The 144179-nt window shown below is 45.0% G+C and overlaps 1 protein-coding gene across 5 annotated transcripts; it reads left to right on the top strand.

The window, feature by feature from the left end:
* Positions 1-47004: 47004 nt before the first annotated feature.
* On the top strand, positions 47005-123174 carry STX11 (syntaxin 11). Of its 5 annotated transcripts, XM_073557637.1 has the most exons (3): positions 60526-60660; positions 88301-88413; positions 120193-123174. In XM_073557637.1, the coding sequence occupies exon 3, from the start codon at positions 120198-120200 to the stop codon at positions 121053-121055; it is 858 nt and encodes a 285-aa protein (XP_073413738.1). In that variant the 5' UTR covers positions 60526-60660; positions 88301-88413; positions 120193-120197; the 3' UTR covers positions 121056-123174. The 5 variants fall into 5 exon arrangements, with proteins under 5 accessions (XP_073413736.1, XP_073413737.1, XP_073413735.1 ...); XM_073557635.1 differs by lacking the exons at positions 60526-60660; positions 88301-88413 and adding an exon at positions 47005-47118; XM_073557636.1 differs by lacking the exons at positions 60526-60660; positions 88301-88413 and adding an exon at positions 47494-47587.
* Positions 123175-144179: the final 21005 nt, after the last annotated feature.

The raw sequence follows: 144179 nt of genomic DNA, 5'->3' as shown, positions 1-144179 counted from the left end.
GTTTAATTGGAAATCTGGACATACAGCGTATGATTGGTAATACAATAATTTCTCTAGAAATGCAGAATGTTAACAAAGTGGTCGAAAAACTGATGCCTTTCACAGCTCGGTACAAGCATGTCTCTCCCAGAGAAAGTGAAATTAACAGTGGCTGCTAGGAGGAAAAAGGAGACCTGAACCTTGACCTGGAAGTGGAAGGCATGTCATGAGGATTAATTAACTGAAGGCTGCTATATAGAAAATGACCAGCAGAAGGCAGCAGAGCACATGCAAAACTAGATTATACACAGCATGAAAAATAAAACAATCTATGGAAACCGTAGAACCATAACTTAGAAGGAACAGCACATTATACTCTATGTGGCTGCATTATTCTTCTGTGGGGGCTGCATTATACTCCTGTGTGGGCTGCATTATACTCCTGTGGGGGCTGTATTATACTCCTATGGGGCTGCATTATACTCTATGGGGCTGAATTATACTCCTATGGAGTCGCATTATATTCTATGGAGGCTGCATTATACTCAGTGAGGTTACATTATACTCCTATGGGCCTGCATTATATTCTATAGGACTGCATTATACTCCTGAGGGGGCTGCATTGTATTCCCAGAGGGGCTGCATTATACTATATGGGGGACTATGGTGTGCATTGTACTATTTGTACAATATGGAGGACTATGGTGTGTGCATTGTACTATATGAAACACTATAGGGTGTGTATTGTACTATATGGAGTACTATGGGGCGCATTATACTAAACATGCAAAATGCTGCCTATTCATTGATTGATTGGATTGTTTATGCCTGAACAAAAATCATTGCTCTCAGCAGCACATTGCTCGGTGAAAACTGCAGATATGCTGATGATAACATGATACTGTATGGAAAAGATTGATCTACAAGTAATCGTTCTGTGCCAATCATTCTTCCTCAGCTGGTATAAAGAGGCCGGGAAACAAGCGTCGAGCGACTTCAATATTGTCGATCACGCTTGTTTAACGGCCTGAATTCAACGCATGTAAATACAACCTAAATGTTTCTGTGTGATGGAGCAATATGTGAGCATTTGGGGGCCCACTTTAAACTTTTGCCCAGTGCCCGCCTTTGTCTAAAACTGTCCAAGGATACAACAAAACCATACAATAAGAAAGCAAAAGCAGAATGTTTCACTATCTGTTTTTAGTTCTAAAAAAATACAATTTCAGTCCTATACATTTATCATTCCACTAAAGAAACTTGTCTGATTACTCACTCCAAGTACAAAGAAGTTGTAGGTACCTGTTGCTACTTGTAACGAAAAAAGACAAAACAGCAAAACAGGTTGTGCATGTGAATTTTAAGATGAAAACTGAATCATTTCATGGTGTAGGTATATTCTGTAAGAATCTGAGTCACTAGTTTAGCAATCAATGTAGAAGAAAAACAATAGGATGAGATCATTTCTTATTTGTCAATCAGATAAAACAATACTAGTCCACCCATAAAGAAATATGTACACTCATTTGGCTGACAATTCCTCCTGCACCCATCTCCCACCAAAAGGCCCTCATTATTGCAAATATATTTCCTTTTGTAAAGCTGAGGCGTTTCAGAGAAAACATGCTTTTACATGGGGCCAGGTACGAGGTGACTAGGATGACTAGCATAGCTCCAAAGTGTCCCAATTCTCGCGGGACAGTCCTGTTGTTGACCCCACTCGCATCCCACCCGGGATGCTATTTTTCCCGCATTGCACTGAGCCACATTGCCCCCCATGCACCGACCCCATCCTCGCCGTCCCAGAGAGATCTACGGCAGCCTGCAATGACGTCCTAGGCTGTTCTGTGACTGTGCGGACAGGACCTGTGATGAGGTCACAGGAGGGGAGGAGACAGGGGTCACATGATCAGGGACCTCCATGTCTGCACTCTGCAGTACTCTGCTATGCTGGTTGTCAGGTTGTCATGGTGCTGGATGAGGTGAAGTTTCTGTGTGTGGTCAGGAGGGGTTTACAGGATGGATGTAGCAGGGCTGTGTGTGTACGAGGTGTACGGAGTGGAGTCGTGTGTATGAGGTGTACGGAGCGGAACCGTGTGTGTACGAGGTGTACGGAGCAGAGCCATTTATGTACGAGGTGTATGGAGCGGAGCCGCATGTGTACGAGATGTATGGAGCTGTGTGTGTACGAGGTGTACGTAGCAGAGCTGTGTGTGTACGAGGTGTACGGAGCCACGTGTGTACGAGGTGTGCGGAGCAGAGCCGTGTGTGTACGATGTGTACGGAGCAAAGCCGTGTGTGTACGAAGTGTACTGAGCGGAACCGTGTGTATACGAGGTGTACGGAGCCACGTGTGTACGAGGTGTACGGAGCAGAGTCACGTGTGACGAGGTGTATGGACCAGAGCTGCATGTGTACAAGATGTACGGAACGGAGCCATGCGTGTACGAGATGTACGGAGCGGAGCCACGCGTGTACGAGGTGTACGGAGCAGAGCCGTGTGTGTACGAGGTGTACGGAGCAGAGCCATGTGTGTACAAGGTGTACGGAGCCACGTGTGTACGAGGTGAACGGAGCTGAGCCATGTGTACGAGGTGTACGGAGTGGAGCCGTGCGTGTACGAGGTGTACGGAGCAGAGCCGCGTTTGTACGAGGTGTATGGAGGGGAGCTGCGCTTGTATGAGGTGTACGGAGCGGAATCGTGTGTGCACGAGGTGTGCGGAGTGGAGCCGTGTGTGCGAAGCGGAGCCACGCATGTACGAGGTGTACGGAGCGGAGCTGCGCGTGTACTTGGTGTGCATAGCCGCTCGTGTACGAAGCGGAGCCGTGCGTGTACAAGGTTTTACGGAGCCACGTGTGTATGGGGTGTACGGAGCGGAGCTGTGTGTGTACGAGGTGTGTGGGGCAGAGCCGTGTGTGTACTTGGTGTACGGAGCAGAGCTGCGTGTGTGTGGGGTATGCGGAGCAGAGCCGTGTGTGCATGGGATGTGTGGAGGGGAGCCTCGTGTTTACGGAGTGGAGCCATGTGTGTACGTTATGTACGGAGCGGAGCCAAGTGTGTATGAGGCATACAAAGTAGGCTTTTTCCGTGGATGTAGGAGTACATGGCGGAGTCCTGAGGAGCACATTAAAACTCGCACATGACGTTCCACCGGAAGTAATGTGCTGGAAGCTGACCGGAAATTAGGCAATTTCATGAGGAGATTGTGACAGAACCATGGCGGCACTTCAGGGAATGCTTCAGATCCATCACCATGTCCTCCTCCGACAGCGCGGACAGCAGGATCACCGTGGAATCGGGGATGCCGGCCATGTTAGTGGGTCATGATATGTCCTGCACCGGGAGACTCAGGTGGGCATTACAATGGGAGCCAGGCTGCTATAGTATCTTTATAGAATCTTTCTTTCTTTCTTTCTCTCTCTGTTTCTTTCTCTGTTCTTTCCTTCTCTCTCTGTTTCTTTCTTTCTCTCTGTTTCTTTTTCTCTCTGTTCTTTCTTTCCCTCTCTTTTTCTCTCTCTCTGTTCTATTTTTCTCTCTCTAATCTTTCTTTTTTCTTCCTCTCTCTCTGTTCTTTCTTTCCCCTCTTTCTTTCTTTCTTTTTCTTTCCCCTCTCTTTCTTTCTCCTTGTTCTCTTTCTTTCTTTACTTCTTTCTTTCTTACTCTCTCTTTGTACTTTCTCTGTCTCACTTGCTCTTTCTTTCCCCTCTTTCTTTCTTTCTCTCTCTGTTCTTTCTTTCTTTTTTTCTCTTTCTTTCTCTCTCTGTTCTTTCTTTCCCCTCTTTCTTTCTCTCTATTGCTCTGTTCTTTCTTTCCCCTCTTTCTTTCTTGTTTTTTCTCTTTCTTTCTCTTCCTTTCTCTCGCTCTCTATTCTTTCTTTCTTTCCCCTTTCTTTCTCTCTCCGTTCTTTCTTTCGCCTCTTTCTTTCTTTTGCTCTCCCTCTGTTCTTTTTTTCTGTCCCCTCTTTCTTTCTCTGTGTTCTTTCTTTCCCTGCTTTCTTTCTCTCTCTTTCTGTTATTTCTTTCTATCTGTTCTCTCTCTGTGTTATTTCTTTCTATCTGTTCTCTCTCTGTTCTTTCTTTCCCTCTTTCCCCTCTTTCTTTATCTCTCTCTGTTCTTTTTTCTGTCCCCTCTGTCTTTCTCTCTCTGTTCTTTTTTTCTGTCCCTTCTTTCTTTCCCTCTCTCTGTTCTTTTTTTTCTGTCCCCTCTTTCTTTCCCTCTCTCTGTTCTTTCTTTCCCTCTCTCGATCTTTCTTTCTGTTCTTTCTTTCTCTCTCTCTGTTTTTTCTTTCTCTCTCTAATCTTTCTTTTTTTCATTCTCTCTCTCTGTTCTTTCTTTCCCCTCTTTCCTTCTATTTCTTAACCCTCTTTCTTTCTCTCTGTTCTTTCTCTTTCTTTACTTCTTTCTTTCTCTCTCTCTTCTTTCTTTCCCCTGTTTCTTTCTTTTGCTCTCCCTCTGTTCTTTTTTTTCTTTCCCCTCATTCTTTCTCTCTTTGTTCTCTCTCTTTCTCTCTCTGTTCTTTTTTTATGTCCCCTCTTTCTTTCTCTCTGTGTTCTCTTTCTTTCTCTCTGTTCTTTCTTTCTTTACCCTCTTTCTTTCTCTCTGTTCTCTCTTCCTCTCCCCTTTCTTTCTCTCTGTTCTTTCTTTTGCTCTCTGTCTTTCTTTCTTTCCCCTCTTTCTTTCTCTCTCTTTTCTTTCTTTTGCTCTCTGTTCTTTCTTTCCCCTCTTTCGTTCTCTCTCTGTTCTTTCTTCTTTCTCTCTCTGTCCTTCCTCTCTCTGTTCTTTCTTTCTCTCTCGCTCTCCTTTCTTTCTCTCTCTGTTTTCTTTCTCTCGCTCTCTGTTTTCTTTCTTTCTTTTCCTCAATACCTGTCAGTATGCCCACAGAACCAACCAGTTTGCCCTTAATGCCAGCCACTGTGCCCTCAGTACCAGTCAGTGTGATCAGCAGTGCTAAATGGGTGCGGTTGGGCGTAGACATGGGTGTGACTAGTTGTGAATGGGTGTGGTCGGGGGCATGGCCTAAAATTTGCCACGTGCTGCGTGCGTCGCAACCTTTGTCCCTATTTCCCTTCAAAATTTGGGAGGTATGGACTAGTCACAGAGAGATACAGACAGTATGTGACCAGCCAACTCTGCAAATTTGACAGGTTCTACCTTTGGTCTCTTTCAGACGAGTTTTCCACAGGTAGAAGGTGTACCCATTAAAGTCTATGGAATTGTTCACATGTCGATTTTGGTATGCAAGAATAAAAAAAGGAAGCATGTCCGTTTTGATTCATTCATGGATCTTTTTTGCGCAAGAGAAAAACTGATGAAGCACTTATGAAAATTTGTTGAAAAACTGACCAAACACTGATGAAAATCTTATCCTGTACAATGGCAAAAATAAGCCCACCATCTGAGTGATCCTATGTGTATAGGAAGAGACATATGTCAGTTTAAGGTCTCAATCAGATGTCTGTTTTTCTTGTACATGTTTCATCTGTGTTTTTCATGGATAGAAAGTTTCCCAGTTATAATTTATGACAGACCTGGACAAAGTGCGAATCACAGGCCACATCCAGTGAACCACAGGTCTCAGCATGTTCTAACCTGCAGCCCGCTTCCTGATGTCACCGTTATGCGCATCCTCAGGATGCATACAGCGGGAAATACATTGATGGAGGATGGATCCATCGACTGTTTCCATCAATCATCGTGTATGACTAAGACAGCAGACGCGGTGACGTCACTACATGATACTCTGTGTAGAATGGAAGGTCCCTGGATGGGAAAATGGAAGGGGCCACATGGGATTGTGGGACCTAAAGGAGTATGAGTGTTATGGTTTAGGATCCCTAGTTGGTGAATCAATTATTGTCACAGTTTTCTATCCCGTTAGGGTGTAATTTTTTTGAGGTAATTCTAGTGGCCACTCAGAGGGCTTGGCCCTAACCTTAGTAACAGTGGCTCGTGATCCTTGGTTGGCTGAGTCGCCTGACTGGACCTTGGTACTGATTGGACTCTATTCTGGCAGCAAAGTGGACTAGTTATACGACCTCAGGGGTTTGGATCACCTCAGCAGCTGTTTAGCATCTGGAAGAGTTACACCCACCCGCCAGCTCCTTTGTGTAGTTTCAGTTCATCTTTTTATGTTGTCTGGTTTTATTGTAGGGAAAAATTAACCTGTTTTGGGTGTTTTTTGGAAGTATTTTATTTAGTCAAGTCCTCGACTAAACTGATTGAGTTGTTTAAGGTGTTTATTTTAATAAAAGTATTTTAATGATATATAGGTAACCCTCAATAAAGCCTTACAACCATCTCACCCAAAGCATTGTCTGTAGTCTTTATTTCAGCTGAGTAGAGTTACGTTCAAAAAATGGGGTCTACAATCCCATGTGTGCCTATATAGGGGTATAGGAGGGCTACGTGAGGGCTCATATTGTACTTAAGGGGCTGTTTGAGGGTTCATATTGTATATAGAGGCTATGTGGGTGTCTCACACTGTATATAGGGGCTTTGTAGGGGGCTCATACTGCATATTGAGGCTTATAATGTGGATAAAGAGCTATATGGGGCTCATGCTGTATATAACAGCTATGTGGGTGCACATGCTGTATATAGAGGGGCTATGTGAGGGCTCATACTGTATATAGGGGTTGTGTATGGGTCATACTGTATATTGTGGGCTCATATGGAATATAGTGGGCTATGTGAGGCTCATACTGTATATGGGGTGGCTTAGTGGGAGCTCAAGCTGTATATACTGTATGGTCTATGTGGGTACTTATACTCTGTGTGGGGGCTCATACTGTATATAGGGGGCTGTTTTTGGGCCTGGCACAAATTCTGCACTTACGGACATGCTCATTAACATCCTTTCAAGCATCCTGCCACAAAAGGTACCATGAAACAGCTCTCCAGGTGGCAGAGGAACCAGGATGCCCGACAAACACAGAGTCACGCACTTTGTTAAGAAGATCAGTGGGAAGCGAGGATGACACAAAAAGCTTGCCAGGTGGCAAGCCCTTCGGTGCACCAATCTGAGCTTCCACAATACACTGTCTGAGATCAATGCCCAGAGCACTCACCACCACTCCTAGAATTTTTACTGGATTTTTGTCCCTCAACTCCAGAACAAAACTATGTGATAAAGCATCAGCCTTAATATTCTTAGTACCATGGAGTTATGTCACAGAGAAATCAATCACTTAGTGGCGTCAACATACAGTACATTTTTGTGATCAATAAAGACTGTTACTCTATGCCTATCCCCCTCCAACCAATGTCTCCATTCTTCGAAAGCTCTCCTAACAGCAAAGAGTTCCCAATCGCCTATATCATAGCTGGATTCTGCTTGTAAAAATTTCAGAGAAAAAGTCAACCGTCCTTCTTCTGTAACAGAACTGCACCAATCCCCACAGAAGAGGCATCTACCTCAACCACATAAGGCAAATCAACATCGGCTTGACTGACGACAGGAGCTTCATAAAAGGCTGTCTTGATAGCAGCAAATGGATCAACAGCCTCAGTAGACCAAGAGGAAAAGTCGGTACCATTCTTAGTTATATGAGTAACAGCTTTGGTTATGACTGAGAAGTTTCTAATGAACTTATAATAATAATTAGTAAAACCTAAGAACCTCTGTAAAGCTTTAAGATTAGTAGGTTGTACCCAATCAAGGACTACCTGATCATTAACAAGATCCATCTGAAAACATTTATCAGAAACCAAATGACCCAAAAACTGAATCTGCTGCACCTGAAATTGACACTTCCCTAGCTTGGCAAACAAATGATTGCCACGAAGAACCTGAAGCATCTGTCAAAGATGCTCCTGATGCTCCTTGCGATAACCTAAATCAAGATGCAGTGGGGAAAAAAAGTATTTAGTCACACACCAATTGTGTAAGTTCTCCCACTTAAAAAGATGAGAGAGGCCTGTAATTGTCATCATAGGAAGACGGTAGACCACAACTATGAGAGTCAAAATGAGAAAACAAATCCAGAAAATCACCTTGTCTGATTTGGCAAGATTTATTTTGCAAATTATGGTGAGAAATAAGTATTTGGTCACCTAAAACATGCAAGATTTCTGGCTCTCACAGACCTGTAACTTCTTCCTTAAGAGGCTCCTCTGTCCTCCACTCATTACCTGTAGTAATGGCATCTGTTGGAACTTGTTATCAGTATAAAAGACACCTGTCCATAACAGTCACACTCCAAACTCCACTATGGTGAAAAGCTCTCAAAGGACACCAGAAGCAAAATTGTAGCCCTGCACCAGGCTGGGAAAACTGAATCTGCAATAGGCAAGCAGCTTGGTGTGATGAAATCAACTGTGGGAGCAATAATAAGAAAAAGACCACTGATAATCTCCCTTGATCTGGGACTCCATGCAAGATCTCACCCCATGAGGTCAAAATGATCACAAGAACAGTGAGCAAAAATCCCAGAACCACACGGGGACCTAGTGAATGACCAGCATAGAGCTGGGACCACCGTAACAAAGGCTAACATCAGTAACACACTACACCGCCAGGGACTCAGATCCTGCAGTGCCAGACATGTCCACCTGCTTAAGCCAGCACATGTCCAGGCCCATCTGAAGTTTGCTAGAGAGCATTTGGATTATCCAGATGAGTATTGGGAGAATGTCATATGGTCTGATGAAACCAAAGTAGAACTGTTTGGTAAAAACAAAACTCGTCCTGTTTGGAGGAGACAGAATGCTGCGTTGCATCCAAAGTACACCATATCTACTGTGAAGCATGGGGGTGGTAACATCATGCTTTGGGGCTGTTTCTCTGCAAAGGGACAAGGAAGACTCATCCGTGTACATGAAAGAATGGGCCATGTATTGTGAGAAACCTCCTTCCATCAGCAAGGGCATTGAAGTTGAAACGTGGATGGGTCTTTCAGCATGATAATGATCCCAAGCAAACCACCAGGACAATGAAGGAGTGGCTTCGTAAGAAGCATATGAAGGTCCTGGAGTGGCCTAGCCAGTCTCCAGATCTCAACCCCTTAGAAAACTTTTGGAGGGATTTGAAAGTCCGTGTTGTCCTGTGACAGGCCCAAAACATAACCGCTCTAGAGGAGATCTGCATGGAGGAATGGGCCAACATACCACCAACAGTGTGTGTCAACCTTGTGAAGACTTACAGAAAACGTTTAACCTCTGTAATTGCCAACAAAGGATATATAACAAAATATTGAGATGAACTTTTGTTAGTGACCAAATACTTATTTTCCACCATAATTTGCAAAATAAATCTTGCCAAATCAGACAAGGTGATTTTCTGGATTTGTTTTCTCATTTTGACTCTCATAGTTGTGGTCTACCTATGATGTCAATTACAGGCCTCTCTCATCTTTTTAAGTGGGAGAACTTGCACAATTGGTGGCTGACTAAATACTTTTTTCCCCACTGTATCATACAAGTATATAACCAAAAACATACCCAGCAAAGAAGAAAAAATATAATTTATGAAGATCTGAAATACTGCTGGAGCCTTGGTCAAAGCGAATGGTATCACTAAATTCTCAAAGTCAGCCTCAAGTGTATTGAAGGCAGTCTTCCACTCATCACCTTGGCGAACACGTATAAGGTTATATGCCCTTCTCAGATCCAGTTTAGGAAACCACTTGGCCCACACTAGTTGATTAAACTGATCAACAATAAGAGGCAATTGATTTGGTTTATGTACAGTAATCTTATTAATCTCTCTAAAATACAAACAAGAGCGCAAACCTTCATCTTTTTTCTTTAGAAATAAAAATCCCATGGTGTCTGATGAGGTGGAAGGTCTTGTAGTCCAGTCAAAATACAAAAAAAAAATCCTTTACCCTGAACAAATTCCAAGAAAGCGTTTTATTGTTTTTTTTTGGTAGTATTACATGTAGGGAAAACATACTAAAAGTTTACCAAGATAGGGTTACCACAAAGGGTCCAAATGTGACGTCAAAGAATATGGCCGCCAAAGCTGTAAAATGTTAAATGCGACTCGCCTTTCAGTGTCTATCATACTTCTTTTACAATTACTACTATTATTATATTTATTATTTAACGATTTATTTATCTTCTTTTACAGAGCTGAGAATGATGGAAAGTCAAGAAACTTGCCCCTTATGCAGCCATGAAGTAGAAGATGACGGAGAAAGAGTGATGATTGGTGCGAAAGGAGCTGAAGGGATCAATAAAGCCAGTATTGAGAGGGGCGTTAGCACTGTGGTGGCTGCTGGAGCAGTGGTGCACAAGAGATGTCGTTTGAACTACATAAACAAGAAGCAAATAGACTTGCATAAGAAAGCTACTTCTGTTCATCGTTCACCTGCCAAGAGAGGTACATGGTTGTCTACTGGATCCTATGATAGCACGACGCAGTGTTTGTTCTGTGGGCATAAAGTGGTGAAGACAAGATCTAGTAGTGATTTAGATGACTATAGCTTTGTTAAAACGGATGGATTTGTAAGGTCCATCTTGTCACATTGCAAACAGCGTAATGATGACTGGGCAATCACCATTCAAGGGTGAATCGCGTCCTTTGGGAAGGACTTACATGCTGCAGACTGTCTGTATCATCGTTCATGTGACATTAACTTTCGGACAAATTACGGAATTCCTATGCGTCATGGTGGTGGATCTACTACAAAGAAACCGCGGAAGGTAGGGAGGCCGATGAACATGGACCAAGAGCAAGCGTTCTTGAGAATGTGTGCATTTCTCGAGGACAACGATGAAGAGTAACTGACTGTCACAGATCTTGCAAAGAAAATGACGGAGTATCTTGTAGAAGGAGACAGTGCTGCCTATAGTAATAAATGGCTGAGGTATAGGCTGGAGGAGAGGTATGGCGATTCGCTATTCATAGCAGAGTGTGAAGGGTTGCCTAACATTGTAACGTTCCGTGAAAAGACCAGAATAATCCTGAGGGACTATTTCCATAGTCAGGAAACGGATGAAGAAGTCCAGAAGAGAGCCATCATAGAGACTGCGGCCAAACTAATCAAGAGCGATATCAAGTCTAAGATCCCATCTTCAACCGATGAATATCCGAAGACGACTTCGCTTGAATGTCAGTCTGCCTTAGATTATCTCCCCTTGAGTTTGCTTTGCTTGCTTGAAACCCTCTTCGTTGGAAAGGACATTCACAGGAAGGTCGCAAGCATTGGACAATCAGTTGTTCAGGCTGTACGTCCCAGGGCTGTAGTAGCTTCATTGCAGCTTGGGTTAGCAGTCCAGCTCCATCATCATTTCAGGTCTCGATTTCTTGTAGACAGTCTCTCAGCCATGGGATATTGTTAATCATATTCGGAAGTTCAGCGATTCGAGGAAAACGCTGCCGCTTCTGTTGGCCAGGATGTACTCGGTGGTACCATAGACAGACTGGATACGGCACTGGTGTTCGCTGCGGACAACGTCGATCATAATATCATCACGTTAGATGGGAAGGGGACTTTCCACGGCATGGGGATGGTAGCTACTGTGACTCCAGGAAGGAAGGTCAGTCGCACTGTTCTCAGACGGAAGACTGCAGACTTGGAGATAGTTGAACAAAGCAGAGTTGATGTAAGGGAATACCGTTTCGCAAAACACACTCGCCGAAACATAAAATTCAAGCCCTTGCCATTTCTCGACGCCCTTGACCATCGTGTTGATGTATTGTGGGAGATGTCTTTATGCTTCAAACAGCCTGCACCGAGCTGGAATGGAATGATGCACATGCTACATAAAGACTGTGATCATTCGAGGTCGTCTTCGGTAATCTTCCTGCCCATCATTGACATGTATTACGGAGACAAGTCATGCATCTTCTCTACTCTTGAGTATCTGTGCAGCCTTGCTGATAAACACCGATCCGCTGCAGTTGTTACATTCGATCAGCCACTCTACTGGAAAGTGTCAGAAATCAAACACGAGGTGCCTGAAGACAGCCCGGTTCGAGATGTTGTCCTGATGCTCGGGAGCTTCCACACATTGATGAATCTTATGGGTGCCATAGGAACGTTGATGGATGGGAGTGGAATTAAAGAGATCTTGGGAACAATTTACGGTGACAATGCTGTGCAACAAATCATGACTGGAAAGGCAGTTCAGCGTGCAGTTCGTGGCCATCTCCTCCTTGATCAGTGTCTTTCTCAGCAAGTTGCAGACAAAGTACTTTGCGACCATCCCGGTTTTGCAGACCTGTTGCAAGAACTTGAGCAGTTGTATGCTCGGACACTGACAGGGGAGAGTGACTTGAATTCGGTCATCACTTCTACCTGCCTTAGTGAAATTGTCCACCTCTTGTCCACCAAAAGAAATGGATTATCCGCTCACTCTCGCACCAGTAAACTATGGCTGAATTACCAACAGATGGTTGGAATTGCAAGGGAGCTTATCGAGGCCGATCGTACAGGATCCTGGCTGATGCACCTTCATGCTGTAGCCGAATGTTTGCCCATTCTTGCAGCTGCTGGGCATGGGAACTATGTGAAGGCCGCCTACCTTTACCTCCAGTCTATGACCACTCTGGAAGATGATATGCCAGCATTCTTCCATAGATTTATGAATGGCTTGCATGTTGTAAGGCGGACTGATCAGTACTGGGCAGGCCTGGGTTGCGACCTAGTCATCGAGCAAGCTCTGATGCGCTCCCTAAAAACTGCAGGAGGACTCACCAGAGGAAGTGGAATGTCTGAACATCAAAGGGCCTTATGGACTCTGTCTGTGCCAGTGTCCTCTTCCTACAGTGATGCAATGCAGGGTTTCACTCGACAGAGCTTTGTCACCAGTGAACAACACAAGGAGGCAAGAACGTCAAGGATGAGAAGAGATTGTGAAGACCTGGAGAAAATTGCAGATAAACTCGAGACCTTTTCACCTTTCTCTGATGAAGTGTCTCTTCGCTACATTATCACCGGTGTCAATGCAAATAAGGCTGTGAATGTCCATAACCTGTTCACCATTGACAGAGAAATAGTGGCAACAATGGAGGGTCAATCACTGTTTTCAGTTAAGTACAAGTGGTCAATGAAAGCCAAGACCCTGGCATCCAGTGAGGCTATTGACGTTGCTAAGGACAAAACAATAGACCCCGCTCTTTTGTTCCAAAGGTTTCTTGTGGTGTCTCAAACTGCTGATCTTTCCCTTGATGAGGTGATGGCCTTTGAACTTTCACCATACCCACCATCTCTCTTTGAAGCAAAACATCTCTTACGCAAACCAAACAAAGCACAACTGATGGCTGCTATAAAAGAACAGAGTTCAGATGACACAGTACTCAAGGATGTACCAGAAGTGGAACATTATGTTCTTGACGGAGGTTCTCTTCTCCATCGACTGAAGTGGTCAGAAGGAAAGACATATTGTTCAATCGCTGAAGACTATGCATTTCACACTAAAGCACTATGGTAAGGCTACGATAGTATTTGATGGTTACATTGGAGGACCAAGCACTAAGGACATTACCCATCAGTGACGGCGCAAAAAACGAACAAGCAACAAAGTGAACATTACTGAAGGAACGAAATTTGTCGGCAAAAAGGAGGACTTCCTTTCGAATGTGGAGAACAAACAGTCTCTTATCAATCTCGTTTCACAGTGCATGAATGACAGAGGTTGCCACGTAATACAATCAGAGGGGGATGTAGATGTGGAGATTGTTAAGGCAGCAGTGTCAATGTCATCCAACAAAAGTACTAGTCTCATTAGCGAACATACAGATCTTTTGGTGTTGTTACTTCATCACGCGTCAACCAGCGATGGCAACAAGCTTTATTTCTACTCGGATAAATGGAGTCCTGCAACAGTATACGACATTAAGGTTATGAAGAAGTTCGTGGGAAACCATGTCTGCAGCAGTCTTCTGTTCCTTCATGCATTCACGGGTTGCGATACCACTTCCGCGATTTTTGGAATCGGGAAAAAACTCTGTCTACACAAGGTTTTGAAGGGAGACTCGGTCTTAAATAGCTGTGCTAAAATCTTTTCCACACCTAACATAAACAGAGCTGAGATTGAAGACGCTGGGTGTAAAGCGATGGTGGCATTGTTCGGGGGCAAACCTGGAGACAATCTGTCTGCAATGAGGTATTCTACTCTCTGCAAAAAAGTTGGTTCAGCCAAAATCTTTGTTACACCTGAACGACTGCCACCGACCTCCTCTGCAACGAAGTATCATGCCCTTCGGAGTTACCTCCAAGTGATAATAATAATAATAATAATAATAATTTTTATTTATATAGCGCCAACATATTCCGCAGCACTTTACAATTAAGCGGGGACATGTACAGACAATAAATTCAATACAAGTTAAGACAATTCAAACAGTGACATTAGGAGTGAGGTCCCTGCTCGCAAGCTTACAATCTACAAGGAAATGGGGGGACACAGTAGGTGAGAAATGCTTGTTAATTCAGGTCTGGCAATTATAATAGGGATTTTCATATAAAGCTGCATGATCCGGTCATCAGCCCGTGTGTTTAAGTGCAATAGACAAGTATCAAGTGCAGTTATCATGTGCATGAAGGGTGTGGAGACAGATGAATAGTAGGGTGCAGATTCAGAATAATATTTGGAAGGAGGGAACAGGGCAAAGTTAGCTTGCTGAGTAGTTGATGTGGTAGGCTTGTTTGAAGAGATGGGTTTTCAAAGAGCGCTTGGATAGGTCAGGGCTAGGTATCAGTCTGATCGTCTGGGGAAGTGCATTCCAGAGAGCTGGAGCAGCACGAGAGAAGTCTTGGAGACGGAGGTGCGAGGTTCGGATTACGGGGGATGTTAGTCTTAGGTCATTTGTAGAACGGAGGGCACGTGTAGGGCGATAGACAGAGATGAGAGAGGAGATATAAGGCGGTGCAGAACAGTGGAGAGCTTTGTGGGTGAGAGAGATGAGTTTATACTGGACCCTGTAGCGAATAGGTAGCCAGTGTAATGACTGGCACAAGATGGAGGCATCGGTGAAGCGGCTGGACAGAAATATGACCCTGGCTGCCGCATTCAAGATGGATTGGAGAGGAGAAAGTTTGGTAAGAGGGAGACCGATCAGAAGAGAGTTGCAGTAGTCCAGACGAGAATGAATAAGAGCGACAGTAAGAGTCTTAGCAGTTTCAAAGGTGAGAAAAGGTCGGATTCTGGAGATGTTTTTAAGATGCAGGTGACAAGAGCGACTGAGTGATCGGATGTACGGAGTAAAGGAAAGTTCAGTGTCGAATATGACCCCAAGACAGCGGGCATGCTGCATGGGAGTTATGGTTGAATCCTCCAGGGTTATTTCGATGTTAGGTAGAGTGAGGTTAGTAGAGGGGAGAAACACACGAAGTTCAGTTTTAGAGAGATTTAGTTTCAGATAGAGGGAGGACATGATGCTAGAGACAGCAGACAGACAATCCTTGGTATTTTGAATTAGGGTAGGGGTGATGTCAGGGGAAGAAGTGTATAATTGGGTGTCATCAGCATAGAGATGATACTGGAACCCAAATCTGCTGATTGTTTGTCCAATAGGGGCAGTGTATAAAGAGAAGAGGAGGGGGCCTAGGACTGAGCCCTGCGGGACCCCGATAGTAAGGGGACGAGAAGAGGAAGAGGAGCCGGAAAAAGATACAGTGAAGGAGCGGTCAGAGAGGTAGGAGGAGAACCAGGAGAGGGCTGTGTCCTTGAGGCCTATAGAGCGGAGCATAGTGAGGAGGAGCTGGTGATCCACAGTGTCAAATGCGGCAGAGAGATCCAGGAGAATCAGCAGGGAGCAATGACCTTTCGATTTAGCTGTTATTAAATCATTAGAGACTTTAGTGAGGGAAGTTTCAGTAGAGTGTAAAGAGCGGAAACCAGATTGTAAGGGGACGAGAAGAGAGTTATCCGAGAGATAGCGGATTAGAAGGGAGTTGACCAGGCGTTCCAGGAGTTTAGAGATGAAGGGAAGGTTAGAGACAGGTCTGTAGTTAGCAGTGCAGTTCTGGTCCAGGGATGGCTTTTTAAGTAAAGGGGTTATGATGGCATGTTTAAATGAGGAGGGAAATATACCTGAAGAAAGAGAGAGGTTAAATATTTTAGTCAGGTGAGTGGTGACCACTGGTGAGAGAGACTGCAGGAGCTGTGAAGGAATAGGGTCACTGTTGCAGGTTGTAGGCCGAGCAGAAGCGAGGAGCTTGGAAACTTCTTCTTCTGAAACAGGCTCAAAGATGTCTAGTGAGCTTGAGGTGCGGCAGGGAAGGGGATCCAGGCACTGAGGAGATAGGGCTGAGATATCCTGATGGATGTGGTTGATTTTTTCTAGGAAATAAGTGGCCAGATCCTCACCGCTGAGGTTGACGATGGGGGCCTGTACTTTAGGTTTCAGGAGGGAGTTTAAGGTTTCAAAAAGTCGTCTTGGGTTGTTGGATAGTGAGGTGATGAGGGTGGTGAAGTAGGATTGTTTGGCCAGATGAAGGGCAGAGTTATAGGTTTTGAGCATGAACTTATAGTGGATGAAGTCTTCTGCTAAGAGAGATTTTCTCCACTGCCGCTCTGCACACCTCGAGCAGCGCTAAAGAAAGCGTGTTTGCGTTGTGTGCCAGGGCTGCCGTTGTCTGTGTCGGGTCTTTCTGCGTATAGAAGGTGCTGCTTCATCTAGGGCATTCTTCAGTGTATTATTGAAGTGTGACAATGCTATGTCTGGACAGGAGAGGGTGGAGATGGGGGCTAAAGATGTGTGGAGATTGTCCCTAAGCTGTTGGGTATTAATGGTACGTGAATTCCGATAAGTGTGGTAAGTGGGGGTGTCCCGGGTGAGGAGACAATTCTTGACAGAGAAGGAAAGAAGGTTGTGGTCCGAGAGCGGGAGAGGTGAGTTAGTAAAGTTGTGCAGCGAGCCGGGAGGGGAGAAAACCAGGTCCAGAGTATTCCCGTCCTCATGTGTAGGAGAATTAGTAAACTGTGAGAGGCCGAATGAAGAAGTTAGAGAAAGAAGATGAGAGGCAGACTGGGAGAGCGGATCATTGATGGGGATGTTAAAGTCTCCCATGATGAGGGTGGGGATGTCACAGGATAGAAAGTGAGTAAGCCAGGTGGTGAAGTGGTCTAGAAACTGGCGGGAGGAGCCTGGAGGGCGATAAACAACCGCCACTCGTAAGGAGAAAGGCTTAAAGAGTCTGACGGCGTGGACTTCAAAGGAAGGAAATGTAAGTGAGGGAACCGGGGGGATGACCTGGAAAGCACATTGTGATGAAAGGAGCAAACCAACACCTCCACCCTGTCTGCTCTCAGGTCTGGGGGTATGTGAAGATTTCAGCCCACCAAACGAGAGAGCGGCAGCAGCGGTGGTGTCTGAATGCTGGATCCAGGTTTCTGTAATAGCCAGAAGGTTAAGGGAATTAGAGAGAAAAAGATCGTGAATGTAAGTCAGTTTGTTACACACAGTCCGTGCATTCCAGAGAGCACATTGGAAAGTGAGAGGAGAAGGCATGCACTGAATGTTAATAAGATTAGCAGGGTTTCTATATGCAGCTGGAGGAGAGTAACGTATGCTGGTGGAGGGAGGCCCAGGGTTGGGGGAGATGTCACCTGCAACTATTAAAAGGAGAAAAAACAGAAAAAGCAGGTGGTGGGATGATTTGTATGAACGTTTTGAGTGCTGCATGGTGGTTTTGGATGGTTTGGTGTGGGTAAGAAATGTCAATAGAGCCTCAGAGTTAAACATGGGAGAGGGGAAAAGGGAGGGGTGGATATGCAGAGAGTGCACAGAATGTGTAAAAGGGCAGGCGAGTTGTTAGAAAGCAGAGGTGAAGACAAAAAAGCAGCAGGTTGATATGATCAATGCAAATGTAGTACGACTGACCAAGAAGCATGCGTGCAAGAAAAGCTTATGCACCTTACCTGTCTCCTGCCCTGTCCAACTGCATTGTCTAACTGCAAAGCACTTTATCCTGTTGCACTTAATATCTGTTGCACGCGTGAGCCCTCACGCGTGCTAACCCAGCCAGATGTGTCCAAAGTGATGCTTTGGATGGACAATGGTGAGGCCATGGACACTACTGAATGGGGATGGGAATTGTAGAACAACAGTCTAGTTCCAGTGATGATGGATACTTCACCCGCGCCAGAAACACTTCTGAAAATAATTCACTGCAATTGTTCTCGTGGTTGCAGTACACTTCGGTGCACTTGCAAAAGACACGGACTTACCTGTTCATGGGTATGCAGACCATGTCAAGAAGGGCATTGTGACAATATGAGTGAGGAAGCAATGTCTGATGATGAAAATAGTGACTATTGACCTGACACACTTATTCAGTGATGAAGTAGGTCTTAAAATGCACTGTGTATTAATTCTATAATTTCTAGAAATGTACATATATGTCATGACGTCATTGATGACGTCATGACCTCGCCTGTCCATGTAGTTAGTATAAAACTTTGTATAAAAATTGTTATAAGAAAATATATAGTATACAAAATGCAAACTCTTCTGTAACCTAAAGCTACAGCTTTGAAATAGGGAAATATTCGTTATTTTTAGTGCGATGGCTGTCATCATCTTATGACGTCATAGTTAGGACCTTTTTGGTGATAAATTTTTGGAAAACTTTTAATATGTTGTTCCCCACATATACAGTCATATGTTAAAGTTTGGGCACCCCTATTAATGTTAACCTTTTTTCTTTATAACAATTTTGGTTTTTGCAACAGCTATTTCAGTTTCATATATCTAATAACTGATGGACTCCGTTATATTTCTGGATTCAAATGAGGTTTATTGTACTAACAGAAAATGTGTAATCTGCATTTAAACAAAATTTGACCAGTGCAAAAGTATGGGCACCTCAACATAAAAGTGACATTAATATTTCGTAGATCCTCCTTTTGCAAAAATAACAGCCTCTAGTCGCTTCCTGTAGCTATTAATGAGTTCCTGGATGAAGGTATTTGTGACCATTCCTGTTTACAAAACAATTCCAGTTCAGTTAAGTTTGATGGTCGCCGAGCATGGACAGCCCGTTTCAAATCATTCCACAGATGTTCAATGATATTCAGGTCTGGGGACTGGGATGGCCATTCCAGAACATTGTAATTGTTCCTCTGCATGAATGCCTGAGTAGATTTGGAGCGGTGTTTTGGATCATTGTCTTGCTGAAATATCCATCCCCTGCGTAACTTCAACTTCGTCACTGATTCTTGCACATTTTTGTCAAGAATCTGCTGATACTGAGTTGAATCCATGCGACCCTCAACTTTAACAAGATTCCCGGTGCCGACATTGGCCACACAGCCCCAAAGCATGATGGAACCTCCACCAAATTTTACTGTGGGTAGCAAGTGTTTTTCTTGGAATGCTGTGTTTTTTTAGCCTCCATGCATAACGCCTTTTTGTATGACCAAACAACTCAATCTCTGTTTCATCAGTCCACAGGACCTTCTACCAAAATGTAACTGGCTTATCCAAATGTGCTTTTGCATACCTCAGGCGACTCTGTTTGTGGCGTGCTTACAGAAACGGCTTCTTTCGCATCACTCTCCCATACAGCTTCTCCTTGTGCAAAGTGCGCTGTATTGTTGACCGATGCACAGTGACACCATCTGCAGCAAGATGATGCTGCAGGTCTTTGGAGGTGGTCTGTGGATTGTCCTTGACTGTTCTCACCATTCTTCTTCTCTGCCATTCTGATATTTTTCTTGGCCTGCCACTTCTGGGCTTAACAAGAACTGTACCTGTGTTCTTCCATTTCCTTACTCTGTTCCTCACAGTGGAAACTGACAGGTTAAATCTCTGAGACAACTTTTTGTATCCTTCCCCTGAAAAGCTATGTTGAATAATCTTTGTTTTCAGATCATTTGAGAGTTGTTTTGAGGAGCCCATGATGCCACTCTTCATAGGAGAATCAAATAGGAGAACTACTTGCAAGTGGCCACCTTAAATACCATTTCTCATTATTTGATACACCTGGCTATGAAGTTACAAAACCAATTTAGTGCTTCAGGAAGTCAGTGAAAAGTAGTTAGGAGTGTTCAAATCAAGAAAATGATAAGGGTGCCCATACTTTTGCACCGGTCAAATTTTGTTTAAATGCAGATTGCACATTTTCTGTTAGTACAATAAACCTCATTTGAATCCAGAAATATAACTGAGTCCATCAGTTATTAGATATATGAAACTGAAATAGCTGTTGCAAAAACCAAAATTGTTATAAAGAAAAAAGGTTAACATTAATAGGGGTGCCCAAACTTTAACATATGACTGTAATAGTAATAAAAAAAATCATAAAATGCTTTCTTGGAATTTGTTCCGAGTCAAACCGTATTTTGACTGGACTATTGTGTGATTACCCTTGGAGAGACTCTTTTGAATGAACTCTTTCAAGGCTTGAGAGTCCTCAGTGGTTGATACCTTTTAATGGCTAAATGAAAAGATGGTAACACATTGCAAGCTTTCGAGACTACTCAGGTCTCTTCTTCAGGCTAGACTAATAACTCAGTTAGCCATTAAAAGGTATCAACCACTGAGGACTCTCAATTTTGAATATTTTTCTATCTACTGGCTAACACGGTACAAAGATATACATCTTTCCTCTTTCAAGGCATCTCTTTCTGGAAGAGAGAGGTTAAAGATTTAGGCAATTTATCCCCTGGGATAAATTCAATAGCACAATCATATGTCCTATGCAGTGGAAGAACTTCACATTCAGGGTCAGAAAAAACATCCTCAAAATCTTGAATAATATCTGGAAGAAAAGATCTTATAGGTGACCGAAAGTAGAAACTGTGTAAGCACACTTGATAGCAAAATCACTGTCAATGATATCTAAGGCAGAACCTGAGTCAACAAATGTAGAGTTATCTATAACTCCAGATTTGGCAACCAAAGACACTTGTAAAAAACAACCAGAAGTATGCATGAGAGATAACGTCAAATCTTTAGAACTAGTGTCCTTACGTATTCATGATTTTTTTTCTCTTTACCTTTAAGAAATTCATTATTGTAAGTGAAACACTGAATCATTACTTGATCTGTTCTGCCACAGTATAGACAGAAACAAGCAGGTGTTCCAAGTTCAGTTCCCTCCTTGGACTCCCTACAGGCCCCAATTTTCATAGGTTCTCCTGCCTCAAAAGAATGAAAGGGAGAAGTCACTGAAACATCCTCAAATGTGTTCTTAGCCCTACGACGTCTGTCAAAACGCACTGAAAGAGACATCGGGGAGGGACTATAAGCCATCATATCTCATATCTGGCTAGAAAGACTCTGGCAGAATTGACTGCATAGAGCTGTGTCATTCCAGAAGGTTTCCACTGCCCAGCATCTGAACTGAGAGCAGTACAGTAGTCTTCCACTTTACTATTTCCTTGAACCAGCCTGCGAGTTGAGAATAAAGTGTCAACTGAGGACAACACTGGAGAATCATTTGGCAATGAAAATGTCCAAGCCTGAGGATTTCCACAAAGCAACGACAGAGCAATACCCACTCGTTGCCTCTCTCCTCTGGATGAGGCAGGACGAAGATGAAAATACAACTTACATGAACAAAGAAATTTAGAAAACTTAGTTCAATCCCCGTTGAAACCGTTGAACCTGCATGCAGAAGAGTTTTTTTTTATTATTCATTATGTGATGGTGTTCACTATGCAAACTAGGGGGCAGGTCACTGGGGGATGAGTGTCCTGTCAGCAGTCTGCATCATGAATAGCTAATCAGAGCACCACATATGTGGGGAAGGTGACTTGACGGACAGACGTGACTGGTAGTAGGAGGGGCCGGTTTGTGCACTTGAGACGGAGATTGACAGGATAGAAGGGTGACAGCTGGGAAAGGTGGATAGGAGAGTGCAGTACCTAGAAATGACCACAAGATGGCGGGGGGAGTAGCTTAGGACTCAACATCAGCTTGTGGCTTGAGAAACGCTTAGTCATGGGGGGCGGGGAGATAGGAACCCAGGAGGGGAATTCCCGGTGAGAGAGGGGATAAATAGAACAGGATAGGGTTCCAGGCAGGCTAGTCCATGGAGGAGCTCGGTAGAAGACGGTGAAGAGAGAAGAGCTCGACCAGGGGACGGACAGCAAAGAGACAGTCAGGGGGGTGGCCCTGACCCGACGGACCACAGGACAGACGAGGCCCCGGGGGTACCGACTGGATGACGACCTCGGGCAGGTGAAGCGCTGGTGGTAGATTGGTCTAGGACAGCCCCAGTGAAAGATCCGCGAGGGATGTTACTTCGACTGGAGCAAAGGTGCAGGTACCCGGGCCTGGAGACAGAGAACTGTAAAGAGGCTGCGGTGCATGGTTGTGGTCGTCAGGAGGATGACGAATAAATCCGGAACTGTTACTATTGAAATCTGTCTCCACCTCATCCTTGCATCGCCTGGTGTCTGTGTCATCCGGACAGGGTAAGCAGTGGTCCACCCCCCAATCCCGGCCCCTACCTACTTTTGGCGTAGTCGTCAGGATCGCCGCCGCTCTTAGGACATCTTCCGCGGCAGGCCTGCGTCTGAAGAACCCAACAGGACTTGGACTGTTCACCTGTGGATTACAAATACCTGTGGATTACAAGACTGCTCACCTGTGGATTATAATTGGAGACTGGGTTCCGGATCCGGGGCGGTGGCGTCAAGAGGTCGAGTCTCGCCGGGAGGCCTGCTTTCGGGAGCCACTGACAGCCCCCAGACATCGGGCGGAGAGGAGGAACGACTTCGGGCTCTGCTGGAGCAGTCGCCGAAGACATCGCCTGGGAGCCTCCCAGCGGGACCCACAAGCCTGGAGGCTAGCCCTGCCGGACGGCGGGGCAAAGATTGGAGGTCGGGGGAGGAGCTGTGGAGTGACCTGCTGGAGGCCGCGGCGCCGGGGAAGATGAGAGATCCCCCGGCCTGGCCGGCAGCTCCGCGACCGGCCCCATCCACCTGGCCTTCCCGCGCAGCCTCCTGCGTTCCTGTGGGCCCCGTCGTGGGCAGACAGACGCTCTCACCCGCCACCCTGAGCCACCCCGCCCGGCAGCGCATTAGCCCGCGTCGCCGGTGCGGAACCAGCCCGTGGCCGACGCTGCTGCGTTCCACCTGGCAGCAGCGGTTTACCACCCGAAGCCTGCCACCACTCCGGCCTCCCCTGCGGCCTGCTCACCAGTGGCGGCCGCCACTCCGACCCCATCTGCGAATCCGGTTGCGGCCTGCTCCGCAGCCGCCTCTGGTTCGATCGCTGCGCCGGCCGCGGCCTACCCGGCGGCACCCGCAGCCGCCTCTGCCTCGCTCATGGTTCCAGCTGCGGCCTGCTCACCGATGTCCAGGGCCGCCTCTGCCGCACTCCATACCGCGGCTGCGGCCTGCCCATCAAGGTCCGCGGCTGGTCCGGCCCCGCTCCGGATTGCAGCTTCGGCCAGGTCAACGGGCTCCGCCACCTCTGCGGAGCTGTCTGCCACCCACACTAGCAGGCCCCACTTCGCCGCTCTGCTTCTCACCGGTCAACGACCCCGGTCCCTCACCTGCGTTTGGAACTGCAGGAGCTGGGGGCCGAATGGAGCAAAGCCACCATGTCGACAGAGATGAGCGCGTCCACGCCACCACCAGTGGTAGACTGCTGGTCCCCAAGTAGAGAAATGGCGCGGAACATGTGCCGTGGAACCACTTTCGGCCCCTTCTACCCCTTTTGACTCATCTCTCAGGAGGGAGATGACCCCTGAGCCCTGGGCAAAAAGAACACTCGGGGCTCAGGAACAGTCGAGACATCCCGGGAACCTCACGGCTGTGGGGTTCCCCTGCTGGACTGGCGCAACATCAGTCGTCAGGAGATGGCCCGGACTGTCGGAATTTCGCTGCACCGTTGTGCAGGCCCCAAGAGGACAGTTCGACGTCCAAGATAAGGGACATGTTTTATTGTTGATTGTTTGCTCCTGGCATAGCGGGGATATGGGAGAGGATGTACTCATGTTAAAGGGAGGGGGAGTATTTATGTTCTGTTTTAAAATGTTATGTTGAAAGAAAAGAAGAAAAAAAAATGAAAAAAATAACCGTAAAAACAAACAAGGGAAAAAGGGGTTACCCCTGTTGGGTAACTCTTATTGTTATTAAGGTAGAGATAACAGTGTGCTAAAAGTCGATTTAATGAGTAGTGGGTGTAACCAAGAAAAAATGTGTGTAACAGGTTCCGGGTACGAGGTAGCTGTGACAAAGATGCCAACCATGACTCTTTTTAGGTGAAGGACGTAGAGACGAAGAACATCAAACCAGACAGTGGTCCGTCAGTCAGGTCCCCGACACCACGGACACCCCAAAAAGACGGGCGGGCGCCAATGATAACCTGGTAGGCAAAAGGCCTCGGTCATGGCGTTCCGGAAAGCTGAAGGTAGTGGAAGGGGAGAGTAGTGGGAGGTTCACGTCGTAGAGTAGTCCGGCTGGACCTCGCCAACCCGACAGAAGTTGTCACGTGGCGTGCGCGCTGGCAAGTAGCGGTAGGCTGCTCGGAGCATGGTGCTCCCTGTTTAGGTCGGCCCCTGTGGGCAGCGGGTTTGGCCCAACGACCGGTCCGACAACAGACTGTGGACAAGCTTCAGAACGACGTAGGTAGGGAGTATGTTTGTCAGGACGACAATGGACAAAGGGAGGGGGAGTGTGGGGAAGGTGACTTGACGGACAGATGTGACTGATAGTAGGAGGGGCTGGTTTGTGCACTAGAGACGGAGATTGACAAGATAGAAGGGTGACAGCTGGGAAAGGTGGATAGGAGAGTGCAGTACCTAGAAATGACCACAAGATGGCAGGGGGGAGTAGCTTAGGACTCAACATCAACTTATGGCTTGAGAAACGCTTAGTCATGGGGGGCGGGGAGATAGGAACCCAGGAGGGGAATTCCCGGTGAGAGAGGGGATAAATAGAACAGGATAGGGTTCCAGGCAGGCTAATCCAGGGAGGAGCTCGGTAAAGACGGTGAAGAGAGAAGAGCTCGACCAAAGGACGGACAGCAAAGAGACAGTCAGGGGGGTGGCCCTGACCCGACGGACCACAGGACAGACGAGGCCCTGGGGGTACCAATTGGACGACGACCTCGGGCAGGTGAAGCGCTGGCGGTAGATTGGTCTAGGACAGCCCCAGCGAAAGATCCGCGAGGGATGTTACTTCAACTGGAGCAAAGGTGCAGGTACCCGGGCCTGGAGACAGAGAACTGTAAAGAGGCTGCAGTGCATGGTTGTGGTCGTCAGGAGGACGACGAATAAATCCGGAACTGTTACTATTGAAATCTGTCTGTGCCTCGTCCTTGCATCGCCTGGTGTCATCCGGACAGTGTAAGTAGTGGTCCACTCCCCCAATCCCGGCCCCTACCTACACATACATGAACCCCGCCTTAGGGCACAATAATCTTATTAATACAAAACTGAAAATAAAGATTAATATCCACAAGACGTTTTTAATCAACCAAGGTATCATTTTATTCAGTATAACAACGCCAGCCTGACACTGTGTGTAGGTTACTATGCATAATTCTGCTGCCAGGTTACCTTTAAACTACAGCAGTATGGCTGGACATCCAAATGAGACCAGCAGGAAATCCAAGCAGGGGGAAGTTTATAAAGCTGCACCCAAAAGGGCAGACAAATGAGTAATTTAAAACACCTGTTATCCTAAAAAGACTGAAGCAAGAAATACAGAAACTAAACAGTAGTTGAAAAGTTGTATCTACTGTGGCTCAGTGGATGGAGAAGCCTACCGCAAAGCATAGGCTCAAGCGTTCAAACTCAGATGCATGACAGGTGTAGATAAACATAGGAGCAGAAGATGTATAGTCAGTCCAAGAAAAGGAGTAACATTTATAATTTGAACTAGTCTCGAGAAAGGTTCATAGTGTTTTCAGCAGATGAAAGGTTAATAACCAAACAATGGATAGCCGCTGGCAGCTGAGATGTAGAGGCAAACTTGTATATGGACAAGATACACTTTGTTGCAGTAGTGATAGTGATGTGATTAGTCTCCATAAAGCAGTCTGTAATGCTTACAACAGATGATGAGTTACCTGCAGGTCTCAGCAAGGAAGCAAATGCAGATTGTAAAAGCAACAGGAGTTTGAGGAGATGATAATAAGTGAGCTAACTGGTGGAAGAAACTTAATACTCAGACACGTGTGACTAAGTCAAATGGAAAAGGCCTAAGGTGATGATGGTCACTGGAGTTTGTAGGGTAACTTTTGAAACAACAATGAGTCGTGTCCATAGAGGAAGTGAGCAGAGCCCAGCCCTGGAGCTAAGACAAGTGCCCCTCCCAGAAAAGTCAGTAACAAAAGAAAGAAGATGTTTAGCATTAAGCCTCTTGGGCAAGATTAGAACATGAATATGCTTCTTAGGGATCCAGCATCTCTCTTTGGGACCATAACCCTTCCAGTCTGTAAAGCAATTTCTGAAGCTAACCATGGTAAATTTGGTGATACATCTGTTACTCGACACTTTCACCAGTGTCGGCATTATATAACTGTTGTGTTGGCAAGCAGCGTCGGACTGGAATACCTTGGGCCTACCAGAGAAAATCATTCTTGGGGCCCACTATGTAGCTACATAGAGATATATACAAGACCACCAATTGTGCAGTAAAGCACGCTAATATCCTGGTATAATATAAGGTAGTACAAATCTTAATTACGTAGCAGGAGTTGGGGTAGCCTCCCTCATAGAATAAAAAGCAGCCCCCTCATATATTATAATGCAGCCTCCTCATAGAATATAATGTAGTCCCCTCATAGAATATAATGCAGCCCCCTCATAGAATATAATGCAGCCATCTCATAGAATATAATGTTGCCCCCCTCATAGGGTATAATGCTGCCCCCCCTCATAGTGTATAATGCACCCCCTCATAGGGTATAATGCTGCCGCCCATAGGGTATAATGCTGACCCTCCTCATAGGGTATAATGCTGCCCCCCTCATAGGGTATAATGCTATATATATATAGATAGATATAGATAGATATAGGATAAATAGATAGATCTATGGATGGATATGGGTCACCCTCCCAGGGCCGTGGGGTACTCGGTACCAGGCCGGTGTCGGCGGGATGTGTCACAGCAGCGGTGACCCGGTCCGTGGCCCTGGGCGCCCAATTAATGGGGGAAATTGAATGGTAGAATGTAGTGAATGGAATAATTCGTAATGCCACCTGTGGTGTTTGGCAAGTGAGATGTTAGGCCGACGCTGCATGCAGATCCTCTGGGGCTGGTGGTGTGTTGCAGCCAAGATGGTGAAGCTCCCCACAGGTGGAGCTGTAGCCCCAGGGCAGTGTAGATGTAGGGGAAGGGGAGAGGCACAAGCGGTGTAGAAGCTGGTACCCAGATGTAGCGGTGCTGGGTGCGTTGGCGCAAGAATGAATGGAGGACACCAGGACTTGTAGTTCCAAAGCTTTACTCACAGTCTGTAGTACACACAGGTGCCTGCCTCCGTGCCGTGTCCTCCGGGTCAGGGACTCAGTCAACCTCCAGGCAAGATGGAATGCTCCTTTCCAATGCTCCGCCAACATGTACCTTTCTGAACGTCTCCTCTTATATCGCCTTTGAGTGTGAAGATCTCCTAGTACTGAGTTACACTGGAGTTCCTCCTGACAGATGTTCCCAAGAACTCTACTTGTACGGCAGACAGCTGTAGCCTGCTTCGGGGACTCCTCACTCCTGAGTCCCGGCTCACTATCCAAGTTGCTGTTGTGCCTCAAGTCTTAGATGGGAGGGAGTAGTGCATTTACAGCCCACTACTCCGCCGGTGTCTGCTGCAGGACCATTAGCATTCATACAACCTCGGGGACCGGGCCCCGGCCTTGCGCTTAGAACTTCTACGCAGGGTTCTCTCCTAACCCGCGTCCTCTGTTCCCTTTTACTCCTTCGTTCCGTACTAATCTCTCTCTCTTATGGAAGATCAGGTTTCAGTTCAATGTCTTTCTCCTTCTTTCCTTTCCCGTGCCAGCAGACCCAGGTCACTGAGGTCTGCTGCAGCACCTCCTTCCTCCATCCCCCTCTCAGGGATCTTCTTTCCTCACTCCTCTCTGAGTGGCTTCCTCTCCCAGACTGACCTGTAATCCTAAACATTCCCGCTCTTTTATGTATTCTCAACTCCACCCGCCTCCCAGCACGTTTAGTGTTCCAAGCAGGGAACCACCAAAGGTGCTCTGCTACTCTCCAAGCAAGGAGCCGCAATGTGGCTTTGCTGAACTACTCTGTTGTGTGGGGTGCGAGTGTTTGAGCGTGGTCAGGAGCCTCCAACTTACCTGGATGATGGGGCACCACACCTCAGGTGGAGGTGCAGTACCTCTGTGGCGACTGAGCCTCAAGGGCGCCACAGATAGATAGATGATAGATATAGAGATAGACAACTATAGATAAAAAGATAGATATAGAGTTAGATAGATATATAGATAATACATAGATATAGAGAAAGATAGATAGATACGGTATATAGATAATAGATAGAGATAGATAGAGATAGTCTATAATTATCTCTCTATATCTATCTATCTATCTATCTATTCATTCCAAAAAAGGCAGCACTCCATAGTAACTTTTTTCAAAGTGGTAGGTGAGTTTTATTTAGCCCACATATCAAGGCAACGTTTCGGCTCAACTGAGCCTTTCTCAAGCCGGCTTGAGAAAGGCTCAGTTGAGCCGAAATGTTGCCTTGATATGTGGGCTGAATAAAACTCACCTACCACTTTGAGGCTGTGTGCCCACGATGCGATTTTTAAGCGTTTTTGCCGTGATTTTCGGTGCGAAAGCGTTTAAAAAACTCATACAGAATGCACCCCATGCATTCCTATGGCATTCCGCACATGCTGTGCTAATGCTGCGCTTTTTTCCGCAGTGGAATCGCATCGCGGAAAAAATCGCAGCATGCTCATTCTTTTTGCGGAATTGCAAAGAATTGCCGTGATTCCGCACCCATAGGAATGCATGAGAACCGCTTACTTCCCGCATGTGGCTATGCTCACCATGCGCAAAGTTAAGCGTCTCATGTGCGGATGGTACCCATGGTGTGGAGGAGAGGAGACTGTCCTCCAGGCCCTGGGTACCATACCCCTGTAAAAAAAAAAAGAATAAAAAATAAAAAAAAAATCGGGGTATATTTACCTTCCGGCGTCATGCGCAGCCTTCCCGGGCCTCAGCGTTCCCAGTAATGCCTTGCGGCAAGGACCTGTGATGACGTAGTCTCGCGTTACTCTAGCGGTCTCGTGAGATCACTATAGCAACTCGAGACCACCGTCATCACAGGTCTCGCAAGGCATCGCTGGGAACGGGAGCATCACTGAGGCTGCGCGGGACGTCGGAAGGTAAATATACCCCGATTTTTTTTTTTAATCATTCTATCTTTTACTATTGATGCCGCATAGGCAGCCGCAATAGTAAAAAGCTGGTCACACTTGTCAAATGCTATGCTTGACGAGTGTGACCAACCTGTCAATCACTTTCCAAGCGATGCTTTAAATCTCTTGGAAAGTGCTTGAATTTCACACGTGAAAATTGCGGCAAAAACGCGAATATAATCGCGGTAAAATCGCGCTGAAAAAAACGCGCGTTTTCTGGGAAGGAGTCCGGTTTTGAGTGTCCGGTTTAAAATGCTATGTGGGCACATAGCCTGAATAAAGTTACTATTGAGTGCTGCCTTTTTTGGAATGAATATTGAAATTGTGGCTGAAAATAGGACTTTCTGCCAGGGACCGTGCACCCGAAGCTAAGTACTGTGCTGTTTCCTTTTTTTTCTATCTATCTATCTCTATATCTATCTCTATATCTACAGTATCTCTATATCTATCTCTCTATATCTATCTATCTCTATGTCTAAAATAGAGATAGATAGATAGATAGATAGATAGATAGATAGATAGATAGATGTGACGAGCGTCAGCTTACGCTGAGTCGCTTTTCTTGAATGAGTGGAGCCTCTGGGCCTTGGCGCCCACCCACCTAGGGCGAGCTGACCTAGTGAGAACCCATCCCCTGTACAGGGAGTGTCAGGGGCAAGACCAAGGGGGTGAGCCACCACGGCAGCTGGACCAGACGGCCGGCTCAAGGATACACTATAGAGTGTCTGGCAACAGGACAGACAGGATACCAAACATAAAGCGAAGTCACAAAGTTTCTTCAGCAAAGGTGGTTTCACACTTTATTCAGGTGCAAGGCATAAACAGGGAATCAGGTGCAGGGCACAAACAGTGAAACACGGCAAGATGCGTGCAAGGGCACGCCAAATGTTCCAGGCATAACACGTGCACGAAAACATACCATGGTCCAGGGCAGGGTACGTGTTAGGGATCACACAAGAGTTCCTAGAAGGGATCCGTGCTAGGACACGCCAGAGTCCAAGACAAGGTGTGCACCGAGAGACACGCCAGAGTCCAAGGCAGGATGGGTGCAAGGACACACCAGGATCCAAGACGGGGTGCGATGGCATCGGACTCTGGACTACTGGCAACGACCGACAGGGTCCAGGCATCAGGCTGCGGACATCAGCTCCGGACATCAGGTCTCAGTCATCTGGTTCCGGACCTCTGGCAGCAGTCGGCAGGTTTCGGGAATCCGGCAGGCAAGCCAGGGTTCAAGGCAGGGTGCGTGCTTGGAGCCACGCCAGGGTTCAAGGCAGGGTGCGTGCTTGGAGACACGCCAGGGTTCAAGGCAGGGTGCGTGCTTGGAGACACGCCAGGATCAGGTTCACAGGACGGAGGCCTGCGCATGCCGAGGGGCATGCCAGGGACAGGTACAAGGACGGTGGCCTGTGCGTGCGAGGACAAGCCAGAGACAGAGTACGAGAACAGGGTTAGGGCCTGTGCGTGCAAGAGGTCATGACAGGATACATGGCAAAACCTGCACGTACTTTTATAGAAGCACGGGGAGGGATGCCAAGGGCAGGCGAGGACCTGCGCGTGCTATAGAGAGCACGTAGAGCACAGTGCAGAAACAGCGTGAGGTGCAAGGGAGCACAGAGAGCATGGCTGGGGCACTGGCTAGCTGATCGGGCTGCGGCACTAACAGACGGGCAAGACTCCAGCAAACCCGGCTGAGGCATGGCAGGCGACACAGCTGTCACTGACCGACGAGCACGGCTGAGGCACAAGCAGGCGGGCACGGCTAGGGCGGGCACGGCTGAGGCACAAACAGGAGGCTAGGAAGGCCAGGCGCATGCAAAGGGCACATGAAGCAACAGAGCATGGCAAGACAAGAAACCAGGCAGAGCATAGGCAGAGTACGGAACCAGGAACGGAAGCATAGGCAGAAACACGGAGCAAGAACAGAGTTAGCAGCGGAGCGTAGGCCGAAACCCAGAGCCGGGCCAAGGCAGAGCCTTGGGACTAGCCTAGAAACGTGCAAGAGAGCACAATAGGAAAGAGTCTAGCAGCGGAGTGTAGGCCGAAGCCCAGAGCCGGACCAAGGCAGAGCCTTGGGACTAGACATGGAAAAGAGCACCAAAAGTAAGAGAGGAGGAATAGTGCGTGTGCCAGGGAGCACTACAGAGCACCATAGGAGAGAGCGAGGCAGAGCAAGCAAAGACAGAGACCATAGGGAGGAACAAGGCAGAGCATAGCAAAGGCAAGACATGGCAGAAACAGGCAAGGCAGAGAATAACAGAAGGACTACAAGTCCAAGCAGGACAAGAACGAACATGCCACAACGGACAAACATAAGACAAGGCACGGGAAAAGAGACGGAGTACGAGCACGGAGCGTGTGCAGAGACGCACGACAGAGCAAAGTGCAATGGCACAGAATAGAGGGAGCGACCCAGCAGACCAAGCAGCCATGCGGGGAAGCAACACAATACTCAGGCCCTGAGCATAGGAAGGGGCGGTCTGATATAGGGCATAGCACCTCCACTTCCGGGTCAGGACCAGGGGAGAACTTCCAGTTCAGTCCTCCAGGATCACAGGGAGCAGTCACATGATCAGGATTCCAGACATGCAGGGATGATTGCAGAACCAGTGCTGAAACCTAGGCAGGTCACATGATCAGAGTTCCAGACATGCAGAGATGATTGCAGAACCAGTGCTGAAACCTAGGCAGGTCACATGATCAGAGTTCCAGACATGCAGAGATGAATGCAGAACCAGCCTCTGCTGGAACATAGGAAGGACACATGATCAGGGGTTCTAGACATGACAGACGATCACAGAAGGCAGCGCAGAAACGCAGGCATCCCACAGCTCAATAGTCATGAGGTGAGTGTGCACACTGCTCTAGGGAACATGCAGGATAGCAGACATGAGATGCGCGTGCACACCGCTCCCAGGGTCATGAGGCAAAACAGACATAGCGTACATGACAGACATGGTGGACATGACAAAATAGAATACAGCAGCACATGTGTATGAATCTAGGCCATGTGAAAACACAGAAACACATTAAAACCATTCAATTTGGATAATAATCCTCAAAAATATTTTTATCAAAAATATTTTTAAAACTTACAGTAAGATGAAAATGAAGGTTCTTAGTGCACAGATTATCCAGTTCATGTAAGCCCATCAACCACGGCAAGGTGACCCATCCCCCTGATGGGTCCCTGCTCTTCCATACATAAGCCATTTCTGGGCCACCAGCCTACAATTTTGGACAAACATGTCACTACCGGGCTAAGCCTACAATTTATGGGCAGGTAGAGCTGATTGTGGCCACCTGCAAGGCCAATGGGAGGGGTGCAAGATCAGACTGGAGGCAGCTAGCATCCAGCAACTAAATAGAGAAAAAAAAAACGACCAGCACCTCCTAATGTGAACAGGTACATGGATATAGAAACATAGATATAGAGATAGATAGAGATAGATAGAGACAGATAGACAGACAGACAGACAGATAGATAGAGATAGGATAGATAGAGATATAGAGATAGATAGATAGATAGATATAGAGATAGAGATAGATAGATAGCTAGAGAGATAGAAAGATAGACATAGACAGATAAATATAGAGATAGATAGATACAGAGAAAGAAAAATAGATATATAGATAGATATAGAAATAGATAGAGAGAGATAGAGATATAAAAAACAAAACACAATACTCACCTCTCCTCCTCGCTCCCACGCTGATGCTTGCTTCAGTCTCAGGAGCTGCCCCGTCTGCCAGACACACAGCGGGTGCACGATGAAGTGATGTCATCGCACACCGGCTGTGAGTCAACAGAGGGGACTGATGGGAGAGAGAACGTCATCTGACGCGCTCTCTCCCATTACAATTGAGGGCGTCGCCGGCCCTGATTTACAGCCGCATAGCGGCTTACTAGGCTGGGGGGCGGGGCCCCTGGGGGAGTGGAGACCGTGAAATGATATTTACTGCTTCCCACGCCCATGTGGGCGTGAGAAGCAGTGAATATTCATTTCTCTTTTGCAGCGGCGACAGGGGCTCCTGCCTCCTGTCACCCACTGCTGCTCCTCTGGCACAGGGCCCCCATAGCAGCTGTGTGGTGTGCCGCTATTAGCTACACATCACTGGCTGGGGGCCCCTGTATGCCAGCAGGTGCCAAGGCCCACTGGATGCCAGGGCCCACCAGAGAACTCCGGTTCTCCGGTGGGCTAGTTCGACGCTGTTGGCAAGTATTAGAAGCTACAACCCCGCTTGTGGTAGTATTTTGGCAAAAACTGCTTTGTGATCTCTGCAACCCTGCCTGCTGGGGTATTGTGCCCCAATGGCTGGGTGTGAAATTTTTAATCAACTTCTCTGGAGGAGATGAGAGAACATGCTCTGTGGGTGAAATTTGTTATCAGCTTCTGTGAGGGAAATGTGAAAACATGCTCTGTGGGTGAAATTTTTAACTGTACTGCCAGTAGCAAGCCTTGCAGCGGTCCATAAGCTTGGTCCAAGATCATGCTATGGGTCACCCTCCCAGGGCTGTGGGGGTACTCGGTACCGGGCCGGTGTCAGGGGAATGTGTCACAGCAGCGGTGACCCGGTCCGTGGCCCTGGGCGCCCAAGTAATGGGGGAAATGTAGCTAATGGAATAGTTCGTGACGCCACCTGTGGTGTTCGGCAAGTGAGATGTTAGGCCGACACTGCATGCAGATCCTCTGGGGCTGGTGGTGTGTTGCTGTAGCCCCAGGGCAGTGTAGATGCAATTGAAGAGGAGGGGCGCAGGTGGTGTAGAGAGTGGTACCCAGCTTTGGCGGTGCTGAAGGTGTTAGCGCACAAATGAATGGAGGACACCGGGGCTTGTAGTTCCAAAGCTTTACTCACAGTCCATTGTACACACACACGGGTGCCTGCCTCCGGGCTGTGTCCTCCGGGTCAGAGACTCAATCAACCTCCAGGCAAGTTAGGACTCTCCCCTCCAACACTCCGCCAACATGTACCTTTCTGAGCGACTCCTCTATAGCGCCTTAAAGTGTGAAGATCTCCTAGTACTTAGTTACACTGGCATTCCTTCTGTCAGATGTTCCCAAGAACTCTACTTGTACGGCAGACAGCTGTAGCCTGCTTCGGGAACTCCCTTCTCCTGAGTCCCGGCTCTCTATCCAGTTGCTGTTGTGCCCCAAGTCATAGATGGGAGTAGTGCATTTACAGCCGTCTACTCCACCGGTGTCTGCTGCAGAACCACAAGTGTCCATACAAACTCGGGGACCAGGCCCCGGCATTGCGCTGAGAACCTATAGGCAGGGTTCCTCTTCTAACCCATGTCCTCTCTGTTCTCTCTACTCCTTCGTTCCGTACTAATCTTTCTTTCTTATGGAAGCTTAGGTTACAGTTCAACGTCCTTCTACTTCTTTCCTTTCCCGTGCCAGCTGGCTCAGGTCACTGAGGCAGCTGCAGCACTCCTTCCTCCATCCCTTCTTCCAGGGATCCTCACTCCTGTCCGAGTGACTTCCTACCCGACTGACCTTCTGTCAGACTGACCTGTCATCCTACACTTTCCCACTCTTTTTATGTATCTTAACTCCACCCACCTCCCAGCACGTCCAGTGTTCCAAGCAGGGAACCACCAAAGGTGCTCTGCTACTCTCTATGCATGGAGCCGCAATGTGGTTGTGCTGAACTACCCTGTTGTGTGGGGTGCGAGTGTTGGAGTGTGGAAAGGAGTTCCCACCTTACCCGGATGGTGGGGCACTACACCTTAGGAGAAGGTGCAGTACCTTTGTGGCGACTGAGCCTCAGGGGCGCCACACTACCCTTTTTTCATGTGCGGCATTTGTAACGTATGTTACTGGAGCTGACATTTTGGAGTTGAGGGTTACTGTGCCCCATGATCTTTAGGTGAAATTCACTGGGTTCAGTGGCTAATGGCTATGTTATAGCTGACTTTTTATAAACTAGTAATTTTTGGCTTGAAAAAGGCCTGTCATGGCCAAAATGTTGCTTAATTCATCTACCTCATTACCTCATTTATAACTACTGACATGTGCTTTCAAAGAAAGAATAAGTCATTTTTTATCGCAATGAGAATTTTTTCCTGGTACCTCGGATTCCTTTTGGACTTTGAAACTATGGGTGAAATTTGTAAGCTGCTTCTGTGAGGGGGGGTACTGTGCCTCATGCTCTGTGGGTGAAATTTTTAACTGGACTGGTGGTAGCAAGCCTCAGTATCTGTGAGGGCATTGTTAACATTTTTATGTTAATCATTTACTTCCTATTTTACCACGCTTGTTATGGTGACAGAACCCCTTTAAAGGCCCTGTCTCACATAGCGAGATCGCTAGCAAGATCGCTAATGCGTCACCGATTTTGCGATGCAACAATGATCTCGCCTGCGATCTCGCTACATGTGACACATAGCGGCGACCGGCCCCCCTGCTGGATATCGCTGATCGTGCTGGGCCATTTTTTTGTCGTCGGCGTCCCGGTGGCCAATGCATATCGCTGTGTTTGATTGCTGGATCGTTGCTGCGTCGCTGAAGAGATCTGCCTGTTTGGCAGCTTACTAGCGACCATTTAGCGACGCACCAGCGATCCCTACCAGGTCGTATCGTTGTCGGGATCGCTGGTGCATCGCTAAGTGAAACGGGACCTGTTGTGAACTCATTTTCTGGTCTGCCTCTGGTTTCTGGTGAGGGAGCTGGTTGTGCTGACAGAGGAGTTGTGAGTTCTCTTTCCAGGCTCCCTCTGGTGGTGGCAGGAGGTAGTGAAGCTTATCTAATTAACAGAGACCTGCCACCTGATAATGAGGAAGAGGAGTGGATATCTGGAGTCTCAGACTGGATTTAAGACAGCCGACTCCCTATTCCCATGCTGGTGATTTTTTCCTGAGGTCTTAGTTTCCAGCTCAGTTCCTGCCATCTCAAGCTAAGTTGTCTTTGCTAATGTTCACATTTGATTTGGTTTGGTCTATTCAGTTTTTTGTGGGTCAGCCAGCCCCGGCTGGGGCTGTGCTGAATTTCCACTCTTATGTCACTGTATGTGCCAGTTTGCTTTTTGTCCATTATTAGATTGGCCTCTTTTTGCTCTGTTCTCAGAATATGCCAGAGTGCTGATATAGTGGGAGAAGTCTAGTGACTTCAGGGTATTTTTTGCTATCAGAAGTGTTGGACATTTTTGCAGGGTTTTTTGGCGTGATTGCAGACAGTATCTTTCCTTTCCTGTCCTAGCTAGTGTGGGCCCCATCGTTTGCTCAGCCTATTTTCCTACCTGTGTTCGTGTTTTCATCTTGTCTCACCGTCAATACATGTGTGGGGGCTGTCTACAGTTGTGGCCAAAAGTATTGACACCCCTGCAATTCTGTCAGATAATACTCTGTTTCTTCCTGAAAATGATTGCAAACACAAATTCTTTGGTATTATTATCTTCATTTAATTTGTCTTAAATGAAAAAACACAAAAAGAATTGTCCTAAAGCCAAATTGGATATAATTCCACACCAAACATAAAAAAGAGGGTGGACAAAAGTATTGGCACTGTTCGAAAAATCATGTGATGCTTCTCTAATTTGTGTAATTAACAGCACCTGTAACTTACCTGTGGCACCTAACTGGTGTTGGCAATAACTAAATCACACTTGCAGCCAGCTGACATGGATTAAAGTTGACTCAACCTCTGTCCTGTGTCCTTGTGTGTACCACATTGAGCATGGAGAAAAGAAAGAAGACCAAAGAACTGTCTGAGGACTTGAGAAACCAAATTGTGAGGAAGCATGAGCAATCTCAAGGCTACAAGTCCATCTCCAAAGACCTGAATGTTCCTGTGTCTATCGTGCGCAGTGTCATCAAGAAGTTTAAAGCCCATGGCACAGTGGCTAACCTCCCTAGATGTGGACAGAAAAGAAAAATTGACAAGAGTTTTCAACGCAAGATTGTGCCGATGTTGGATAAAGAACCTCGACTAACATCCAAACAAGTTCAAGCTGCCCTGCAGTCCGAGGGTACAACAGTGTCAACCTGAACTATCCATCGGCATCTGAATGAAGAGGGACTGTATGGTAGGAGACCCAGGAAGACCCCACTTCTTACCCCGAGACATAAAAAAAGCCAGGCTGGAGTTTGCCAAAACTTTCCTGAAAAAGCCTAAAATGTTTTGGAAGAATTTTCTCTGGTTAGATGAGACAAATGTAGAGCTTTTTGGGCAAAGGCATCAACATAGAGTTTACAAGAGAAAAAAAGAGGCATTCAAAGAAAAGAACATGGTCCCTACAGTTAAACATGGTGGAGGTTCCCTGATGTTTTGGGGTTGCTTTGCTGCCTCTGGCATTGGACTGCTTGACCGTGTGCATGGCATTATGAAGTCTGAAGACTACCAACAAATTTTGCAGCATAATGTAGGGCCCAGTGTGAGAAAGCTGGGTCTCCCTCAGAGGTCATGAGTCTTCCAGCAGGACAATGACCCAAAACACACTTCAAAAGGCACTAGAAAATGGTTTGAGAGAAAGCACTGAATCCCATAGAACACTTGTGGAGAGATCTAAACATGGCAGTTTGGAGAAGTCACCCTTCAAATATTAGGGACCTGGAGTAGTTTGCCAAAGATGAATGGTCTAAAATTCCAGCAGAGCATTGTAAGAAATTCATTGATGGTTACTGGAAGCGGTTGGTTGCAGTTATTTTGGCTAAAGGTTGTGCAACCAAGTATTAGGCTGAGGGTGCCAATACTTTTGTCTGGCCCATTTTTGGAGTTTTGTGTGAAATGATCAATGTTTTGCTTCATTCTCTTTTGTGTTTTTTCATTTAAGACAAATTAAATGAAGATAATAATACCAAAGAATTTGTGTTTGCAATCATTTTCAGGAAGAAACTGAGTAATATCTGACAGAATTGCAGGGGTGTCAATACTTTTGGCCACAACTGTATTCCTTTGGAGTCTGCTCTGGGGCAGTTTTAGATTTCCCCTTTTCTTGCTTTAGGCTTATTTAGTCCTCCGGCTGTGACGAGGCGTCTAGAATCATCGTAGGTACGCTCCACGGCTGCTGTTAGTTGTGTGGTTAGGATCAGGGGTCTGCAATCCGCATAGTTACCAACCTCTCTAGTTTTATGTTACTTGGCTTGGTTTTGTTTTCCTCCTCGGTAACCCATTCATAACAGGGACCCTAAGTCATTTCTCTATCCACATTTGTTTGCAAGGCAATTGTCCTGCACTTACCTCCATTCTTCTTCCTTTTTCAGCCCCCCCTAGCCCTTACACCGACCATTTTACAACCACTGATGGTCACGTCTCCATTAACGTATATAGGTTTTCGTGTCCGGGGTCAAGTTCGGGTCCCGAAAAGTCTGGAAAAACCCAGCGAACCCGAACATCCACAACCTATCATTGAGAGCATAATTTTTCCAGCATTTTCTGCATTAAGTCATATGAGTACACAAGAATAGACTAGCCACGAGGACTGAGGTTTACCACATTTCAATAATATTATTTGTTCCATGTCTCAAGTTTCATTTAGAACTTAGGGCCACTCCTAATAGAAGTGTGAATTATTGTCTTTCAAAGTACTCACATATAAGTGAATAGAGTTTACAATATAAGATAATAGGGCTTGTAAGAAGCACATAATAAGACATGGCCAAGCTGGGGATAAGATCTCCTGTACGTTTATTCCTCTGACAGCTATCTCTATCGACTCAATGTTCATGTGTCAGATAGAGTGGCGTAAGCAGCTGCAAAAAAAACAAAGCTATATCACAGACTTATCTGACATCACAACAAAAGGATTGTTTTTTTTCATTTAAAATTTTAAAATTACCTTATATCTTCCGATAAAATGTTCGGGGAGAGTTACAAATCTCCATTACATATTAGTTCAGGGGTGTGGAACCTCGGGTCTGCTGCAGATTTCTGGCGACCGCAGTGCTCGGACCGGTCCTTTAGTTACCACTGACACTGCAGCACGTGGAATAAAGGATTGTGTCAGGACGTTTTTTCATGTATTTTCTGAAGACCACCTACTGCTTCAGTTCTATAAATGTAACGTGAGCAGTAATGAATTTTCCATTGTGAGGAGACTTGCAGTGTAATATACATCTGTGTTCAACTGCTGCAAGTTACTTTCAAAATTCATTGCAAAGAGTTGCCTGTGCTCCAGACGGATGCAAATCTGGAGAAGCAGTTGTAAGTAGCAACATCATCAATACCACCTAACATCACAGCCGCAACAAAGAGAAGCAGTTCCAGCCGTCACATTAGGGGTTAGTTAATTAAATGTTAGACCAAATATAGCAGGATAAATTTAAAATTGATAATTTTGCACAGCCCCCGAGTGATGGTATAAATATCCAAAGGACCCCTAAAAGAAAAAAGATTCCTCACACTTGCATTATTTGGTTGGCCGATCCCACAAAAATCTGCATTTTTTGCCAAATATTATCTGTTGTGCTTGATGATGGCTCAGCTCTCTAGTTGGATTTCTACAACAGTCCCATAGACAATGAATAGAGCTGGAGCTCTTCAGATGGGACATTTCAGAACCCTGTTCTTGGGATCAGTGTGGGTCCCAGCAAATTATCATCTTGCCATAGCTTGGAATGTTGGAAATAACTCCTTAAAAAGTAACTGTCATTTTAATTTTTATTTAACAAATCAATTGTGCACATGAAAATAAGAAACTAATTGTATCATATCTTATTGGAGAAATCTACTTCTTTCTCCTCCTGGACCTATCATTCATTGTCCAAAAATTTTCAATTCACGGGTAAAATCTGCATTCTCTGTATTCAGTGATGATAGATTCTTACATTATCGAGATAAGAAGATGACAGTAGCTGCTATTAAGATTCTATGTGGTGGCGGATGAGGGGAGAAGGGAGGAGCTAGGAGCAGAGCTCCTCCTATTCCCTCACACCTAAATAAACCTGTAATATAAAAATCTGTCTTCACTGAATATATACGAGTATTGTACTTAGGAATTGAGAATTTTGAGAGTGAGATATTGTAAGGAAGTGGCAGGTCCCCTCAGCTGCGCCCTCTCCTCTCGACGTGTGACCCCCCGCGTGCACCTCCTGTATAATAAATTATGCATCTCCATATGTTGTCTATTGTGTAATGTAATGTATGTGCTTGTTATGCCATATAATATAGTGTATGTTGTTATAATGTTCCTTTTATGTGCTGTGCCTGTCATGTCTGTAATGTATCTAGTAAGGACAGAAACAGATAACTGGTGGGTTGGGTCAGTATCAGTGAGGCCACAGGAAGCTGCTGTTTGCCTCCCGAACTGCCTGGGACATTGGACAGGACAGATATGCATGATACAGGGCACTGCCAGGCCTCTGGATAGGAGGGAACTGTTGCCCTGGATTATATAGAACTGAGGAACAAGGACCAACTGCTTGCGTTACAGGTCTCCAGGACTATAGGAGGCGCCCAGAATCCAGTGTGTGGATTGTTTTGACTTTCGACTTCTGTGACTGTTGTGGGTACGGCCGCAGCTAGCATCAGGGGGAGAACAGTAATCTAGTTGTGCACTTTTCTTTGTAATCTGATTCCAACCATTCTGTTCTATTAAAAATTACTCTGTTTTCCCCGTTGTACACAGTTGCCTCTTCTGCCTTTGATTTGCCCAGACTACTGCGGCTGGAGCAAGAACAAGATACGTCATGAGGAAGGTTGTGTTGGTCCCATCTGCTGATGTGCAAGGGCACCAGGGGGGTACTCGCTGACAATTAACTCAGTGGACTCTGTGTGTTGTACATTTAAGAACTCGGCTCTGACTACAAACCCCCCCTCCCGGTCACTCCTTGTTACAATATCCTCCCTGGCACAGAAAGAAGATTTTTTTTAATATATATTACAATATTGCTCATTTTAAATTTGTACTATTGATTTAAGAAAATAATTATTGAAATAAATATTAAAATTATGGTTATAAGACTTCAATCAAACATACAGCTTCTGTGGTAGATTTTTGAGCCATAGTAGTAGGTATAAAAGAGCTAATATCAGCCTTTCCATTATTCTTTTCCATTCCTTCTTGATTGACTTCTATGTTTAGCTAAAAAAAGCTGCTGCAAAATTTGAATAGGTTATTCGATACGAAGTACTCATTCATACTACTGTTTTGTTTCCTTTACTTCTCCTCTTTTTGTATCTGGTGTTATGGAACTGATGCTTAATCACTATGACAAGTACTGGAGCCTCAACTGCCCCAGTACCATGTCTGGACTGCTTCCCTGAGTTCCTTGTGTATTGGGCTGCTGTGGTGACCTCCTTTTAACTAAACTTGACCAAAGCAGCAGATTCCAGACTTGCTACAGTATTCATTGTAGTTTAGGATATATATATATATATATATATATATATATATATATATATATAGGTTTTGTATGGGTTCTGTTTAGAGTCTATATCTATACTGCTGTGGATTTGGTATGACTTTTTATGTGATCTTTTCAGGGGTGGACATACCGCATGCGCAGCCAGTGCAGCTGCATTAGGGCCCAGGGTTGGAGGGGGCCCCTTTGTGGGGGTTAATAATGAGGGCAATCTGGACCGATTCTTCGGCCCTGAAGCTCCGGGGGAGGGGGCCTGGCCAGATTGCCCTCATGTGCGGCGGGCAGGGAGCGATCCCTGCAGCTCTGTTGCCTATAGGAGAAAATGGCAGGGAAGCGGAGCTGCATGGATCCGTACTGCTTCCTGCCCACGCATCCTATCTGACACAGCAGCGCGACTGGATGACGTCATCATTCAGTACACTTCTGTGTCAGAGAGAGGAAGCTGTCAGCGATGGTGATGCTGCTGTTAGAATCTGCTCAGTTTGTGACTATACGCCATTTTCTTGTAGTGTTCTGGCTGCTGGTCTTTTTCCCCTGGTTCTGGGTTTGCCTTTGGTCAGGTGATTGTATCACCCTTTATTAGCCTGCACCTGTCTCCCATTCCTTGCTGAACAACAGTGTTAATTCGCTTGAAGTCTGGCTTGGAACCTTGCTTTGCATACTGTGTGTTTAATTAGTGCAGTTCCGGGACCTCTGATTCTGCTAGTCTTAGTATCTGTTTTCAGTTTGTTTCTGCAGCCTTCTTTGTGTTTTCTGTTAGGAGGTGACCAGTTTTTGTACCCAGTCCTTATATCTTTCAGGGACCCCCCTTCCCCCTATCTGTAGGTCTTCGCTTGAGATTAGCCTAGGATCATCGGCAGTTCTATTCATAGGAATGGGTCACCCACTCCATCGCAGTGCAGGGTCAGTTTTCCCCCTCCTACCCTAGTCCTGTGCTGCAGAACCGTAACAGCTGTGGCTGCGGGAAGCGTGCAGAGAAGTGAGTGGTTCTCTGTGTGACTGTGTGTGTGTGTGTGTGTGTGTGTGTGTGTAGAGGTTAGTGGTGCTGTGTTTGAGTGTGTGTATCCACTACAGCTGCCGGGGAGCGTGCAGAGAGGTGAATGATGCGCTGTGTGTGTGCGCGGAGGTGAGCGGTGGTGTGTGTAGGTAGTGGAAAGAGCAATGAATTGATGGTGGAAAGGGCAATGATGGTGGTGGTGGCGGAGAAGGCAAGGATGGGGATTGTGGAGGGGAGACAATGGTGGGGGTGGTGGGGAGGAGGCAATGATGGAGGTGGTTGAATGGGCAATGATGGGGGAGAAAGCAGTGATGGAGGTGATGGAAAGGGCAATGAAGGGGTTGGTGGGGTAGAAAGCAATGATGGTGGTGGTAGAAGGGACAATGATGTGGAGGTGGTGGTGAAAAGGGCAATGATGGGGTGGTGGAGAGAGGGCAATGATGGAGATGGTGGAAAGGTCAATGATGGGGTGGTGGGGGAGAAGGCAAAGATGTAGGTGATTGAAAGGACAATGATGGGGTGGTGAGGAGGACAATTATGGAAGTGGTGGGAGAGAACAATGATTGGGGTGGTGGAGAGGAAATGATGGAGGTGTTAGAGAGGGAAATGATGAGGGTGGTGTGGGAGAAGGCAATGATGGAGGTGGTGGAAAGGCAATGATGGGATGGTGGGGAGAAGGCAATGATGGAGGTGGTGGAAAGGCAATGGTAGGGGTAGTGGGGGAGAAGGCAATGATGGAGGTGGTGGAAAGGGTAATGGTGGGGGTGGGAAGGAGAAGGTAATGAGGGAGGTAGTGGAAAGGACAAAGATGGGGGTGGTGGGGGAGAACAATGATGGGGTGGAGGAGAGGATGATGATGGGAGTGGGGGGAACAATTATTTGGGTGTTGGAGAGGGCAATGATTGAAGTGATGGAGAGCGCAATGATGGAGATGGTGGGGAGAAGGCAATGATGGAGGTGGTGGAAAGGGCAATGATGGGAGTGGTGGGAGAGAAGGCAATAATGGAGGTGGTAGAAAGGGCAATGATGTGTGCGGTAGGGAAAAAGGCAATGATGAGGTGGTGAAAAGGGCAATGATGGGTTGGTGGGGAGAAGGCAATGATGGGTGTGGTTGAAACAGCAATGATGGGGGTCGGGGGGAGAAGGCAATGGTGGAAAGGTCAATGATGGGGTGGTGGGGGAGAAGGCAATGTTGTAGGTGATTGACAGGAAAATGATGGGGGAGGTGGGGAGGACAATTATGGGAGTGGTGGGAGAGAACAATGATTGGGGTGGTGAAGAGGAAATGATGGAGGTGGTAGAGAGGGCAATGATGAGGGTGGTGGGGGAGAAGGCAACAATGGAGGTAGTGGAAAGGCCATGATGGGGTGGTGGGGGAGAAGGCAATGGTGGAGGTGGTGGAAAGGCAATGATAGGCGTGGTGGGGGAGAAGGCAATGATGAAGGTGGTGGAAATGGCAATGGTGGGGGTAGGGAGGAGAAGGCAATGATGGAGGTAGTGGAAAGGACAATGATGGGGGTGGTGGGGGAGAACAATGATGGGGTAGAGGAGAGGATGATGATGCGAGTGGGGGGGAACAATTATTTGGGTGTTGGAGAGGGCAATGATTGAGGTGATGGAGAGCGTAATGATGGAGGTGGTGGTGAGAAGACAATGATGGAGGTGGTGGAAAGGACAATGATGGGAGTAGTGGGGGAGAACAATGTTTGGGGTGTTGGAGAGGGCAATGATTGAGGTGGTGGAGAGGACAATGATGGAGGTGGTGGAGAGGGCAATAATGGGGTGGTGAAGAGGACAATGATGGATATGGGGGATTGGGATGGGAGTAAGGGGGACTTATAATGGACTTTTGAACAGGAGGCGGGTGAGGAGGACATAAGATATGGATGTGAAATGAATTGGGTGGTGGAGGAGGGTGCTAAGCCTCTGATAGCATCCTCCCCATCTCACAATTCATTGTAATGTTATCGGGGAGTTAAAATTTATTGGGGGAGAGGAGGCAATCAGTTGCATAGGACACTTTATAATGAACTGAAAGGTGGGAGAAGACTCTGTCAGGGACTTGTAATAAATTGGGAGGTGGTGGAGGTTGCTCAGTACCTGATTATGTCTTCTCCCACCCCCAAATTCATTATGATGCTATAAAGGACTTATAATGAATGGGGGGACACAGGACAGGAACTAAGGCTATGTGCACACGTCCAAGATTTGCAGGAGAAAATTCTGCTGCATATCCTAATGTGTTGGCAGGAAGAATGCTGTGTAAAACACATTTATTTTTTGGCAATGTTTTTGCCATGCTTTTGCTACATATTTTCCCCATTAGTATGGGTGAAATACACTGCAAGAATTGAAATTATACAGATTTGAATTTGCTGCAAATCTGCAATGAAAAAATAAGCAGCGTGTGCAGAGACTTCAGGGATCTCATTCACTTTTCTTGAACTGCAAAACCTTGCATATTTTCTGTGTGCACAAAGCCTTACAGTTAATTGAGCAGAGTCACAGACTGAATAATTTATATTAATGGGCAGCAGAGATTATAGTTAATGGGGGGCACAGCACTGCTTATCACTTTATATTTTTATTGGTGGGGTACATATCTGTATTGAGGGGAGAGACACAAGTATGTATACAATATATGTGACCTTGTTATTTTCAGGGCTGCGATGATCATTGTAACAAGACGAGTCGTGGCTGCAAGATGTCGACATGAGGGTCAGACCAGATGGAGAAGAAACAGGAGAAAGCAGCTCTAATCAGACAAGACATCAACGGTAAGTGCCAGGATGCACATATTATTCTGTATCTGTTCTGTGTGACTTGGAGTAATAATGTTATCTGTAAAATCCCTTTTCTACATTCTCACATGTGTGAAATGTCCGTGTGCTTCCAGATTTTTCTATCGGTCGGCACATGGACTCGTAGAGTTTTATAGGTCCATTCACACATACATGAAAACATACATCTGAGAATGTTTTGTTCTGATTCGATTTTGAGGATCAGCATTGGACATGCTCAATGCGTCTGTAAAAGCGCGCAGCGCACCGACACTGCACACAGATACCGGAATTTAGCCTTATTATTTATAGCACAGTCCCTTAGTGTACTCACTTATTATGTATAACACAGTCCCTTAGTATATAGTGTACTCCCTTATTATGTATAACACAGTCCCTTAGTATAAAATGTACTAACTTATTATGTATAGCGCTGTCCTTAGTTGCATAGTTTCTTCTTTTATTATGTATAACATCATCCCTTATTACGTACTATCCTCACTAGTTATATATGGTGCCGTCCCTTATTATACAGCATTCTCTGCTGCAATGTACAGCACTGTCTCTTATATAGGGTATTCTTGTTATTCACAGTGCCCTCTTTTATTACATAGTCCCCTCTCTTAGATATAAAATGACTGTTGATGGAGCAGCAGGTGACCAGACGACCAGTGCATCAGCTCCTCCATTAGAAAAGAAGCTCTCCCAAGGTACATCAGCCGTCATTGCATTATATATCTAACAAGAGAGGACGGTATGTAATAAATACAGGGACCTATATAATCCGATATGTACCTAGGGGGCACCGGTGGTGGATCGAGGTCCCAAGTGGCAGGGTTGCTGCTGGCTGAGGCAGGAGATCCTGAGGGCTCCATGCTGGTAGGACAGGGTGTTCGGCAGAGACAGGAGTTGGGCCATGGCTGCAAGCCCCCTGCTGGTACGACTTGTGGCAGCACAGAGCTCCGCACCTTCCATATTTTCTAATGCAGTGGACTCTGGGAAAATGGCTTCCGAAGGCGGCACATGTGCAATTGAGATCTCGGTGCAGAGATCTCAATTTGCACATGCACCACTGCCAGCGCCCATTTTCCCGGACTCCACCGCATTTTAGAGTATGGAAAGTGCGGTGCTCTTGAGCTCTCACAAAATATTGTACCAGCCTGTGGCCCGCAGCCATCGCCCGACTCCTGTTCCGCCGCCACCATAAGCTTTCGGCAGCAGCAACCTTGCTCAATCACAGCTACAATTCGGATTATAAGATGCATCCCCATTTTCCCCCCAAAATTTTGGGGAAAAAATTGTGTCTTATAATCAGAAAAATATGGTATATATACTGTATATATTTTTTAGGTCAAAAAACAAATAATCGCCAACTGCACACATATGAATAAAAACAATAAACAGAACCTGTCCAAAGGTTTAAACTTTATATGATATAAAAACATGTCTTTCCTTTCTTGTATTTGTGAAGAGAAAAATTTATTTTCTTTTCTCGGTTTCTCTGGACTCGGACTCTGAAGCGTGTGTGAAGAAACACAATGTTGAAGGTAATAAATTCATGAGGCTACTAGAAGGGTTGAAAGAAAGGTGTAGACTTGAAAGAGAGGAGGAAAAAAAGGAGAATAAAAAAATAAAATTAAACAGAGAAAAAAAAATTGCATAATTGTCCTGATGATTGGAGGCAGCGGAGTGTTGTTCCATGGCAAATTGGTGGCAGGTGCGGGATCTCTCGGTTGTTCTCCTTGACAATATCTATTTACCTATTGCCTGAAATCTCTACTAGTTTAGGGATTTGCGAGAACGAGGCCTGCAGCCAAACCGTGAGTGGACTGCACTGCACTTACAGCACATGGGGACTGGGACACCGATCATTTGTGGGGTGCTAGGGTGTGGGAGAACAACAGCCCCTCGCTCATGACTACTGTCCTGTGCACCTTGCACATTAAACTCAGTGGGTGGTTAAAAAAATAGGATGCAACATGGACACTTTCCATATGGCAACTGTTTGTAACAAATGTATTGCAATAATAACAAATATATTTGGTCTTGTATTAATAGCTGATGTATAAACATGTAAAAAAACAGACATATTGATGAAAAATTATTTTTTGGATGGAAAAACATAATTTTCATATGACTGTGTGAACATGGCCCTAACAAATATAAGGAGCGCTCAGTCTTACTACTTGCCAGAAGTACAACTGTGTTTTGTTATAAACACAGCACTACTTCATTAGACAAGCTGCACCTGTTCAATTAGGCAAACTCGGCTCTGCTACATCTGATAAGGTAATACTTATGGTGTTCATAAATGCTGACACTGTAACCTCCAGTGCACAGGATAACTATCAGCCTCATCACTGATATATAGGTGAGATATGTAAATGCACACACCTCATTACTATATGAATTACTAACTTACAGAGATTGGACAAATTATATGGTCACTGAGTTGGTGAATTGATTTGCATGTCCCAGTCCATCGACTGGATGGGCGCAGGAGAATGGCTTTTGCCAGACCGCATCGGTGGACTTTATTTTGATTACATGGCTTGGCACAATATCATCGTTGCAGCATGGCGCATATGTGACATTGCAGCAGGGTGAAATGTCAGACGGATTGGGATGTGCGAATTGATTTGTGCCAACTCTACTCATTGATTTTTTTTTTTTTTTTAATTAGGATGCATTCACACTCAGTGGACATGCTGCAGCTTTGCAGCAACCCTGTACCTGTGCTGACTTTCCACTGTTTCCCTGCATAGTCGCTTTGTCTCGTTTCACCTGGGATACCGTGCGGCGGATCATAATGGCCGTGCTGCTTCGCAGACGAAACGGCTGTTTCCCTGCAAGAGTAAGGCTGCGATCACATGCAGCGGTCATGCTGCAGCCTTTGACAACAACAGCACTGTTGTGCACACCAGTCTTCATCAATGGGGCCGTCAGATGCGCCTAATCCATTAAGAGGCGCGTCATGTAATGGGTGCATTTTACAATTCCCGTAAGACTCTGGCAAAATGTTATCCAGTTAGTTACGCTACTGGCGTAATTTGTCGTGAATATGATGGGTGGAATTATCCACACCCTGTCCCACCCCTGCTCCGCTCATATGGGCATAGCTGGCCGGGTCTGGCATGGTAGCGCTAATAGTAGCACATTTTTGTGCAACTTTTGAGTTGCACAAAAATATTGCAATATATTAAGATTATTAATTACAGAATTATGGCTTAAACACCTTAATGAATCAGCCTTTGAGGCCACGTGCACACGTTGAGTATTTGTAAGTAGTGATGAGCGCAAGTGCTTGTTCCTCGAGTTTGGCTGCAGTGCTCTGGTATACACAGAGTATCGCGGGTGCTCGAGTGACATGTTCGAGTCCCTGCGGCCCAATGTTTCGTGGCCAAAACACATGGGGATCGCCTGCGTATGTCCAGCAATGCCCACATGTTTAGTGGCTGCAAAACATGTGTTGCGGGGACCTGAACATGTCACTCGAGCACCCTAGGCAAACTCAAGTAACGAGCACTTGTGCCCATCACTCAGTGGCGTAGCAACTGTTTGTGGCGGCGGTCGAAAAATTTGCCGCCCCTTTGGTCAATGATAATCCGGATTCCGGAAGCATCCGAAGAGCCCACACTACACTCAAAGATATAATTTTTAGTCTGCTACTAAAGGTACAGTCACACTTAGCGATCTACCAGTGATATGACGCGGTCAGGATCGCTGGTACATCGCTAAGTGGTCGCTAGTGAGCTGCCACACAGGCAGATCTCACCAGCGACATCGCTGGGGACGGGGGTCGCTACTTACCAGTCAGACGTGGCGATCCTACGTCCTCCCGCCCGGCTCCACGCTCGTCGCTCGTCTCGCCGCAGGAAGCTGACGACAAGAAACAGTCCTGGACGTTCTCGCGCGATCAGCGATAATCAGCGGGGGAGCGGGTCGTAGGTAAGTATCACACATAGCGATGTCGCTAGCAATATCGCTATATCGTCACAAGTTATAGTGATATTGCTAGCGATATCACTTAGTGTGACAGTACCTTTACTCTGCTGTTATTATTTCTAAATTTCTAGACTTTCATCTTCTTGCAGTTCTCTATATATACACGGGTATAGGATGTGTATGAAATCCAGCAGACCTGTGTATGCGGTCATACATGATGAGAGAGGAACCCCGGCCCCTGCACTCGGCTGGGGGCCACCGTACGGCTGTGTACTTAAGGAGCATCCCCAGAATGACAACCGATGGCGGCGGTGTGACATCACATCACTACGACCATTAGACAGGACGGCTAGATGAGGTCTCCACCATCATCATCTACGACGCAGGACAGAACACTGCAGATGATTGGTGGCATTGGACTGGCTGCAGCGGTCACGCGACACCCCTTCCAGACATTGATGACCATAGATTGCCCAAGACTCTGCTGTGAGCGTGATGAGCGGCGCTGATCCAGGGGGCAAGAATAGGATTTGGGGGTCTCGGCTTAATTATTCCACCTTGGACCCAACAATAAGTGATGGAAATCCCCTTAAACTGTGGTGTAGAGATGAGGAGACCACCCAGCACCGGCCTCACTATCAGGGGGCGCAGAGAATTGCCCCATTTATATCACATCAGGACTACAACCCCCAGCAGACACCCCCACAGTAATGTGCCTGCCCCACACCCCAGGACGCAAGTAATGAGGGGCAGAGAACTGGTGACAGTACAGACCCCAAGGAGCCCTTGTGGGGTCCCAGACGAGGACTGTGGGCTGCCAGTGTGTGCGCCCACCTCCACCTGCCCTGCTGTACTGGGCACAGGAATGGCGCTGGTGTCGGGCACTCACACACCACCGGAGACCTCTCACCTTGTCAGACGGCGGCTCCGCCATGAATGAATGGGGCCTCGGCCCATCCTCCCGGGAAGGCTGCCAGCGTCCCCACTTCCTCCACAGCCCCCAGCGCCGAAGCCGCCTCAGTACCGAGGAGCAAAGGCTGGAGGGGGCGGGACGCTGCTGAACGACGTCACAGCCCGCCCCTTCTATCGATGGCGAACAGGCCGCTCTGCTCAGCCTCATGTGCCCGCACACAGGCCGGCCCGATGCTGCTGCACTGTGCCTCCGCGCTTCTCCCACAGAGGAAATGAATTGCTGCTGCTGCCGCGCCGCCCCCACACACGTGCCGCCTGGGGCGGACCGCCCCCCCCACGCTACGCCACTGCCATCACTACTTCTAAATACTGAGGTAAACTCCCCAAATCCTCAACGTGCACATGGCCTAGGCTACGCTCTTGCAATGGGCTTTTGATGTTGCAGATTTTCTGCACCTATTAAGTAAAGTAGGTTACTTGCAGTTTTTCATTGCATTTTTCAGTTTGGTTTTTTTACACGCATTCTTTTGAAGCTGCGTTTTTTTTTTTCTTGTCGGTATATCATGCCACTTCGTTTTTGTTACTTCCTTGTGTTGATTACATGCGCTTTAGCTGCATATCTGCAAGAAAAACTGACGTGTTGTGGATTTGAAATGCAAATTGCAGGTAAGGGCACACAGAGTGAAAAAAGCAACACAGTGGGCATGATATTTCTATAAATCCCATCCAACTTGCTGGAACTTTTAGGCCACGTCCACTTATTGAGTGGTGAGGTTTTTTTTTACATCAGTGTTTCTAAGCCAAAATAAGGAGTGGAACAATTAGGCTATGTGCACACGCTGCGGATTCACCAGCGGATTGGCCAGCGGTTTTCCCCTGCGGTTTGACACCTGGACAATGGAATAGGTGTCAAACCGCAGCGGAATCCACAGAAAGAATTAATATGTCATTTCTTTCTGCGGATTTAAAACTGCAGCTTTTCCGCAGTGAAAAAACGGCAGCATGTGCACAGCGGATTGTAAATCCCATAGACTTACAAGGTACTGTACACTGTCTGCAGAACTGCTGTGGATCCGCAGAGGCCAAATCCGCAGCATGTGCACATACCCTTAGAGGAAAAGTACAATAGAAACGCGTCACCATTTCTGTATGTTGCCCACTCCTGGTTTTGGCTTACACATACTGAGATAAAAGAAAAACTCGCCAAGATCTGATTAAGGCAACACAGTTTTAATCTTGCATGGAAACATCTGTTTATCCTAAAGAGCCCCAAGGCCATTATGATCAGCTATGTGGTTTTGCAGGTGAAACACGATGAGTTTTTATAGCGTTTGATGCTGTGTGTTTTCCCTGCATCAAAAAGCACTGCGTCTTATGGTCCCAGCAAAGTGGATGGGATTTCTAGAAATCTCCTGCCCACTGTGCATCTTATATGCGCTGCTTAAATTGACCTTGCGTTGCGTGTTTCAAATCCGCAACTTGTCAACTTCTTTTGCCGGCACGCCGAGTTTTATGTGCAGATTTTCCCCAAAGACGTGTAATTTTACTATGTTTACGTGGCAGAAACGCATCAAAAATTAATGTAATCTGCACCTAAGGAAGTCAAAGTTCAGTGAAATCAAAATACAAGTAAGGCCGGGATCACACATGCGAGGAATACAGCTGAGTCTCGCACGTTAATATCCGGCACTCAGGAACGGAGCGCGTGGCTCCAGGTATTACTATGCAGCCGCACGCTCCTCTGAGTGGCGGCAGCAGTGTCTGGTATTAACATGCAGGACTTGGCCGTATTCCTCGCTTGTGTGATTCCGGCCTAAGATTCAAAAACAGCGCAGTTTTATTTAAAGAATGACACATCAAACTGAGAGAAAAAAATGCATATTCAGGGTGTGTGCACACACTGCGGAATGCTCTGCGGATTTTTCCGTGCAGATTTAGTAAAATCCACAGGTAAATCCGCAGGTCAGAAGACCTGTGGGTTTGCCCTGCGGTTTATCATCTCTACAATGGAGCAGATGGAAATCCGCAGAAAGAATTGACATGTCAATTCTTTCTGCGGATTTGAAACCGCGGAAAATTCCGCAGCATCTGCACTGCGGTTTTAATTTTGCATAGAAAATAAAGGTACTGTACAACGCAGCAGAAACTGCTGCGGATCTGCAAGGCCAAATCCGCTGCGAATCCGCAGTATGTGCACACACCCGCAAAACGCAAAGAAAACCTCCAAGTAACCTAATTTAAATAATAGGAGCAGAAATTCTGCAACATCAAAAACTCATTAGGGAACGGAGCCTAAGGGTATGTGCACACATGCGGATTGCTGTGCAGAACTTTCTACGCGGAATCTGCATTTCTTGGCAAAATCCGCAGGTCAAAATCCATGCGTTTTTTTTTTTTTTATGCGGATTTCGTGCCGATTTGGCATGCATTTTTACACCTGCGGATTCCTATAATGAGATGGGTGTAAAAACGCTGCGGAATCAGCACAAAGAATTGACATGCTGCGATAAAAAAGCTGCTTTTCCGCAGCATGTGCACAGCAATTTTTTTTTTCCCCCCACAGAATAACATTGTACTGTAAGGCCAGGTTCATACTGCGTTAATGCGGTCCGTTTAATGGATTGCGTTACACCACTGCATAACGCGATGTACCGCAATCCGTTAATGCTGCCATTCACTCCCATTACCGAGCGCATCGCTAACGCATGCCATAATTGGCATGCGCTAGCGATGTGCCGTCATTTTGTGACGGACCCTTGGACGCGGTCTGCAGCATCCGGGGGTCCGTCACTGCTAGCATCTGCGCTAGCGGTATAGCATAACGCGATCGTGTTATGCTATAGCGTTAACGCAGTCCGTCAATGCTATGCGTTGAACGGACTGCATTAACGCAGTATGAACCCAGCCTAAATCACTTGCAGATCTGCAGCAAATCCCCAACATCTGCACATACCCTTAGATTAAGTGTGCAGGAAAATGGTAGAAAGACCACAGCAGCACAGGGCTGTTGTGCTGAAAAGCTGCAGTGTGAACATAGCCTTAATCAGGGTTGTTCACTTTTAAAAAATCTCAGTCCCCTGGTGCAGTTTGTTATAAGAAAACAAAAATAAACTGTGCAATAGTGAAAAAGCATATTGGTGCTGGACTCGCCGTGGTTATTTTGGTGCCTTTCTCTGCTGGTCCACGGCAAACGTCAGACCAAAGGGAGAAAAAACAAAGCTGGCACATCTGTTAGCAAATTTGAAATGGATTCTTCTTTATTGATTCCTCCATTAACAAGTTATTTGTCTTGCTTCATCATTAATGCCTTTTGCACATTTCTGGCCGTAACCCCACCCTAAGTCATGACTAGGTGGGGATACCGCTGGATAAGGGCAAGAGGCATTCATAATAAAGCAACACAAATAACTTCTTAATGGAGGAATCAATTGTAAATTTATTCACGGACGTGCCTTTTTTTTTTTTTTAATACCCACCCTCCTTGGTTGCAGCACGGAGTCTCCACCATTGCTCCGATTGTCTGATATTGGCTGCAGCGCTGCCATTACATTGACAGAGCGAAAGACAATCACTGAGCTCAGCAGCTTAAGGCTATGTGCACACGCAGCGGATTTGTATCTGCGGAACTGTAGGTAAAATGATCTGCGGTTTTACCTGCGGATTGGCCTGCGGTTTTCTCCTGCGGTTTATCACCTCTACAATGGAGGAGATGGTAAACGGCAGCAGAATCCGCAGAAAAGAAGTGACATGTCATTTCATTCTGCGGATTCAAAGCCGCAGCTTTTCCGCAGTTAAAAATTCGCAGCATGTGCACAGCAGACTGTAAATCACATAGACTTACATGCTACTGTACACTGCAGAACTGCTGCAGATCCGCAGCGGCCAAAACCGCAGCGTGTGCACATAGCCTAAAGCCGCGGAGCTCATTGACTGACTGTCGACGTCACGTCAGCGCTGCAGCCAATATCAGATACTGGGGGCAGCGGCAGACTCATTACTGGACCTGAGGATGGTGAGTAAATTGCAGTATGATTTTGTAAGACACTGCGCCCGGGAACTCTGATTTTCTGCCTAGGTCACCACAGTTTGTTGTCCTGGACCCTGGTTAGTTATATAAGAGAACTGACACGATAACACAAAACCCATTATAAATAAAATAAACACACAAGACACCGATGTATAGAGAATAATGGCGGTGTTTATTTAGGGTAACTGAAATAACCATATATAACATTTAAATAAATTACATAACGCCAATAAATTATTTGTGGCACCCCTGAGGCTCAGTCGCCACAGAGGTACTGCACCTTCTCCTAAGGTGTGGTGCCCCACCAACTAGGTAAGTTGGGAACTCCTTTCCACACTCCAACACCTGCATCCCACACACAGGATAGTTCAGTAGGTCCGCCTAGCAGCTTCAGGCTGGGGGTAGCAGAGCACCCTTCGTGGAACCCTGCTTCGTAACACGAGATGTGCTGGGAGGTGGGTGGAGTTAGTGTAAAAGAGAGGGAAAGTTGAGGATAGTAGGTCAGTCTGACGGGAGGTCAGGCGAGAGGAGTTCAGTTCTGAAGTTAGTTTTGAGTTCAGTTTAGAAAGAGTGCTGCGGCTGCCTCAGTGATCTGAGCCAGCTGGCACGGGAAAGAGAAGAGAAGGAGAAAGACGTAGACCTGCAACCTCAGCTTCCATAAGAGAGAGAAGGAACAGTGCGGAACAAAGGAGTAGGAGAACAGAGAGAAGTTGTGGGTTGGAAGAGGAACCCTGCCTATAGGTTCTCAGCGCAAGGCCGGGGCCCAGTCCCCGAGGTTGTATGAACACTTATGATTCTGCAGCAGACACCGGTGGAATAGTTGGCTGTAAATGCACTACTCCCATCAAAGACTTGGGACACAACAGCAACTGGATAGAGAGCCAGGACTCCTGAGAAGGGAGTCCCCGATAGAGGCTACAGCTGTCTGTCACACAAGTAAGGTTCTAGGAACATCTGACAGGAGGAATTCCAGAGAACTACGGTACTGGAGTTCTTCACATTAAAAGGCGCAATAGAGGAGTCGTTCAGGAAAGGCACATGTTGGCAGAGTGTTGGAGAGGAGAACCCTGACTTGCCCGGGAGGTTGATTGAGTCTCTACCCCGGAGGACACAGCAGGGAGGCAGGCACCAGTGGGTACCACGAACTGTGAGTGGCTGAGTTCACACGTACCGGAATTCTCGCGGAAATTACAGCGAGAATTCCGGAATTCCATTCCGCGGGAAAATCGCATTTTAAATTCCCGCGATTTTCCAGCGGAAAAACTAGCATTTTGCAAGCGTAATTAGCTTGCAAAATGCTAGCGTTTTCCAAGCGACCTGTAGCATCGCTTGGAGAACTGATTGACAGGTTGGTCACACTCGTCAAACATAGTGACCAACAGTAGTAAAAGATAAAATGTAAAAAAAAAAAATAAAAAATGGTTTTATTCTTACCTTCCGACGTCCCGCGCAGTCGTTCCCAGTAATCCTTTGCAAAAATGCCCGCGATGACGTCCGTTCTCGCGGGATCGCGATGTCTCGTGATGACGTTGCGCGAATGATCGCGAGAACGGACGTCATCGCGGGCATTTTCGCAAAGGATTACTGGGAACGAGAGCGTGGAGAGAGGCGGGAAGGTTGTGCGGGACGCCGGAAGGTAAGAATAACAATATTTTTTATTTTAAATTCTATTTTTTACAGGGATATGGTACCCAAATCCCGGAGGACAGTCTCCTCTCCTCCGGACCGTGGGTACCATCCGCAATTGTTCTGCTTACTTTCTGCATGTTGTGCACAGCCACATGCGGGAAGTAAGCGGAACAATGCATTCCTATGGGTGCGGGATCGCCGCGATTCCGCAAAATTAATGAGCATGCTGCGGTTTTTACCGCGAAGCGATTCCGCCGTGGTAAAAACCGCAGCATTAGCACAGCATTGCGGAATCCCATAGGAATGCATGGGATGCTTATTTTTCGCGGCAAAATCGCGCAGTTAAAACCGCTGCGGAAACGCGAAAAAAATGCCACGTGTGAACTCAGCCAACATTTGAAACTGCAAGCTCTGGTGTCCTCCATTCATTTGTCGCTAACACTTTCAGCACCGCGACATCTGGGTACCAGCATCTATACCATTCTGCGCCTCTCCTCGTCCATTGTACCTACACTGCCCTGGGACTACAGCTCCACCTGTGGGGAGCTACACCATCTTTGCTGCACCACACCATCAGTCCCAGCGGATCTGCACGCAGCGTTGGCTCAACATCTTACTTGCCAAATACCACAGGTGGCGTCACGAACTATTCAAATAAACTTTAACACCATTAACATCACCGCTATTGATATTGGGCGCCCAGGGCCACGGACCGGGTCACTGCTGCTGTGACACCTTCCCCCTGACATCGGCCCGGTACCGGGTACCCCGCTGCCCTGGGTGTGGGGGCGACCCATATTCCTATAAATAATCCAATCCACCCAGAAAATACTAGGTGATTATTTTCCCTCAAATATCACAGCATAGATTAAAGAGTATGAAAAAGGGGCGGTGGGGTGGGCTCATCAGTCTTCTGACAGGATGTGAAGGATAACAGACAGCCTGTGCTTTATTTATACACATCCTTCCCGCCTTTTCTTCAAAATTGTCAAAACCAAAGCCTGAAAAATGGTGCCAAGAGCAACCAGACAGAACAGTACAGCACCTGCTCATGGAGAATACCATAGCTTACTGTAACTGATCTTTAGTGAACAGATTAAACCTTTTAAACGGGGTCCAAATACAAATTGCAAAATTAATAATAACCTATAAGGCTCTGTGTTACCACGAGCCCCCTCCTTACATCTGCGTTGTCGGGGGTGGCTACCATTACTGCTTCTTTCCGACGTTCCCTGTTCATTCAACCTTTCGAGTAAATGAGACCCCGGCTCTGCTGATAGGAACCAGAAGTGACTTTCCATCAAGGGAGTTTCCACTGAGTCAGTTCCCCATTCACTGTGTGTGTGGGCAGGAGGCAGAGCAGACTGGAAGTCTGTGCCCACGTGTGCAGAAACTTCTGCTTCAAGACCGGACTCCTTCCCAGAAAACGCGGTTTATTTCCGCCCGTTTTTTGCTTAAAAACCATGCGTTTTTTATGCGTTTTCTCCGCTCGTTTTCTGACTCATAGAAAATAGCAAAAACGCAGACTTTTCCGCAAAATTAATGAGCATGCTGCGTTTTTGGCCGCTAAGCGTTTTTTGAGCGGAAAAAACGCATCAATGTGCACAAAAAGTGCGGAATTCATTTAAAATGAATGGGATGCTGCTTTTATGCGTTTTTTGAAGCATTTTGACCAGGACAAACAATTACCACACAGCCTAAATGTGAGCCCCCCGCTTACTAGCATAGGGAAACCCCAGAAAACGGTTTCCCCTCTGAGTGGTGATGAGCGAGCGTGCTCGTATCAGGTGTTATCTGAGCACGCTTGTGTCCTAATCAAGTATTTTCAGCGTGCTCGAAAAACACGCTCGTGTCGTCACAGCTGTATGTGTTGCGGCGGGAGAGGAGCCATGAGACATGCAGATATGGCAACTTTTTTGTTCGCCAAAAATACTTGAATAGGAGACAAGTGCACTCAGATAACACCTGATATGAGCTCACTCGCTCATCACTAGCTCTGAGGTGACTTCCTTGCTGGTAAAGTAATGGCTGCGCCAGTATTCACCCCAGCCCCTGTATAGCACCATCACAGCAGGCTGCACAGACCTGTCATCACCCACCGTAACGATGGAGGGTGCAAGGATTGCAGTGACACCTGGGGGCCCAAAGGGGCTCAGAAGAGGACACCCATACTATTAAAGACCTGTGGGGGTCCTGCTGGAGTTTATACATTGGGGCTCACAAGCTTCACATTACACCACTGGGCACGAGCGTCAGAGACAAGCCGGACCTCAGGACACACAGGCAGCCACACTCCGTCACATACACTCCGTCACATACACTCCGTCACATACAGCCCGGCACACACACACTCCGTCACACACAGCCCGGCACACACACACACTCCGTCACACGCACTCCGTCACACGCACTCCGGCACACACGCACTCCGGCACACACGCACTCCGGCACACACGCACTCCGGCACACACGCACTCCGGCACACACGCACTCCGGCACATACAGCCCGGCACACACACACTCCGTCGCACACACACACTCCGTCACACACACTCCGTCACATACAGCCCGTCACATACAGCCCGGCACACACACACTCCGTCACATACAGCCCGGCACATACAGCCCGGCACACACACACTCCGTCACACACACTCCGTCACATACAGCCCGTCACATACAGCCCGGCACACACACACTCCGTCACACACACACTCCGGCACTCCGTCACACACAGCCCGTCACACACACTCCGGCACACACACACTCCGGCACATACACTCCGTCACACACACTCCGGCACTCCGGCACACACACACTCCGTCACACACACTCCGTCACATACAGCCCGGCACACACACACTCCGTCACACACACTCCGGCACCCCGGCACACACACACTCCGGCACACACACACACACTCCGGCACACACACACACACACTCCGGCACACACACACACACACACTCCGGCACACACACACACACACACTCCGGCACACACACACACACACACTCCGGCACACACACACACACACACTCCGGCACACACACACACACACACTCCGGCACACACACACACACACACTCCGGCACACACACACACACACACACTCCGGCACACACACTCACACTCCGGCACACACACTCACACTCCGGCACACACACTCACACACACTCCGGCACACACACACACACACACACTCCGGCACACACACACACACACACACACTCCGGCACACACACACACACACACACTCCGGCACACACACACACACACACACTCCGGCACACACACACACACTCCGGCACACACACTCACACTCCGGCACACACACTCCGGCACATACAGCCCGGCACACACACTCCGGCACACACACACTCCGGCACACACACACACACTCCGGCACACACACTCACACACACTCCGGCACACACACACACTCCGGCACACACACACACACACACACTCCGGCACACACACACACACACACACACTCCGGCACACACACACACACACACACTCCGGCACACACACACACACTCCGGCACACACACTCACACTCCGGCACACACACACACACACACACTCCGGCACACACACACACACACACACTCCGGCACACACACACACACACACTCCGGCACACACACACACACTCCGGCACACACACACACACTCCGGCACACATACTCACACTCCGGCACACACACTCACACTCCGGCACACACACACACACACACACTCCGGCACACACACACACACACACACTCCGGCACACACACACACACTCCGGCACACACACACACACTCCGGCACACACACACACACTCCGGCACACACACACACACACACACTCCGGCACACACACACACACACACACTCCGGCACACACACACACACTCCGGCACACACACACACACTCCGGCACACACACACACACACACACTCCGGCACACACACACACACACACACTCCGGCACACACACACACACACACTCCGGCACACACACACACACTCCGGCACACACACACACACTCCGGCACACATACTCACACTCCGGCACACACACTCCGGCACATACAGCCCGGCACACACACTCCGGCACACACACACTCCGGCACACACACACACACTCCGGCACACACACACACACTCCGGCACACACACTCCGGCACACACACTCCGGCACAGACACTCCGGCACACGCACAGACACTCCGGCACACGCACACACACTCCGGCACACGCACACACACTCCGGCACACGCACACACACTCCGGCACACGCACACACACTCCGGCACATAGAGTCCGGCACACACACACACACTCCGGCACATACAGTCCGGCACACACACACACACTCCGGCACACGCACACACACACTCCGGCACACACACACACACTCCGGCACACACACACACACACTCCGGCACACACACACACACACTCCGGCACACACACACACACACTCCGGCACACACACACACACTCCGTCACATACAGTCCGGCACACACACACACTCCGGCACACACACACACACTCCGTCACACACAGTCCGGCACACACACTCCGGCACACACAGTCCCCATGCAGCAGAATCACAGGAGGAGAATGCAGTGTGAAGCGGCTGCAGACATGTGCTGGAAACACCTCCCTCACATGCGGAGCCTATGTCTCACACCGCTTCCTCTGGTCCCTCCCTCCACCTGTATGTAAGAGACGCTCCACAGAGAGAAGCAGCAGCACGGGGACACACGGACATGGTGCCTGTGGGGGAATGACCGGCGGACAAAGGTCACTTCTGGATAGTACGGACGTATATATCGGTGGACCCCGCTGCAGGTGAGTGCGGCCGGTGATGGGACGGGGTATTTTGGTGCTTCAGGCAGATGAGACCACTGGCTTCCCTATAAGGACTATGTATTTTGGTGCCTTAGGCAAATTGTGCCCCCAACTCCAATCAATGACAAACTATCATGAGAGGCCATATAGTGAGTCCGGGAAGAGCAATCTCTGCTGGATAGTAATGGATGAAGACACCCATGATATCTGGCACTTCCTCATAGCCTAAGCAGCTCTGCTACATCGCTGTCAGAGATCACAGGGAAGTCAAGCTGTGCTGTCTGTGGGTTGCGAGCTGAGCTGTGCTGTCTGTGGGTTGCGAGCTGAGCTGTGCTGTCTGTGGGTTGCGAGCTGAGCTGTGCTGTCTGTGGGTTGCGAGCTGAGCTGTGCTGTCTGTGGGTTGCGAGCTGAGCTGTGCTGTCTGTGGGTTGCGAGCTGAGCTGTGCTGTCTGTGGGTTGCGAGCTGAGCTGTGCTGTCTGTGGGTTGCGAGCTGAGCTGTGCTGTCTGTGGGTTGCGAGCTGAGCTGTGCTGTCTGTGGGTTGCGAGCTGAGCTGTGCTGTCTGTGGGTTGCGAGCTGAGCTGTTCGGATGTGTTCAGCAGAGCTCATCTTGTGCAACCTTTAGGCTATGTGCACACGTTGCGGATTTGGCGCTGCGGATCCGCAGCAGTTTTTCATGCGGTGTACAGTACCATGGAAACCTTTGGAAAGCGAAATCCGCTGTGCACATGCGGAAAATTCTGCGCAGAATTGCTGCAGTTTTGAATCCACATCATGTCAATTCTTTGTGCGGCTCCGCAGCGTTTTTACACCTCTTCCTTTATAGGAATACACAGGTGTAAAAACGCAGGCAAAATCCGCAGTAAATCTGCACGTAAAACGCAGGTCATTTTATCTGCAGATACAGCCAAATCTGCAACATGTGCACATACCCTTATAAGGAACCTGTCACCAGAAAAATGGGGTTGATCTACAGGTTAAGGCTATGTGCACAGTTAGATTTAGGTCCTGCGGATATTGAAAAATCTGCAGGTAAAATCTCAGGTCAAAAGACCTGCGGATTAGCCTGCAGTTTCACACCTCTACAATGGAGAAGGTGTAAAACCGCAGCGGAATCCGCACAAAGAATTGACATGCTGCGGATTTGAACCCACAGCATGTGCACAGCGGTTTCCAGTTTACCATTGAAAACAATGGTGTACTGTACAACGCACCTAAATCTGCTGCGGACGCGCAGAGCCTGAAACGCTGCGGATCCGCAGCAGAATCCGCACCGTGTGCACATAGCCTAATAGAATTACTAACCTGCACATAGCTGGACGCTCCAGGGAGAAAGTGAATTTTACTCCTCCTGGCAGCGTTCTAGTATCAGTCACGGGGCGGCACCAGTGCTAGTTTAGTCACTGCTCTGAGTATGGAGAGTGGCGGCTGTCACTGTGCCCCAATGCAGAGCCAGGGTCACTCAGGACTGGGGAGGTGGGGGGTTGAGGTTCAAGCCGTGACTGATTTGGGACGCTGCCAGGGGTGGGGGGGACATAATATTAATTTCTCCCCTCAGCGTTCGCCTAAGTGCAGGAGCTGCAGGTTAATAGCATTTTTTTCTGGTGACAGGTTCCCTTTAAAATATTAGATGAAGGAGAGAGACTTTCCAGATGCAGCAGAGGTGTGTTTATCAGTAGAGCAGGGCTAAGTGAGACACTGAAACGCTGCTACATCTGTATTGGTGGCGTGGCGCTTACTAATGTTTCTATCAATATTCCGTGTCATAGAATAACATGGAGGCCCTGATTCATCAAGACCAGCATTGTGTACATCAGTCCTGGTGAAAGATGCGCTGGAGCCTTTCCGCTGCCATGCGAAACCACTAGAAATCTATTCCGGGGATGGCTTAGTGGTGTAAATTCTGATGAATTTGTTGGACAGATGCCCTTTTGGCTAAGGTTTGCTCACTTGCTGTGTGGGGTGGAGTATTACTGGCTTATAACATATTTTTGCTCATTCTTAAATAATCTAGGTAATGTTACCCCTAGTGCTATGTGAGGCACTCCAGGTGACCACTTTCCCTTGGTAAGATACTGTACATTGAATTGCTGGGCAGCGGCCACATAGGACGGGGATTGATGCTGGAGGCGTTCTACGCCTGTGCAGCAATTGGGAGAGCTGTTTTTGTTGGTGAGGTCAATGGATGAAAGGGATCAATCAGTAAAAAACCAAATCTGGTAAAAACCGGGGTCTGACACAGAGGAGGCCGCAGCTAGAGAGCGTTCGGAGCAATAAACACCGCTTCATGCTCTGCATGGTTGAAGAGTCCTTCCTTACATCTTCATGCTCGCACTTTGAGCTGAAACGTCACCATTTTGGGCTATTATATGGCACTCTTTTCACATTTAAACTGGTGTGCTGCCCACATTTTTTTTTATATATTATTTCCATTATGTATTTATTTTTCACTGTAGCATCGCATATGAAATATAAGGTAATGATGGGATTGTGTGATAGTTCTGAGATACGGTTACTATTAGGGTACGCACACGCTGCGGATTTAGTAAAATCTGCAGGTCTGAAGACCTGTGAATTACTCTGCGGTTTATCATTTCTACAATGAAGCAAGATGGTAAACCGCAGAGGACTCCACAATAAGAATTGACATGTCCTTTCTTTCTGCGGATTGAAAACAGCAGCAAAACCACGCGGAAAAAAATGCACCGTCTGCACTGCGGTTTTCGTTTTCCATAGGTTATAGTTCTACTGTAGACCCCACAGGGCCAAAGCCGCTGCGGATGCGCAGCAGAATCCGCAGCGTGTGCACACACCCTTAGGCTACGTTCCCACAATGAGTATCTGGTGACTTTCTGATGTTGCAGCATTTCTACATCTATTGGGTGAAATGCGTTTTCTACATGCATTTGTATCGCGCTTTTGTCATGCTTTCAGTAAAGCTGTTTTGTTTTTGATACTACTGGTATTTGGCTTTTGACAAAACTATATTGATAGTCCTGTGCAGATTACATGTGTTTCTAGTACGTTTCTGCAGCGAAAGCGCACTTAATACCCGTGTGTTTTTACTTGCACATTTCCTGTATCTAATGCAATTCTATGGAGAAAATCTGCAAATAAACCTCGGCGTACCCACAAGAAAAATTGACTTGTTGCGGATTTGAAACATGCAGCACAGGTCGGTATATGCTGCTTTAAAAAGAAAACAAAAAAAAAAAACAGCGCACATGGCATTGCTATAAATCACATACTGTACACTGCGCTGCGTTTTTTTTTTTTTTTGCACAGTGAAAATATACAGCACCAAAATCTTGTCACAAGAACTTGGTGGTCTGTGTGTGAAGAAGGTCTGCTCTTTCTCATAAAAAATCCTTATGCTAAAATGTATTGATGCCAATTGGGCGGCCATTGCTGGCTGGGGGAGGGGGGTGACAGCAGGTGAATATGCCTGATTACCTGTAAAGTTCTTGTTACAAGTATTTGTTAGGGGACTTTTTAGTGTTAGCTATTTTGTATTTCATTTACACTTGGATGGCCTACTTTTCATTTTTGTAACCAAATATCCTGAGGATTACACACAACTGCTAGGGTAACAATGAGAATTCCTAAAAACTGCCCTGGTGAGATAGTATTGTATATCAGGTGACCTGCCGGTCATGTTGAAAGAAAGTCATAACCTGATTTCTTGAAAACTTTCTTTTAGAGGCCCAGGGAGTGTAGTCATAGTTTTCTTCCACTTATTTCTTTGGCTACGTCAACAAGAGCTGTTAGTGGCGGCAACCTGTCTGAATATTTATGCTGCTGCCTGAGTGCAGTGAAAACCAAAAACAAGGCACAAACACAAATATCCCAAAATTATAAACTGCAAAAAATGCATGAAGGTGGAAGTAATAATAAGGGTATTTAGTAAACATAATTTTGATCAAAAAAATGTACAAGCCATCCCGCCACGTCACGGCAACCCTTGTGGGACAGTCCTATCTCTTGTATTTAAAACCTTTCCACTTGTCAAGTGACGTAAATGTGAACAAGGACCGAGGGACTGAACCACCAGTAAAAGCACAGGCCAGACAGGATGAATTTCCCAGCTCAGAAACAGGGCGGTCACATCCTTATATGCACAGGATGCACATTGAACTAAATGAGAAACTGGGTCTGAGCTGAAAAAGTAAATTAATGTGTATGCAAAATGTAAATGCATATAAACACATGACCATTAACCAGAGAAGACCAAAAACAAATATCCTTAAATAAAAAAGTAAAGATTAAATTGCAAAAATTGCATGAAGGTAGTAATAATAAGGGTATTTAGTAAACATAATTTTGATCAAAAGAATGTACAAGCCATCCCGCCATGTCACGGCAACCCTTGTGGGACAGTCCTAACTCTTGTATTAAAACCTTTCCACTTGTCAAGTGACATAAATGTGAACAAGGACCGAGGGACTGAACCACCAGTAAAAGCACAGGCCAGACAGGATGGATTTCCCAGCTCAGAAACAGGGCAGTCACATCCTTATATGCACAGGATGCACATTGAACTAAATGAGAAACTGGGTCTGAGCTGAAAAAGTAAATTAATGTGTATGCAAAATGTAAATGCATATTAACACACGGCCATTACACAGAGAAAACCCAAAACAAGGCACAACCACAAATATCCTAAAATAATAAACTGCAAGAAATGCATGAAGGTAGTAATAATAATAAGAGTATTTAGTACACGACATGCTGACCATGTGAGAATATGGTTCTGGTGGCGTGAACCCGCAGCTCGTGAATATGTCGGACTCCTAGGTCACAGTGCTCACAAAAAATAAAAACTGTGGATGCCTCCTGCAACAATGTCCGTGCCGCTGTCTCTAGAGAGTGTCTTTTTATGTCATGGAAAGACTGCAGTCAAGGAGAGACTGTTCGTCGACTTATCAATAATCCTTTAGGGCGGATGTCCACACAGATGTAATAGTAAAGGCTGCAGTTGACAGGTGGTCACTTATTGGCTGGGACTTGTCACATTTCTCTCCGGGAACATTGGCGCTGTCATCCCTGCAATGGTACTTCTACTGCTACAGAAGGAGAGTATCCACTATTCTCATTTTATACAGAGTTTTGAATTGATTCAAAAAAGCCCTCCCATCAAAGGTTTTATCCTATTAATATATTGCAGTCATCATATACGGTATATATTCTTCTGTTTTCCATTAGGTCAATGACATCCCATGATTAAAAACTGATTAGCTGAATCCTTCTAAGCTCTGTAGAAAAAGGAGGTCAATTTTCCTTGCATATGTCATGAGTCAATGCAAAAGTCCCTGGCTGGGGGGAAGGAGCAGCTGGACAGGAGTTGAGGAGGGGAATGATTCATATAGGAAAAAGAGACTTCATGTTTTTACATAGAACAGAGAAGAGTGGAGAATTAGCTGGGTAGAAAGGCAAAATGAGCAATTGTAAGTACACAGTGCTATATAATATGACTACAATATATTAAGGGGATAACAATATTGATGGGAGTGCTTCTTTAATCTAGGGTTGTCCAGTAGTGGACAACCCCTCTAACATGAGCATTCTGACTGGTTCTCTTCAGGGAAATTCCCACAATGAGTGTTAGGTATATTTTTGATGTCTTCAGATTTCTACACTAATTAGCTAAATTAAGTTATTTCACTAGTCTTTTGTATTTTTTCAGCTGTAGTTTGTGTCTTTTTGATAGATCCTGATTTAAATAAAAATGCTTTGTTTGGTTAGGTATTGTAAAACTTTACTGTTAAAGTTATTTGCGGATTAGATTAATCTTCTTACACTGCATTTCCTTGGCAGACACTCACTAACTCTCCTCATTCAGGCTGAGTTCACACGTAGCGGTTTTTTTTTTGCGGCGATTTTGCCGGGAAACCGCAAAAAAAAAAAAGCATCTCATGCAATCCTATGGCATTCCGCACATGCTGTGCTAATGCTGCGTATTTTTCCGCGGCGGAATTGCATTGTGGAAAAATAAGCAGCATGTTCATTCTTTTTGCGGAATCGCGGGAAAATCCGCACACAGGATTGCATTGTTCAGCTTACTTTGCATGTGGCTATGCCCACCATGCGAAAAGTAAGCGGAACATTTGCGGATGGTCTGTCCTCCAGACCCTGGGTACCATATCCCTGTTAAAAAAAAAAATTAAAATAAAAAATCATGTTATTCTCACCTTCTGGCGTCCCTCGCAGCGTCACCAGGCCTTAGCAATGCTCCTGCCAACTCCTGTTCCCAGGGATTCTTTGCGACAATGACCTTTGATGACGTTGCGGTCTCGCGAGACCGCGACATCAAAGGTCATTGTCGCAAGGTATCCCTGGGAACGGGAGTTGCCGGGAGCATTGCGATGATCGGGAACGCTGCGCGGGACATCGGAAGGTGAGGAAAAACACGATTTTTTTATTTTTAACATTATATCTTTTTACTACTGATGCTGCACAGGCAGCCTCATAGTAAAAAGTTGGTCACACTCGTCAAACACTATGTTTGACGAGTGTGACCAACCTGTCAATCAATTTTCCAAGCGATGCTATAGATCGCTTGGAAAACACTAGCAATCTGCAAGCTAATTACACTTGCAAATCGCTAGTTTTTCCACGGGAAAATCGGGGGAATTTAAAATGCGGATTTCTCGCATATTTCCCGCGGAATGGAATTCCACACGTGTGCACATAGCCTCAGGGACTAACAGAGACAGAAGAAGGTCACTGTGCAAGAGCAGTATGTGGAACCTTGATGGTCCAAAAGTTCATCCTTATTCCGCCCTTATGTGCTGCTTTGTAAATGGAAATTGGCCCCCTTATTTCACATCCTCTTATGTGACTGGATAACTTACACCAATGATTTGTCCGCAAACAAAATTAGCAAAACTACAATACCGAGTATCCGTCTTGGACAGTTGTGGGACCTGATTGTCCAATCCTTATTATTATTCAGTTTGCAGGACTGACATGTAGGGTCCCGTTACACATAGCGACGCTCCAGTGATCCCGACAATGAAACGACCTGGTAAGGATTGCTGGTACATTGCTACATGGTCGCTAGTAAGCTTTCAAACAGGCAGATCTACTCAACGACGCAGCAACCATACGGCGATCCGTATAATGACCTCGGCAGTCGTTGGGACCTTGTCACACAGCAGCTATTCTGACGACTCAGATCTCGATAGGCGTGCTTCAGCGTTGCCAGCGATGTCACTCGTTGTTGTTATGGCGTCAAACACAGCGATGCATGCTGGCCAGTGGGACACCAACGATCAAAAAATGGCCTAGGACATTCGAGCACGATCAGCGATTTCGCAGTGGGGGGCTGGTCGCCGCTGTGTCACACGTAGCGAGATCGCTGGCGAGGTCGCTGTTGCGTCACAAAACCTGTGACATTTCAGCGATCTCGCTAAAGATCTCGCTATGTGTGAAGTACCCCTAATTTTTCAGGATAAAGTGCCAGTATGGGATATCCCCACCTGGTGGTCTAGGAATGTTCACGTGACCATCAATTTCTTTACTTGCCCCAGCTCCCATTTCTGGGTAAGCTAAACCTTGACTTTGGCTCCTGGTGGACACTAAAGTAAAATCCAAGATCAAGAAGAGCTCTCTTAGTCTTCAGCAATTCCTGACACTTGAAGGGTCTTTTGAATCAGACAGTTGGTGTATAGGTTGAGGGTCCCTCTCCTTTAGGCTGGGGTCAGACTTGCGAGAAACTCTCATGAGTCTTGCACATCAATACCCAGCACTGCCTCTGGCAATCGGATAGGAGCGTTCAGCTGCATGTATTTCTGCTCAGCTGAACTCTCTGGTCCCGAGTGCTGGCGGCAGTGCTGGGTGTTGACGTGCGAGACTCGTGCGAGTTTCTCTCAAGGCTGACCCCGGCCTTCGGAGAGAAATTGCAATTGAAGTCATCCTTGTACACTTTTTTGTTTGTGCACTTTGTAATCAATGATTTAAAAAGCTACAACTGCAGTTTTTTGTTGTGTAGTTGTATGATTGGGGGCAAAATAGAGCAAAAAAATAGATTGCGTATGTTTTGATTAAGTTTGATAAAACATATCAAACAAATTATCAGAAACCACTCTTGGAAATTCTGAGAGCTGTTAACAATCTGCCATTGATATTCCCACCATAACCTGCTGACTAGAACTTCTGAGATCAGATAACTGGACGAATTTTCCAGTAATTGACATTAATAATGCTCTGCAATATTTTTTTTATTTTGTAATTAAAATATTACTCTCATCGACATACAGTGATGTGACCAGATCTAGGACATGGGTAAACTGTTTTAGAAGCTAGCTTCTCTCTCTGTGGTACAAGTGAGAACTTGTTATAAGAGGCGTTTCTGTGAAGACACAGAGTATAAGTTGTTTAGAAGCGTTCTAAATGTGCTTTCATAATGGAGTTGAGAAATGCTTTGATATTGAAATTATAAAAGGGGATAGTGTTTTAATGATTTTATGCTGCTTAAATTTAATCTCTTAGATACAGGTGCTTCTCACTAAATTAGAAGATCATCAATAAGTTATTTCAGTTCTTTAATACAAAACTCATATATTATATAGTCATTACAATAGAGTTGTCTATTTCAAGTGTTTATTTCTGTTAATGTTGATGATTATGGCTTACAGCCAATGAAAACCCAAAAGTCATTATCTCAGTAAATTACAATACTTTATAACACCAGCTTGAAAAATTATTTTAAAATCTGAAATGTTGGCCTACTGAAATGTATGTTCTGTAAATGCACTCAATACTTGGCCGGGGCTCCTTTTGCATAAATTACTGCATCAATGCGGCGTGGCATGGAGGCGATCAGCCTGTGGCACTGCTGAGGTGTTATGGAAGCCCAGGTTGCTTTGATAGCAGCCTTCAGCTCATCTGCATTGTTGGGTCTGGTGTCTTATCTTCCTCTTGGCAATACCCCACAGATTCTGTATGGGGTTAAGGTCTGGCGAGTTTGCTGGCCAATCAAACACAGTGATATTATCGTTTTTAAACCAGGTATTGGTACTTTTGGCAGTGTGAAGCCAAGTCCTGCTGGAGAATGAAATTTCCATCTCCAAAAAGCTTGTCTGCAGAGGGAAGCATGAAGTGCTCTAAACTTTCCTGGTAGATAGCTGCGCTGACTTTGGTCTTGATAAAACACAGTGGACCTATACCAGCAGATGACATGGCTCCCCAAGCCATCACTGATTGTGGAATCGTCCCACTAGACCTCAAGCAGCTTGGATTGTGGCCTCTCCACTCTTCCTCCAAACTCTGGACCTCGATTTCCAAATGAAATGCAAAATTCACTTACCTGAAAACAGCACCTTGGACCACTGAGCAACAGTCCAGTTCTTTTTCTCCTTTGCCCAGGTAAGACGCTTCTGGTGTTATCTATTGGTCATGAGTGGATTGACACAAGGAATGTGACACTTGTAGCCCATGTCCTGGATACGTCTGTGTGTGGTGGCTCTTGAAGCAATGACTCCAGCAGCAGTCCACTCCTTGTGAATCTCCACAAAATTTTTGAATGACCTTTTCTTAAAAATCCTTTCAAGGCTTCGGTTATACCGGTTGCTTGTGCACCTTTTGCTACCACTAGAGTTGAGCGAAACAGATCGGCCAGATTCATAAGTCGCCGACTTATGGCAAAGTCAGGTTTCGCCGACCGAAACCCGACCACAGCGTGACGCGGGCCATGCGGTCGGCAAAACGAGCTCCAGAGTTGGATTTCCCAGAATGCTTGCACGTGACTTTTTTCAGCCACTGAGCAAGGATGTACACTGTGGGCAACGAGATGACATGCGCAGCGTCGGTCGGGAGAGAGGGAGAGGTTTCGCGCACTTTAAAAAAGCGGTCCGGCATGTAGGTGTGTTTACTGTCCTCCACTCCCTGCCGACTTTGTTTCCCCATTGACATGCATTGGGTTTCGTGTTTCAGTCGGACCTTCGACTTTTCCCGATAGTCGGCCGATTTCGTTCAAATCGACTTTTGAGAAAGTTGGGTTTCATGTAACCCGACTCGACCCTAAAAAAGGCAAAGTCGCTTCTCTCTAGCTACCACACTTTTTCCTTCCACTCAAATTTCCATTAATATGTTTGGATACTTCACTCTGTGAACAGCCAGCTTCTTTAGTAATGAACTTTTGTTGCTTACATTCCACAAGGAGGGTATCAATGACTGCCTTCTGGACATTTGTCAAGTCAGCAGTCTTCCCCATGATGGTGGAGCCAACTGAAACAGACTAAGGGACCTTTTTAACACTTAAGAAGCCTTTATAGGTGATTTTTGGTAATTATTCTAATTTACTGAGATAATGTCTTTTGGGTTTTCATTGGCTGTAAGCCATAATCCTCAACATTAACAGAAATAAACACTTGAAATCAGTCTGTATGTAATAACTCTATAGAATGAGTTTAATTTTTTGTATTGAACAACTGAAATTAACGTTTTGATGATATTCTAATTTTGCGAGAAGTACCTGTCTATAAAGGGAACTGTGCTGAACATAATATGGTGGGCATAGCTTGCTATGGCTCAATACTGTCTGCGTGCCTTGAGTTGCACATGTAATTATACAGAACATCTTTGTATTTATTTGGGTTTTTTTTTAAAAAGATTCCATTAATCTGAAAGATAAAGCGTTGTGACATGAGAGCATTTAGGTATGTAATACAGAGCCATAGGGTCTCACTTGCTGCCATACAGACCTTGTGCATGGAGCCTTAGGGTACTGTCACACTAAGCGATGCACCAGCGATCCCGACAACTATATGGATCTCTGGTGCATCGCTAAGTGGTCGCTAGTGAGCTGCCACACAGGCAGATCTCACCAGCGACATAGCAGCGGTCGGGGGTCGCTACTTACCTGTCAGACGAGGCGATCCTGACGTCCTCCCGCCCGCGTCCACGCGTCGCTCGTTGGCGCCACAGGAAGCCCAGCAGGAAGCTGACGACGAGAAACGGCCCAGAACCTTCTCGTGCGATCAGCGATAGCCAGCGGGGGAGCCGGTCGGAGGTAAGTATCAGACATAGCGATATCGCTAGCAATATCGCTATAAAGTCACAAAACCATGGACGTTATAGTTATAGTGTGACAGGCCCTTTAGTCAAAAGAGTTCTTTTATGTGACTCATAGTTGGTTTCAGGGGATCTTGCAACAGAATCTCTGTCTGCCTCTAGCTCCTCTCTCCCATCTACTTAGAATTTTATGAACACCAACTGACATTTTTTCTTTCTTACTAATATTAAAATCTCTATTAACCGAAGATTAGGGATGTGAGACCCCCGAGGATGATCAGGTTCGATTGAAATAGAGTTCAAAGTTCAGTTTGGTATCCGAACATGACCCCGAATCCGATAGAAGTCAATGGCGACCTGAACTTCATTACTTTTTAAAATGGATGTAAAATGGTCACAATAAGGGATAGGAGGCTATAAAATGGGAGGTAAGAGCAGGACATATGTCCTGCAAAAAAATGTGGATAGGGAAGTGGCTAAAAATAACATAGAATTTCCCCCCCCCCCCCCCAAAAAAAAGGACCACCACATCCAAGGAAGGCAGCGGTCCAACAAATTAACCACTCCTCAACTGATTCAGGGTCTGTAATTGGAATGAGTAGTTAAAAACTTTGAGTATCTATTGGATGGCAAATCTGGTGCCAGCAGCCGTGGTAATCCCAGCTCCAGTTGTGTACACAAGTCTCCCACCACTATCGCGTACACACAGATGCTATAGTGCAACTGTGAATGGTCATATACATACAATCAGTCAGTTTGGATTACAGCTTTAGAATTTCTGGCTACAGATCACCATAAAATTATGACCGTTAAAGGGATGCATGGAAAGCAGCTATCATGTTGGTGACTGTGGAAGGGATGTATGTGAACAGAGTTAACACTCATTTCCAGCAGATCTGAAACGAGAAGAAATGCAAGAACTTGACGGCCACGTCCCTTATTTGATGCTCTCCTCCTTTTTTTTTTTTTTTTTTTTTTTTTTTTTTTTTTTTTTTTTACTGTTTTTAGGCAATGTACTCCCACAAACACGGTTGCAAATTAGAAAAATTTGTTTTGACGCACATGACTCCCACAGATACGGGTGCAGATTAGAAAAACGTTTCGATACACACACTATGATCACGTGCATGGGTGCAGAGTACACATCGAGAGTCATTTTGGAACACTGCATAAACACAAGACCTACAGTAATACTGTCCCTTACAACAGCTGCATCTTGTACAGAGGTGTAGCTATAGTTTTGGTTGGGGGGGCGAAACTTATGAGTCGGCCCCTAACCAGGTTACTCACATTACAACTATGGTGGCGCATCATAATAGTGGATGTAGGAGAATCTCAGTAGATGACCGTGCTGTTACTAAAAAGAAAAAAAAAAACCATACACTGATGTTACCGCCATATAGTGGTAGATACCAGTCCTGCAGAACATATAAGACATTACAGTACAGTTAAAGATGGGGACTTACAGCTGACATTTTTTCTAGTGGAGTCATTCACTTTTCCCGTGTTTTCTATCTTGCCCAGACCTACAGGACTCTTCTGCAGAGATTATAACAAAGACATATTTGACTTCTCACATTTCTAGCACTGTTAGGCGTCGGGTTCCGGTCGCTGCACAGCAGGAATCCCGAGCCTTGCATTCAGCAGTCTCCCATTCCTCTCTGGCCGCACAGGAGGCTGCTCAGCAGACTCGTTGATCCCAGAGCTCTGCTCAGACCAGCTCTGTAGGTTTAGTTGCTGCTGCCACCTCTGGTCCAGCTATAGCAACGCAGGCTGGTCAGCAGCGAGCTACTCCAGGGACTAAGCCCTCCTTTCGGTCCACTGAGCATGCCCGTGGGACGATCTCTCATTAGAGATCGGAGGTCACAAGCTCAGGTCCTTCTCCAGCTCGGATTGGACCATCAGGAAGGTCAGTAAGGTCCCGGAAGGACGCTGCTATAAAAGAGTCGCATGGCCGCACGGCCATGCGCTAGTATAGACAAAGATTAGACCATGTGGAGTGAGTGTTGTATGCATGTATGAATGTCTCTGGTGAATGACTCATTGGAAACCCCTATCCTTGGTACGCATGTGTTGTGCAGCCTAGCCTGTCAAGCGCTCAGGTCTAGGTGTAGGTAGAGGCTGAGTCAGAGACTAGAATCAATGTCCACCGCCTGCTCTACACGCCACGGTGCACGTGCTCGACACTTCTCCAAGGTCAGTGTCTATAGTGGTGTCCGCAGGTGCGACGCCACATGCTCAGAAGGTCTAGAGGGACTCTAACCCCGTGTCCTTGGGGCAGAGTTCCATGACCACATTCTGAAAGCCCCCTTGCCGAGCTCTGTGAGTGCTAACACACTCCGGCATTTAAGTTTCACGGTACTGCGACTCTGTGACGTAACAGAGACCACTCCTGTTCACACCGGGTGACGTTAACCTGCGTATGACCTTTGTATACCGCTATATACATCCGCCCTTACTAAGCAGCAGTTTACCACCTCTGCACAGTGGGCCCCAGGCTGCGAACGCACCTACTATCATTATATTATTTGGTGCGTTCTGCCAGCCCGTAACACACTGTCCCCATCTATTCCCAATCAGCACAAACTTCTCATTCAATTGATACACCAATGCTGAGACGCTGCTGCTGTATGTGTCCCTATTACTGCATCTACTGTGTGGTTCTGTGTGTTTAGATGGTAAAACAAACCTCTAGAATATAGTAATGCCCTGTACAAGTGCCCTGGAAAACGGAGCCCACAGTTTGCACCCTTGAAAGTAATAATGCCCTCTTTGTGTCTCTTTGACAGTCACAATAACCAGAGTGCCCCTATAAAAAGTGCCCACTTAACATTTAATAAAGTCCTGAGTTGCTCCCCTATACACAATCTGATGCACTCCTATACACCATATAATGCCCCCTCACTGTTTTGTACCATCCCGACAATATTCTGACCCCTTAGTAGCCCCCAAACTGTTGGCTCCAACACTGTACAAAGACCCCAAATTAGCTGCCATACTGTATGATGGCCCCCTAAATAGCCTCTATGTAGTATAATGCACCTTATAGACCTCCATATAGTATACTGCATTCTCCATAGGCCCCCACATAGCATAATACACTTTCCATAGGCCTCCATACAGTATAGTGCACGCCCCATAAAAAAAAAATGTAATACTTGCCTCTCCTCTTCGTTCCCCCTGCTGTTCCGGTCTCTGCAGTGAGCGCAAAAACATCTCAGCACAGCAGGCGCCATGTAGTGAGGTCATCGCGCCCCCGCTGTCAGTGTCTGCATCAGTGACATCAGACACAGAGGGGAATGATGGGAGAGGGAGCGTCACGCAGTTTATAGTAGCATAGCTCCGGGTGGGGCCATGGGTTAACGCACCTTCTGCCTTCCATCCATTCCCTCCAATAATTATGCTACTTGTCCTGTCACTGCTACAATGCTAAGCAGAGCAGAAATAAAAAAAAAAGATTGTGTAGGTGGAAGAGGCAAGGGAGGAGTAAACCAACAACTTTTTTTTTTTTTTCTCTCTTAGGAACTGAGATTTAAAGAACATAGAATGAAGTCAAAATAAACTAATAAGCTAAAACAATGGGCGGACATGGAAGAGTGGGTAGTCATCACAGGTTTTGGGTTATTTCATTTGGAGAGGAGGCACCTACAGTCATATGTTAAAGTTTGGGCACCCCTATTAATGTTAACCTTTTTTCTTTATAACAGTTTTGGTTTTTGCAACAGCTATTTCAGTTTCATATATCTAATAACTGATGGACTCAGTTATATTTCTGGATTCAAATGAGGTTTATTGTACTAATAGAAAATGTGCAATCTGCATTTAAACAAAATTTGACCGGTGCAAAAGTATGGGCACCCTTATCATTTTCTTGATTTGAACACTCCTAACTACTTTTTACTGACTTCCTGAAGCACTAAATTGGTTTTGTAACCTCATTGAGCTTTGAACTTCATAGCCAGGTGTATCAAATCATGAGAAAAGGTATTTAAGGTGGCCACTTGCAAGTAGTTCTCCTATTTGATTCTCCTATGAAGAGTGGCATCATGGGCTCCTCAAAACAACTCTCAAATGATCTGAAAACAAAGATTATTCTACATAGCTTTTCACGGGAAGGATGCAAAAAGTTGTCTCAGAGATTTAACCTGTCAGTTTCCACTGTGAGGAAAATAGTAAGGAAATGGAAGAACACAGGTACAGTTCTTGTTAAGCCCAGAAGTGGCAGGCCAAGAAAAATATCAGAAAGGCAGAGAAGAAGAATGGTGAGAACAGTCAAGGACAATCCACAGACCACCTCCAAAGACCTGCAGCATCATCTTGCTGCAGATGGTGTCACTGTGCATCGGTCAACAATACAGCGCACTTTGCACAAGGAGAAGCTGTATGGGAGAGTGATGCGAAAGAAGCCGTTTCTGCAAGCACGCCACAAGCAGAGTCGCCTGAGGTATGCAAAAGCACATTTGGACAAGCCAGTTACATTTTGGAAGAAGGTCCTGTGGACCGATGAAACAAAGATTGAGTTGTTTGGCCATACAAAAAGGCGTTATGCATGGAGGCGAAAAAAACACAGCATTCCAAGAAAAACACTTGCTACCCACAGTAAAATTTGGTGGAGGTTCCATCATGCTTTGGGGCTGTGTGGCCAATGCCGGCATCGGGAATCTTGTTAAAGTTGAGGGTCGTATGGATTCAACTCGGTATCAGCAGATTCTTGACAATAATGTGCAAGAATCAGTGACAAAGTTGAAGTTACGCAGGGGATGGATATTTCAGCAAGACAATGATTCAAAACACCGCTCCAAATCTACTCAGGCATTCATGCAGAGGAACAATTACAATGTTCTGGAATGGCCATCCCAGTCCCCAGACCTGAATATCATTGAACATCTGTGGGATGATTTGAAGCGGGCTGTCCATGCTCGGCGACCATCAAACTTAACTGAACTGGAATTGTTTTGTAAACAGGAATGGTCACAAATACCTTCATCCAGGATCCGGGATCTCATTAATATCTACAGGAAGCGACTAGAGGCTGTTATCTTTGCAAAAGGAGGATCTACGAAATATTAATGTCACTTTTATGTTGAGGTGCCCATACTTTTGCACCGGTCAAATTTTGTTTAAATGCAGACTGCACATTTTCTGTTAGTACAATAAACCTCATTTGAATCCAGAAATATAACTGAGTCCATCAGTTATTAGATATATGAAGCTGAAATAGCTGTTGCAAAAACCAAAATTGTTATAAAGAAAAAAGGTTAACATTAATAGGGGTGCCCAAACTTTAACATATGACTGTAAATGTAACTATCCCATCAGTTACTGTAGTACATGGAGATGTGTGGTCAGGTACTCTTCCACCATGTTGTTGTAACACTGCCTCCTGCTAATACGGACTGTGTCAGATTGAGCACGCCACAACATCCGGCACCACTAAGTTTTGCCACATTTCGGCCACACTAACCCTGCCTTCCGAGGTGGTGGCGGTGCCCCAGCAATGTTGGCAACTTCCTCCTCTAGCTCTGCCTTGTTCTTTCACTGAGCAACCCCACTGTCAGATGAGAGAGCCATCAATAGTTTCTCTACCAGCATGTGTTTGTATTCATGCGTTTTTCCATTCCGCTACAGAGATGGAAGCAATGATGGTACATTGTCGCCGAAGAAGGAATCCAGCAGAATGGCCACCCAATAATGTGCACTGGTAACCATACAGGCAACTCGGCAGTCATAGCGCAGGCACAACAGCATGGCTTGTGTGCCATGCTGCCTTAGAGGCAATGACAAGCTGTCCTCGGTATGAGGTGTATTGTCTGGGTCCCCTGAATTCCCCCCCCCAGCCATGCTCCAGTGATGCCTGTGAGCTGTTTTGAGTGCCACCCTAGTGTAAACACTGTTGTTCCTCTTCCATCCAATCTGATCCCTGACTGTACTGTACTCGTAATTTTGCCAAAGGACACTGCCATGTATAAAGAATAGTATCTAAACATCCTCCCAACAATCCAAGAGCAATTTTGTGATGAACAATGCTTTTTCTTGCACCATGGAGAATCATGTTAAAAGCGATGGGTGCCTAGTAGTGATGAGCGAGTATACTCGTTGTTTGGGTTTTCCCGAGCTTGCTCGGGTGTCCTCCGAGTATTTCGGTGTGCTCAGAGATTTAGTTTCTGTTGACGCAGCTGCATGATCTGCCGCTGCTGGACAGCCTGAATACATGAGAGGAATGCCTGTTTGTTAGGGAATTCACACATGTATTCAGCCTGTCCAGCAGCCACAAATCATGCAGCTGAGACGGCGAAAACTAAATCTCCGATCACGCCAAAATACTCTGAGGACACCCGAGCAACGAGTATACTCAGTCATCACTAGTGCCTAGTGAACAAACAGTGAAATTTTGGGTCTTTGTCCAGTTAACTACCCAGATCTCAATCCCATTGAGAAACACAGAAATTGTAATAAACTGCCAGAGCTTATTCAGCAATAATCAGCTGTAAGAAGCCTGGATTTGTCCAAGAAGCTGACATCTAGCTTACGAGGGTCAACATGGTAAACACTGAAAGGCAGACAAATCTTAAGCAGGGGAGTAATGTGAACACAGACGCATCAGGGCTAGAGTTGAGCGATACCGTCCGATACTTCAAAGTATCGTATCGGATGGTATCGGCCGATCTTTAAAAAAAGTATCGGTATCGCCGATTCCGATACCGGAAGTCCCATTCAAGTCTATGGGACTTCCGGTATCGCAATAAGAAAAACCCTTTCCTGCCCTTGTACAGCCTCTCTGGGGTCTATACGGGCCTTTCGGGGGTCTGTGCCGGCCTGCCGGGGGGCTGTGCCGGCCTGCCGGGGGGCTGTGCAGGCATCGTCCGATGGGACTACAAGTCCCATCGGGCGATGCCTGCTACCATGACAGTGATTGACACATTAGCCAATGATGGGACAGTAGTAGTCCCATCATCCGGCTAATGTGTTAAATGTAAAAAAAAAAATAAAAAAAAAATTATATGCTACATACATACAACATGCATACTACATACATGCTACATTCATACTACATACTACATACATGCTACATTCATACTACATAAATACTACATGCAACATACATACTACATATATACTACATGCATGCTACATACATACTGCATGCTACATACATACCACATATATACTACATACATACTACATGCATGCTACATACATACTACATATATACTACATGCATGCTACATACATACTACATATATACTACATGCATGCTACATACATACTACATGCTACATACTACATATATACTACATGCATGCTACATACATACTACATATATACTACATGCATGCTACATACATACTACATGCTACATACATACTACATATATACTACATACATACTACATACATGCTACATGCATGATACATACCACATACATAACACATATATACTACATGCATGCTACATACATACCATATACATACTACATGCATGCTACATACATACTACATGCATGCTACATACATACTACATACTACATATATACTACATGCATGCTACATACATACTACATATATACTACATGCATGCTACATGCATACTACATATATACTACATGCATGCTACATACATACTGCATGCTACATGCATGCTACATACATACTACATACATACTACATGCTACATACATACCACATATATACTACATACATACAATACATACATAGACATACAGTACATATAACATAGAGTAACATACTTACCAATACTTGTCACATTGTTCCCCGAAGCCATTGTCTTTTCCGGAATAAATATTAACATAACAAACCACAAAAATACTCACCCACGATCCGAAGCAGTCCACGAGTGTGTCCCACGACGATCTTGGGTAGAGAACTGCAGCATCAGCTGTTGCTGCCGTTCTCTACGGGCTGCAGGAATCCAATGACGGAAGGTAGGTATCCTTCCGCACTGTATTCCTCCGCCACTTAAAAAAAAAAAAAAGTCCCTAGTCTCACTTTATGCCATTGCTGTGTGGGAATTTCCCACGCAGCAATGGCATAAAGTGAGACTAGGGACTTTTTTTTTTTAAGTGGCGGAGGAATACAGTGCGGAAGGATACCTACCTTCCGTCATTGGATTCCTGCAGCCCGTAGAGAACGGCAGCATCATCTGATGCTGCCGTTCTCTACCCAAGATCGTCGTGGGACACACTCGTGGACTGCTTCGGATCGTGGGTGAGTATTTTTGTGGTTTGTTATGTTAATATTTATTCCGGAAAAGACAATGGCTTCGGGGAACAATGTGACAAGTATTGGTAAGTATGTTACTCTATGTTATATGTACTGTATGTCTATGTATATGTGGTATATATGTGGTATATATGTGGTATATATGTGGTATATATGTGGTATATATGTGGTATATATGTGGTATATATGTGGTATATATGTGGTATATATGTGGTATATATGTGGTATGTATGTAGCATGTATGTATGTAGCATGTATGTAGTATGTAGTATGTATGTGGTATGTATGTAGCATGCATGTAGTATGTATGTAGTATGTAGTATGTATGTGGTATGTATGTAGCATGCATGTAGTATGTATGTAGCATGTAGTATGTATGTAGCATGTATGTAGCATGTAGTATGTATCTAGTATGTATGTGGCATGTAGTATGTATGTAGCATGCAGTATGTATGTATGTAGTATATATGTAGTATGTATGTAGTATGTATGTAGCATGCATGTAGTATGTATGTAGTATATATGTAGTATGTATGTAGCATGCATGTAGTATGTATGTAGCATGTATGTAGTATGTATGTAGCATGTAGTATTTTTTTTTTTTAACATTTAACACATTAGCCGGATAATGGGACTACTACTGTCCCATCATTGGCTAATGTGTCAATCACTGTCATGGTAGCAGGCATCGCCCGATGGGACTTGTAGTCCCATCGGACGATGCTTGCACAGACCCCCGGACATCGGCACAGCCCCCCGGCAGGCCGGTACAGACCCCCACAGGGTGCACAGCCCCCCGGCAGGCCGGTACAGACCCCCACAGGGTGCACAGACCACCGGCAGGCCGGCACAGCCCCCCGGCAGGCCGGTACAGACCCCCACAGGGTGCACAGACCACCGGCAGGCCGGTACAGACCCCGGGCAGTCCACACAGCCCCCCGGCAGGCCGGCACAGCCCCCCGGCAGGCCGGCAGAGACCCCCGGAAGGCCCGAAATGACGGCGCATCATGATGCGCACACACCGCGCATCATGATGACGTCAGTCTGTCAATCAACTTTGAACTTCCGATTCTGATGCCGAATTCCGATATTGAAAAAATATCGGAAGTCGGTATCGGAATTCCGATACAGCAAGTATCGGCCGATACCCGATACTTGCGGTATCGGAATGCTCAACACTAATCAGGACCTGTGGAAGCACGGTCATATTGGATTATAGATCTTCATTAATATATATGTCTAATGACTGCACTAGCAGATATATTGTATTGCTGTCAGTGGACTTAAAAGGGGTATCTTCCTTAATTTTTACTGTGGTTTTTTTTTTTTTTTTTTTCAGTGTTTTGGTGGCTTTTTTCCATCATTTGTGAGGCACCTTGTGTATAATTGCATATGATATTGGTTCATTTATTTTTAAAAATAAATCCATAAATATGATTTTTTTTAACGGACCCATTTGTTATTTTGGTTCTTTAGTTATGCACTGGACATTGTCAATACGTCCATGTTCACACATGTGGTTTTGATTAAACGAGGGGTACCAACAATTTTGACCACGTGTGTATTTGTCAAAAGTTTAAAAACATATGAAATGCTTATAATTGTACTTTAGTAACCATGGAAACCTCTGACTAAAACATCTAAAAGACTGAAACAGCAAAATTTTACAAATTGGACACAATTGTAGATTGCCTAAAGTTTGTACAGATAACAATATGCTGTATGTTTCGGTTGTTTGCTGCCCTTAAGGTGAACAAAGAAGCTTACTGCATACTATTATTCACTAAAAGATACACTCCCTAAGCTCCCACTAGTGGGGGTGTAATTAGCATATGATGCTGTTACTCTGTATCCATGCTGCAGGGCTCCAAACTAAAAGCAAAAACACTTGAGTGCCTATTGACTATACAATCTTAAACATTTTCGTGCCAAATTCTATAACTTATAGTATATAATGCAGAGTGCTACATCCCATGTACTACAGCAGTGTATTTGTGAGCAGGTTGCAAGATGCAGTAATTGGTCGGAGGCAGAGCAAGGGTTAACGTGGGGTTTAATTTAACAGGTATACTCCTTGCAGGGAGAAAACACTATAAAGGCACACGGTACGTAGCTCAGGGGGAATCGGGCATGAAGAATGTCCCATTTCTCCTGTCGATGTGTGCACGTGCTTATGTCCTGACTGGGCGTCCTGTCACTCACGGTCAGCGGAGACCCGGTACGTCGTTGTCGGCAGTCTGTTAGCAGCTTTTAGCCTCTGGTGGTTTAAGCTTGCTCTGGCAGTTGGCTTTTCTACAGAAGCCCTGACACTGTCCACCTTTGCGCTGCACGTTCCCATGGCAATTAACTGATTTCCTGCGCGCTGTGGCCCTTTTGTCTTAGCCACGCCCCCTACTCCTATGTGCAGAAGTCGGTCCAGGGCCTTAAGGGTATGTGCACACGCTGCGGTTCTGCTGCGGTTCTGCTGCGGTTTTGGCCCTGCAGAACTGCAGCAGTAACGCAGACATGGTACTTCACCATGTTAGCCTATGGGTTTTCAAAACCGCAGTGCTCACGCTGCGGTTTTTTACCTGTGGAAAAGCTGCATTTTTTTTTCCGCAGCATGTCAATTGTTGCTGCGGTTTCACACCTTTAACATAGTAGAGGTGTGAAACCGCAGCAAAACCGCAGGTCACTTTACCTGCGGTTTTACCTGTGTTTCCGCGGGAAAAAACCCGCAGCGTGTGCACTCGCCCTAAGCGTTCCACCATGAAACCTAGGTGACAGCCCCAACAGTTCCGGCTCCGTCATGTAGTAGGTAGGCCTGGTCCGGGTCTTCTCCTTTCATATTGCTTATACAGGGGCTGGTAGATGTGATATATATCCGGAAATCGGCTGAATATGTATCCAGCCCTGGATAAGTAGTTTACAAGACCTGATGATTAGCACAAGATAACTAGAGCAATATATTTGTAATGTTGCTTAAAGGGCCTGTCACACTAAGAGATATCGCTAGCAATATCGCTATAACTGGTGACGTTATAGCGATATTGCTAGCGATATCTCTGTGTGTGATACTTACCTACAACCCGCTCCCCCGCTGGTTATCGCTGATCGCGCAAGATCGTTCAGGACTGTTTCTCGTCGTCAGCTTCCTGCGGCGCTTCCTGCTGTGGAGCCGGGCGGGAGGACGCAGGATCGCCTGGTGTGACAGGTAAGTAGCGACCCCCGTCCCCAGCGATGTCGCTGGTGAGATCTGCCTGTGTGGCAGCTCACTAGCGACCACTTAGCGATGTACCAGCGATCCTGACCACGTCATATCACTGGTCGGGATCGCTGGTACATCGCTAAGTGTGACAGTACCTTTACACAGAACTGTATGTTGCATCAATCAACAGAACATGCAATTAAAGTATAAGAAACTATTGTAATGCATCTTATCAGAGAAATTGGCTTCCTTCCCCACTTTCATCGTTCTCCCCCCAGCTTCCTGATCTCGTCATCCACTGAGAAAAATGTCAGCTCAAGTCTGTCTTGCTTAACCCCTTAACGACAAGGGGTATTTCAGTTTTTGAATTTCCGTTTATTGCCCCCCTTCTTCTCAGAGCCATAAGTTTTTTACTTTTCTGTCAATGTGGCCATGTCAGGGCTCGTTTTTTGCAGGACAAGTTGTACTTTTGAGCAATACTATGGTTTTTAGCATATCATCTACTGGAAAATGGGGGGAAAAAAAATACCAAGTGCGATAAAATTGCAAAACAAGTAATTCCACAGGTTGTTTTTTTTTTTTTTTTTTTACATGTTCGCTAAAACTGGCCTGCCATCATAACTCTCCATGTCATTATGAGTTCAAAGACCCCAAACATGTCTAGGTTCTTTTTTAAGTGGTGAAAAAAAAATTCCATAATTTGTGTAAAAAAAAAAAAAAAAAAAAAAAAAAAAAAAAAAAAAGCGCCCTTTTTCAAGACCTGTAGCGTCTCCATTTTTTTCATGACCTGGGGTTTAATGAAGGCTTATTTTTTGTGCGCTGTGCTGACGTTTTTATTGATACAATTTTGGTGTACATACGATCTTTTGATGGCCCGTTATTGAGTTTTATTGCAATGTAGCGGTGACTAAAACAATGTAAATCTTGTGTTTTGAATTTTTTTTTTCTATTTGCGCCATTTAGTGAATGGGTTAAATTTTTTTTTTTTTCTCTTTTAGATTGATAGATCGGACGATTTTGAACTTGGTTATACCAAGTATGTGTACATTTGATTTTTTTTTTTATTTTTTTTTTATTTTGAACTTTTATATTTTGTTTATTTTTGTAATATGGTTAAACGTTTTTATTTTTTTACTTTTTGGATGCTTCAGTAGTCTCCATGGGAGACTAGAAGCTGCAATACTTTGATCGCCTCTGCTACACACAAGCGATAGTCAGTAGTTTTCCCCCACATATGAGGTATCTGTGGACACACAAGTTGCACAACAAATTTTGGGGCCCATTTCACAAGAACATAGTACTCCTATGGCTTTTCTGCAATTAATGTCATTGGTTAAAGGGACTCTGCACAGAATGACTGTTTAAACCAAATACAGGCACTTGGTGCTTCACGGCGGAGCCAGTCATTTAAATTCCCTTCTCCTGCTTGGTTTCCCATCTATCTGTACCCTTCTTTAACAGCTCTGTCTTTATAGAGCCAATCAAAGAAGATGGGTTGGGTGTGGGCTTGGATCTTGAGAGAAAACATGTATTTAAAATGATTGGCCAAACCTTTGTGCACCGACCGCCTGTGCTTGGTTTGAACAGTAATTCTGTCTTGAGAAAATCCCTTTTAATGGGAATCGCTCAGGATATAAGGCTAGTTTCACATTAGCGTTTACGGCCGCTCTGTCGGGCTGCACACGGCTGCAGCTAAGCCCCGCCCCCTGCCGCGCCTCAGCCGATAGCTCCGCCTACGGACGCATGATGCTGCATGCATCCTGCGTCCCCTATCTTTAGCACTGGGGACGCAGGCCATGCGCAGGTATGCGTTTGGCGGCGCATGCGTCCTTTTGTTGCATTTGGTGTGCTCGGCGCAGCGTCAAAAGGACGCATGCGCCGCCAAACGCGTACCTGTGCACGGCCTGCGTCCCCAGTGCTAAAGATAGGGGACGCATGCAGCGTCATACGTCCGTAGGCGGAGCTACCGGCTGAGGCGGGGCGGGGCTTAGCGGCGGCCGTGCGCAGCCCGACGCTGCGGCCGTAAGCGCTACCTTAAAGATTTGTGACTCCAGTGCAATCATTACAACGTGACTCCTAACCTTCACAAGTTAAACAAGTAATAAAACCTATAAAAGATGAGCTTGCCTATATAAATCAGTGTAAATGCTGCAAATCTACAGGTTGCCGTGAACTTTACACAAAGTGACAGAAGCATGGTGGTTTTCACCGAACCATAAAACTAGCTCAGAGAGTAAAAAAAACTCCTACATTCCAGCAAATCAACAAGGACAAAAGTTACAATAAACAAAAAATTTTTTTAAAAAGTCTTCCTGGAGGTTTAATACAGAACACAGATACAGATGTGACACGTTTCCTTTAAATCTATCAACTAATTTGCCTTATTTCGGTCAGGCGCAGATGGAACGTATTTTCAATCCGAGCATGATACAACAAAACATCAGGTCAAACTCGGACCCATGGTTAGTCTATGGGTCTCTTCCCAGGACAGAGTCTGTCTGGGGAAAAAAACACTGCAGCATGCCGAAGCTTTGTTCGCTATTCGGATTGCACTTGGCTATGCAACTCAATGACTGCGTAAAAAAACATCTGAGTGCAGTCCGATTTTCAGAAACTGACACAATGAAGGATATGAAGGCTTTTTTTTTTCTCAATCTTCTCCACATCCAAGTGAACCGGACCACACTATCCTGACACTGATCAATCATTGATCAGAGTTTGATCAATGTCATTTGCATAATCGACCTGATTCTCTCGGATGAGAGAATTTACTACTGTTGGCTGCACCTGCCCAACTCTCATGCTAGTACTTACCAACTTTTATTTTTTATTTCTTATTATAGTAAAATAACTTAAAGGAGTGTGTTTAAGAGGGCACAGCTCACCTGCCTCTTGGCTTCCTCCTTGCCGAGGGGCAATATCTTTTTGTAAACTCTATGTTGATGCCTTTGCCCAAAAAGCTCTACTTTTGTCTCATCTGACCAGAGAACATTCTTCCAAAACGTTTTAGGCTTTTTCAGGTAAGTTTTGGCAAACTCCAGCCTGGCTTTTTTATGTCTCGGGGTAAGAAGTGGGGTCTTCCTGGGTCTCCTACCATGCAGTCCCTTTTCATTCAGACGCTGACGGAGAGTACGGGTTGACACTGTTGTACCCTTGGACTGCAGGGAAGCTTGGACTTGTTTGGATGTTAGTCGAGGTTCTTTTTCCAACATCCGCACAATCTTGCGTTGAAATCTCTTGTCAATTTTTCTTTTCCGTCCACATCTAGGGAGGTTAGCCACAGTGCCATGGGCTTTAAACTTCTTGATGACACTACACATGGTAGACACAGGAACATTCAGGTCTTTGGAGATGGACTTGTAGCCTTGAGATTGCTCATGCTTCCTCACAATTTGGTTTCTCAAGTCCTCAGACAGTTCTTTGGTCTTCTTTCTTTTCTCCATGCTCAATGTGGTACACACAAGGACACAGGACAGAGGTTGAGTCAACTTTAATCCATGTCAACTGGCTGCAAGTGTGATTTAGTTATTGCCAACACCTGTTAGGTGCCACAGGTAAGTTACAGGTGCTGTTAATTACATAGATTAGAGAAGCATCACATGATTTTTCGAACAGTGCCAATACTTTTGTCCACCCTCTTTTTTATGTTTGGTGTGGAATTATATCCAATTTGGCTTTAGGACAATTCTTTTTCTGTTTTTTCATTTAAGACAAATTAAATGAAGATAATACCAAAGAATTTGTGTTTGCAATCATTTTCAGGAAGAAACTGAGTATTATCTGACAGAATTGCAGGGGTGTCAATACTCTTGGCCACAACTGTACCTTATCTGCCCTTCTATGGGTTTTGGCTTCATCGTTCTTCTATGCTGGTGAGTCACTGCAACTGAGCACCTGCGCAGAAGATCGAGGAAGCCAGTACCCATAGAAAGGAAGATAAGGTACGTATAATCATGCTATTGCAGGTGTGGGATTCCGGGCCACCAATACACATCACAGGGCCCTGTGACGCTGATGGGAGGTGGCTGGTACACAAATTAAGACCGGAGGCAGTGTTTTCTTCCAGGCTCTGCACGCCCCAGAGCCTGGAAGAAATCCATAGCATCTATAATAATAAATGCCCTAAGCAGCTTCCGGTTGTAACAACTTCCGTCCAGTTGTAACCGGTGACGTCACCACACACACACGCACATGTTAACCCTCAACACACCACACCGCCTCAACACACACTCCTCTCACCTTTCACCTCCACTCACGTCCACTCACTCTTTCACTCCACATACATTCCTTTCTCTCACTCCGTTTCTCACACTCACACCGTCATCGTCGCTGCCCCGACATCTTCCTCCTCCGCCGCGATCCTGGATCCAGATGTTCTCCAGGCCGCCGACATGTTCTTGCGGCGACGCCATCTTGGATTTCGTGAAATCCCGCGAGATTCAAGATAGCGTCGCAGCAAGAACATGTCGCTGGCGTGGACGACTCGGGATCCAAAAAGATGGCGTCGGCGAAATCTCGCGAGATTACGCCGACGCCATTTTGGATCCCGATGTCGTCCACGCCGGCAACATGTTCTTCCGGCGACGCCATCTTGACTATCGCAGGATTTCACGATACTCAAGATGGTGTCGCCGCAAGAACATGTCGCCGGCGTGGACGACGTCTGGATCCAGGATGGCGCCGGCAGAAGAAGATGTCGGGGATCGTGGAGCAGCGGCGATGACGGCGTGAGTATGAGAGACGGAGTGAGAGAAGGGGTCGTATGTGGAGTGAAAGAGTGAGTGGAGATGGTGAAAGGTGAGAGGAGTGTGTGTTGAGGAGTGTGTGTGTTGAGGGTTAACATGGCAAGAGGTGTGATGCTATCGCATCCTCCTGATGCGATAGCATCGGGCCATAATCTAGTAAAGAAATAAGACAATTTCACAACAACAAGACTGCAGATATGTGCATACAGGTATGACTAGTTTAACCATTCTGTCACCTGTATGCCCACAGTAATAGGTTAAAGATGTCCCGGGGGTGATTGATTCCCTTTAAAGGAGTTTTCCATTACTTTTAATGCACTTTTGTAAAGGTCTAAAATTTCTTATCAAATATAGCTCCTAGATACTCCCCCTCCCCTCAGTTTAAATCTTATTACAAGATAATTGCAGGTTCCCTACACACACACTATTTACAATAAACCTTGCATGTGTCATCAGCTGTTAATGCAGAGGAGCAGTTTTAACATCACGGGAAGACAGAAAAAGCACTGGGGTCATCACGTTACATGTGGAGCAGTCCAGAAGACGGGAATTCATGTAATGAACATACGGTATATTGCACAATACCTTTTTAACTAGACATTATAGTGTTTATTTTACTCATTTAAATATTTAGTATTGTTCATAATGTTATACAGTACCCTATCAAAGCAGCATCCTCTACATTGTTACTCTAAAATGTTTCTTTTAGTGATATGCAAATTTTTGCAATCACACTGGTGGTGTATTTATTTTATTTATTTTACTCACTTTTATTAGTGCTATTTAATTCCACATCGCTTTTAGACATGAATCCGTGCACTTGCATCTATGGATCAGATTTGCTTCTCCCCGCTTGTACGGCCCATGTTTCTTTATTGACAGCAAACTGGGCTGCAGTCAAGAAGCAGGGCTGGTGCTCCTAATGATAAGCCAAGAGGAGCCATTGACTAGAAGTACACTGATATGTCCACTTGTGCATTTGCAAACCTAATTTACATATCAAGACAAATTTCTGCTTGCAATTAGTTACTGACAGGTGCCATTTAAATGTTTGGTCTGTGAAATCCCCTCCCTTTTAATGCCTGTGAGCCCTATTTATCAATGTCCTTACTCCACTTTGTTGTTTATCATACCTTAAGAAGTGATTTGTTAGTTCCTAATTGTGCATAGTAAAATTTAATCCATTTAATTTTATGTAGAGTCTGGATGAGGTACCAAACACAATACACACGACAAATACAGATGTCTCCAGCAAAGCTCTAGATGTCAATAGAAAATTCATGTCATAGTTAAGAGTCCATGGCATTTTAAGGTATACATTTCCTTCACTCTGACCCACGCCTGCTGACTGTGGCTCTTTCATCAATGCTTTGTTTTATAATTATTGACTATTTCTTAAAACTTTCAGTAATTTCTTTGATGCACTGCCAGGAAAATATTAATTATTTCCTACAGTCCTAGGTTCACATACAGGGCTGCCTGTCCCCCCCCCCCCCCCCGCCCCCATTGGGTTGTGAAAAACCCAGTCCCGTCTGCATTCCCCACACACTACTGCCAGCCCCCCCTGAGTCTGCCTCTGTGAAATTCTATCCACTCCCCCCTCCCTTCAGCCAAATAGGCACTTTTAATTGCTCTGGCAGAGTTAAGTGTGGATTTTTCCCTCCTAAGCTCATTTGTCTATCAGGCTTAATATTTCAGGTCGAATTCCATAACACACGATAATCCTAGACACAGGAAAAGTGTGGCAACGCATGGCAACGTTTTGCAGCCTTTAGGGCCATCAGAAACCTGGGAAATGAGTTTCTGCCGCCAGTAACACGCAGACATGCCATATTTGGTCTCAAAAGAATGGTAACGACGCAGGGGAAAATGTGATTTCCCCCCCCCCCCCCCCCCCATCGTCACTCTGTGAGTTTTCCAGACAAAGATATGGGAGATAGAGGTTTTTAATAATTTTTCATAAGGGGCATACGTTCTTTAACAGAGCCCACCAGTGAGGCCAGCAAGGGAGGAGTCACTAGGTTTGTGGGCAAAGCATAAAACTGAAAAGCACATTTGGGGAGGTGTCAGACGCCAGAGGGTCAGCTAGACAACAGGCTTTGCTGCTGATCCATTGTTTGGTAGGGCTCACCTCCCCTTTATCGACATGTCATACCTGTGACTGAGAGTAAGTTTCATATTTTAATCCCTTTTATTTCTGACTGGTATGTACATATTGTATTTTGTCTCCTTTTGAAATATCTTTGTATTTTTGAAAACACTGCTGATATCTTCTGGAGTAAACTTATAAATTTATTTTCGTTCTTTTTGCTCTATGATCGAACCATCATGTTCGCTACACACAATCCTACTGCCTTGGGTTGATTCCTGACCAGCTGTAGGCTTTAGTATCAAACCAGGGACTGGTGGCAGCGTGGCGTCCTGGTGTTATTGGGAACACTGGCAGTGAGGGATCGGAGGTTTATGTGTATATTCCCGGCCTGGGACTGGTGATACACATACCGCCCTCACTGCAGAGTGCCCGATAGCCAGTACGTGACAAGGCAGCCTTTCCGGCGACTACTTACCCTAGGTGCAGTTCCCTGACTGACCTGAGGGTGAGGGGGCACTAGAGAGCTGCAAGTTACCAACTGGAACTGAGAGCCAAAAGTTGGGTTACCCTGACATGCACAAAATATGCAGGTCCAATACTCAAGATTCTTCCTTTATTGTGCTTCAGGGATTTAGAACAGTTGGGATGTTTTTATTGATTAAAGTTTTTTCTCTTACTGGTTGCCTTAAAGAGAACTTGTCGGCACAGGATTGTGCTGAATAACCTACAGACACTGTCAGGTCACTGCCGTTATACTGATTAAAATACAGTTGAACTTGTTATGACAGGCAGGGGTGCCCTGTGCTAGCACCGCCTCCCCTCCAGCGTAAAGACCCCATAGCGGCCGGGTGGCAGTGCATGGAGATGGTCTCCCTGCTCTGCCGTAGATTGTAACTGTATCGGCGCACTGCGAACGTCGATACGGTTAGCTCCGGGTGGGCCCCTCAGAGCGTGGCTTCTCTGCCCCCCTGGTAGCTACACTACTGCACCTAGACATCCTTTAATGATTGCTGACACTCCAGAGCGATATAGCCATTCACATTGTGTTAGACAGAAATAGTCCTCCACATTAGAGAAATGTCACTTTTGTGGCGTCCTATATTAATAGTCCACTACTGTGCCTTGATAGATGCCAACATTATGCACAGTTATGTTCTGTTGATAGTAAGGGCACAGGAGAAGTAACCACATGATCACCATCTAGAGCTTTGCTTTAACACCTTTACCCTCCAAGGCTTTTTGCACCTTCATGACCAAGCCAAATTTTACAATTCTGACCAATTCTGTCACTTTATGTGGTAATAACTTTGGAACACTTTACCGGATCCCTCTGATTCTGAGTCTGTTTTTTTTTTTTTTAATGAAATATTGTACTTCATGATAGTGGTAAAAATTTCTTTGACATGAGTTGCGTTTATTTGTGAAAAGAAACTGAAATTTGACTAAAAGGTTGAAAATGTCAACATTTTTAATCATTTAATTTGAATGCCCTTAAATCTGAGAGGTCACACAAAATGGTTAATAGATAACATTTTGCACAGGTCTTCTTAACATCAGCACAATTTTTGAAACATATTTTTTTGGGGGGGGGGGGGTTAGGAAAAAAGTTCATCAGCGATTTCTTTTTTTTTTTTTTCTACAAAATGTACTAAACCATTTTTTTAGGGACCACATTACATTTGAAGTGACTGTGAGGGGCCTATATGACAGAAAATACCCAAAAGTGACACCATTCTAAAAACTGCACCCCCAAGGTGCTCAAAACCACACTCAAGAAGCTTATTATCTTTCAGATGCTTCACAGGAATCTTTGGAATGTGGAAGGAAAAAATGAACATTTTAATTTTTTTTTCACAAAAATTTCCCTTTAGACACAATTTTGTTTTTTAATTTTCACAAGGGTAACATGACAAATTTTGTTGTGAAATTTTTCCTGAGCATACCAAAACCCCATCTGTGAGGGGGGGGGATCCACTGTTTGGGCAAATGGCAGGTCTGGAAGGGAAGGAGTGTTATTGGACTTTTTGAATGCAAAATTTGCTGGAATTATTAGCGGACGCCATGTAGCATTTAGAGAGCATGTGAAATTGCACCATACAATTTGTTGTTCAATTTTGCCTGAGTATGCCGATACCCCATATGTGAGGGAAAACTACTGTTTGGGCACACGGCAGGGCTCAGAAAGGAAGGGGTGACATTTTGGAACATAATACTTTGATAGAATTGTGTGCTGGTGTCATGTCGTGTTTGGAGAGCCCCTGGTTTGCCCAAACAGTGGAAAACCCCACAGGTGACCCCATTTTGGAAATTAAATTCCTCAAGGAATGTATCTAGACTTGTGGTGAGCACCTTGAACCCCCAGGTGCTTCCCAGAATTTTATAATATTTATCTGTGGGGAAAAAAAATAAAAAATTCCTACAAAACTGGTCTTAGCCCCAATTTTTTTCATTTTCAAAAGGTTAGGCTAGTTTCACACTTGCTTTTTTTTGCAGCGCGTTTTTCCCGCAAAAAAACGCATTGAAAAAACGCATACAAAAGCATACAACTGCTGCGTTTTTTTCAAGCATTTTTATGAGCATGCATGAAAAAAACGCAGCGTTTTTATGCGTTTGTATGCGTTTTTAGTGCGTTTTTACCGCGTTTGCGTTTTTTTCCAACATTAGGTGGCCCCTCACACTAACCCAAACCATGACTTTACTAACCCTAACCCTGACCCTAACCCTAACCCTAAACCCCCTTAACTAACCCTAACTTTACCCAAACCCCTAAATTCCATTGTCTAAACTAATGGTAAAAAAAAAAACGCATGTGCAAAAAAACGCATACATAAGCATGCCAATGCGCACATATGCGCACCCATAGGCTATAATGGCCATTTTTAGCGCAAAACGTGCGCATACGTGCGCATGCGCTTTTTTGCAGGACCAAAAAATGCAACATGCTGCATCTGTAAAATACAAACGCATACCCCAAAAAAACGCAGCGCATGAAAATTGCATACGTGCGCATGCCAGCGCGCAGGTATGCGCACCCATGTTAAATATAGGGGAAAAAATGCATGCGCACGTATGCGTTTTTTTCCAGCGCTAAAAAACGCAAATGTGAAACCAGCCATAGCTGGAGAAAATGGACCTGAAAACGTGTTGGGCAGTTTCTCCTCAGTACAACAATACCCCTTATGTGGTCAAATACTACTTTTGAGCCACAGTGCTAAGCTGAGAAGGGAAGAAGCGCCAAATTGGTGTTTAGATTTTGCTGGATTAGTTTGAGGGTGCCATGTCACATTGGCAGAGCCCCTGAGGTGCCAGAACAGCAGAAACCCCTCATATATGACCTCATTTTACAAACTACACTGCCCAGTTAATTCATCTAGGGGTGCAGTAATCATATTGACACCACATATGCCTGACAAATATTTATACTATTGGGCGGTAAGGACAGAATAATTACATTTTTTACCACTAAAATGTTGTTTTGGCCCAAAATGTTTAATTTTTCTAAGGGCTAATGGGAAAAAATGGACCTTAGTTTGTTGTAAAAAAATTTTCCTGAGTGCACCAAGACCCTACCTGCAAATGTCTTTACTTTTTCTGTGCTTTAAAAAAATAAACGGGGGGGGGGAAAAAAACAACTAATATTTCTTTACTCAACTCTGCTCCTCTTTGCAGTCAATTTGGCAAAGGTGGCACAGTGAAATGATTTAATTGTAACACTTAATGTGCGCTTTGCACTGCTGATTGTCAAATGCCAAACTGATAGACTTGCCAAAGTCAACTTGCCAACTGTATCTGTGTCATGAGGATGCAGCTAGGTGAAAGCCATGTCTGCCTGTCCGGGGATCGGGGTCGGACCACCCACTGGTCCCAACCTCTCTTCCCGAATGTTACACCTCAGTTTCCACAATTCATCTGCATGAAATAAGCTGTTCATATCTCTCCATGACAGAATCTGATCCGCCTGACACTCTTTAATAATTTGAAGAAAAAAACAGAAGTGTGTGCTATTTCTGCTTTTATCAAACATCCTCTTTTTCCTCTTTGGCAACTTGACTCATTTGATTGCTCTCATAAAAGAAGCAAGAGCTAGCTGCCTCTTCAGTATCCAGCCACCAGCTGTGTGTGCGCAGTCACACTCTTTAAAAGCTCAATGGGCTTATAGCTGCATCACAAGCGGATATTTTGTTTAGAATTTATTTTATTTCACTCTCCAGTGGTAATTTTAATTTAGTGAGAAGATGGAGGATTCCAGAAGTGAGCAGGCTGAGAATCCAGGTTAGTTTTTGTCTCGTATGTAGAGAGATGATGTGAATGCCTTTAAACTCCTCAAACCTTGTAACCTGGTGTTTAATCCTATACTCTGTTACATTAGTAGAACGAAAACTGGAATAGCAATCTAGGCATTACCTCTAAATATAGCGCATCCCCTCAGCTCCTCTATTGACCCTTTTCTAACAGAAAATGATTGTAAATTTTAATGGAGCAGGAAGAAATGAGGGTTTTATTTAACTAACCACAAGAGTTTGACAACTTTTTTTTTTTTTTTTTCATTTAACATTTTCATCATTTTCAAAAAATCATACAGCCCTAACACTGAGGATCGGTATCTTGTGTCCAGGCCAGGCAGTTCTCTGTGAACTAAGGCTTCTTTCACACTTGAGTCTTTTGACGTCAGTCGAAATTCGCCCTTTTTTTAAAAAAAAAAAGAATCCTTTTTTTTTTTTTTTTTTTTTTTTTTTTTTTTTTTTCGGAATCCGTTTTTTTTTTCATAGACTTGCATTAGCGGCGGATTGTGACTTTTGGTCGTCCGTTGCATCCGTTATTTGACGGATCCGTCGGAATTTCAGCGTCCGCTGTCTGGAGCAGACGGACTTTGTAACATTTTTTGTCTGCGTTGAAATGACAGATTGCAGCAGATCCGTCGCAGTCGGCTAGAATGGAAGCCTATGGGCGGCGGATCCGTTGCAAGACATCAAATGACGGAATGCGTCAATGGATTCCGCTTTTTTAAACTGAATATGCCCAGAAGAATTTCCTTTCATTAAAGTTAACCCCCAAAGCCGTTCTGGCGCAGAAAATCTTTCTATCTACGGTTGTGGCCAAAAGTATTGACACCCCTGCAATTTTGTCAGATAATGCTCAGATTCTTCCTGAAAATGATTGCAAACACAAATTCTTTGGTATTATCTTCATTTAATTTGTCTTAAATGAAACAACGCAAAAAGAATTGTCCTAAAGCCAAATTGGATATAATTCCACACCAAACATAAAGAGGGTGGACAAAAGTATTGGCACTGTTCGAAAAATCATGTGGTGCTTCTCTAATTTGTGTAATTAACAGCACCTGTAACTTACCTGTGGCACCTAACAGGTGTTGGCAATAACTAAATCACACTTGCAGTCAGTTGACATGGATTAAAGTTGACTCGGCCTCTGTCCTGTGTCCTTGTGTGTACCACATTGAGCATGGAGAAAAGAAAGAAGACCAAAGAACTGTCTGAGGACTTGAGAAACCAAATTGTGAGGAAGCATGAGCAATCTCAAGGCTACAAGTCCATCTCCAAAGACCTGAATGTTCCTGTGTCTACCGTGCGCAGTGACATCAAGAAGTTTAAAGCCCATGGCACTGTGGCTAACCTCCCTAGATGTGGACGGAAAAGAAAAATTGACAAGAGATTTCAACGCAAGATTGTGCGGATGTTGGATAAAGAACCTCGACTAACATCCAAACAAGTCCAAGCTGCCCTGCAGTCCAAGGGTACAACGGTGTCAACCTGTACTATCCGTCGGCATCTGAATGAAAAGGGACTGTATGGTAGGAGACCCAGGAAGACCCCACTTCTTACTCCGAGACATAAAAAAGCCAGGCTGGAGTTTGCCAAAACTTACCTGAAAAAGCCTAAAACGTTTTGGAAGAATGTTCTCTGGTCAGATGAGACAAAAGTAGAGCTTTTTGGGCAAAGGCATCAACATAGAGTTTACAGGAGAAAAAAAGAGGCATTCAAAGAAAAGAACACTGTCCCTACAGTCAAACATGGTGGAGGTTCCCTGATGTTTTGGGGTTGCTTTGCTGCCTCTGGCACTGGACTGCTTGACCGTGTGCATGGCATTATGAAGTCTGAAGACTACCAACAAATTTTGCAGCATAATGTAGGGCCCAGTTTGAGAAAGCTGGGTCTCCCTCAGAGGTCATGGGTCTTCCAGCAGGACAATGACCCAAAACACACTTCAAAAAGCACTGGAAAATGGTTTGAGAGAAAGCACTGGAGACTTCTAAGGTGGCCAGTAATGAGTCCAGACCTGAATCCCATAGAACATCTGTGGAGAGATCTAAAAATGGCAGTTTGGAGAAGGCACCCTTCAAATATCAGGGACCTGGAGCAGTTTGCCAAAGAAGAATGGTCTAAAATTCCAGCAGAGCATTGTAAGAAACTCATTGATGGTTACCGGAAGCGGTTGGTCGCAGTTATTTTGGCTAAAGGTTGTGCAACCAAGTATTAGGCTGAGGGTGCCAATACTTTTGTCTGGGCCATTTTTGGAGTTTTGTGTGAAATGATCAATGTTTTGCTTTTTGTTTCATTCTCTTTTGTATTTTTCATTTAAGACAAATTAAATGAAGATAATAGTACCAAAGAATTTGTGTTTGCAATCATTTTCAGGAAGAAACTGAGTATTTTCTGACAGAATTGCAGGGGTGTCAATACTTTTGGTTTTGGCCACAACTGTATCTTTCTCTTTCTCTCAATCTTTCTCTTTATCAGTTTTTTGGCCATCTGCAATGGATCCGTTTTTTCACACTTTAATGGATTGGAACTGACGTCAAAAGACTGAAGTATGAAAGAGGCCTAAGTGGATTAGTTTACAGACATTTCAGTTACACTGATACATTGTAGCGAAGTGATGTATTTAACTCCATGGGAAATATATTAAATTTTCTTAGTATTAGATCTTAGAAAATTTACAGCTCACTCAATCGAACAAATGGAGATCTTGAGAATAATGAATAAGTGAAGCACAAAGCTGTGGCATATATATATATTTTAAAGAAAATGATCAAATATTAAGTGCAATCCATCAGTCACTATGGGAATGTAATAGTGATGAGCGAATATGCTCAGATTATATGTTATCTGAGCATGCTCTAGCGTTATCCTAGTATCTTGGGCGTGCTCTCGAATAATATGTTCGAGTCCCCACAGCTGCATATGCGAGGGTTGCCTGTTTGTTGAGGAATCCCAATATGTGTTGAGGCTGTTTAATAGCCACAAATCATACAGCCGCCAAAACATACTATATGAGCATGCTCAAGATAATTGGATAACACCTGATCATGCCCAGATAATACGTTATCCGTGCACGTTCTCTCATCTCTAGAATGTATCCTGTAACTGTTCAATGCAGGGCAGCGTGAGAGCTGTAAACGGATGAAGGAGGGGGCGAGGAAGCGAACAGGGAGCAAAAAGAGGATCTTGTAACATAGAAGATTTATGGAAAGATTTTTTTTTTTTTTATGAGAAACATTATAAAAAAGATATATCTGTATAATATATATTTTGTTAGCCAGTAAAGATATTTGCAAATCTTCAAAGCGAAGTCAAGTTTACCGATTTGCAACTGATGGGCCTCTGTATTCTGAAAGTGTAAATTGTATTAAGGGGTTAGTATTTCCATAAATCCATACATTTTGTGTAATATCTTGCTATATTTTGCACATGTTGCATAACTTCTAATGATGGGGGAATTTTAACTTCATATATATTTTCACAAAGGTCATGTCACTGGGAGGTGACGCATAAACCAAGAGTGTCACTCATCTCATAAAATTGGAAAATTCATTTTATTTAACAATTATAGACATGCAAACATAAACACCGTTGCCTCAAACCAATGAATACATAGGCAGAAAAAGCAGCTGATGAAGGATACACTTCTAGTTATACAATATATCAAAATTTTGAGTGAATTGATAAGGTATCCAAAATACTATGCCCATTATTAATGGCATATTATGCTTAATCAGTTTGCTAGTAACAATTGTTTAACAGAGGACTAGATGACTACAAATCAATAGAATAATAAACCTAGTAAAAGGCAAATTTGAAAGATAATAAATTATCTGTCCTTAATCAGGTTAAGTGTTAAATGCAGGATTCCAAACCTACACAAATGTAAATTAAGTTATAATGACCTTCATTCAGATACCAAGCCCTTCAGACAATTCACACCATCAGAGTTTAGAGATATCCATCAACTATAGATCAAATAACAAGCCAACACAGCTGCTACTGCACCCCACTATAGCCTCTCATGTCTAGAGAATATAATCACATTAAACATAGAAATGAACAAGCGGCCAAATACATATTACCTGAGCCGTGAGCACAATTGAGCTGAACATCAGATGACATGCTGCTTCCCCGCACCCCGACGTGCGTTTCGCCTGTGCTTCTTTCACCCCCATGATGAATGAGGTGTGTCCAAAATTTTGGTCTGTACTGTGTATGTATGTATGTATGTATATGTGTATAATATATATATATATATATATATATATATATTATTATACACACAGCTCTGGCAAAAATTAAGAGACCACTGCAAAATTTTCAGTTTGTCTGATTTTTCTCTTTATAGGTATGTTTTTGAGTAAAATGTAAATTGCTCTTTTATTCTATAAACTACTGACATGTCTTCAAATTTCGAAGCACTAAATTTTTTATTTATTTGCAGAATATGAGAAATGGTCAAAATAACAAAACAATGCGGTGCTTGCAGACCTCAAATAATGCTGAGAAAACAAGTTCATAATCATTTAGAAACAACAATACTAATGTTTTATCTCACGAAGAGTTCAGATGTCAATATTTTGTGGAATAACCATGATTTTTAATCACAGCTTTCATGTATCTTGGCATGCTTTCCTCCAGCCTTTCACACTGTTTTTGGGTGACCTTTTGCCACTCCTGGTACAAAAATTTAAGCAGTTATTCTTTGCTGATGGCTTGTGACTCTCCATCTTCCCCTTGATTACATTCCAGAGGTTTTCAATGGGGTTCAGGTCTGGAGATTGGGCTGCCCATGACAGGGATTTGATGTGGTCGTCCTTCATTCACACAGTGATTGACCTAGCTGTGTGGCATGACGCATTGTCCTGCTGGAAAAACAGTCCTCAGAGTTGGGGAACATTGCCTGAGCAGAAGGAATCAACTGTTTTTCCAGGATAACCTTGTATACAGCTTGATTCATACGTCCTTCGCAAAAATTAACCTGCCCAATTTCAACATTCACAGTGGGTGCAAGACGCTGTGGCTTGTATGGCTCTCCAGGTCTCCGTCTAACCATTAGGCTATGTGCACACGTAGTTTAAGGTCCTGTGGATTTTTTCCACTCGGATTTGGAAAAATCCGCAGGTAAATTCTCAGGTCATAAATAAGCAGGGGTCTGTTTCACCAATCCCAATCAAGATAAATGTAGCAGCTTGGTATGGATATAATTAAAACTTAACCTTTAATCACAGATTAAAATCTATAAAGTGCAAAATAGTGCCAGATAAAACAGTGCTCGTGCAATAGTGTCAATAAGAGAAAAAGGCAGCCTGTGCCAAAAACGCCTTATTAATATCAGAATAGTGAACAGATTATTTTTCTTTGGTGTCTATTAATCTGAGTATTATTATTCCAGATATACTGGCCAAACACCACCTCAGCATATATAACGACACTTTTTAGAATTTTCAGTATCCTAATGGAAATTCCTGCAAAATTATTCCTAATTCTGTATCACATAACATCCAATATATTCGAAAATAGGCGAATATGACCGGAGTATCTGTTGCTCCATATCATTCAATCATGCTATACCAGCATATCTCACAGGTCAAAATGAACCATACATCGTATCCATGGAGTACCATAAGTTATAGTGCATTACCCTTCACATATTACTGCATAGGAAGTACTCTCGTGGTCAAACAACTGTATGTCTTTATACTCATCTTAAGGTGTATTAGTCCTATACACCAATGCCTGTGTAAACGCTCCTAAAACGAAGTGGCCTCCAGCCTCAGCATATTCTCATGCCCTCATTCATCTGGATGGCTTTATTCCCACACCGTTCTCCCAACGCGTTTCATCCATTAGGGACTCATCAGGGGAGTTATTAGAATTCAATAGGAGACATAGCGCTCAGGCTACACCTTCGCTCACTTTATATGTATCTGAGCACAGAGAAATAGCCTCTCTATTTCCGGATACGTCATTTCCGGTCCTTCCCTGTGTAATGGATCATCTCTATGTGCCCCACTTCCTGGGCTTAGCTTAGGTCCATTCACGTCACGTCCGGTCTATCCTAATACAGCGTCATCACAACACCGCTCACGTGACTTGCAGTGTCTATAGCAACCTGACGCTGCATTGTCTTTTTCCCTTATCTCTCAAAACTTATAATATGAGTGCACCGGGTTTCAGCGATTGTCCCTGAATTAACCCTATAGTAGGGTGGCTTAATTCTCAAAATTCTTGGAAACAACCGCATCTAGGTTATATAAAGCTCAGCTTAAATCAACTCATTAAATTGCTGAGTACCCTAGTATGGACACCTTGCACGGATTCCATATCCAAAATTATTAGCATTCAAATTTACAATGGAAAAAAGACCAAAACAAAAGAAGAAAATATCCATAGTGACTTTCACCTATAAAAATCAGGGGGTCAATCTGGTATATAATTGCATGTAAAATAGGGACACCACAGATCTTCTTATTTATTGGGAGTAAGGAAATATAGAAAGGGTGCTCACTAGGTCTCTCCCTATTATTCCCTCACTACCTGCTCCCTACCTCACGCGGAGGTTGGCACCCTAAAATCCTGCGCAAGTGGCGCCCCCACTCGTCGGCGGCTCTCCCTAGATTAACTAGCCCTATTGCTCCCTCCCTACAAGAAGTAAGAAAAGGAGAGTATATCGTTAAGTCCCTTAGGGTGTAATGTTTGCAGAGTGAAGATCCAAAAGGTTTCTTTTTGGAGGATGTGTTTATCCCAGTCACCTCCTCTCTGATTTCTGGGAATTTTTTCAATCCCTATGATGCTGACCAACTTGAGATCTCCCTTATGGATCTGGTTAATATGATTTGGCTACTGGGGTATCACGTTTGTTGATGGTATCTCTATGATGCTCTCCTACCCTTACTCTGAGCTCTCTTTGTCTTGCCCATGTATTCTAAACCACATCTGCACGTCATCTTATATATTACCCCTACTGATCTACAGTTAATAAACTGGTGAATGGGGTATATTTCTCCTGTGGTGTTACTACAGAATTCATTATTTTTTTTCAATCGAGGTGCAGTATTTATAGCATCCCTTTGGTTGGGTACCTAACCATGTGGCGCTGTCAACACTTCCTGGGGCAAAATGGCTGCGGACCAACCTATCTTTCAACGTCCGGCCTATCTTGTATGTAATCTGTGGATGACAAGGTATAAATCTCGTAAGATCTTGGTCCATACATAGAATTGGCCAGTGTCTGTTAATTATTTCTTTTATGTCATTTGCTCCATTACAATATTTTGTAATGAATCTAATGGTTTCTTCATCCTTGTTTTTCTGCTTTGGGATGAGTAGGTCCTTTCTTTCTCTAGCCAAAGATGTCCTATAGGCATTCCTCAATATTCCATCTGGATATCCCCGTTCACGGAAACGGGATCTTAGGTCATCAGCTTGTGTCTTATAACTATCCTTATCTGAACAATTCCTTCTCATACGAAGGTATTGCCCATTCGGAATCCCTTTTTTTTAGAGAAACTGGATGGTTTGACTCCCATCTCAGAAGTGAATTAGAAGATGTAGGTTTCCTATATGTTCTTGTTAGAAGGCGCCCATTCTCTCCCCGTTCAATCAGGACATCTAAGAACGGTAATCTGTACGCATTAACTTCACATGTAAAACTAAGGCCCAAATCGTTCATGTTGAGGCCTTTAACAAAATTACAGAAACCGCTCTCATTGCCCTTCCATATTATGAACACGTCGTCCATATAGCGAAGCCATAGGACGATGTTTTCTTCCGCCACTTCCGAATGCTCTCCAAAGATGGTATTTTCCTCCCACCAGCCCAGGAGCAGATTAGCATAAGATGGTGCACAAGGGCTACCCATCGCGGTGCCCCTGAGCTGGTGGAAGTACTTGCCATCAAAGAGAAAAAATTTTTTTGTTAAACAGAATTCAAGGGCCCTCATAACAAAATGATTGTGTTCTACATATTGCAGACCCCTCGTTTTCAAATAGTAGTCCGCAGCCATCAGTCCCTTATCGTGGGGAATCGATGAGTATAGAGCTTCTACATCAATCGAACCCATTATCATATTAGCATCCAACTCGATATTATCCAGTTTCAATAGGAGATCAGTGGTGTCCCGCGTATATGAGCTCAAATAAATTACAAAAGGTCTCAAAATTTTGTCAACATATAACCCTAGATTTTGGGTTAGACTCCCAATTCCAGAGAATATAGGCCTTCCCCTTAGTGGTACTAGGCCCTTTTGTACTTTGGGCAGGGCGTAAAAAGTTGCCACTACCGGATGCACAGGAATCAAGAAGTCTCTCTCATTTTTATCAATTAATTTTGAGCGAAAGGCTCCATCAACCATCGATTTTAATTCTCTAAATAGGGTTCTGTAGGATTACACTCAAGTATCTCGTACCCCATAGATTTCTGCAACAAAGAGTAACACCGTGTTCTATATTGGGCAACATCCATTATTACTGTGTTACCACCTTTATCTGATGGTTTGATTATCCTAGTGGTATCCCTCTCTAGTTCAAGTAGACCATCCATTTCTAATTTGGTCAAATTACGGGGTCTCTGTTTTTGAGATTTTTTTCAATTCCATTAAATCTCTAGATACCAGATTAGAGAAAACGTCTATAGCGCTTATATCGTTATTGGTTGGTGGCATACGTTTACTTTTATTCTTTAAATCCGTAAATGGGCCTTCGCCATATTCATTGGGGTCTATATCTCCCAGATGATATAAAAACCTGACATCCCCCAAAAGGTCTTCATCAATACCCAGTTCAGTGCAGCTTTTCTTATCGGCATTTATAAAATGTTTCTTCCACTTTAATCTACGTATGAACAAATTAAGGTCCTTAATGGCTTCAAAGCATACAAAATCTGAGGTTGGGACAAATGACATCCCTTTACTTAGTACTGCCATTTGTTCTTTGTTAAGAGGTTTTGAGGAGATATTGATAATTTGGTTATTCAATTGGGGTTCCGGGTGTTGAAACGGCTTCTTAGGGGGTAGCTCGAGTCTAAAAAATGTTCCCTCTGTGGTGAACCTCGGCCTGCCCATCTACCCCCTCGTGGACCACCTCTACCTCTAACTCTCCCTCTATTGTTTTTAAACCTCCCCTCAGAATCAGAATATTCAGCCTCCGATGAGGAGATGTCCGTGTCCTGTTGTCTATTTAGTTTCGTGTTAGTGACTGTGTATGCCTTATTGTCCCGAAACTCTTGTAGGTCTCTCATAAAATATTTATGCTTTCTTTCCTTCAGGTGATACTGAAACTTTTCAATAGTGTTCTGTAGACTAGTTTCCTTAATAGAGAATTCAGTTTCTGCCGAAAACTTTTTAGTAACCTCTATTTGTTCTTTGAGGCGTTCATTAATCAAATTTATCATAGATTTTTCCTCTTCCAGCAGTATTCTCATTAATCTTAGTGAGTTATCTGTGGCTTCCTTTTCAAGTTTGGCCAATAGGGCCGCACTTTTATATCTATATCCAAAATTGATAGATATTCTAAGATGTCTAGGTACTATGCCTGCCTTTATATAATTTTCCAAACTCTGTACCTCCCACCAAGAAGTAATTTGTTCTTTATATACCTTGGTGAGTTCTCTAAAAGCTACACTGAAAGATGGTATATATTTTTTCTGCGTGAAAACACCATCTGAAAAAACATCCTTGGCCTCATTCATCCATTGATTTGTATCTATTCCTATGGATAGGAATCCTGCCATGTCCAAAATATTATAAATAAGCAGGGGTCTGTTTCACCAATCCCAATCAAGATAAATGACACTCTTATTGACACTATTGCACGAGCACTGTTTTATCTGGCACTATTTTGCACTTTATAGATTTTAATCTGTGATTAAAGGTTAAGTTTTAATTATATCCATACCAAGCTGCTACATTTATTTAAATTCTCAGGTCAAAAGATCTGCGGATTAGCCCTGCGTTTTCACACCTCTACAATGGAGAAGGTGTGAAACCGCTGCGGATTTGAACCCGCAGCCAATCCGCGTGGAAAAATCCGCCGCATGTGCACAGCGTTTTTCAGTTTACCATTGAAAACAATGGTGTACTGTACAACGCACCTAAATCTGCTGCGGACCCGCAGAGCCTGAAACGCTGCGGATCTGTAGCAGAATCCACACCATGTGCACATAGCCTTAGACGACTAGGTGTAAGGCAAAGCTGAAAATTAGACTCATCAGAAAAGATTACCTTACTCCAGTCCTCTATGGTCCAATCCTTATTGTCTTTGATAAACTTTAGCCTGGCTCTCCTTTGCTTCTCATTGATGAAAGGCTTTTTTCTACCTTTTACATGATTTGAGCCCTGCTTCTAGGAGCCTGTTATGAACTGTTCTTGCCATGCACTTCACCCCAGCTGTAATTTGCCATTCCTTTTGTAGGTCACTTGATGTCATCCTGCGGTTGCAGAGTGACATTCGAATAAGATGACGGTCATCCCGGTCAGTGGCGAGTCGTTTTCGCCCTCTGCTGGTCTGTAGCTTTGTTGTCCCCAATATATGCTGCTTGACCTTGTTGTAATGGACAGCCGTCTTAAGGATTTTAAGGATGTAGGCAACATGATGCTCACTGTATCCCTCTGCTAGTAAAGCCAGAATTGAGCCAGTCTTTTCCTCACTCAAGACTTTTCTTTTCAACTCCTTTGGCATGGTTAAAAGTTATTTTTTCATTCCTATTAATTTTGGGATATTACTAGCTCTTGTTTTGCCATCCAGTTTGGCCTATTGCAAGAGGATTGTGAACACCACAGCAGGGTTTTTTGTACTTTACTTTGTTAAATAAGATTTGGTTCAGGTGATCACCTAATCAGAAGCACATTAAGTAGAAAGAGGTGTACTCTGGTTGGAATTCAACTGACACTGGAATGGAATGGCTGTCAGACATGTAGAGAAGCTGATTTTTATAAAACTGTGCAGTGGTCTTCTCAATTTTTGCCAGAGCTGTGTGTGTATATATATATATATATATATATATATATATATATATATATATATATATATATATATATATATATAATATATATTAGTGTGTTTTGAAAAATATTTCATTTGAAAACTGTGTAAATGACAGAGAATTGCTGTATGTAACAGCTCATGTTAAAATCGCATTGCAATCAGATAGCAATCGCACTGCATTCTGATGTAAATCGGGTGGTAGGTGTGAAAAATCGGATTGTACTCACAGGAAAAAAAGGCTTGACACTTGCAGGACCCTTGCATTACATTCGTCTGACTCTCCTACATCAAAATCGGACAGATTTTAAAATTGCTAGTGTCTCCAGCCTTAGAACACATTTTCTCAGCCTTAGATATAAACCCATGTGAATATATTTTTCTTTTTTTTTTTTTTTTCCTTTTTATTTTCTTAGTCTTTACAATGTAAAGTTTACATCAACGCTGCTGTGGCCAAATTGTGTAACAAACTACATGCAAAACATGGTTTTTGTTTTTTTTCCCACAGGCAACTATAGTTAAAAAATAAAAAAAATTAATATCCAGCGTGTAACAAAATAAAACAAAGCCACAAACTGTAACTGTCACTGGTCTGTCAGAGGCTGCAGGCAGTCGCTTTGCATCTAGCAGCAGAAGGTCTCAGCAGTTGGCTTGGCAGACTCCTTCTTAGTCCTTCTGACTTTAGGACCCAGTGGCAACCTTCCCTGGCTCTAGTTGACATGCCTGGATTGGGGTGTTTATAACTCCCAGCTTGCTGCTGGGAGTTGCCGGTGATATTTCAATTTCCCTGATGAGGCTTGGAGCTATAGCAGTCGACTATCTTCCTCTTTGTTGTTTGGAGGACGTCTGTTTCTCTCTAAGTCTACTCAAGTTAAATTTTCCCCTTGTTTGTGTTTCCCATCTGTCTGTAGTGGTGGTGTGGATTGACAAGTGCACATCCTGTCCTTCCTTATGCAGGGCTTATCGCCAGGATCAGGCAGGGGTTGGGTATCCGCTCGGCAATAGGTGCAGAACCTATATAGGGACGCTTAGGGCAGACAGGGTGACGTTAGATCTGACTAGGGGTCTCCACTGACTCTTTCCCTAGTGTTGGGTTCCCTCCCCCTATTCCCTTCATGTTGCAGTTAGTCTTAAAGCCCCGTTACACTAAACGATGCACCAGTGATCCCGACAACGATACGACCTTGTCAGGATCGCTGGTGCATCGCTACATGATCGCTGGTGAGCTGCCAAACAGGCAGCTTCACCAGTGATCAGCACCAGCGAGGACGCTGGTCTCTAAGGTAAATATCGGGTTACCAAGCGGCGCGCGTCACTTAGTTACCCGATGTGTACCTTAGAAACCTGCATGCTCGCGCTGGCCGGCGGGAGAGCAACGATCAAAAAACGTCCGTGCACGATCAGCGATACCCGTGGGGGGGGGGCGGTCGCTGATCCCCGTCACACACAGCGATCTCGCTGGTGAGATCACTGTGACGTCACAAAATCAGCTATCTCGCTAGCGAGATTGCTGTGTGTGACAGGGCCTTTACAATACACTGTGCGTGACACAAACTCAGGATGATATGCATAATGTTTTTATTCAGTTTTTTTGTTACAAGTTTTTAAAACACACTTTTTGTGTGACGAAACAAATATGATGTTTTGCGCCTAATGTGGGGTCTAAAGCGCAATAGATGATACAGGTATTAAAATAACACCAAACAAGGGCATAACGCAGTGTGTCTTGGAACCCCAAAATTTCCCTACACATAAAGGAAAATGTTCTCATTGCCAGTAATAGCAATTCTGAAAATACAGCAGAGGTACCAGGGGAATTCTAATTTCCTATTGCTTCATCAAAACATTTGTGGTGGTGTTTAAAGTTAAAGAGCACAGAGTTCATAAGTTTAATTAGATCTATCGTGACTAGTGTTGAGCATTCCGATACCGCAAGTATCGGGTATCGGCCGATACTTGCTGTATCGGAATTCCGATACCGACTTCCGATATTTTTTCAATATCGGAATTCGGCATCGGAATCGGAAGTTTAAAGTTGATTGACAGACTGACGTCATCATGATGCGCGGTGTGTGCGCATCATGATGCGCCGTCATTTCGGGCCTTCCGGGGGTCTCTGCCGGCCTGCCGGGGGGCTGTGTGGACTGCCCGGGGTCTGTACCGGCCTGCCGGGGGGCTGTGCCGGCCTGCCGGTGGTCTGTGCACCCTGTGGGGGTCTGTACCGGCCTGCCGGGGGGCTGTGCCGGCCTGCCGGTGGTCTGTGCACCCTGTGGGGGTCTGTACCGGCCTGCCGGGGGGCTGTGCCGGCCTGCTGGGGGGCTGTGCTGATGTCCGGGGGTCTGTGCAAGCATCGTCCGATGGGACTACAAGTCCCATCGGGCGATGCCTGCTACCATGACAGTGATTGACACATTAGCCAATGATGGGACAGTAGTAGTCCCATCATCCGGCTAATGTGTTAAATGTTAAAAAAAAAAAAAAAAATACTACATACATACTACATGCATGCTACATACATACTACATGCATGCTACATACATACTACATGCATGTTACATACATACTACATGCTACATACATACTACATATATACTACATACATACTACATACATGCTACATACATACTACATGCATGCTACATACATACTACATGCTACATACATACTACATGCATGCTACATACATACTACATGCTACATACATACTACATATATACTACATACATACTACATACATGCTACATACATACTGCATGCTACATACATACTACATACATACTACATGCATGCTACATACATACTACATACATACTACATGCCACATACATACCACATACATACTACATACATACTACATACTACATATATACTACATGCATGCTACATACATACTACATGCATGCTACATACTACATACATGCTACATACTACATACATACTACATACATACTACATGCATGCTACATACATACTACATGCTACATACATACTACATATATACTACATACATACTACATACATGCTACATACATACTGCATGCTACATACATACTACATACATACTACATGCATGCTACATACTACATACATACTACATGCATGCTACATACTACATACATACTACATGCATGCTACATACTACATACATACTACATACATACTGCATGCTACATGCATGCTACATACATACTACATGCATGCTACATACATACTACATGCTACATACATACTACATACATGCTACATACATACTGCATGCTACATACATACTACATATATACTACATACATACTACATACATGCTACATACATACTGCATGCTACATACATACTACATACATACTACATGCATGCTACATACTACATACATACTACATGCCACATACATACCACATACATACTACATACATACTACATACTACATATATACTACATGCATGCTACATACATACTACATGCATGCTACATACTACATACATACTACATACATGCTACATACTACATACATACTACATACATACTACATGCATGCTACATACATACTACATGCCACATACCACATACATACTACATACATACTACATGCTACATACATACTACATATATACTACATACATACCACATATATACTACATACATACCACATATATACTACATACATGCTACATATATACTACATACATGCTACATATATACTACATGCATGCTACATACATACTACATATATACTACATGCATGCTACATACATACTACATGCTACATGCATGCTACATACATACTACATACATACTACATGCTACATACATACCACATATATACTACATACATACAATACATTCATACAATACATACATAGACATACAGTACATATAACATAGAGTAACATACTTACCAATACTTGTCACATTGTTCCCCGAAGCCATTGTCTTTTCCGGAATAAATATTAACATAACAAACCACAAAAATACTCACCCACGATCCGAAGCAGTCCACGAGTGTGTCCCACGACGATCTTGGGTAGAGAACTGCAGCATCAGGGCATCGTCGTGGGACACACTCGTGGACTGCTTCGGATCGTGGGTGAGTATTTTTGTGGTTTGTTATGTTAATATTTATTCCGTAAAAGACAATGGCTTCGGGGAACAATGTGACAAGTATTGGTAAGTATGTTACTCTATGTTATATGTACTGTATGTGTATGAATGTATTGTATGTATGTAGTATATATGTGGCATGTAGTATGTATGTAGCATGCATGTAGTATGTATGTAGTATGTATGTAGCATGCAGTATGTATGTAGCATGCATGTAGTATATATGTAGTATGTATGTGGTATGTATGTAGCATGTAGTATGTATGTAGCATGCATGTAGCATGCAGTATGTATGTAGCATGCATGTAGTATATATGTAGTATGTATGTAGCATGTAGTATGTAGCATGCATGTAGTATGTATGTAGCATGCATGTAGTATGTATGTAGCATGCATGTAGTATGTATGTAGCATGCATGTAGTATATATGTAGTATGTATGTAGCATGTAGTATGTAGCATGCATGTAGTATATATGTAGTATGTATGTAGCATGTAGTATGTATGTAGCATGCATGTAGTATATATGTAGTATGTATGTAGCATGTAGTATGTATGTAGCATGCATGTAGTATGTATATGGTATGTATGTAGCATGTAGTATGTATGTAGCATGCATGTAGTATATATGTGTTATGTATGTAGCATGCATGTAGCATGCATGTAGTATGTATGTAGTATATATGTAGTATGTATGTAGCATGTAGTATGTATGTAGCATGCATTTAGTATATATGTAGTATGTATGTTGCATGTAGTATTTATGTAGTATGAATGTAGCATGTATGTAGTATGTAGTATGAATGTAGCATGCATGTTGTATGTATGTAGCATGTAATTATTTTTTTTTTTTTTTTTTTTTTTTACATTTAACACATTAGCCGGATGATGGGACTACTACTGTCCCATCATTGGCTAATGTGTCAATCACTGTCATGGTAGCAGGCATCGCCCGATGGGACTTGTAGTCCCATCGGACGATGCCTGCACAGACCCCCGGAGCCTGCACAGCCCCCCGGCAGGCCGGCACAGCCCCCCGGCAGGCCGGCACAGCCCCCCGGAGCCTGCACAGCCCCCCGGCAGGCCGGCACAGCCCCCCGGAGCCTGCACAGACCACCGGCAGGCTGGCACAGACCACCGGAGCCTGCACAGACCCCCCTGGCAGGCCGGCACAGCCCCCCGAAAGGCCCGTACAGACCCCAGAGAGGCTGTACAAGGGCAGGAAAGGGTTTTTCTTATTCCGATACCGGAAGTCCCATAGACTTGAATGGGACTTCCGGTATCGGAATCGGCGATACCGATACTTTTTTTAAAGATCGGCCGATACCATCCGATACGATACTTTGAAGTATCGGACGGTATCGCTCAACTCTAATCGTGACACATTTAATCAAGGAGGAAACAACTTTTTGTGTCAAACAGCTTTAATGTCAAAATACTTCAGAGGAACTGTAAAATATGCTGATATTATAAAAGAATATGAAAACCCTAATCATCTAATCTGCTCTTTTAATTCACCACTGATCTAGCAGAGACGATAGAACATTTGTCTGGTTCCTATTTGGAGAATGTGCTGACTGGTTGATCATTGCAGTAATGTTATATATCAATAGAATCTGAGAATCTTCATTACATTAACCAATAGTTAAATTTCTCTTGAATAGTGCTTTAGTTCAGGTATTTTGGATTTAAAGGGAACTTGTCACCAGAAAGAACACGATTAACCTGCAGATATGGGATCATCCCGCCCAGGGCCTGCACATAGTCTAACGCTGCGAGAGAAAATTAAGTTTCCCCCTGGCAGTTCCGGTTTCAGTCACTGCTATAGGTGGGCGGCTCCTGCACTGGTTTAGTATATAGCGCGGCGGCTGTAACTGTGTCCCCGCACTGACTGATACTTAATCTGCATTGGGGGCCGGCTGTCAGTCAGGGCCTGTGACTGACTGGGCGAATAAAGTTCGTTTTCTCTAAGTTCAGGCGCTGGGCAGGTTAGGCTACTTTCACACATCAGGTTTTTTCCGACAAGCAGGATCTGGCTATTTGTTAAAAAAAACAGATCCAGCGTAAATTTTGGAGAACTGAAGAAATGAATCCGTTTTTCCGCTGGATCAGTCTAGCAGGTTTATATTTGTTTCTTGGGGTCTGGCCAATTGAATCTGAGCATGCGTAGACTTAAACGGAAAAAGACGGATCCGGCGCATTCTGGCGCCCATAGGCTTCCTTTATAGCAAAAAACTGGAAGCAGCAGCTTTCGCCGGATCCGGTTTTTTTTTTTTTTTTAACAAATAGCCGAATCCTGCCTGTCGGAAAAAACCTGATGTGTGAAAGTAGCCTTAGTAACACTATTAACCTGCAGATTAACCCCATATCTGCAGGCTAATAGTGTTTTTTTTTTTCTGGTGACAGGTTCCTTTCAAACATGTAGAAACTAACGTGCAGCCACTTGCACCACCGCAATGGCGCTCTCTCCTCCTCCCATCCTGTTCCCTGAAAGGACCCATCTCTTTGCTGCTTGGCCTGGCAAATATACACTTTGCATTTAGTAGTTAAGTTGTGTCTTTTTGGTCTTTCTCATTCTTTTTTTGCAACATCAGTTCTTGAGTATTTGTTTTGTCAGAACAGTGAGTTTGTACAGACAGTGTTTAATAACGCAGTGGTCCGTTACTGCTAATCTGTACTGTTGCAACTTCCTTAAACTCTGTGGTAGGAAGTACTGGCTAGTTTATCTAATCTGCAGACCACCTCCTTAAGACTGTTTTAGGACTGTGTGACAGCTTACATCTATCTACTTTTAGTTTCGTATTTATAGTGTTATGCAAGATTTTGATGCCTAAAACTGAATGCTCGATGCTAGAAGACCGTGGTTACATTTTTTAATATGACCTGAAGATAAATGCATTCTCCAATGGCTGCAGCTCTAGCCATAGGAAGATTTTACAGATTTTGCTAAGATTTTATAATCTTCAGAGTAAAAAAAAAAAAAAAAAAAAAAGAAGAAATAAAGTAGTTCCAATGATCTTGTCATACACCACATGTTTACATTCTCTGGTTGCTAATGTGGAGAGTTTTTCTTTGCTCAAACTACGATTCTCATGAATCCATTGCAGGTTCTGAAACAGGTTCCTCCCTGTCTTCTCTACTGCTCTGCTGTCCTGCTGAGATTTTCAGTACAGTATTTCATCTGCTGTATCCTCCTGCCTCCTCCCTACAGCAGTGAGTGTGTCCCACAATCTATTGTCTAGCTGCACGGCACCACTCTTTGCCCTGCCAGGTGCTGACAATAAGTAGCAAGACAGCAGTTTACTTGTAACAGCACATAAGCAGCAGGATGGACGATACTTTTATTGTTTAGGTGTTGTCGGTAGTTATGTGCCACGTGATTTGCAATGAAATCTCAAAACTAACGTCCTTTCCAGACCCTGAGTACACTACAAAGTTACTGTTTCAATCAACTTAAGATCAATGTCAGTAATATGTTTAAACTCTTACAATAAAAATTTTTGAAGGGGTTCTCACCAACACCCATTTCTGCATTGGAAGCTAAGCAGCAGTGCAGACTCATGTCTACACATAACTGTCAACTGCGCAAACATCTTGTTCTAATGTATGTAAAAGTGAGTGACTCGGGTACTACGTGGAATGTCAGACTGATTTCCAGAAATTATGGTGACTACTTTGTGTTCAATTACCTGCAGATAACCAACCAATGGATGCGGTCTAGAAATTACACCTTTTTAAAAGAAGTCTATTGGAAGCATAGCACAGCTAAAGATCTGTCCATTATTGTGATCCTAGTAGGGGAAGGGGAACCACTAGGAAACATTTTTTTTTCTCAGAAATTTCTTCTGTTTATTCCAAATTGCAACATGCTTATAGTGTGCCATGTTCTGTTTTCCGTTTCAAAACATAGCACACCCTTTATGCTCTTATCCAAAGTCTTTAAGTTGGGCCTCCAAAGCCTGTTTTTCTGGTCTTCTGTCATCTGTTGTGCTAAAGGAGATTTTAATATCAGCAAGGTTCAAATGACTTGCTATTATGTATTTTCTATTAGTCATTTATTATGCTCAGTTTCAGTTGATCTTGGGGAATACAGCAAATGGGACTAATTTTCTGTACATTCTGCTTATCATGCATGCTTAATACAAGAAGTACTATGGGAAAATGCCACTAATAAAATCCCCCCAACACCGCTATTTTTGGGGAGAAGTAGGAGATAGACATTCTCGTAGACCACACTGCTGTGAAAAAGGGAATAGTTCCACGTGTGGTAATGCTTTTAAGTTATTCTTATTAACGCATCTTGGGTTCGCACCAAACCCTTTCTGAAAACTGAAATACGTGTATATAGATATATGTAGTTCAGCTTTTGAGAGCGGATTCTGTACGAACTCTACGGGTATGTGCACACGCTGCGTATTGGGATGCGGATTTGGCCGCACGGATTTTGTAAAATCCGCAGGTAAATCTGCAGGTCAAAAGACCTGCGGTTTTGCCCTGCGGTTTTTCATCTCCACAATGGAGGAGATGGCAAACCGTGGCGGAATCCGCAGAAAGAATTGACATGTCAATTCTTTCTGCGGTTTAGAAACCGCAGGAAAACCGCGCGGAAAAAAATGCACCATCTGCACTGCGGTTTTTAATATCTGTGGCGCCCCCAGGGGTATGGTCGCCACACTGGCTTTGCCTTCCTCCGGGGGAGAGTAAATGCCAGGCTTGGAAGCAGTGATGGGTCTCTCCAGCAGTTAACCTAATGCATGCAACACAGTTCCACTCCGGGCCAGCAGGGGGAATTCTGAACCAGGATTCTGGAGAGGAGTGTCCTCTGAGGGCCAGGAGGAAGAAGAGTCGTGAAGTGTGCAGACGGGAGGTGCGAAGCTGGAGGTTGAGCTGCAGAAGGCGAGCTCCCTCAGCTTGAGAGCGCACAGAACTGGAGCCTGGTCTCCACGGTGGTACGGATAGTAACGGTCCTGCCACAGATACCAGAGGAGTAGGAGGCTGTAAATGCCCTGCTCCCAGCAAAGACTTGGGACACAACAGCAATTGAATAGAGAGCCAGGACTGAAGATAGGAGTCCCCGAGAGAGGCTACAGCTGTCTGTCATACAAGTGTAGTGCTAGGAACATCTGAAGAGAGGCATTTCAGAGTAACTAAGTACTGGAGTGCTTCACACTACAAAGCGCTAGGAAGGAGACTGCACAGCCCTTCTGCTGAGAGAGAATCCTGATCTGCTTCCAGGCTAACCTGCTCCAATACCATCTGTAATCAGGACTCTGGACTGCATATACTCAGTAAAGGTACAGAAACTGCAACCGCTGTGTCTTGTCTGTTCCCTACGCTTTCGGCACTGCTACATCCCCGTGCCGGCTACATCTACACTGCCCTGGGACTACAGCTCCACCTGTGGGGAGCTACACCATCTTTGCTGTACCACACCATCAGTCCCAGTGGATCTGTATGCGGCGTTGGCCTAACACCATATTTGCCAAACACCACGGGTGCCATCACGAGCTATTCTACCATTAACTACATCTCCCCATTGCTTGGGCGCCCAGGGCAACGGACCGGGTCACTGCTGCTGTGACACATCCCCCTGACACCTGCCCGATACGGAGTACCCCACAGCCCTGGGAGGGCGACCCATATCCATAGGATATTATGGTACTGTACACCGCAGCAAAAACTTCTGCGGATCCGCAGCGGCCAAATCCGCAGCGGAACTGCAGCAGAATCCGCAGCGTGTGCCCACACCCTAAAGCTATGTGCACACGCTGCGGATTGGTCTGCGGATTTGTATCTGTGGAACCGCAGGTAAAACCGCAGGTAAAATGACCTGCGGATTGGCCTGCGGTTTTCTCCTGCGGTTTATCACCTCTACAATGGAGGAGATGGTAAACGCAGCAGAATCCGCAGAAAAGAAGTGACATGTCATTTCTTTCTGCGGATTCAAAACTGCAGCTTTTCTGCAGTTAAAAATCCGCAGCATGTGCACAGCAGATTGTAAATCACATAGACTTACATTGTACTGTACACTGTCTGCAGAACTGCTGCAGATCCGCAGCGGCCAAAATCGCAGGGGATCTGCAGCAAAAATCGCAGCGGATCCGCAGCAAAAACCGCAGCATGTGCACATAGCCTTAGGGTGTGTGCACATGTAAGCATTTTTTTAAGCGGTTTTACCAGCAAAAAACGCTTAAACAACAGTTACAAGAAGCATCCCATTCATTTTAATGAATTCTGCACTTTTTGTGTATATTGATGCGTTTTTTTCCGCGAGAAAAAACGCATTGTGATAAAAAACGCAGCATGCTCATTAATTTCGTGGAAAAATCCGCATTTCTAACCATTTTCTATGAGACTGGGGACGCTCCGGGAAAAAATGCGTGTTTTCTGTGAAGGAGTCCGGTTTTCAGTCAGGAATTTTCTGCATACGTGGGTACATAGCCTAAATGTTTTAATAAACGCTACTTTAAGTATTATTACACGTGGAACTATTCTGTTTTACCTAGCAGTGTGGTCTACCAGACCGTCTATCTCCTCCTTCTCGTCAATCTGCATGCAGAAGAACCTAATTTTCTGCAGACGTGACTGCAGCAGTTGAATGATCTACAGGCATTTATTGTAGTTCTAAATTTCACTTTTAAAATACAATATTACCCTATATGCACTTGTCTCCGTTTTTTCTTTTCCATTTTTGGGGAGCTCAGTATAAGTTCAGGCGCTTGTTTACTTGCCAGTGCAATGAGGCAAACCTTTATTTACAAATTCCTAAACCTCTTTTTGTGGGGGAAGAAGGCAGGGGGGTTGAAAGGCATTGTTTTGAAACAGAATTGCCAGATCCTTTGTATGGCGGACACCACTGAGCTCAATAGATCTATTGATTTAGGATTGAGTTTGTTGGTTCTGTAGTTTCCAATGGTTTGATGAAAATAATTTTATCCTGTGCATCACATTTGACAAAGGAACCTGACAACAGAGTCTACAACATGCATGCTTTTGATTTAAACTTGTGGTTTATTTTCTAGTACATTTCCTCAAATGTTTTATGTGGTTTAAGGGTATTTATTTTTATCTTCCCTTAATAATGAGTCATTTAACAGGTATTCTAATTTTGATTTAATTTATATTTAATGTTAATTAGTTATTTTCATAATGGAGTCAATTTGACACAAACATGAAAGATGATGCTCAGGGAAGTGTGAGCAACTAATCATTTTCAAAACGGTGTTTTAAAACATGACTATCGTGTCAAATGTTAATTAAATCCAGAATACAGACTTTATCTTTTGTTTCAAACATTGTTTATTTGTTGGCATATTATTTTGGTGGTCGTATTATTATACCCTGCTGCAGATATTAACTTGGTAATATGGGAGCAAAGGCCAAATGAGTCATTGCACCTTCACCCTAACCATCTGTAAAAAGCTATGGCATTAGTGCTTATGAGAAGCCACTTGTAAAATAAAAAGACATGGTTAACTACTCACACCGTAACATCTGTGACACCACTGTGGCTGATCACGCTTCAGGAGTTAAAAAGGAAGTCACAGAAACTTTAGCAATATGCTTTATCTGTTGGCTGTTAATTGGAGCAATGTTTCATATTTTGTAAGGTGAAAAGGAATCTGTCAGATCCATGGGCGTACCTAGGATCAAAACTAGGGGGGGGGGGGCAAGCCATGGTCGGGCGCGCAGCAAATTTTAGCCCATGCCCCGACCACACCCATTTTACAGCTAGTCACATCCATATCCACGCCCCAACAGCACCCATTTAGCACTGCTGATCACACTGACTGGTACTCAGGGCACAGTGGCTGGCATTGTGGACACAGTGGCTAGTACTGAGGAAAAGAAAGAACAGAGAGAGAAAGAAAGGAGAAAGAGAGCGGGAACAGAGAAAGAGAGGGGAAAGAAAGATTCTATAAACATACTATAGCAGCCCGGCTCCCATTGTAGTGCCCACCTGAGCCTTCCGGTGCAGGACATATCATGATCGCTTACATGGCTGGCATCCCCGATTCCAAGGCGATCCCGATGTCCACGCTGTCGGAGGACACAGTGATGGATCTGAAGCATTCCCTGAAGTGCCTCCATGGTTCCCGTCACAACCTCCTCCCGAAATTACCTCCTTTCCGGTCAGCTTCCAGCACGTCACCTTTGGTGGAATGTCCCGTGCGCGTTTTAAAGTGCTCCTCGTGGCTCTACCGTGTACTCCTGCGTCCGCGGGAAAAGTAAGCTCCCAGCCGGCACAGCGGGGCAGAATCTCAATCGGGACTGTCCCGCTGGATCCGGAACAGTTGGGAGGTATGAATGCTCCCCACCGTACACGCACGGCTCCGCACACCTCATACACACAATTGTTGTGAGTTCATTTTCCCCTTCACCTTTGATGTCTGATGAACTCCCTCTGCTGGTGAAGAGAGGTAGTGAAATTGATTGGGATGGGAAGAACCTGTCATCTGAACAGGCGGAGTGTGATTGGACATCTGGAATTTCTGAGTGGATATAAGGCAGCCGACGCCCTGCAGGGTTTGCTGGTGATCCTTTCTCCTCTGAGCTCTGGCATCCAGTTTTAGTTCCTGTCTACTAAAAGCTAAGTTTTGCCCTGCTATTATTCCATGAGATTTTGTCTGGTTTCCTTAGTGTTTGTATTCAACCAGTCCTGGTTGGGACTGGCTGAATTCCATTTTTGTCTCTGATCAGTTGATCTCTTTGCTCTGTTTTCAGAATATACCTGAGTGCTGATATAGTGATTTTGAAGTCTAGCGACTTCAGGGCCTTTTTTCCTATCAGACGGTTGGGACATTTTTGTAGGGTTTTTTGCGGATTGCAGCCATCATCTTTTCTGTCCTGTCCTATCTAGTTAGTTGGGCCCCATCGTTTGCTCAGCCTGTCTTTCTGTCTGTGTTTGTGTTTTCATCTGTTTTTCACCGACAATACATGTTGGGGACTGTCTATTGCTTTGGGGTCTGCTCTGGGCAGTTTAGATTTCCCCTTTCTTTCTTTAGGCTTATGTAGTTCTCCGGCTGTGACGAGGGGTCTAGGGCACCGTAGGAACCCCCCACGGCTACTGTTAGTTGTGGTGAGTAGGATCAGGGGTCTGCAATCCGATAGATACCAACCTCTCCGGTTTTCTGGACTTAGCTTGTATTTTTGTTTTCTCCTCCTCCGGTGACTCATTCATAACACACAATGTTCCGCTTTGTATGCCTCGTACACACATGGGTTCGCACCTGTACACCTCACAAACACACGGCTCCACTAAGTACACACATGACTCCACTCCGTAAACCTCACACAAATGCGGCTTTTCTCCATACACCTCGTTCACACGCGGCCACGCTCGGTACACCTCGTGCACACACATGGCTCCACTCCGTAAACCTTGTACACATGCGGCTCTGCTTCATACACCTCGTTCACACGCTGCTCTGCTCCGTACACCTCGTACACACACAGCTCCACTCTGTAATCCTCGTACAAATGCGGCTCTGTTCCATACACCTCGTTCACACACAGCCACGCTCCGTACACCTCATACTCACATGGCTCCACTCCGTAAACCTTGTACACATGCGGCTCTGCTTCATACACCTCGTTCACACGCTGGTCCGCTCCGTACACACATGGCTCCTCTCCATAAACCTTGTGCGAATGTGGGTCTGCTCCATATACCTTGTACACACACATGGCTCTGCCCGTATACCTTGTACTCATGCGGCTCCACTCCGTACACCTCGTACACACGCGGCTCTGCTCCGTATGCCTCGTACACACACGGCTCAGCTCCGTACACACAGGGCTCCTCTCCGTATACTTTGTACTCACAGGGCTCCGCACCATATACCCTGTACACATGCAACTCTGTACACTTCGTACACACACTGCTCCGCGCACCTCGTGCACACGCGGCTCTGCTCCGCGCACCTCGTGCACACGCGGCTCTGCTCCGCGCACCTCGTGCACACGCGGCTCTGCTCCGCGCACCTCGTGCACACGCGGCTCTGCTCCGCGCACCTCGTGCACACGCGGCTCTGCTCCGCGCACCTCGTGCACACGCGGCTCTGCTCCGCGCACCTCGTGCACACGCGGCTCTGCTCCGCGCACCTCGTGCACACGCGGCTCTGCTCCGCGCACCTCGTGCACACGCGGCTCTGCTCCGCGCACCTTGTGCACACGCGGCTCTGCTCCATACAGGAACTTCCCCCTCATCCAGCACCATGACAACCAGCACAGGAGGATCCTGCAGACACGGAGGTCCCTGATCATGTGACCCCTGACTCCTCCCCTTGTGTGACCTCATTGTTCAGTACATTGCTCAACGACATCATTGTTGGGATTTAGCAGTGAGGGGCTGCGCTGTGGGAGGGCGAGGATGGGGTGCATGGCGGGGCGTCGCGGCGGGAAAAGTAAATTTGCTCTCCACTACCGCGGCCAGGAGGTGTTGTTTCATTGTGCACTCCTGCTTGTGGGGGGGGCAGCTGCCCCCCGCCCCACGGTGGGTACGTTCATGGTCAGATCATTTTGGGTACCCTACTAATAGTTTCCCGAAACAGGGCTTGGGCAGCTCTTTCAGGATATGTAACTTTTTTTTATTGCTGTATGTTGCCTCATTGTATTACTGTAAGACCTTGGGAATTTTTATAGTCGCATAATTAATATTCGCCCCCTACCTCGCCCATACTCCGCTCACTTGGTATTGCAGTTCTCCCATTCCCTTAACAGCAGTGATTGTTCTTCCCTGTACCCGCTTTAGTTCAGCTATGTCCTACTTAAACACTGCAGCACAAAATTGTATGCAGTAAGTAATGTATTGGTCATTATGGTAGTTTATTGAAAGTATATGTATTCATTATTTTTTTTGCTAATATTTACTTGATATCTTTATTTTTGTTCACAGTCATCATGAAGGACCGTCTCAGTGAGCTGTTGGAATATGCAAGACTTCACAGTCAATATGTTGAGAATAGCGATGAGACCATGGCCCATGACATTGCCATGTTTGAAACTGACCATTCTTTAGAAGTACTGTACCGAGAAATGCAACTCATCCGGACAGAAAACCACTTGTTAAAGGTTGATGTGAAACGTTTGGGGAAGCAAACAACACGCTTTCTTACTTCTATGCGGCGCCTTAGCAGCATAAAAAGGGACTCCAACAGTATAGCTAAAGATATTAAGCTACGGGGAGAAGGTATCCACAGGAGACTTCAGAACCTCAAAAACCTCAGTGAAGATGCTGATAGCAAATATGGGGAAAGTTCAGTTATAGCACGTGTGTCCAAATCTCAGTATATTACCCTTACACGTGCTTTCCAGCAAGCCATGGTCGAATATAATGAAGCAGAGATGGTTCAACGGGAGAATTGCAAAATTCGAATCCAACGTCAGCTTGAGATAATGGGGAAAGATGTTTCTGGAAACCAGATTGAAGATATGATCGAGCATGGGAAATGGGATGTCTTCTCTGAAAATCTTCTTTCTGATGTTAAAATTGCACGATCAGCATTGAATGAAATAGAAACACGACACAAGGAGCTCATAAAGCTTGAGACCCGTATAAAAGAGGTCCATGATCTGTTCTTGCAGATGGCTTTATTGGTTGAGGAGCAGGCTGAGACGCTGAATGTTGTTGAATTAAACATGGAAAAAGTAAAAGATTATGTTGGGGCAGCAAAGACTCAAATCAAACAAGCTGTAGAGTACAAGAAAAAGCATCCATGCCGCAGGATGTTTTGTTGTTGCTGTCCTTGCTGTGACTGAAGCCCTAAACTATATACAAGCCTTTGAGACCATGAACAGTCCTCCATAAAGTTTCTGACCGTATTTATAGAATTGCAGTGCCTTACAAGAACCCAACAAGTGAAGTGTCACATGTTGTGGGTTTTTTATGTACCGTATGTATTGATACAACTAAAAGTTTTCAATTTGTTTTTATTCTTTGCATACGTTTTAAATTTTATATGTTGAGTATCAAAACTAATATAGATGTTTCCAAGAGCTCTTAATAAAAAGGAAAGATATTAGGAAAGAAAATCCCAAACTTGACTGTTTGCACTCAAATATTTATTCATACAATATTGTATCTCCATCACACTTATATTAAATGGGTAGCCCATTTAAAATGGGGGAAACAAAATCGCTGGTTGAATTTTTTATTTTTTTTTCATTGCACCATGTTTTTGAAACCCTTCCTTATTTTTTTAGAAGCTTAAGGGGTAATAAGACCATGACACAGGTTTTTGTTCCTTATGTTATTTTGTTTTAAAGAGCAGAAATTTCGTTTTTTCATCCCTTGTGATGTTTGAGATTTAATGGTTATGCACATACAAGGATTGTTGTACGCTTAAAACCCTATTACTTTAAATGCTGTGGTTATTGTGACACTGCACACTTAAGCAGTTGAACGCTTGATGCTAATTATTGGCACAACATTTCTGTTCATCTATTTACATTTTGTTTTTCCCAATATAACAATTGCACTGATTGGATCAATGTCACTTAGCACTGACTGTGTCAGTACTATAGTCTCGCCAATCCCAGGAACGTTCTCAGTTCTACATAGGTAGCTGTAGAAGTCTGTTTTCCCTATTTTGGCTCCATACCACTTGGAGGTTCTATGTAGCTATAATATGGCTTCGATCACATGTTGCGCATGCAGAGATTTTGCCAATAGAGATGAATGGGTGCTGCAGAAACTGCCTAATAGAATGCACTGTTTTGCTAATTCCCAATGAATGGGACTTAAATTGTCCTCCTCTTTAGGTTGTACAGAGAGGATATTCTTGTTCACTTCTTGTGCACATTTGAGAGCACCGCTGCGACGCTACAATCAGTGTCTATAGCAGCTAAAAAACACGAGGGGATTAGGGGCTGAATACTTTTGTGTAGTCAGCATGACTAAGAGGGCCTTCAGTAATGGAGGGTCCTCAGTAATGCATCGTTAATGGGCAGAGTTCTTAACACAATGATCCTTTTATGTACTTCTTAGTTGGTTGTCCTGATGGTGGTGCTTTAAAGAGAACCGGTCAGCTTATTCATGCTACCTGAACTACAGGCACCATGAATTAAAAACTGGATCCTGTTTTTCCCAAAACCTCCAGTTGAATGCATGGCTGAGATAAGGTGCCTATTACAAGAGGCAGGTCCCCACTGACTCTAGTCTGCTCAGGTAGACTGACAGTTCTCTCCCTGTGTGTGTGTGTATAGTTGGGACCTGCTTCTTGGACTAAACAGGCATAGGGAGAGGTCTGTCCATCTGACTGAACAGACTGGTAGAAGTAGGTGGGGACCTGCCTCTTGGACTAGATAACCTACTTCAATACTTCAACTATGCTTTTCTCTGAAATGCCACAATGTTTAAGAGTAAAATGTGAACCATGTAATCGTAATCCAAGTAAAAGCTGATTGGGTACACTTTGGCAAAAATGGTAAAGTTTTCTTCTTTCCCCTATCTTTAGTTCTGAGGGTCAGGGATAAGCAAAACAACAAACTGAGCTCTACTTGCCCTCCTCGAGTCCATCTGTGGCTCTGGTCTCCGTTAATTGCTGCACTGTTGATGTGACCACTACATCTAATCGGCATTAAGTCGCTTGTGCCATCTGCTTCGTCTGAGCCACTGAAGTCAGTGACAAGCTGCAGTGGCGATATCAGCGCTTCAGCCAATCAACAAAGACAGTAGAGCTCAGTTTGTTATTTTACATATCTCTAACCCTTTGGCCTAAAAATAGGCATAAGGGAACAACTCTCTCACGATTTAGATCTCTATACATGTGTAAAAACCCATGCATGTCATAATTGTAAACCATTTTTTAGTTTGTTTCACATACTGTATCACTTTTGTGTTCCATTTTGTATTTTTTTGAATAAAAATTAAAATTTTCATAGCTGAATCATTAATCTTACATGGTTTATGTGGATGTAGCAACCTCATGTAATAATTTTCTACACCTACTGGCATCCACAGCAAATGACTTATTTTACTGAAGTCGTGACTAGCCAGACATTGTGGTTACTGCAGGGAAATCACAACCATTCAGATAAAGAAAGACTATGTACCGTAATAAAGACTGCCTGAACCACTAAGAATGTTAGTGGCTATTCTCGATTTTTCAAAAACAGACCAAGGGAAGGAAGTGTGTTTTAAAATAATTAAATAGTGTTACCAATAGCATAGCCACTAATGAAGCCGAGGGGTGGCCACACTCTGAGGGGCCCACCAGGAGCTACCTCCAACCTTCAGTGTATCGGCATGTGCAGAACACCGATCCAGTTAAGCTGAGCTGTGCAGTAGAACAGGAAGGCATGATCTATTTGCACAAGTCTCCTTTCTGTAAACCGTAGGTTGCTTTTATGCATGCGGTCTACAGAATGGCAGAGTGATGCAGGGACTCTGATGTCCAGTGCATGGTCCGGCACTTTGAAGGTGGGGGTTTTAATTTTAATTAAAACGTGTGGTGTGACTGTGGGAGCATCCTAAAATATGGGGGCCCACATACATTATATGAAGGCATCCACAGTAGTCCTTACAATGTGAAGCCTCCATAAGGTGGGCCATTTTATATAGCATGGAAGCTAATGTGGGAGCGATTTATAACGTTTGGGGCCAACCGTGGGTGCCATCATAAGGGAACCATTATGCAGTGTAAGACCTGATGTGGGGGGCATTATACAGTTTGGACAACAATGGGGCCCATTATAAAGTGTGGGGGCCATTATACAATTTGAAGGCTAGTATGGGGAGGGGAAACTCAGTGTGGGGGCCATGATTCATTGTGGGGGCTATTATACAATGTGTGTGTGCCATCATACAGTGTGAGGACTACTGTGTCATTTTCGTTATATATCTGCGCCTGGAAAAAGCTACACAGCAGCTGTTCCCAGGCGCCGGCTGCTGAAGGCAGCTCTCATTATTGTCACCTGGTCTCTCTAAGATTAGCGCGACCAGGCGACAATCATGAGAGTTGTATTCAGCATCCACTGTGTACATTCCTGTGTAAAACTAAGAATTACATTTAAAAAATGGCGTGGGCTCCTATGTAATTTTCATAATTAGCAGAGGAAAAGCCCACGGCTGAGGGCTGATCTTAATAATCTGGGAAAAGGGACAATATGCCAAAAGAAGCCAGTATACATATGACACCTGACTTCTGCAGTCAATAAATAGCCTTAGCATTCATTTGCCATACTGCTGGCATCATGGCTTGGAGTTGTATTGGTGGCAAGCACATATATTTTTGCAAGCCCCAAAAACCAAAATTTACAGACAATTTTCAAACTTTTAGTACACCAAAGAGGATGGAAAGTAAACCACCACAAAATGAGTATAATCCGTAATAAAATGAAAAATCAATAGTTTTTATGATAAACCTAATTATGATATAACAAAATCACAAAAAAAATTTTTTTCATAAAGATGGTTAAAGTGCAAAGTGCTTATTAAATAAAGGTGAATCATAAGTCACACATAATTGTGGCAATCGACGGGAATGCCAAGGTCACTTGTCTTCTGACTCCAGCAAGTTTATTATTCGTTACTAGTAGTGCCTATAACACTAAAGGCCCTTTTACATTTAGCGATGCACCAGCGATCCCGACCACGATACGACCCGGTCAGGATTGCTGGTGCATCGCTAAATGATCGCTAGTGAGCTGCCACACAGGCAGATCTCACAGCGATGCAGCAGCGATACAGCGGACGATACTTGCCTTTCAGACGCGGCGATCCTGACGTCCTCCCGCCCGCGTCCAGACGTCTCTCGTTGGCGCCAGCAGGAATCGCCCGACAAGAAATAGAGCTGCGCGATCAACGACAAACAGCGGGGGAGCCGGTCGGAGGTAAGTATCACACAGCGATATCGCTAGCGATAACGCTGCTACGTCACCAAATCGGTGATGCTTTAGCGATATTGCTAGCGATATCGCTATGTGTAAAACCCCCTTTAGTATTTCCCTCAATCCTGATGTAATTCACTAATCTGGGTTTTAAATGGGGATATTGGAGGCATTTAAGTGAATTTGTTCCTGATACCTTATGTTGTCTTTCGGTGGAGTCTATACTGTTCATTGATTCACCATTTGTGCCACAATTATGTGTGACTTATGATTCACCTTTATTTAAAGAGGTTGTCCGGGCTTTTCACATAATCTCAGTGCATATCTGGGCTGCAGAATGCTGACCATAAGTAATTTACCTTCTGTCACCAGTTTGCAGCGTTTGCTAGATATCAGCTCTTGCTTGTAAAAAAAACATCCGGGGGGGGGGTATGCTCTAGCATTGAAATGAGAACTGGTCGTTTCCTCCTCAATAGTTTCACTTTCCATACATCACTGTTCAGCGTGTGTCTGGGGGAGGAGCAGCTGGGTGGTCCTGCTCTCTGCACTGAGGCTGCTAGAGGGGAAGGATTTGTTACTGTGCGAGGAGGGCTTGTTCATGTGGTCGGGGAGGGCCTGTTGCTATGCAGGGTGGGGTTGTTGCTATAGAGGGCAGGTTTTTAGTAGCGTAGGAGGAAACGATCAGTTCTCATTTCAATGACAGAACACACCCCCCGGACGTTTTTATTACAAGCAAGAGCTGATATCTAAAAAACCCTGCAAACTGGCCACAGAAGGTAAATTACTTATTGCCAGCATTCTGCAGCCCAGATATGTACTGAGATTATGTGAAAAGCCCGGACAACCCCTTTAATAAGCACTTTGCACTTTACCAGTCTTTATGAAAAAATGTTTTTAGTGATTTTCTTATATCATTAACAATTAATTATGTTTATCATGAAAACTATTGATTTTTCATATAATTTTTTGTATTTTTAAAAAAATGTGGAACAATTGTATTTAAAAAAAAAAAAAAAAAATCTTTTGAATATTCTATATAACCTTGTCCCCTATATGTTGGAATTTAGTGGACTTTTTTAATTTTATTACTTTTTAAATGATTCAATAAACATATATTTAATTACGGATTATACTCATTTTGTGGTGGTTTACTTTCCATCCTCTTTGGTGTTCTACATGTATTTTGAGTTTGTATGTCCCACATTTGTTTGAAGTTGGGCATAGTAGTGGTAAAAAAAAAAAAATTTCAAACTTTATAAACTGTTTTTTTTTTTTTTTTTAAATGTATTGCTCATCGTCTTATATTATTTTAGATTTTTAGAGTCGGCCTTATGTAACATAAGTGCTACCAAGTTTAAGGTTCCAACATCACATCTACAGATATTTTATCTAATGCATGCAGAACTGTGTTAACGTTGTTGCCAGAAGAAACAAAATGGTTATCTACAATCAGAACAAGTGTGTGAGATTATTCTAATCATAATGATCTTTAACTGAAATAAGATGCCTCCATACTATTTCATAACACATGAACACGGCATAAAACCCTCTGGGGAAAATGTAATTTCAATGAAAACTCTTTATTATGATTCCTCTCAAAGGTGGGTGGCTTGGTGCAGGCCACTCAAGTTCTTCCACAGAAGACCCCTGGGGCACAGTCATAGTGGAACAGAAAATGGCATTATTACAAAGTTGAAATCACTGACCTGACTGACGAGTGAGGGATGAAGCTGTGGCTGTTTTCTCTACTAGGCAAGTTATTGGGAATCTCACAGTAAGCGCATGACACATGCCCCCCCCCCCCCCCCCAAATTCCAAAACAGCATCAGCAGGAGCAACGGCAGCAGATGCAGCTTCTGGTGAACGCCATCCAGGGCACACCGACCGCCCCACCGCCAGTATACGGTGTCAGTTAATGTGATAATGGTACTTGGTCTTTTGGACTCAGGAAGTTTGTTCCCGATCAGTGCTACATTTCCTCACCAGCTGATTCCTGACAAATTTGTGGGAGTTCGCTGTATACATGGAGACGCCAAGGACTACTCTGGCCAGTGTAACCATGGGAACAGACTGTGGTCACAAGTCCCATGAGGTCTGGGTAGTCAAGGACTTGACAACTTCCATCATATTGTGACAGGGTCACTGGCAATGTATGTAAGGGAAGATATGTATCACGAAGGTTGCTATCTTCCGTGATGTGAAAACTCAGAAGTTTCTCTCCAGCATGTTATGTACTAAGAGCGGTTAATCGGCCATGACAAGGTTAGTTTTTTTTGTGAATAGCTGTAAGCGAAGGGCGAGACGGCTTCTCACCATATCTTCACCCCCAATGGTGTGTTTTGGCAAGATAAATGTCCTGCCACTAAGTTTTTTTTTTTTTTTTTTTTTCCCCCCTCTAAGTGTGTGGAGGAAAGAAGTGTTTGGGTGAACTCTGTTGTTGTTCCCAGGGCGGGCAGATCCCGGCTGGCATATGCGCAGTGCTATACGTTATCTTTTGTTTTCCTGTTATGCCAGAAAGGCCATGTTTATTTTGTTGAACCCTGTATTGGTTTATGCCCTGTTCTAATAAACCAGCAGAAGGTTAACCCTAGAATTGTTCCTGTGTCTACCTATGTGAGAGCTGAATGACCCAGTCTACCACAGTTCGTGTTTCGAATGCGGGCAGCATTCCAGGAAAATGTGTAGCTACTACACAGCATATACTCAGGACATACAATGTTCTATCAGTCAGTGGGAGATGTCTGGCAACATGGAGGAGTTAATTAAAACACCTGGTCCAGACTCAGACACAGCTGCAGCAAGAGATGAACAAACTGTTGCTACAACAGATTCAACGGCAGCAACAAATGCAGCAGGAGCAGTGGCAGCGGATGCAGCTTTTGGCAAACGCCATACAGGGCAGATCGACAGCCCCACCCCCACTGTACAGTGTCAATTAATGCGGTAATGGTACCTGGTCTTTTGAACTCCGGAAGTCTGTTGACCCTGATCAGTGCTACACTTCCTCACCAGCTGATTCCTGACAAATTTGTGGGTGTTAGCTGTATACATACCAAAACTACTCTGTGGCCAGAGTAAAAATGGAAACAGATTGTGGTACCAAGTCCCATGAGGTCAACGTAGTCAAGGACTTGACACATCCCTTCATAATGGTGTAAAGGTCGGCCAGGAGTATAATTGTGGCCAGAGACACTAAAGCATCAGTGTCCAGACCTTCCCTCACAGAAAAATACAATTCACTGATCGGCATACCTGCGTCTCCAGGTTCGGGTCCCCCTCGGCACTTCCCAAGCGGCGATGGCCCCTCCCTGAGTTGACTCCCAGTAACTGAGGCACAGTCCATGGTAACTTGAATGGTTTCTTTACTGATAACTTCACACAATATATCCACAGTTGGCACATCACTGATAACACATCCGTCTTTACTTTCCTCCTTAGCTTTCCCTACTTTGCTGACACTTCTATACGGCACATAACTACCCGGACTAGACCGTCTTAGACTGCTTCCCAGCTTCTTCCTGGCCTAACCTTGCCATGATGACAATTCCTTCTGTTTCGCCCCAGACTTGAAATCATCCGCCACCTGGTTTAGTTGCCTCTGGAAAAGCATCCGACCCGTCTGTACCACTCCCTGTGAAGCTACAGCAATCTTCTGTTCCTCACTTCGTCTGACTCCCGCCCTAAGAGCGTCCGCCAAGGCTACGAGTCTCCACATCTTCTCTACTGCTTTGGCCCACTATACTGATGTCCAATAGCCATGGATAACTTGGACTGTCGCTTCTTAACGTTGCGTGGCTGCCGCACAGTCCTGGGCCTATAGCCCACGTGGACACTTTGGGCACCCTGGCCCTGTCTTAACTCCCTTCTAACCTAGCCTTAATTCCCGGCAGCCCCTCCTACACTTAACCCTATCCTACTAAGAGCTCTAAATGCTAAAGTGCCCCCCTCTAGTGTCCAAAGGGTGCACTATGCTTTCCCCATCTAAATTATAACATTATCCAAAGAACAACATATTTACAGTAAATGGTAACACATATAACAGTGTGGCAATACCATTGATTCTGCGTGATAATACATGACAGCATTCCTGGGAGTAAGCTCCCCCTTTCTTTGAGGGAAGTACAGTCTTTATCTAGTTAGTCTCCAGCCAAGAAGACAGTCTCTGCTTTTCCAGCAGAATGGGCACAACAGGCGCAACAAAACAAAAAGGAAAACAATGCTTTGTTTCAACGTTGTTAATGGGCCGCAACGGACGTGTGGCTCTTTGACTGCAGAGCGTAGCAGGGCTCCCTGCCCTATGCGAACGCATAACAGTCCCTAATTAACTTGGGGTGCAACATGCACAACTTTTAGCAAATGGACAACTTTTCAAATCAGAAATAGTCAATGGCACGCATCTTGTGTCGCTCCTTTTATATCCAAGGTCATCTCTGCAGCCCACAGAGGTTGCAGGCTGCTGCAAAGCAGCATAAGCGATAGTGCTGGCAGGCTCCCAAGTGCCAGCTGACATTTGGGCCCGCACCGATTCCTGGAAGAGCCCCATCTCATCCTCTGAGTGACCACTACCACAAAATATCCACGGGGACAGTCCTCCTTAAAGAAGGAGACCCGATCCCCCTTCTTTAGCAACCGACCAAATTTGACAGACAAAACGTTCACGTAAACCTTGGCATCAGTCCCTCCCTGATGAAGCCATAGTCTCGCCCGGTGTCGGTATAGATCAGCCATCCACGAGTACGTCATCCTGCCAGAGCGCCCTCACCAGGCTGCCGTAGCTCCATCCAGACTTCCCTCTCCCTTTGCTTCTTATATTTGATGACCCCTTCCACCCAGGCAGCCTGCCTGGGAGTGGGAAAGGGACCCTCTGTTGTCGGGTGTGAATGGGTGGCTCCCAGTGTCATAGCGGAGTAAGAGGCAGGCGGAACCTCCGACGGCTGGGGTTGAGAGGTCGACTCCCCTAAAGGAAAGGTGGGGGCGGACGACGGCCTCCGGGACAGGACTGCAGGGAGGACCTTCCTTCAGAGATCAGGGACGAATGTTCACTAACCCCCCAGATGACTATGTGATAGTCGAGGCCTTCCCAGGAATTGCTGGCCCCTTCTCCGGGGACGCCCACGTGCTTGGTGGATGAATGGAGTGCCGGCTCGTTCTTCAGCTCTGCTCATGGTTCCTCCAGGGCAGACTCCAGTTCCAGTCTCCGCTGAACAAACAGCAAGGGTTCTGGATCACCCACTCCTTGGGTCCGACGCTGCACCGCTGGCTCCGCACGTGAGAAGTTCAGCTCCCGAGTAGATGATGGCTTAGTTGGCTGGTGACTCCCTGGCCGAGGCAACTCCAAGGGCGGACAGGTGGGAACCTCCACCGATTCCTCGCATATCTTGCCAGGTTGGGCTCCCACTCTCTCCTGCTGCCACTTCCACTCAATGTGGCCCACGCCCTGGCAGCTACGGGTGCAGGAGTGCTGCATCGTGGCTGGTTCAAGTTCACAAAAAGGAATTGCACAGCTTCTTCAGGGATTTCCTTCTGGGTCCTACCTGTTTCCAGGTGGGACTGCCTCTGACAACTCCACCCATTTGTTGCTATCAGTGGAAGAGGGCAGGATTTCTCCTCTTCACACCCACTAGGGGCGGACTGGGGCATTCTGACAGACAGGTTTTGGCGCCAAGGGATGGCTGCAACGCCAACGAAGGACGCGGTTCTTGTTGTCTCCTTCTTCATCGCCATCTCCCACCAATTCCACCGCCGCCATCTTGGTCACAGTAATGGTGTCAGACTTTCGCTTCAAGTAAGCCAAGTCCAACTTGGTAGTCAAGTCCGGTGTTGTCACAGAATCTTTAACAGTCAAATCCGGTGTTTCATCCATGTTCACAAAATCTTCTCCTTTCTTTTCTCTAGATACAGTGACCACTTGCTCCTTTTTTCTTGTCATTTTCCAGGGGCACAGCAGTCATACACACAACAGCATTAGCTCTTTTCTTTGCCGTTTTCCACATTGCGAGGTAGTCGCATCCTGCCGACTACGTCAAATGTAAGGGTCGGCCAGGACCTATACACATGGCCAGAGACACTAAAGCATCAGTGTACAGGCCTTTCCTCACAGAACAATACAATTCACTGTTCGGCGTACCTGCGTCTCCACGTTCAGGTACCCCTGGGCACTTCCCAAGCGGCGATGGCCCCTCTCTGATGCGACTCCCAGTAGCTTAGACACAGTCCATGGTAACTTGAATGGTTTCTTTACTGATAACTTCACACAATATATCCACAGTTGGCATATCACTGATAACGCATCCGTCTTTACTTGCTTCCTTAGCTTTCCCTACTTTGCTGACACTTCTTTGCGGTACGTATCTACCCGGACAGGATCGTCTTAGACTGCTTCATAGCTTCTTCCTGGCCTAACCTTGCCATGATGACTATTCCTTCTGCTTGTTTAGCCCCAGACTTGAAATCATCTGCCACTTGGTTTAGTTGCCTCTGGAAAAGCATCCGACCCATCTGTACCACTCCCTGTGAAACTACAGCAATCTTCCGTTCCTCACTTCGTCCAACTCCTGCCCTAAGAGCGTCCGCCAAGGCTAAGAGTCGCCACATCTTTTCTACTGCTTTGGCCCACACTTTACACTCAATGAGGAGGTGTTGTGTCAGGTGACTAAACTGAGGTGAGGGGCAGGGGCGGGCTGGGCCGAGTGGCAGGGAGGCAAATGCCCCCCTGGGCCGCTCCCCCCAGGCGCACACGTTGGGCCGACAGCTTTCTCTGAGCTGTGCATAGCTGTCTTACCTTGACAGCTGCGCAGCTCCGACTCTCTCCCTCCGCCCTCCCTGGACTTCTGGTCATGTGACATGGCTGTAGCTAGAATGTAGGGGCTCCTTGCAGGTCCTGACTACAGCCCATACATTCTAGCTGTCTCAGTAGTGAATGTGCTAGACTGTATAGGCTCCTCTCAAGTCCTCTCAGCGGCCCATACAGTCTAGCTGATTCACTGCTGAAAATGATACAACGTATGGGCTCCTTCCAGATACAGCGTATGCCATGACAAGAGGAGCTGCACCTGTGCCTGCTGGGGATCACTTGTGAGGTATGAAAAAAGGTTTTTTTTTTTATCAAATGAATTAAATGGGTGAGGGGGCTGCAAATTATGAAATGGAGGGGGCTGCAAATGAAGAATGGGGGGCTGCCAATGATGGAGGGGTGCTGCAAATGATGGAGGGTGCTGGAAATAATGGAGGGGGCTGCCGATGATGGAGGGTGTGCTGGAGATGATGGAGGGGGTTGCCAATGATGGAGAGGGGCTGCAAATGATGGAGGGGGGCTGCCAGTGATGGGGGGCTGCCAGTGATGGAGTGGGGCTGCCAGTGATGGAGTGGGGCTGCAAATGATGGAGGGGGGCTGCAAATGATGAAATGGGGGGCTGCAAATGATGGAGGGGGTGCTGCAGTGCAAATGACGGAGGGGGTACTGCAAATGAAGAAAGCGGGGTTGCCAATGATGAAGGGGGGCTACAAATGCTGGAGAGGGTGCTAGAAATGATGGAGGGGGTGCTTGAAATGATGGAGGGGGGGCTGGAAATGATGGAGGGGGGCTGGAAATGGAGGGGGGCTGGAAATGATGGAGGGGGCTGCCAATGATGGAGGGGGCTGCCCATGATGGAGGGGGGGCTGCAAATGATGTAGCGGGGCTGCAAATGATGGAGGGGTGCTGCAAATGATGGAGGGGCTGCCAATGATGGAGGGGGTGCTAGAAATGATAAAGTGGGGCTGCAAAATTATGGAGGGGGCTGCCAATGATGGAGGGGGGATGCAGTGTAAATGATGGAGTGGGGCCTGCAAATGATGGAGGGGACTGCAAGTGATGTAGGGGGTGCAGGAAATTATGGTGGAGGTCTGCAAATGATGGAGGGGGTGCTGGAGATGATGGAGGGGGCTGCCAGTGATGGAGCGGAGGCTGCAAATGATGGAGTGGGGCTGCAAATGATGGAGGGGGTGCTGCAGTACAAATGATGGAGGGGTACTGCAAATGATGAAAGCGGGGCTGCCAATGATGAAGGGGGGCTACAAATGCTGGAGGGGTGCTGCAAATGATAAAGGGGTGCTGCAAATGATAAAGGAGGGCTGCAAATGATGAAGGGGGTGCTGGAATTTGCCAATGATGGAATGGGGCCTGCAAATGTTGGAAGGGGCTGCAAATGATGGAGGGGGGCTGCATATGATGATGTGAGGGAGGGGACAGGGGACTGCACATGAACGAACGGGGACTGCTGCACATGATGAAGTGGGTTGAGAAGGGGGACAGTGACTGATGAAGTGAGGGATGGGGGACAGCAATTGAATTGAAGGTGGGGGATGGGGAGATCAAATGAGGACCTGGGAGAGAGCAAATAATGAATTTTCAGGGTGATGGGAGTAAATGATGCATTGAATGTGGGGGAGAGCAGTTGATAATGAATAGAGGGTGGGAGAGAAAGACATGACAATGAATTGGGGCAGAAGGGGCATGTAAGTGAATTGGGGGAGCGGGAGGCACATAGTGGGGGATGTTGAGGATGCAGTGACTGGTAATGAATTGGAGGAAGAGTACAGGGGCTAATTAATGTATATATTAGGTGGGGAAATTGCTATTGTTGGTGGGGGCGCAGTGGTGAATTATAATTTATATTTGGAATGGTGGGTTGCATAATAACTAATTATATATTAATGGTGGGTGCACGTCTGTATTTAGATGAGTAGTGTAGAAGAATGGAAAAGTGAGTAATGTGCTCTGGAAGCGGTGCTCTAGGTAACTGTGTGTTATTTTATGCAGAGATGAGTCCTGGCTGAAAGAAATGATGGCGGTCTGCGCTGCATAAAAAAGAAAAGCAAAGATGAGGGACTTCAGCTGGAGACGTCACTGGTGAGTCAGTGTGCTACCTGTACACTGACACTATACACTATAACCTGTTCACTGTGCACTATATACAGCGGTACTGTGTATAATGTCACTGGTGATCACTGTATTACCTGTACACTATATACAGAGCTTCTGTGTATAATGTCACTGGTTATCATTGTATTACCTGTACACTGACACTATACACAAAGCTCCTGTGTATAATGGCATTAGTGTTGTGTTTTTTTTATTAATGATCTGTATTGTATTCGGTCACTATATGGTGGTAGTATGTGATCTGGTTATGGTGTGGCGTTATTTCTCCCTATATGTGGTATTATTTGGTCACTATGTGATGGTAATATGTGGTCTGGTCATGGTATGGAGGTATTTATTCCTTATATATGGTATTATTCAGGCGCTATGTGGTGGTAATATATGGTCTTGTCATGGTGTGATGGTTTTTGTCCCTTGTATATGGTATTAATGGTCATTCTAAAAAATATATGCGACTCATTCCTTTAAAGAAAAATAAATAAAAATAAACCTAAAGAGTATTGGATATTTTAGGAAATGTTTAATAAGTAAGAGTAGAATATGGCCCGGCCAAAAGAGTCTACCTTGTTGTGGTGGTGGCTTAAAAATTCTTTTGGCCAAAACAAAAGCTGCTGGTTATGTATGTGATCTGATGTTTGCTGGGAACTGTTAATATCAGATTGGTGAGGACGTGGTGTAGAAGATGAGTTTTTCCAAGAGTGGGCAGTGGGATTGTGGAAGGCTCGAGGTGTGGAGGCGGAACTGGGGTGGAGCCTGGATGGAGTCTCAAGGGGGCCCGGAAATTTTGCCAGTATGGGGCCCCGAATTTTCTAGTGGCAGCCCTGACTGTAATCATGTGTGTCTTCTGCAGGACTGGTATCTACCAATATAGGGTCCCTGCAAGGTGGGACTAGTGCTCTTTTTAGTAGCTTTTGTTTTTTTTTTTTAATTTATTTAGTAACACCTTAATGTGTTTCGGTCATTATGTAGCAGAAGGTGTATGGTGGTGTCATTGGTCTTTGAATAGAGTGTTTTGTTATTTAGAGGTAATGGTCATATTATATTTTGTATTCACGGTGTGGTGGTGATAGTAGAGTGGGCATTGTGCAGACGTATTGTTTTGGCCTTTTATAGTAGTAATATTGATCATATTGGTCTTTACATTGTATGTTTTTAGATAGCAACAGTGGTATACTGTAATTATATATACATGCTACTATAAATGGCTAAAGGTTAGTCTTATGGGGAGACATGCACTTTGGGGCTTGGGCCCTTGATCTTTAAGGACCCTAGCAATGCCCCTGCATACTGTGTGTTTACATGTCCGTGTTTCTGGAGTTGTATGTATGTTTGTAAGTAAGCTCAGTTATGGTACCATATCTAAGCAGTAACCTTGGTTCTGGTACTGTATCGATGTACTGTAGTAATGTAGATTCTGGTATAATATGAATGCCATAAGCTTGGTTCTGTTTCTGTATCTTGTAGTAGACACAGTAAGCTCTGTTCTGCTTCCTTATCTCTCTAGTAAGCTCGGTTCTGCTTCCATACCTCTGTAGTCTGCTTGCTTCTGTTACAGTATCTATGTAGGCAGCAAGCTTGATTCTGCTCCCTTATCTCTGCAGTAAGCTCTGTTCTGCTCCCATATCTCTGTAGTAAGCTCGGTTCTGCTCCCATATCCGTCGTAAGCTCCATTCTTTTCCCATATCTCTGTAGTAAGCTTGGTTCTGCTCCCATATCTCTGTAGTAAGCTCCAGTCAGTTTCCTTATCTACGTAGCAATCTTGGTTCCGGTCTCCTGTCTATGTAGTCAGCTTGCTTCTGTTACAGTATCTATGTAGGCAGCAAGCTTGGTTCTGCTCCCATATATATTCAGAAAGTTCCGTTCTGTTCCCATATCTATGTACCAGCCTGTTATTAAAGCCTGTTATCTCTGCTGCTTTAATGCAGCGGTCAGAGATAAGCAGGGCAAAAGCACCGCAACTGGAGAGCCACTGACTTGTGATTGCCCCCCAGGCTGAAAAGTGCCAGCTAGCCCCTGGCGAGGGGAAATCGTAGAGCAGCTGTTCGTTGCAGGTCCCTATCGACAGAGAATTTTAGACATTTCCCTTTCACATTTTTTTGGGGGGACATCTGGGTGTAGAACTCAGGAGAGGATAATACGGAGGTTCTATTGACCCAGATGTTACCGGGAGATCCTAATTTATTATAGGTCCTGTTTCACCTGCCTCTTCCCACTTCCAAAGTCCACTAGTCCCTTTACACCTGTTATAGAGGTCCCATTTGAGAGCGTTGCAGTGGACCTAGTAGGCACGCTAGATAAGTCTGCACGGGGACATCAATGCATTCTACATCCTGGTGGTCTTAGACTATGTGAGCAGTTACTGGTAAATACACTGTGTGCAGAATTATTAAGCAAGTTGTATTTGAGAGGATTCTTTTTATTATTGAATAACAACTATGTTCTCAATCAACCCAAAAGACTCATAGATATCAAAGCTTAATATTTTTGGAAGTTGGAGTGGGTTTTTTTTAGATTTGGCTATCTTAGGAGGATATCTCTTTGTGCAGGTAACTATTACAGTGCAGAAATATTAGGCAGCTTAATGAAAAACAAATATATACCCATCTCACTTGTTTATTTTCACCAGGTAAACCAATAGAGCAACACAAAATTTAGAAATAAACATTTCTGACATTCAAAAACAAAACAAAAAAAAATCAGTGACCAATATAGCCACCTTTCTTTATGATGACACTCAAAAGCCTTCCATCCATAGATTCTGGCAGTTGCTTGATCTGTTTACGATCAACATTGTATTGTGTGCAGAAGCCACCACAGCCTCCCAGACACTGTTCCGAGAGGTGTACTGTTTTCCCTCCCTGTAGATCTCACATTTTATGAGGGACCACAGGTTCTCTATGGGGTTCAGATCAGGTGAACAAGGGGACCATGTCATTATTTTTTCTTCTTTTAGACCTTTACTGGCCAGCCACACTATGGAGTATTTGGATGCATGTGATGGAGCATTGTTCTGCATGAAAATCATGTTTTTCTTGAACGATACTGACTTCTTCCTGTACCAATGCTTGAAGAAGGTGTCTTCCAGAAACTGCCAGTAGGTCTGGGAGTTGAGCTTCTCTCCATTCTCAACCTGAAAAGGTCCCACAAGTTCATCTTTGATGATACCAGCCTATACCAGTACCCCACCTCTACCTTGCTGGCGTCTGAGTCGGAGTGGAGCTCTCTGCCCTTTACTGATCCAGCCTCGGGCCCATCCATCTGGCCAATCAAGAGTCCCTCTCATTTCTTCGGTTCATAAAACCTTAGAAAAATCAGTCTTAAGATATTTCTTGGCCCAGTCTTGACGTTTTATCTTGTTTCTTGTTGAAAGGTGGTCGTTTTTTAGCCTTCCTTACCTTGGCCATGTCCCTGAGTATGGCACACCTTGAGCTTTTTGATACTCCAGTAACATTGCAGCTCTGAAATATGGCAAAACTGGTGGCAAATGGCATCTTGGCAGCTTCATGCTTTATTTTCCTCAATTTATGGGCAGTTATTTTGCACCTTTTTTATCAACACGCTTCTTGCGACCCTGTTGGATATTTGCCATGAAACGCTTGATTGTTCGGTGATCACGCTTCAAAAGTTTGGCAATTTCAAGACTGCTGCATCCCTCTGCAAGACATCTCACAATTTTTGACTTTTCAGAGTCCGCCAAATCTCTCTTCTGACGCATTTTGCCAAAGGAAAAGAAGTTGCCTAATAATTAAGCACACCTTATATAGGGTTTTGATGTCATTAGACCACACCCCTCCTCATTACAGAGATGCAAATCACCTGATTTATATTATTGGCAGTTGGCTTTTAAGCCTATACAGCTTGGAGTAGGACAACATGTATAAAAAGGATAATGTGATCAAAATACTCATTTGCCTAATAATTCTGCACCCAGTGTATACTTATTTTGCATATTTATTTATTCAGGACTCTTAACCAGATGCGATACGCTAAAGAAAATGTCACAATATTTCTTATAAAAAATATAGTGGTTTATTGGATTGTCCACCTAAAAGAATCATTGCAGGAAAACATAAAATAGATTAAATAATCCACTTGTCCACATCAATGTTAGTTCCACATCTTTCCTGGGATCCTAAAAGGTAGATTGCGTCTGTCTCTGTCAAAAGCATGGATATCAACTGTTCAGCATCATGAAAACCTGGTGTCCATCTGGTGTCAGTGTAAAGTGTTCCCCCTGTAGTGTTTGCAGGTACGCAGGATGCAGTGATGAGTCGCGAGACAATTAGGTGCTTTCTGTATCAACGTTTATAAGACTAGAGGGAACTTTCCCCAGTCCCGGCCTGATCACCAAAAGGAGTAACACGGTTTGCCCTCGCAGGGGTTCTATACAAGTACACACAAAACGGGTAGAACACGACTACTTCCGGTAACAGCCGGTCACTATAGGGCCGCGGTATGGCCGACTACGGGTCCTTAATTATAAAGTCAACTTAGCCATCCAGACGTCCCTCGCCGTTCGGATTGGTGGTCTTTCGGCGTAGTAGTTGCTGGGCCCAGTTGCTGAGGCGATGACGAAGTCTTCGCGCACTCTGGCATGCTGCTGACACTGGAGACCCACAGGCTCCAGCGGGGTCCTTGGATGGTTGGGCCACAGCCCCTGGCCTGGGGCAAGCGGCAACGATGTGTGGTGGCAAATGACAGGCCACCTGCGCAGCTAACGGCTGCGGCAGGGGGTCCGCGGTCAGCAGAGGCGCGGCCCCTGCTGGGGACCGGAGCGGGACAGTGGTGGCCGCCGGCGGTGCTGTACTTGCCGCGGCCACTGGCTAGAACAGGGCGGCTGCTGGTGGCGGGGAACAGGCTGCAGTCGCGGGCTGGGGCGTGATGGCAACGGCTGCTGGCGACCGCGGGTAGGCCGCAGGCTGAGGGGAGGCGGCAGCGGCCGCGGGTTGAACTGGGGCCATAGAGGCCGCGGGCTGGAGCGGGGCAGCTAGTCCCGGACAATCGCCTCGGCACCATCCCTCTGGAGTCCTCGGTGAGTGTCCCCCCTGGCACTGGTGAGTCGCTCTCACTTTCAGCCGCCTCCACGGTCTCCTGCTGTCTCTGTGTCGGTCTGCTGACTCATCGTCCTGGGAATTCCCCGCCCCTTTTGTACTGGTCCCTCCCCCAGCCCATCTGTCTGTCACAATGGTCCGTCCCTGAATTCTGCCCCCCGGGGACAGTTTCCCCCGGAACCCAGATGACGGCTCCTTTGTTCCGGTCCGGACACTCGACGGGGGCCGTTCCTCCCACACTCCCCGCCCTGTATGCTCGCCAGTCGTCGGGCGAGGGTTTTTGTAGATTCGGGTTAGCTTTTTGGGACGACAGTCCTTGTCTCCATACGAACTGGTCCTGTTCATAACGTCCAGGGGGTTTGCCAGCTGTTGACTGCTCGGAGCGTCGAAGTTCGGGGTGGTGGAGGGTGGTCGAATAGTTGGTTCTGGTGGGATGCCCGGGTCTACTGTAGTGCTACTATTAGGGTGACCCGCAGATGCGACGGGGAAGTCCTCTTCATCATCCAGATCACGGACCGGGGGCAGGGGGCCGCGGGGGATTGGTAGATGTACAAGGTCGTAACATGTTACGGTGCACAACCCGAGTGAGAGGTGCGTTGTTTCCTTCGGATTGTATTTCGTACACAGGTCCGTCGGGGCTTATTCGGCGCAACACTTGGTACGGGTTCACTTCCCACCGTGGTTCTAATTTATTTTGGGGGCATTGATCAAGTACGAATACCCGATCCCCAGTCTGAAAGTCAATGGGTGGGGGCAGTGCTCCCCCCTGGTGTTCTAGATCCTGGAGCTTTGTATGGACGATACGATGGAGGGTCTGCAGCCGGTGCCGGTGGTTTCGGACCCACGAGGATACCCCGGTCCAGGGTTGGGGTTCTTCCGGGTTCAATTCCACCTCCGTAATCCCTTTTCCTTCACGGCCGAATAGCAATGAGTAGGGGGTGTAACCAGTCACTCGATGCACCCGGTTGTTATATACCCACACCAGCTCGGGGACATATTCAGGCCAGCGGGCTTTCGGTCGCTCTCCAGGGTACGCAGTATTTGGATTAGTGTCCGACTGAATCGTTCGCAAGCTCCACTTCCCTGGGGGTGGTACGGCATAGTCAGTGATTTATTGCTACCGTAAAGATGGTGTAGCTCTTCCATGACGTTTCCTAGGAAGCACACTCCTTGTTCCGAACGTATTCGTTGTGGACAGCCGTACACTTGAATAAAGTTCTTACAAATCGCACAGGCGGCCGACTCTGCTGTTTGGTCTCGGGTGGGGGTGACCACGGCGAACTTGGTGAAATTGTCCACCATAACGAGACAATGTTCATACCCCTGATAAACAAGAAAAATAGCGTGCACTCAAGTCTTATTATTGAGGTGCAGGTGTAACGGACCTGTAGGTCCTATTACCAATACTAATATAGAATCACCGCACACTCAGAGAAATATAATGCCAACAAGTGTTCATTTTATTATGTACAAAACATGTGGGAGCCAGAAAAGAATATAAAGCACTAGATAGAAGCGATATATATAACGACGTTTCGGCTCAGCCCGAGCCTTTATCAGTTTATCGCTGCAAAATAGAGAAAAATACATCAAAATATATACAGAGACCAAAAAACAATTGCAGAAAAAACAGAAAAGAGAATATACAACACCAAATAAACATCACATTATCCAAATATAATACAGTGATAAAAACACATATATACATAGACATTATACTGCTTTCACAGAGAACATGGATGTACGAAGCTGGAGCAAAAGCCCAGAAAACTAGTACCATACTTAATAGAATAAGGGGAATAAGGGGAAAGAAAAGGATTACCTGAATCCGTTTTCAAATCTTTTGAATAGATTGTAAGAGAACTCCCAAGAGAATAGCCCAAGTAAAACGGCTGAAAGGAATTCGTCAACATCATGGTTAATAAAAATGGAAAAATAAATAAAGTTGTAACCGTAGTTATTCTGGTTTGGTTATCCGTGTGTGGTGTATAGTGCATCAGCATTATGGGGAGAAAAGCATAACTACCATCCTTGTGATGAGAAGACTTATGCTCCTATTGATCAAGTATATGGTAATGTCATCAAAAAGTATTAGCCCACAAAATGTCTAAATAGTATAATGAGATTAATAAATCCACACAAGATGGCCATGTTTAAACAACGCTCTTAGAAGAATGCAGGACGTCTTACATTACTATGTGTGTTGCGCATAATGTGCAAAATATCAGTAAATTTACTATGTAATAGCGCTCTAATATAGATGTCATTTGGAGGGAGAGTTACCTGTGATTATAGTGCTGTAAAGCGGCGCTCCCGCGCCTGGCTGCAATGGCGTCATGCTATAACCCTCAGTATGTGGCTGTATTTATATGGGAGCCCAGGTGGCCGCATCCGGCCGGAAGTAAAACCCCTGAACCGGAAGTGACGTCGCGCTGTCTTAATATAGACACTGCGCATGTCTGTGATGGTTGTCAGGGTGATCAGCAGATTTGGCGTCCCTGTAATTTATCTGATAGCGCCGAATAGTGTGTGTAAAGTGCGTAGAGGCTATAATTGTATGACATGTGGACAGCATCATAGTATTGCAAAAGAATAATAAGAAAAGTTAATATACAAGCAGGCATATGGAAAACAATAAACCATGAAAAGAAAATGAAATATGCAAAAGGAAAAAATAAATAACAAAAATGGTAAATAAAGAATAAGCGAATGAAATTAAAAAATAATAATAAAAATAAAAATAAAAATAAAAATAAAAATAGGGAATGAAAAAATGAAAAAACAAAACAAAAATAAAAATAAAAAACCAACAATGTTGCTGACCATGCGCAACTAGTTAAATATGCATGCATTGTATATATAGGGTTATGAAGAAAATAAAGTAGAAAATAAAAGATAAAAGACTAAAAAATGAAAATTAAAGAATAAAAAATAAAAAATAAAAATAAAAAATCCAAAATAAGAGTCCAGTGGGCGGAGCAAAACTCACCTAGGGTAATAGCATGTTAGCGAGTCTGAAAAATAACAGAAGAAGCAGGGAAAAGGTTATTAGCAGTTATAGGAGCCAGTCTATCTCCCTATTAAGCCCCTTAGGGGCTAGAGTGTCTAACTTGTGTATCCAATAGGTTTCTCTCTCTCTTAATAATTTAACATGGTCGCCCCCTCTCCTTGGGCGTGGTACATGCTCGATTACCTGAAATTTTAATTGTGCCACTGAATGTCGGTATTTAGTGAAATGTTCAGGTAAAGGTAACCAGTTTTTTTGACACCTAATTGTTGATTTGTGGCTGGCAATGCGGTCCTTAACATGCTGGGTTGTTTCCCCTACGTAGAGGAGGCCACATGGGCATTTTACCAGGTAAACCACAAAGTTCGAATCACATGTATAGTAGCCACGTATAGGGAAGGATTTACCTGTCCTTGGATGAGTAATACTGTCTGACCTAATCACATTCGAACAGGCTGCGCAACTCAGACAAGGGAATGTGCCGCAACGGCGAGGGGCAAGTAGCCTCTGCGTAGTTGTAGGAAGTTTACTGCCTATATCAGCCCTAACCACTTTATCGCGAATATTAGTAGGGCGTTTCCTTTTGCATATTTCATTTTCTTTTCATGGTTTATTGTTTTCCATATGCCTGCTTGTATATTAACTTTTCTTATTATTCTTTTGCAATACTATGATGCTGTCCACATGTCATACAATTATAGCCTCTACGCACTTTACACACACTATTCGGCGCTATCAGATAAATTACAGGGACGCCAAATCTGCTGATCACCCTGACAACCATCACAGACATGCGCAGTGTCTATATTAAGACAGCGCAACGTCACTTCCGGTTCAGGGGTTTTACTTCCGGCCGGATGCGGCCACCTGGGCTCCCATATAAATACAGCCACATACTGAGGGTTATAGCATGACGCCATTGCAGCCAGGCGCGGGAGCGCCGCTTTACAGCACTATAATCACAGGTAACTCTCCCTCCAAATGACATCTATATTAGAGCGCTATTACATAGTAAATTTACTGATATTTTGCACATTATGCGCAACACACATAGTAATGTAAGACGTCCTGCATTCTTCTAAGAGCGTTGTTTAAACATGGCCATCTTGTGTGGATTTATTAATCTCATTATACTATTTAGACATTTTGTGGGCTAATACTTTTTGATGACATTACCATATACTTGATCAATAGGAGCATAAGTCTTCTCATCACAAGGATGGTAGTTATGCTTTTCTCCCCATAATGCTGATGCACTATACACCACACACGGATAACCAAACCAGAATAACTACGGTTACAACTTTATTTATTTTTCCATTTTTATTAACCATGATGTTGACGAATTCCTTTCAGCCGTTTTACTTGGGCTATTCTCTTGGGAGTTCTCTTACAATCTATTCAAAAGATTTGAAAACGGATTCAGGTAATCCTTTTCTTTCCCCTTATTCCCCTTATTCTATTAAGTATGGTACTAGTTTTCTGGGCTTTTGCTCCAGCTTCGTACATCCATGTTCTCTGTGAAAGCAGTATAATGTCTATGTATATATGTGTTTTTATCACTGTATTATATTTGGATAATGTGATGTTTATTTGGTGTTGTATATTCTCTTTTCTGTTTTTTCTGCAATTGTTTTTTGGTCTCTGTATATATTTTGATGTATTTTTCTCTATTTTGCAGCGATAAACTGATAAAGGCTCGGGCTGAGCCGAAACGTCGTTATATATATCGCTTCTATCTAGTGCTTTATATTCTTTTCTGGCTCCCACATGTTTTGTACATAATAAAATGAACACTTGTTGGCATTATATTTCTCTGAGTGTGCGGTGATTCTATATTAGTATTGGTAATAGGACCTACAGGTCCGTTACACCTGCACCTCAATAATAAGACTTGAGTGCACGCTATTTTTCTTGATTACGTTGTTATATTGGCGTTTGCACCAGTCTATTCCCTATTTCTACATGTCTACTGACACATTTGCATATGATTTGGCCACTTGTTCCAATATCTTGGCTCAAGTTACTAGTTCCATTGAATTTTTGAGAACTCCGGTCCAAGAACTAAGGAC

Source organism: Dendrobates tinctorius, unplaced genomic scaffold, assembly GCF_039654945.1.
Source record: "Dendrobates tinctorius isolate UK_male_01 unplaced genomic scaffold, ASM3965494v1 ptg000250l, whole genome shotgun sequence".
NCBI classification, from domain to species: Eukaryota; Metazoa; Chordata; class Amphibia; order Anura; family Dendrobatidae; genus Dendrobates; species Dendrobates tinctorius.
This window is presented reverse-complemented; position numbering and strand designations above follow the sequence as displayed.

What these genes read in the sequence shown, in the direction of transcription:
- STX11 (XM_073557635.1), top strand. Translation starts at nt 120,198, where the DNA reads ATGAAGGACCGTCTCAGTGAGCTGTTGGAATATGCAAGACTTCACAGT.